General features: G+C 40.0%; 3 protein-coding genes across 4 annotated transcripts in view; 2 read left to right on the forward strand and 1 right to left on the reverse strand.

Moving 5' to 3' along the window:
* Window positions 1-2,435: 2,435 nt before the first annotated feature.
* LOC117535196 (splicing factor 3A subunit 2-like) lies at window positions 2,436-3,700 on the forward strand. The gene is made up of 2 exons (XM_034199586.1): window positions 2,436-2,720; window positions 2,831-3,700. Exon 2 carries the CDS (start codon window positions 2,836-2,838, stop codon window positions 3,505-3,507), a length of 672 nt encoding a protein of 223 aa, XP_034055477.1. The 5' UTR covers window positions 2,436-2,720; window positions 2,831-2,835; the 3' UTR covers window positions 3,508-3,700.
* Window positions 3,701-26,959: 23,259 nt separating this feature from the next.
* On the reverse strand, window positions 26,960-88,349 carry LOC117535162 (homeobox protein Meis1-like). The gene is made up of 13 exons (XM_034199536.1): window positions 87,943-88,349; window positions 81,258-81,478; window positions 77,340-77,481; window positions 75,094-75,144; window positions 74,938-74,988; window positions 73,048-73,194; window positions 67,936-68,047; window positions 57,717-57,862; window positions 39,519-39,595; window positions 35,356-35,414; window positions 31,249-31,338; window positions 30,885-30,991; window positions 26,960-27,517 (listed from the first exon to the last, which is right to left on the reverse strand). Exons 1-12 carry the CDS (start codon window positions 87,952-87,954, stop codon window positions 30,939-30,941), a joined length of 1,161 nt encoding a protein of 386 aa, XP_034055427.1. The 5' UTR covers window positions 87,955-88,349; the 3' UTR covers window positions 26,960-27,517; window positions 30,885-30,938.
* Window positions 88,350-97,840: 9,491 nt separating this feature from the next.
* The window catches only part of LOC117535192 (sprouty-related, EVH1 domain-containing protein 2-like), a 21,677-nt gene continuing 17,330 nt past the window's right edge, over window positions 97,841-102,187 (forward strand). For both annotated transcript variants that reach the window (XM_034199582.1, XM_034199581.1), the window contains exon 1: window positions 97,841-98,382. Coding sequence is in view for 1 of the 2 variants with exons in the window: in XM_034199581.1 (XP_034055472.1) it covers window positions 98,357-98,382 (26 nt within the window). In the remaining variant the exon portion in view is untranslated. The remainder of the gene's footprint in view (window positions 98,383-102,187) is intronic.

Here is a 102,187-nt window from a genome sequence, read left to right on the forward strand (position 1 = left end):
AAGATATTTGCGAGTTGCATATTAACTGAGGGCCGGTCCGTAGCACTGGCGTTATAGATGTTCGCCTAGGGCGCCAGATCTAGGGGGGGCGCTGCGCTGGCAGTTCTGGGAGGGAAAAAAACATTTTTGACCGTTGGGGCTCATCCTAATTTTCGACTTTGATGTAACAATATTCATAATTAAGTAAATGTAACACCCTTTTCACCCCGGTTACACGTTTCATTTGCCCTGTACGATGGGAGCTGTAAGTGATGAAAATGGGGGGTGTTGGCTTATCTGGCGCCCGCAGCTCACAGCCAAAATGCGAGGGAGAGAGGGAGGGTGCACCGGTACCGGCGCTGTTGTTATTAGAATCTGGTGCTAGCTGCTCTAACGGATATAAGAAGAAGATGTTTCTACAATAATGTGGAGGGAGAGTCCTCTCCAGTCAGACTGAGAGGCTGATAACTACAGCTCAGTGAGGTAAAGGACTCTGAGTGTTTAGATAGTTCACTTTAGTCTAAGTTATCTCAGTGGGTCACAAACGGTTTGGTCACAATTTATGTAAACACATATTTCCAAGGCACTCCTTTATAATTATTGGGATAAACAGGTTTGAAATCATTTCAATGTATACTATAGGACAGTAACCAACAATATCCTTTAAAACTGGAGAGATAACAAAAAAAAGCATAAATAAATAAATATTAACTATAAAATAAGATGAACAACACAAATAAAATAAGTTACATTCATTTGTTATTGGCTATGGTAGGTTATTGGTTATGTTCACATACTTATTTGATTACATCCACTTGTCTAAGATGACAACAGAGACTTTCGACTCAAAACCAGCTGTTGACTTGTGGATGCAAGCAGCTAATCGCAGACTCAACCAGAGAGGAAGTAGTAGGCCTACATCATCAGCTACCATGTCTGACAGAGAGGAAGACAGTGAGGAGAACAGTCAGGAGGGTAGTGATGACAGCTTGTAGGATTACTGGTCGTGCTAATGTTGTCTTGTGTTCACCTCTGCATGTGTGTTCTGTGTTCACCTCTGTGTGTTCAGTGCCGTGTGTCTGGCAAATAAAGACCCCCTCAAAAGTTACGGTTTATTTCATTTTAAGGATGAGCACCAAGCAACATCTCCAGGTGCTCCTTTGAGAACCAGGGCAAACAAGTGATGTGCACCCCTGCCTATAGCCGCTTTCACACCAAGTACTTTTCCGTACCTAGTGCCCAGCACTTAGTACTACCCCCAAGGAACTAAGTACAGATCGCGTTCACACCGGAATAAGTTCCCTGAGGGAAGATTACGCAAATGAAGCCGCTGATGTCACTTTTTCTTCTTCTGCTTTGGGTTTACTGGCAGGCCGCAAACAACTTCACAGCGTATACTGCCATCCGAAGTCCCCGGCCAGAAGTCCCCGGAGTTGGGGACTGGCTTCAGTAAAAGCTGCTGGGACTCCGACACCTCCTCATCTCCACCGCTCCCATGTTTTTTTTTGTGTTGCCATAAGTTAGTCTCTCTCCATTGGTGTGCGGGGTTAATGCTAATAATGCTAATGCCAGCAAATGCAATGGCGGCTTCAAAAAACTTTTCCGAGTTTTACGGGGCGTGGTTTGCAATTCGCCCAGCCAATCAGAAATTGGTACTTTTTTCTCCCCAGGATAGTCCCACCTCTCTAGCAGGCACTACAAAGGGGGTAAAGGTTCTCTGAACTAAGTACTCTTTTTGGTGTGAACGCCAAATTCCAGGCACTATCAGAACTAAACGGGAAAAGTACGAATAAAAGTACTCTGGTGTGAAAGCGCCTATTGAATCCCCCTCTGGTTCTTGTGCTGAAAGAGGGAGAAACAGACAGGATAAAGGGTTGTACACACCTATATAGCACACCTATAGAGAACCGCAGTGACGCATCCTAAAACCCGGAAGTAAACTCCTTCCGGTTCCTTCGACAAAAATCCAATGCAATTTCTCCATAGGATTTTGGAAAATAGCTTGAAATAAGGTCTGTGGTTGACACACATTTAAGAAACGGATCACGTTTTGTTCAGCCGGATAATATCCACATGTCTACCCTACTTTTATAATTTTCTAATCATAAATCTAGTCGCCAGAAGCAAAATGCTAACGTTATGCTATAAACGAACTACAGCAGGGTCGCTGCTTCAACGTCACGCCGATTTAAGATCCATATTCAAAAATACAGATTCAAAATTGTACAAGTTGAAGCTTTTGTTTTAACAGTTTGCAAGAGCGCAGGTATTTGCTTTCAAGCAGAACAGGTCAAACAACTGAAATTATGGAACTTTATTATTTGTGAGTTTAACAAAGTATGACAAATGGCATCAGTAACGGATGTGATATGAAGTTGTCTCACATTCTTGGTTGTATTTTACATACAGTATATAATTAGTGTATACATGTCCCGTAAGTATAAAGTGTTCCCCAATTCTGTGCATTCAACCACTATGGGATATGTATGTGGTTAGACAAAACTGAGTTGTTGTGTGTGGAAAGTAACCTGAAGTCACTCTGCAGGCACATTTTGAGGCAGACCAGTTTGTCCATACCAAAAAGGGCAAGACTAGGCTGAGAGCAGATGCTATTCCCACCATCTTTGTGCATCGCCCTGTGGTCAAAAGGAGGAGGGCCCCTGCACCGCGATGCACCCCGGGACCTGTAATTACAGAGCTCATAGCTCATGATCACATCTATAGTGTGAAAGGTGACACAGGTATAATAAGTCTGAAATATTAATAATAAAAGTAATATTTCTTATTTGTAAGTGGTATAATATTTTGAATCTTCGAAAATTAACAGTGCCATGTCTTCTACTTACATTAGTCTCAATGAATGAGGGAAGAAGGGATGAGGAGACTGAGAGAAGGGAAAGTGAGGGTGAAGAAAGAGAGGATATGGCTAGTGAGGAGAGACAGGGAGAGCGGACACCACCCAGCAGCCAACATCCCTGCTCCTCCACCTGCCAGCACCCAGCCAACATCACTGCTCCTCCACCTGCCAGCACCCAGCCAACATCACTGTTCCTCCACCTGCCAGCACCCTGCCAACATCACTGCTCCTCCACCTGCCAGCACCCAGTCAACATCACTGCTCCTCCACCTGCCAGCACCCTGCCGACATCACTGCTCCTCCACCTGCCAGCACCTAGCCAACACCACTGCTCCTTCACCTGCCAGCACCCAGCCAACATCACTGCTCCTCCACCTGCCAGCACCCAGCCAACATCACTGCTCCTCCACCTGCCAGCACCCTGCCAACATCACTGCTCCTCCACCTACCAGCACATAGCCAACATCACTGCTCCTCCACCTGCCAGCACCTCCACCTGTCAGCACCCAGCCAACATAACTGCTCCTCCACCTGCCAGCACCCAGCCAACAACACTGCTCCTCCACCTGTCAGCACCACTGCTCCTCCTCCACCTGCCAGCAACCAGCCAACATCCCTGCTCCTCCACCTGCCAGCACCACTGCTCCTCCACCTGCCAGCACCACTGCTAGATTATTAAATAAATAAAAATATTAGCATAATCGCTGGTAAAATGTACTCAAAGAGCCTCATTTAATATAATTTTTGAAGTACTTTTTTGAGTATGTTCAATATATTTCTACCTATTTTTTCTACTCCGCCACATTTCCTTGACTTTACAGTTGTGTTGTACCTGTACCATTACAATAAAGAAATTCAATTCAATGAAGTGTTTCATTGAATTCATTTATATACTGCTAGGTGTCTTCTTTTACATTTCACCTATTGTGCAAAATCCACTTTTTCATGTCTCTTCTACATCAACGTGCTTTAACCACTAGGTGTCCGTTTCTATCAGCTGTGCACCGTTAGGGTGTAAATACAGCCTATCTACCAATTGGATCAAATATAAAAGTCAGCCGAATTAGTGTTGATACTGCAAGGAGACGTATTGTGTGAAAATAAATCTAAGATGTTGTTTAATTGCTGATATATTTATGATCCCCGTCACGTTTCAGTGTTGGCGGCAGTTCCTCCTGTTTGTCTAGAAGTCTTCTCATCCGGGCTCTATAAATAGAGAACTACGGCAGATATGTAATATTTAATGCAGCCGAACCGTGTATTACAATGCCGTTATGTGATGACTTTCAAAGAGAAAAGCAAGCACACTCGGAATAAAGTATTATTTTAAAAAAATGTTTTCGGATTTCACATCGCATAAACACCATATCCCAACGTGAATTGCGGCTAAACCATCCAATCACCGAGCTGAGGATCTTGCCTACGTCTGTTTCCGGTATTGTTTTTGACGGATGTATTTTGTTGTACACACAGTCCTTCACATTTAAATTTAAATGTCCATTAAAGTATTTTGTGAGGCCTTCTAAAATGTTTTTAAATATAACTACGGTTCTAGTTGAAGAGTTTGTAAATTAACATGAAGCCAAGTTGTTGCCTGGCAACGCAATCGCACAACGTCACGTCCGTTAATTCCACAACCGCACACATGGATTAACATCAACCTGTTAAGCCCCAGGGACCCCCTCGGCGGGTCCTTTTTTTTTCACGATACTGTGTCTCAGCCAGGGGATCTTAATATTTAAGAACCTATTAATGTGTTATACCAGATTAACGGGAATAATCTCAGCTAACTGACGATACAAACCATTTTTACCAAAACAAAACACAAGTCTCATAAGAAGCATCTAAATGACCCCTGAGCGAAAAATGCTAACGCACTTTGGCACAGAACTCAAGATAAAAGATACCCTTATTACTTATCGTAGCTGCACATACAATATATCCGATTAAAGCTGAGGTTCCACAGATTATTTAGGTATATATATCATCACTAAGTGATCCGAACTCATGACAGGGGAAGCAAACTCAGACATCACAACACGTACCTTTACGTAGCTTTTACGGGAGATCCTCTCACCGTAGCTGTCAATCTGATCAAAAGACTTGTTCAATGGCATTAAAACGAGAAAAAATGCAGCTGAATCGGTCAATCCATAGGTTGATAATGTTTCTGGGTAATAATTGTTTTTATTTATAATCCATAATTCCATTTTTATGTAAAAATCGGAGAGTAAAAGTTAGCTGCTAATGGTAGCCACCAGAGTTATCGCAGCTTCCGGTCTTGGCTATGCGGCAGTCTCACACATTACCAAATAAGGAGTATGTGGGAGTTCCCCTCGATTCCATTGGCTCTGACGGTTAGAAAGAGATGTCAATCAACAAAATCGAACAAGGGCGGCCAGAGATAGGTCAAATCCACCCAAATGACCCCAGAAGTGTTTTTTGGTGCTAAATCTCTCTAAAAAGGTCAAATTTCACTTTGTTTGCATCAATCTTGATACAGGGTACTTATTATATGTTGTAGTTTGGATTCCTAAAGCTTTTAGTCTACCATCCCATCATTCAAGGGTGGTTTTCACTATTAGTAATGTTTTTTTTTTGGACGGACACAATAATTGACATTTTTTTACTGTGTTCAATCTGAATTTACTTTAAAACATCTATATTGATTCTGACACTTCTACATCCAACTCACAGGTGTAACCTTGCTTTGAGAAAAAAGATTATTAATTTAACCCTTTTAGAAGGGAAGATATGGTAATTTGTTCTGGGAATGTCGTTTTTGAGCCTGAGACCTGAAAAACAGGCTCAGGGTTTAACAGGTGAATACATTAATGTAGCCTTTGTTTCTGCTAAAAGAGGTGTCGACTAGCTGGGGCAACAAGAAAATCGGCAAAATCGAGTCTGACTATTAAAAAATAAATCATTATTATATTAATATTGACAATAACAACCGACCGTCGTGGTACAGCATTTGCTTGGCATTTCCGGGTACTTGGGCCATGTTAACAATACCGTGTAACTGTCACGTTTGAAGGGACGAAATCGTGACATCTTCACGTCTCCCAGCATGGTAAATCGTCACATGTTCACGTCTTGCCGTGATACCGGGTTGGCACCATGACATCAAGTCAAATTCCTCGTACGTGTCAACCTACCTGGTAATAAACAGAGATGGCAAAAGTACTCACATCATTTACTCAAGTAGAAGTACAGATACTCATGTTTAAAAATACTCTGGTAAAAGCAGAAGTACTGACTTAAAGATCAAATGCAAAGCTTCCAAATATGCTACATTTTTATAGAAATGTTGTTTTTAAGACTACCTGTATTTAAAAAAAAATGTAAATCGAGATAATACACCCGAAAAAAAGCTTTTTATTGATACAAAACTTGACCCAAAGCCGTCTGAATTTCTGACATGACCTCCCCAGCAGCCTCCGCGCGCGTGACGTCATACATGCCAAACAGTCTCTGGACCAAACATCCCGACTCGGCAGTCTCGGTCACAAGTTTTTCGACAAGAAAACTGAATTAACATGGGTTATTGTTGAGCTTTTTGTTGTACGAACGGTGCGGGATCTGGGAGAGTTTTTCATGTATTTCCCAAAGACAAAATCATCCGCAAAAAATGGATTTTGTTAGTGAATCGTGTTGGCTGGCAACCGACAAAATGGAGCAGGTTGTGTTCTGATCACTTCGTGTGTGATGCATACGACGTTGATCCTGCTATCATCAAGTCTGTTGGTGCAGAAGCATTAATAGCACGTCGGAAGCTGAAACCCGGAGCCGTCCCCTCCACATTTCAGCACAAGAAACCACTGAAAGAACGAAAGAGCCGGGCGATGGAGAAACGACAAAGAATTGAGGTAAACAACTTTTGATTAGATTTCAAAGCGCACGGAGCACAGCAGATAACGCAGATAACGGAATTGCAGTTTTATTGCTTATAGAGGTGGGCACCGTTAGATTCTGTGTCTTTACGATCATAAACAATGTGTTGGATGTGGAGCTAGGATAAGTAATAAGGGAACTAGGAGTGATTTTCGGTGCAGTAAAAGGTTAGCATTTTTCGCTCGGGGCTAATTCACTGTTAGCATTGTAGTTTGTCTGCAGCTCATTCATCGCTCCTCCACTCATAACGGAAAAGTGTGAACAATATGCATTATGATAGGGATTAAAGAAGAATGCTGAGAATGCTGATAATTGGTGTAGATGTGGCAGTTTCCACATCTACACCAATTCTCAGCACCCTCGGCCTCTTCCTCAGATGGCGAACTTGAATCATCACCATCAGCACTTTCATCGTGACGTCAGGTGACGTTTCCTTGTATTTCCTCTTCGACATCAGAGGCTCGTAGAGATAGGGTTGGATGTCGACAACATACTCCAGATATTGGGTGGCCTCCGACTCAGAATCAGACATGATAAGCCGGGTGGAAATATGTTAGGCATTGAACAAATTCCCATCCACCTCGTCCTTGTGAGGTGAGTCCGCCTGGACTTTATTTTTCTAAACCTCTCTAAAAAGGTCAAATTTCACTTGTTTTGCATCAATCTTGATACAGGGTACTTATTATATGTTATAGTTTGGATTCCTAAAGCTTTTAGTCTATAGTCTACTCAGAATCAGACATGATAGACGAAACTAGTTGTACTATCGGCGGAAGCCGCTGTGATTGATAAGCCAGGTGGAAATATGTTTGGCACATCTGACGTCACGCGCCGCCATCTTGCGGAGGAGCGGCGGAGAAAATAAATCGTCGGACTTGGTGTTGGGGGTTGAACAAAATTAATATTGCGCATTGCCAGACTCATATTATCTCCGATTTTAATACTGCAATATCTTAGATAGTGTTGTAGCTATATGATTTCGATTGTACTGGCAATTATACAAAAAGCTTTGCATTTGATCTTTAACTCCTTTACTCAAGTAAAAGTAAAGAAGTATGGGCTTTGAAATGTACTTAAGTAAAAAGCACCCATAACTACTAGCTGTTTTAAAGAGTATCTGACTTCCCTTTATATTAATAAGAACAATAATGTCATTGTTAGCTAATGAATGTTTCCATGCTGAACAATGGCAACATGACAACGTTTCCATTGGTCCCTCTTCTTTAGAGAAGACCAGGAAATGATGGATACACGGATCGTGTTCAAATCAATAGGCACGCAATGACTCTAAATAATAATGATCACGCACCAAACACACATTCAGACTAAAGGAACCAGCTGTTTGGGAAATGAGAGAAGAAGAAAGTACAGGTATTTGAGTTCAACATGTAAGATGTAGAAAGTACAGGTATTTGAGTTCAACATGTAAGAAGTAGAAAGTACAGGTATTTGTGTTCAACATGTAAGAAGTAGAAAGTACAGGTATTTAGGTTCAACATGTAAGAAGTAGAAAGTACAGGTATTTGGGTTCAACATGTAAGAAGTAGAAAGTACAGGTATTTGGGTTCAAAATGAAAGAAGTAGAAAGTACAGGTATTTGAGTTCAACATGTAAGAAGTAGAAAGTACAGGTATTTGGGTTCAAAATGAAAGAAGTAGAAAGTACAGGTATTTGAGTTCAACATGTAAGAAGTAGAAAGTACAGGTATTTGAGTTCAACATGTAAGAAGTAGAACGTACAGGTATTTGGGTTCAACATGTAAGAAGTAGAACGTACAGGTATTTGGGTTCAACATGTAAGAAGTAGAAAGTACAGGTATTTGGGTTCAACATGTAAGAAGTAGAAAGTACAGGTATTTGGGTTCAACATGTAAGAAGTCAAAGTAAAAAGTCGACAGAAAAATAAGTAGTGGAGTAAAGTACTGATACCAGAAAAATGTACTAAAGTAACTAAATATTTGTACTCCACTACTTCCCACCTCTGGTAATAAACCTGTTTCTGTTTCTGATTCTGATGATCCATTGCAATGATCAGGAATGAACATCAGAGATGCAGAGCAGCAGTAAATCTCAGTTTATCTCGGAGACATGAGACACCATACTCGTGCAGCAGCAGCAGGGGATGTTTGTGAAGCTTTCAGCAGCAGCAGCTCTCCTCCTCCATCGTTTCCCCAAAGGAAGGATTAGCGCGTCACATCCCGCTGGGCCGACAGTACACACACACTGTGATGTGAGCCCACACTGAAAACAAGCTCACTTTAAAATGAGATGAATGCTCTGTGGAAAAAAAATGCATGCAGTGACTGATTCACTGAGTTAGAGCAGATGATGGTGGAGACAACTGAAGTACACACATGTAAATACTGCAATACAAGTTGTTATAGGATGGGAAGTGTGTGCTAATAGTTTGATTTATTGTTAAAAGTTCAACTTTAATCTTGAAATATTTGAAAAAATTATCTGCATTCAACTTTATTCTCAACATTTCGATTTTTTTCAGCTAAAAGTCTTCCACTGTTGCATGAATTCTAGAAAAAGGGCCAACAAAAGGTAGAAGTATTCTTTTACTCAGAGAATTTCTCCCAGAAAAGTGAAAAATTGTAAAATTGTGTTTGAAAGTATGACCTATAAGATAAAAATATAAGGTCCAAGTGTGTTTTTTGATAGTAAGCATCCTCTAAGGAAATCTCAGAGATTGCAACTATCGTGATTGAAACACTTGGTAGCTACGGCTAGCCACTGCAGCCTAGCATTAGCCTGCAAGCCAATGTCATTTAGCAAATTCTGGTGTGATACATATTGTTGGATTATTACAATCAGGTTTGGTAATTTGCCATTGATTGAAGTAGTGATGAGCGCACTGTAACACATCACTGTTGTTTTGTTGGGGCTGAGTTTTTTGGTGAGATTCAGACACAGATTTACAAATGAACCGTTAAGCTGCACCGCCATAAAACGGCTCTGAGCTGACGATGCCATTGTGTTTCCATGGAGAGAGCAGTGCCCAAAGACTTGGTGTAAGCGCTGCCCTCTGCGTCACACATTGTTTAAAATCGTCGCAGAGCGTTGCATTCAAAGGTCAAATAATTAAAACGTTGTCCTAGTTGCTGCTGACCCTTCTACGTGCAACCAATCAGATGGAAGCTGTTTGTAGCAGAGGAGGCCCTGCGCCCAATCTTTCCGTGAGCAAATCACGCATCATGTGAAGGCAGCTTTACTGTGAGTACAGTTAGTCTGCACAGCACTAGTTTGAAGTACAAACGGAAACATCATGTGATATAGAAACCCTACAGCCAACTAGTGTTGGTGGTGTGATCGCTGCGGCCCTAGGGTAATGCTCACAACGGCACTGGCAACTTTAAATCAGCGTTAGCGGTCAATCCAAAGTGACCTGATTCGAGGGATTTCCCAGCATGGAGCCATTAAGAACTGATTCCCACTGTCAAATGTTTACTGTGAGTAACCTCTACATTTGTCAACTATTTTCAATCATGAATGTATTTATATTTCTTGTATTGAGATGTGTTTAATAAACATGTATCTGGGTCTGAGTGACGTGTCCTCTCATGCAAACTTTACTCTGAGCATGAACACCACTGCTGGATTTCCAAGAAAATGGTGACACCAGACCATGACCCAACTGTCCAAAGAAGACACAACAATCACACATGTGCATACAATGATAGCAGATTTGACCTTGGTTGCTGATTGGCTAATGGTTACACAACCCAAAACATCGTTATGACATCATAAAGTGGCCACAATCTGATCAGCTTATTTTCAGACAAGTTTTTATATAAATGGATCAGGACAAAAAGAGAGAGAATCTTTGTTCCTGAAACTTTCAGAGTCTCTTTACACAGAGGGGACACATGTTGATGTAGAAGAGACATGAAGAAGTGGATTTTGCATAATAGGTGACCTTTAAATTAGATTCCGTCATGGTGGAGACAAACAGTGAGATTCAAAAACAATCCACCATGTACTGTCCTCTAAAAGAAAAGTGCAGCTCTGTTTCCAGCTCTCCAACTGTGTGGACGGAGGGGAAATCTGAGCGATTCATCACCGTCCTGTTGGGCAGAAATGCAGACCCTCCGCCTGGCTCGCAGCCAAACACAGATACGCACCATATTTCATGGCCTGTGCCTTCGAATAGAATACCCTGCTGCTGCTCTAAAGAAAACACAGGCTTCGATGGACTGAGGAAAGGAATCCGTGGCCGAGCTGTCAGGAAGGAAAGAGGCAGCTACCTGGTTTTTACATTACATTGGCAGTGGGCTAGATGGCTCTTTTTTTCCCCCTGTAGACATTGTCCGTCTTTGAAATGTGATCCGGGGCTCGTTAGAAAAGGTCTGAGCGCTTTCAGGCCGGCGGATCAGAGAGCAGTGTCAGATATGCAGCTCTCTAATCTCACCAATCTATCACTGTCTCCTTAGAAGTGCCAGAGAGCCTCCGGGGTGCAACGCTGCAGTTACCAGCACTCATCTGTAAGCTGCTGAAATCTAAACCAGTTTATAAATCAGAGGATCGCTACTGGACGAGACCTGGGTAGTAAAAATATTCCACAGGATGCACAAGACTTCTGAAAACTAAAAAGCCCCCTGAGAACTTCAAATACTTCAAATAAGTAACACAAGTTTTACAAAAGCTGCAAAACTTATATTTTATCAAGAGCCTTGAACTTAAAACATCTGCATATCCAGGACTGTGTGATTGGTTTAATCAGATTTGATTGACAGTGACTAATCAACCAATCAACCATACTGATTCAGATCTAAGTCCTGATTGGTGACACACCTTTTTCTGATTTAGCCCCGCCCCCTCAAACTAGTAGGAAGCAACAACTAAAAACAAGGAGGACATCTGTAATGTTAAAATAACCAAAATATTCTAACTTTGGCAGAAAACATACACCTTTTCCGTGGAATTCATCTCTCATTGAGATTCTGGTGGGAAAAAATCATTAGAATGGCATTTAAGGTGTGGGTCAAGGACAGAAAACGACAACAGATGATCCACCTTTGGTCTCAGGTCTGGATACTGAAAATATTTTTGCAGGATGGTAACACGATCGGAAGACTTAAAATCGTACGTATTTTTGACTACAGTAAGTAACATTAAAGACTAAATGGGCATCGCAGGACTGTGTAGTAACCAATCAACTTTCATCTGACACCGATTCAAAACACATATATGACACACCTCTTTCTGATTTAGCCCCGCCCCTTCAAACCAGTAAACCACAAATAAAAACAAGGCAGAAATCTGTAATGTTAAAATTACCTAATTATTTTTGTTTTACTTTGGCAGAATACAGAGTGTTTGACTTGGAATCCAATACTTATAGTAAGAAAGTAAAATAATCGAAATGAGATATACATTTTCAGGACCTTTAAGGTGCCTACTGTATAGGGACAGTAAAAGAGAACACTTAATCCATCCTTTGTTTAAAATATGTTTAAAACATTTGAGTATACTCATTATGTTCACATGTTATTTTAATTGACTTGCAAGCCCACTATAGTTCAACACATCTCTGGGCTGTGTGACAATATGAAGGGAATCAACACAGTGTAATTTTCCTCCTAATAAACTATAATTGTAATACATCTACTGCCTGAATTACTCGTGCGAAACATGGCCTGCTGCACTTTAAAGGGGACGTTTTATTTGGGATCTCCGCTAATAATTTGTTGTGTGATCATACCTCATATAAATGAGGGACAAAACCACGGTAGACTTTACAGTAGTTGCAAATAACCAGATTAATCCTTTAAAGGCTGCCTCTCTTGCAGGAGAAACTGATCCTTGTTGTTGCACTTCACGAACATCCAGCAGATCTTTCAGGTGCGTATAAACACGGCTTCTTTCATTTATGGGCCTTTTACTGCTCTCACGGGGCGGCGTCTGTGGTATTTCAAGTCAAGTTTCTAGTTGTTTTATGTTTTTGGTGCACCTGCAGCTTCCAACCATCCTGATGTAACAGATCATTTTGCACGAATGTATTCACCTTTGTATTGCTTCTTCTGATTTGAGGATCTTTCTGTTGATGCAAGATTTAGCAGCTCTGCAAAACTCAGCAGACTCAAAGGGATCGTTCTAAACCTTAGCTGTATTTAAAGCTTATTTAATTAAGTCACTGTGCAATGTATGGCCTTGTTACTGGAAAACAATGACTGCTATTTTAACTCAGTGGAGTACATGTCTCAAGTACTGTACTTCAAATTGAGGGACTTGAACTTTACTTGAATATTTATTTTTCCTGCTACTTTATATACACTGACCAAAAATATAAATGCAACACTTTTGTTTTTGCTCCCATTTTTCATGAGATGAACTCAAAGATCTAAAACATTTTCTATATACACAAAATAACCATTTCTCTCAAATATTGTTCAAAAATCTGAAAAATCTGTGATAGTGAGCACTTCTCCTTTGCCGAGATAATCCATCCCACCTCACAGGTGTGGCATATCAAGATGCTGATTAGACAGCATGATTATTGCACAGGTGTGCCTTAGGCTGGCCACAATAAAAGGCCACTCTGAAATGTGCAGTTTTGCTTTCTTGGGGGGGTCTGGGGGGGTCCGAAATCCAGTCAGTATCTGGTGTGAGGGGTAGAATTAGGGTTAGGGGTAGGGTTAGGGTTAGGGTTAGGGTTAGGGTTAGGGTTAGGGTTAGGGTAATGTTGTGAATTGAGTGGCCCATGGTGGTGGTGGGGTTATGGTATGGGCAGGCGTATGTTATGGATGACGAACACAGGCCACTCGATTCACAACATTACCCTAACCCTAACCCTAACCCTAAGGCACACCTGTGCAATAATCATGCTGTCTAATCAGCATCTTGATATGCCACACCTGTGAGGTGGGATGGATTATCTCGGCAAAGGAGAAGTGCTCACTATCACAGATTTGTTCAGATTTGTGAACAATATTTTAGATAAATAGTTATTTTGTGTCTATAGAAAATGTTTTAGATCTTTGAGTTCATCTCATGAAAAATGGGAGCAAAAACAAAAGTGTTGCGTTTATATTTTTGTTCAGTGTATCTGTAAACTTCACTTATTTAATAATTAAAGTTTCTTGCTGAAAAAACATAGGAAGAGTTTTGTTATAAATAAAACTACCAAACGTAAACAAAAATCATGGTTGTAGCTTCTCTGGTAAGATTTTCTTATGCCTCTTGTTGCCTCCAAATACAATTATTTATTTATTTTATTATCATTTGTTTTATTATTTTATTATTATAATTGTATTTCTATTTGTGTATTACTGTATTGTTGTATAACTGATGTGAGCTCTGGATATTTGTGAAATGTTGTCTTTACTATTTATTTCACAAACAGAACAATAAATCAATTAATAATGAAATAATCATTACTCAAAATGAGCTCCACTTAACTAATCCTAAATGTACTTGAATGCTTGAGTGAAAATAATCCAATGATATAATAAATACCAGTATAAACTTCTCAAGGGACATATTTCTAATGCAGTAACGTCATTAAAGGTGGGGTAGGTAATCCACTTCAGAAACACTTGTTGTTATATTCCATGGAATGCTCTTAACATCCCGATAGCAATGAATACATAAATACATACTTTGACAATAAATACATAAAAAAATGTCATCTGTGGAAGCCGTGGCGCTGTAAAAAGCACGACCAATCATCTGAGCCGGCCCGGTTAAAGTAACTGGATGGCCTACCTGCCTGTCAGCCTTCCATCTGTGCACAAACTTATCTCGTGTCCTCATTGGTCATGTGCGCGTTCGTGTGTGTTGGAGGAGGGGCTCTGTAAGGAACTCTGAAGGAAGGGGCAGATTCTTTCCGGCTGTGTACTTTCAAATTCTAGCGCACTCGAGCTGGTTTCTCCAGTCTTACCGACCCTACCTTTAATGAAGGACTTCTATCAGGTAACTTTTTACAGTGTGGTATTTTTCCCTTTACTTAAGTAAACAATCTAAATGCTTCCACCTCATTGTTTATCAGATGTGTGTGCAGTAGTAAAACAGCTTTTCCTAAGAGGTTTCATCTCGTTAAGAACATGAGCTTAATCAGCTCCATTAAGCTGATTGACCCTGAGTACTGGTTTGTTTTCTTTCTCTTGGAAGGATTTGTTATTTTCAGCTTCCATGAGTGATTTAGCGGGGTGCCTCTTTGTTCCCGACGGACACAAAATGGGGAGAATTTAGCCAAAAGTAGGGCAACTCACTGGAAACATTTGTAATAAACTTAAGTATCTAGTTTCTTTTCTTATACTGTGCTGGGAATATGTGCTTTGAGGCCTTTTATACAGTATTTTCCCTCATTGAGTTCAAAGATATGAAGAAGATTGGATGTCTGATGTAAAACAGTGCAGATGTGGCTCAGATAGGATTGGTGGTATTTTTAGCACACATGAAGAATGGGAGAGAGAAACTGGACCAAACTACAGTAAAGTTTGGCAGACATGACGTCTTCCCTTTGAGCTGCAGCCGGTGAACAGACGGAGATGGGCAACATTTGCTCCATCACAAGCTTGAAAATACTTCCCATGGATGCGCTCTTCAGCCGGCGTACACAGTTTACAGCTCGCCGCACTTCAGGTCTAATGTTCCCGAGCCTCCCTTCACATTTCCACTTCAACACCCACTTTAATGCGTGCAAACGACTCCAGTTACTGTTTCATTACCGGCCTATAAACTCTACGATAAGTGGCTCAGTCACATCCATCTGAAGAACGTCCAAGACTAGCCCACAAAGTGGCCGATCCAGTGAGCAGCCTGCGTGTGTTTGGGCTGGACCTAATTCTGCATTTATTGCCACTGACTGGTCCATTGTAATCTCTATCAGATGGTGTCCCAGCCCTTTGTTTTTGAGTGGAGTACAAAGAGTGGAATCAGAGGCCTGCAGACTTTCTGAGGGGCTGCAGAGGAAAGGCAGCACTTTGTTTTATGTCAGTTCGGGGTTCTTACCTGGTCACATCAGAGGGGCATGTGTGCAGCTTTTTGATGAGGTATCAGGAAGAAACGGAAAAATGGAAACAAGTTTTTTACAGTTATTCTTTTTGAATTTATTTTAATCCCTGTAGATTTCCTTAGTGGTGAAATAGTTGTATGCACTGCAAGTTTACAAAAGCACTTCCACTGTAAGGTACACTTTTTAAGGAGCTTTTAATGGTATCAAGCTTTCTTACAGATCTTAATAAGCAGGAAAAAGAGGCCCGATAAGGCTTTCCTGTAGTGTGTTATACAGAATGTGTGCATGTAAATGGTCTGCAAAGGGTAAAATCCTTGTGTTCCTTAGAGGGAGTTACTTTCCCGCATGAAACGCCTCCATTGGCGAGCGCTCCAACACATTGTACGTGCTATGCTAAGGGTGGGGACATCTCTAAGTGGTGGACCAATCACAACAGAGCCGGCAAGCTAACCAATCAGAGCAGACTGGGCTCTGGTTTCAGACAGAGGGTGAAAAGAGGTGCTGCAGCACAGGCAGTATGAGAAAAATAGAGAGCTTTTTGAACATTAGAGCATGGAGACATGTCACAGTAGAGGCACAAAATACAAAATATGAACCTGGAAATCAAGCAATATTTGTCCTATTTTAGATATGTTTGCTTTGGTGGAATAACTGACTAATCTATAGTCTGCCAGTAAAGCACTCTGGCCATCACCCATTCACACTGGTTAGAAACATGGACTGAAAACATAACTTCCTGAGGTGCCAGAGAGCCGTTTGTGACTCTGAGTCGAGCGAGAACCACCTTGTTGTGGTGAGTTGTTGAGTTTCACACGAACCTCTTCGCTCATTGAGGGCTCAGAGAAGCTTCTCTCTAATGGCTCGTAGACTAAACTAAACAAGACGCACATCTGATGAAACAAAGAAGAAGAAGAAGCCAAACACAATGGATCTGGAAATCAGGAAACATCCAAGAAGCTAATTGCGTCGGGTAATGCTAATGCATGTGAACATTTATCAAGCTGCTCTGTTTTCCCTCCAAATCTAAGACACCCGCAGGAATGCTTTCATTTGTAGACTGCAGGCCGAGCTGTCAGCACGCAGCATTACAGTTTCTCAACATGCTATGGAGCAATGAAAACACTCCTCCAGAAACTTAATTCTTCCCAGGATGACAGTACTATTTGGCCCATGTCAGCTCCGTCCACTTCAAGCCAATATGTCTGCTCGTTACTCCCCTCGTTCCCTGGACGCCGCTCACACAGTTCGTAGAAATCCCCTCTCCGTTCAAACAGCGAGGATTGTTTAAATGTATGGACGGGCTTTACAGGACTGTTGGGAACCGGCGTGCAATCACTGCGCTGCAATGAAATACTCTGCCTCCGCCGTAATGGGCTTCATTCTGACCCCAGTCAAGACTTTCAAACCAAATCAGGGAGTTTTCTGTTACAACTCTAGATCCTCCAGCTGCACGGTTTTTTTAATAGACAAACTCGTGTCAAAGTTGAAGAGGTGGCAGGAAGAGTATGCGAGGCCACAGGGGGAAGTAAAAAGTTCATGGAAATTAACTTGTTGGACTCTGAAGACAGATGAAGGGCTGTTTATTGAAAGGGTCATTCTCAGCTTGGTTTAAATGAACACAGTTTATCTACATTTACAGTTTAATTAGAAGCATCTGTAGTTTTGTTTTTTTTAAAGGGAAAGTCGGACATTTTGAGAAATCCGCTTTTTTATCGTCTTAAAGGGGCCCCATTCTGCTTGTTTTCAGGTTCATATCAGTATGTAGTGTCTCTACTTTAAAGAGTCCTCTCCTGCTGATGTGCAGGTGTATATCAGTATGTAGTGTCTCTACTTTAAAGAGTCCTCTCCTGCTGATGTTCAGGTGTATATCAGTATGTAGTGTCTCTACTTTAAAGAGTCCTCTCCTGCTGATGTTCAGGTGTATATCAGTATGTAGTGTCTCTACTTTAAAGAGTCCTCTCCTGCTGATGTTCAGGTGTATATCAGTATGTAGTGTCTCTACTTTAAAGAGTCCTCTCCTGCTGATGTTCAGGTGTATATCAGTATGTAGTGTCTCTACTTTAAAGAGTCCTCTCCTGCTCATTTTCAGGTGTATATCAGTATGTAGTGTCTCTACTTTAAAGAGTCCTCTCCTGCTGATGTTCAGGTGTATATCAGTATGTAGTGTCTCTACTTTAAAGAGTCCTCTCCTGCTGATGTTCAGGTGTATATCAATATGTAGTGTCTCTACTTTAAAGAGTCCTCTCCTGCTGATGTGCAGGTGTATATCAGTATGGAGTGTCTCTACTTTAAAGAGTCCTCTCCTGCTGATGTTCAGGTGTATATCAGTATGGAGTGTCTCTACTTTAAAGAGTCCTCTCCTGCTGATGTTCAGGTGTATATCAGTATGTAGTGTCTCTACTTTAAAGAGTCCTCTCCTGCTGATGTTCAGGTGTATATCAGTATGTAGTGTCTCTACTTAAAAGAGTCCTCTCCTGCTGATGTTCAGGTGTATATCAGTATGTAGTGTCTCTACTTTAAAGAGTCCTCTCCTGCTGATGTTCAGGTGTATATCAGTATGTAGTGTCTCTACTTTAAAGAGTCCTCTCCTGCTGATGTTCAGGTTCATATCAGCATGTAGTGTCTCTACATGTCTCCAAGCTTTAATGTTCAAAAAGCTTTTTATTGTTCTCATACTCCCTGTGCTGCCACACCTCTTTTCACCCTCTGTCTGAAACCAGAGCCCAGTCTGCTCTGATTGGTTAGCTGGCGGGCTCTGTTGTGATTGGTCAATCTCTTAGAGATGTCATGCCCCTTAGCCTATCACCTACAATGTGTTGGAGCGCTAGCCAATAGGAGCACAAGTTGTATAGTGTTGTCACTGTGTTCAGGAAGTGAGGGAGAGAAAGGACATTCCAACCCTTTGAGATATTTTGTAGGAGAAGTATAAAGTAATGAAAAAAAGAATCTGAATTGAAGTACCTTTAATTTTGACTTAAGACAGTAGTTGAGTAACTGTACCTGATTCCAGCACTGTTTATAAGATTAACAAACAAAAATACCTGTAAATAAATCACTACTTGTATCTGTTGTCTGTGAAAATAAAAGTTGGAGCTATGTGCAGAAAACTAACGACACAAAGCCTTCTCTTCTTTTTTTTTTAAATCACCCGTCCTCTCAGTGTTTATGTGAGCTCCTGTTTCTCCACGCTCTGCTGCTGTGATGGATCGTCACACAGAGAGGAAAGTTTACTGAAAACAGAGGTCACACACACACACACACACACACACACACACACACACACACACACACACACACACACACACACACACACACACACACACACACACACACACACTAAAGCAAACGTTTTCAACTTAAACTGAGGACATTTTTTTTAGTCTGACTTCTTTTTAAGGGGTTAAACAGATTTACATATTTCAACCCTTTCTGGTCCAGTGAAAAATCCTGTAACTTGTTAAGATAAACTTGAGGATGAATTGTCCCTTTACGTGTCGACAAAATGATCCTGCTTCTTCGGCTACACACACTATTTAAAAAGCCTCTTGGATCAGCAGTAAAATGCAGCATACACATTAATGCAGCAGCAGTATTTCTAGACATTAAAGGCATCATTATGATCTTTATTAAGAGTTCATGTTTGCTGGGCAATATTGTTTTATTTATTACTTACATATATGTATTTATCAGTGGCGATTGGCGAACCGTGTCTATCACAACTGGACACACACACACCCTCCGCCGCCGCGGTAAGGACCAGGGTATTCTATCAAGGATATAGAATACCCTGGTTGAAGGATATTCTACCCAGAGAAAGATCTGATTGGTTGCTTTTTTTCTAAAAACACAAAACCACTGAAATGCGTAGTGCATGGATCGAGAAGGACAAACAAATCAACTTAACACTGTAATATTATAGATCAACAACACAGATACCATTCTCATTTATTCATTTTATATACATTTTATTTATATAATTAAATCGATTTTTTGTTTGTTTTATCTGAGTGTTCCAGGGTATTCTCTGAATACCTTGAAGGCCCTGACGGTTCGCCACTGGTATTTATTTATATGTTTAAGTAAAATAAAATCCAAATATACGAAAAATAACACCAGAAATAGATAATAATAAAAGAAAAATATGTATATGGGTATAAAAAAAATACAATACAAATAAAATGCAAAATATAAAACAGAAATAAACATTAAAATATAAACGTATAATAATATTAATTCAAATTTGTTTATATAATAGTAAACAACTAACAGGGACATTTCATAGCATGATTAATACTTTTATTTTTCATACTTTAAAGTGGACCTATCATGCTATATTTGAAACATATATTGTAGGGCCATACCTATACAAAACATGTCTGTGAAGTGTTTTTTTCAAAATACCAAATAGATCACCCGTTGTAGCCGTGCCTCAAACTGCTCAAACCCCTCTTTTGAAGCCCTGTTAGAGAAACGCAGATCTTGGGTCCTTAGCTTGAAAAAAAGAAAAGAAGAGGAGGCGGAGCTAATGCCTGATCAGAATTCTACCGGAGATCAAGTTAAATTCTGCTGTGATAAAACGCCATCCTGTTTAAACCACGTCAAAGATTATTTCTGAAACAGTATGGAGCTCAAATGCTTTTTCTCTTGCAGGTTTATCGCAAGGTGAGTTCCTTTTTTTATTTCCTGCTTTTCAAACACATGTGCTCTCCAGTACAGGTTAGCTCTGAGTGTTAGCGAGGCTTGCTAATGTAAACAAAGACCAGATTTCGTCCAAAACACGTTAGGCATTGTTTCTGATAGCAACTCTCTGTGGGTCCGCTGCCAAATTGATGTCAGTTCGGATGGAATCTGTATCCGCTCGTTGTACCCCCGTTTTTAGAGATTTGGGTACGGAGGAAAAGAGAGAGGGTTTTATTTTCTGACGCTGCGTGAGTTCCCCGACGCACCGGGGACACATATTTATGTATAAAAGACATCACAAAGTGCATTTTGCATGATAGGTCCCCTTTTAGTACACTTTGCTGAAAATACCTTCACTTAAAGTTTTAAATGCAGGACTTCTCCTATAAAGGAGTATTTTCATAGTGTGGTATACGTTCTTCAACTAAAGGATTTTAATACTTCTTCCAGCTCTGATTAATACTCATTCAGCCTCCCTCAGCTTGGCGTCTTAAAGTCGGATGTGGTGTTTACAGTGTTGCCGGTTTAGGCCCCGCCCCCCACTAACGAGCCGAGCTAATTGAGGTGAATGTGATGCTGATGGTGGTGGTGAAAGAGTGAGCTGCAGGCGAACGCTCTCATTAAGCTGATTGATTTTTCTTTTCCTCACAGCTGCAGATTACATGTCACTGAAGGTCATTAGTTCCTCCTCTGCGCGAGAGAAATGAATCTGACCTGAGACCTGCAGACAGGACCACATGAAGGATTACGAGTGAAATGGATGGAGACTTTCAAACTGTGTTTTCACTTAAAACTTTCATCAGTTTGATGGAGGTGTCCGTATGACCCCTCCATTTTCAGTCAAGTTCTGCTGCTGCTAGTCTGCTGAAAATGTGGTGGATTCAAGATTCAAGGCTTTATTGTCAAGTGTACTTAAGCTGCAGTGTAGATATGGCCATGAAAAACTGAGGTCACAGACTTCTCCAACAGAGCAACTTGAAAATAGGACATAAAACAAATAAAAAAGATTACATAGTGCAAGAGAATGTTTTGAGATGTGCAAGTAAATATAGGTCAAATCGAAATAGTGCAAGAAGAGTCTATATACAAGTAAATGGAATATGATGTACTAGATAAATAATTTGCAAGATGCAAACAGATGAATGTTCATGGATGTTCTTTAGAGTCCAGGTGTTTAATAGTCGTATGGCCTGTGAAACGGTGCTGTACTTTAAAATACAGTATTTAGAGTCCTTTTTTTTACACCACACTGAAAATACTCCACTTCAAATAAAAGTCCTGCATTTAAAACCTTACGTAAGTGAAAGTAAGAAAGTAAAAAGTAATCTTTGTACAGTAAAATGTCCTCTGTCTGTGTTTAATTAATGATGTTTTTGGATTTCACGTGTACGTAATGTTTTGAATAAGTAGGATTCAGCTTTTTGATTTGGAGATCGCAGCGCACTTTGTGGGTTGTATCAATGTGAAATGATAGTTTGCTGACTTGACTTGCTGTTATTTTATTAGTGAAAGCTAATCCATAAGGTTTCCATTAGCAGCGTGTGGCTAACGTCAATGCCTTTCCAAGATTTTAGATTTGTTCACCTGCAGTTCAGCTGCCATTTTCTCTTGTTACAGTGACTTTAAAAAAAAAGAAGGTATTTGTAATGCATTCAAATTGTATTTTCATAAACAAAACATTTTATATAGTTAGTTTAATGTAACGTATTTAGCGTTAACATCAGGACAGAATCGTCAGGTGATGCTAACTTTAGCAAGCGTTAAGATTTATTTCGCTGCATTTAGCTGATATTTTGAATGTGTTATCGCTTTTAATGAAATCACTGGTGTGTAAATCATCAATTGACAGTAATTGCCCTGTGATATTGCTGCTATTAACATTGCTATAGTGCACTGATGCTATTCCAGTTAGCGTGCTTGTTGCTTTCCTATGAGAAATGTCAACTTTTCACGAGTTTCTGAGAAAAAACAGCCCTGTTTTCAACTTTGTGACCATTTTCCAGCTGATCCGCGAAGGTTTAAACGTTGTTTATTTATCTTAAAGTGGAAGAGAATGTTCTCAGCAAGTAAAGGAACATTTCAACCTTTCAGTTGAACCTCTACCTCTGCTCCTAATGTAACCTCTGTGGACAACATCGTCTGTGAATGACCTACATGTTCAGGTGAACACATGATGATTGTTTCCTCTCCTCCAGGTCTCCTGTCAGGGTAAACTGACCCCCCCTCCTCGTCTCCTCGTCTCCCCCACCTCACCTCCTCCCCTCCTCCACTTCCTCTCTGGAGGTAACCATGATCCTCCCCGAGTCTCTGTCCGACACCGAACACCTTCCCCTGTTTGCCCCGCACATGGAGGAAACACATTTAATCCCTCCTGAAGCAAGCATTTAATTAAAGGCGATAAATTATCCAACTTTGTGTTCGCTGCTGGATCCCACAGATCTGAGTATTGATGGACCCTCAGGTCACAGGTCCAGACCTGGAGGAGGCAGATTAATGTCTCCCTGGAATTTGAGGTCTGCTCAGACTAACGTTTGCTCCTCGAGTCCAAATTAGGAGTGGGTTTGTTTAGATAAACCTCGTTACCTCCAACTGCAGCCAGAGGGGGTCATCTCCTCGGGACCAATTTATCACCATCTGAGCAATCTGCTGCATACTTTCCTGCTGAGAGAACACACGCACGCATGCACACACGCACACACACGCACACACACACACACACACACACACACACACACACACACACACACACACACACACACACACACACACACAAACACACACATACACACATTACTAACACTCATAACATAACACTGACTTCCTTTTAGTCATACTTACTTGCATGTGATGTCCTCAACTATGCTTAGAAAAAAAAGTTTGTTGGCGTATTATGTGCTGTCATGTTAGATTTTAGACATACTTTTGATACTCTTTAATCTTTGTGCAAGACAAATAAAGGATTTAATCATGCATTCATTCATTTAAAAATAGTGAAATATATAAGGGGTTTCCCACAAAATTGGTGGTCAGTGCAGGGGCAAAAGTCTACATACCGTCTACAATCCCTTAAACCAAAATTGTAACTGTTGTATGAAGTGTTGATTACTCTTATTAATACATTTGGTAGTTGACATATATTTATTTAATCTACTTGATAATTGACAAAACTATTAACTTTTGATATATTTCGTGTCATGTAAAGGAGATTGTAAGGTTGTCAGTCTGGAGCTAATTTGATACGTTTTGCTTGTTTTCTATAACAATTAATATTATTTCATAAAATTACAAATTGTGTTTTTACCTGTAAATGCGTAATCCTGAATGTACCACCAGTGTGTCCAAGCTGCGGCCCGTGGTCCATTTTGAATTGTCCCGCAGTACATTATAAAAGTGCAATATAATTGAATATGGCTCACAGATGAAACTTGTGCTTGTCTTAAATTGTACTTCTACGTAACATTTTCTAACAACTCTTAGTTGATAAAAAAAAGCCCAATAACTTATTAGTATAACAGGCTTGAAATATAACCTTCCTATTTCCCCTAATTGTCCCGTCAGTCCGTCCCCACTTACAGCATAACTTAATTTATGAGGCCATACAGTACCTCGCCTCTAGTGAGTGGCCTTTCATATCGTTTTCTGTATGTTGCCCTCAGTGAAAAATGTTTGCACACCCCGCCTGATGTACCATGTAACTATAGCCTGGAAATAAATATATAAAGAAACCTTAAATGTGTACTTAAGCACGGTACTTGAGGTAATGTAACAATTATTTTGAACTCCATGCGTAAATATGGCACTAAGTGAATAACAACTTAATAAATATGTTAAGACTTCTGTATAGAATAAGCCAAAATGCACATGTTACCCCATTAAAAACAGACAAACTAGTTAGAAATCGTGAAAATATTCACATTTAATATTCTCAAATATTATATAATTATACTTTTTTTGTTTATAAACTGCAGTAATAGTATTAACTGTAATACATGTCCTGCATGTGCACACGCTGCATTCACTCTCTGTGTAGTCTGTGGGAAATGACAGCTCTACATTTAACGTAATGAAAAGTATTTCTCAAATAAATGTCCTGTTATTTATTTTTGCTGCCGCCAAGTTGTTGTCACACAAGCCACCGTCTCCAGAGACTTCCACATGTTGTTGCTTTTTTTTAATCTCATATTTGTGTTTTGCATTTTTTAAGCGACGCACGTTTGATTCTGACTGGCTAATCACACACTTCGCTTTAAAAAACAGAGATGAAGGCAGTTTGCACGATCCCCTAAAGAGGGCAGTCAAACACGGGAGTTGAATCTGCCGCCTGTCACTCAGCTCACAGAGAGAAGCACAGGGTCGCATGTTTGCTTGAAATCTCATGTTTTCTCCTTAAAAAAGACTCAAGATGGTTAAAAGTCACACAGACCATCTGAGGAAGTTTGCTGCAGGAGGGTGAACATCTGCTCTCCTCTACTGCCTGCTCCAAATTAATTCAAGTAATTGATTTTAAGAGGAAGATAAATGATCTTCTTTGTGGCCGGCAGCTTTGAAATGAGGTGTATCTAGGAAACTCCCAGCGGATTGGGAAAACACGTCCATTGAGGAGGCCAAGTGGAGCGTGAGGGGGAACTAATCTCTCCATTTAAGAGTTTGGAGCAGATTTACGTAAAAATCTCCCTCTTTTTTCCCCAACTCCTCCGTCAAATTCCTGAGGAAGAGTGAGCGGCAGGACTAGAAAACTTCTCTGAGGTCAGCATGTGTGAAGTGACCGATTTGGTGGGTGGGATTTATTTTAGAAGCCAGAAAGAGCCTGTTGGCGAAACCCTTCAAGCTCTCAACATTTTTAGTTCCCCCTCAGTTCTGCTAAAGGTTTTTTGGCTCTTTCCACTCAAAAAGAAATCTAACGGCTCCTGTGTGATGATTTGAGGTGAGTTTGAGCGAGTTGCCATGTTGGCATTCAGAAATGGAAAATTAACAAAATGGTGACCAATAGTGAGACTACAGACAGAATATATATTTAAAGGTATAAAAGTTGGTTTTCTACATATGTGTGACTCCCGGAAGAAATTATTTATGTGAAGTAAAAACAATCTCAATGGAAAAATATGAATTTCGAAGAAAAAAACATTTAAGCAGCAAACAGTCAAATATCCAAAGTCTAGCATAGCATTTTTAGGGATTTCTATAACTCAGTTTTGTGTTGTTGAATAAGTCATAAAAAAAGAGAATTGTAAGGAAAGGGTTTTCGATCCTCTCGTTGTTTCTTTTAGTTTTTAGAAGTTGATCTTAAGATTGAAAACAGAACAATGAGTTGTGATACAAGCAGCTTCGAACATCTCAAAATGTGTTCCTTTACCCTACATAGCCAACCGAAATAAAGTCCTTCTGGATTTTTGAAGCATTACAAATATGTGAAGGACGCAGACTTTAACATCTGCCAACATCTGTGAGGCTGAATCACATGCAGGCCTTCAAGGGTGCATCATCTTAGGTTCCCACAGGATTATGGATATCCTCGTGGATTCATCTTCCTATTATACACACATGCATTTCCAAACATTTGGTCTACCTATGTTGCAAATGTATTATCTCTTCGATTTACACACGGCATCTATTGCACGTCTGTCCGTCCTGGGAGAGGGATCCCTCCTCTGTTGCTCTCCCTGAGGTTTCTCCCATGTTCCCTTTAAACTGTGGGTTTTCTCCGGAAGTGTTTCCTTGTACGATGTGAGGGTCTAAGGACAGAGGGTGTCGTATTGTCATACTGATATTCTGTACACACTGTGAAGTCCACTGAGACAAATGTAACATTTGTGATATTGGGCTATATAAATAAACATTGATTGATTGATTGATAGTTTTCTGTTTATCTGCATGTTAATATATTCTTAAAATAAAAAATCCTGTAATGAGACAGCGTCCCAACGTCCCTTATATTTAAATTACCAAAGCATGTAACCCCTTCCAGGAAATGTCCAGGAAGTTATTGGCAAAGTCCTGTGAATTAAAGCATTACTGTAAATATATATATTTAGATTTTATAAGGTTTAGAATTAAAATCTTAATCTCCTGTGACTCCAGCTGTCAAACAAAACGTTGTCAAGTAAAATATGCAGGAGGAAGACAGGCAAATGTTCTGAAATAGGAATACACAGGTAAATGTAAAACTCTAAAGTGCACTAAAGTACTTATCTGAGTTAAAGTCAAGTTAAAGGGCCCCTATGATGCTCGTTGGAGTTTTCCATTTCCTATAGGGTGTTATAGTTTGTGTGCATGTAAATGGTCTGCAAAGGCTAAAATCCCAGAGTTTCTCCCCCCCCCCCCGCCCTCCATTGGACTCCTTTGTTTACTTCCTGGACATAGTGAAATCCCTATGTAACGGGGCGGGACATCTCTACCAATCGCAACAGAGCCTGCCAGCTAACCAATCAGAGCAGACTGGGCTCTGGTTTCAGACAGAGGGTGAAAAGAAGCACAAAAACCAAAACTGTACCTAAAATTCAGCATAAAAGGTCCCCTTTAAAACTTCTGCTGTCAGATGTACGAACATATACTTGTTACTTGATAACAAAACACTTTGAATCCAGGAACAAATTTGCTTCACTTTTTTATTTTAGAACTCAAAGGGTTTGCGGGCTCGAGGGAAGATAGAAGTCTATGAAAAAAAGACAAACACACACAGTGTGAAAAGTGAAAGTCCTTTCCTTTAAAACAGTACATTATGTAAAAAGGCAGCAGCGTCTCTCGTCCTCTGAGAGTCCGCGGTAAACAGCCCGGTCACGTGACCTCTGCCGTCCACTTATCAGTGATTCAGCCTCTTGGAAAACTGTTTGTTCGGTAAATACAGACATCAGCTTCCTGTCGGCCTGTTTGAGGAGAGGAGGAAGCTCTGCTGGTGTCAAAATGTCCACTCGAGGCTTCTGTAGTTCAGAGAGGGTACATCTGTTGGATCACAGGAAATACATCCAGAGAGATGGAGTGTATGTCCTGACGCAGAAAGATCCTCCAGTGTCATGAGTGAGGACACAAGTGTTTATTAACCCTTCCAGTGTCTCCATCTGTCCCCACAGTGTTTCTTTTGTGTTTGGTTTTCATGCCACAAAGCGTGGGGTCCTGCTCCACGCTGGCCAAGGACACTGCTGATGAGTCCTGCAGAAACAACAGAGGATAACATGTCAACAGGAAGTCAACGTTCAAGAAAAACTGAACTGAGTAGAATCCACTTTTGTTGGAGGATGAAATCAATGAGAAATCTGATCGGAAAGAAATAGACTCAAAACTCTGTTATTTTTCCAACTGTATTCTGCTTTTCACTTCACGGCGTTGTCGTAAGGGATGCAGTTCCCCACAAACATGAACAGCATGTACTTGCATTTCTTATAAAATCAAGATAAGATGAATTAAGAATAGATAGAATCAGTAAAGTTTATATAAGATAAGAAAAACTAAGTTAACCTTCTGAACAAATGGAGTTGAAGTGGACATTTTCTTTAGTATCTGTAAATTGTGTAGTACTATCTGTACTATCTGTAAAATGTGTAGTACTATCTGTAGTGTGTGCGTGTGCGACTGTCCGTGTGTGTGTGTGTGTGTGTGAGTATGCGTGTGCGTGTATGTGTGTGCGTGTGTGTGCGTATGCGTGTGTGTGTATGTGTGTGTGTGTGTGTCCGTGTGTGTGTGTGAGTATGCGTGTGTGTGTGCGTGTGTGCATGTGTGTGCGTATGCGTGTGTGTGCGTATGCGTGTGTGTGTGTGTGTGTGTGTATGTGTGTGCGTGTGTGTGCGTATGCGTGTGTGTGCGTATGCGTGTGTGTGTGTGTGTGTATGTGTGTGTGTGTGTGTGTGTGTGTGTGTGTGTGTGTGTGTGTGTGTGTGTTGTGTGTGTGTGTGCTGCATGCATGGCTGCATCAGATCCCAGCTGACAGGTGTATTGTTTCCCGAGAGCCATAAGCTCAGTAATGGCAGCGGGAAGAAAGAACCGCTTCTTCTGAAGACTCTTTAATTGTCTTTGGTCCGAGTGATGTTGCCGTCTCACTGACCACATTTCCACGTTTCATCTCCTCCTCACCCCTTCCTCACCCCCTCCTCTAACTCCTCTCCACTTCCTTTCCACACATTACCATCCTCTTAATCTTTCCTCCCTCCCTCCTCCTGCAGCTTAATAATGAAAACTGCTTACGGAGTAATTGGACTCGGTGTAATGAAATAAAGAGATGAGAGCGTTGTGCGTCCCTCACTAACGATCAGTTCGTTAGACAGAATGTGGAGAGGGTCTCAGAGGATTAATTGACCTTTAAATCAGATGGAAATGCTTTAATTAGCGAGGAGGAGCCCAGAGCACTGTGATAGGAGGAGAGACATTTCATGACGTCTTGTTTTGTTTTCACAGCGCTTTGTCCGCTCTATCAGCTCTTGTAGTGCAGGAGAGTAATTAGGTAATCAATTTAGAAATGACTTGTATTTTTATTTGAGTATTTCCATTTCTCTAAAACAGAACGGACTCAAACATTGTTTCTTATGGCGCGTTTCCACTGCAGCGGGTAGCTAAGCGTGCCGAGCCGTGCGGGGCCCGTTTTTGGTTGCGTTTCCACTTGGCCTAGTTTTGGCCCGAAGCTACTTTTTCACCTTTTTTCTGGCCCGACTAAATCGTGGTTCTAGGGCCAGGAACAACCAGGCTGAGTCGGGCTGAGTATGCTAAACTAGAGAGAGAATCGCTGGCAAGGGGGCTACAACTACAACAAGATGAACATATTTGACCGTGATTTAATTGTAATACACGTTTCAAAATGATGCCGAAGTAACAACATACTGATACCGGTTAGTAAAAACCATGAATTAATGCTTTGACAAGTCTGCAGACAGACGGCAGGCGAAAAACCCTTTTAAAATGCGTGTTTTCTAAATGTAGCTTGGCTAAGCTAACGTTATATATGCTCCGACCGTCCACACTCACAACAACGGCCTATACAGACATACATAAACCAGCGACTGTATTCGCCATGACACAGACAGTCTGTGGTTTGTACTTGTTTAACTTTTGTCTAGTTTCTGAACAGATATGAAGAGCTGTGAGCTCTGAGTGCTAAGAGCTAACGGCTGTGTTGTTTTTCTGGGGCTCTCATTGAAGATGACGTCACGGCTCCGCCTACACTGCGTTACTATAGTAACTGTCCCAGTTCCTAAACTGTAATGGAAACGCAGCATTAAAGTGAGCCGGGCCTAATAAGGCCTAGCCAAACCGAGCGAGGCCTGCAGTGGAAATGCGCCATTATAGATTTAGTTACTTTGAAGATGTACATGTATAATGCAAAATAAAATCAACAAATCATTTTGAATGAATTATTGTACAGTAGCTTAAAGGTGGGGTAGGTAAGTTTGAGAAACCGGCTCGAGATACACTTTTTGTTATCTTCCATGGTATGCTCTTAACATCCCGATAGCAATGAATATATTCAGTGCTTTGACAAAAAATCCATAACAAAATTTATCTGTGGAAGCCCTGGCGCTGTAAAAAGCATGACCAATCAGCCGGCCCGGCTAAAGTAACTGGATGGCCTACCTGCCTGTCAGCCTTCCATCTGTGCACAAACTTATCTCGTGCCCTCATTGGTCATGTGCGCGTTCGTGTGTGTTGGAGGAGGGGCTCTGTCAGGAAGTCTAAAGAAAGGGGCAGATTCTTTCCGGCTGTGTATTTTCAAATTCTAGCGCACTCGAGCTGGTTTCTCCAAAATTACCTAACCCACCTTTAAAATAAACATTATTGATCGCTTGATGAAAATCACAAGCTACAGTAAAAAACATACTCAATATTTACCAGCTGGATTGCATTAAAGTGATATAGACATTATATCATAAATATAATCCAAATACCTACATAATATCCAGAAATATATAAATATTTACGTTTTTGTGCATGTAAATAGTCTGCAACGGCTAAAATAAACAAAGTGACATCACTATGTAACACTAGCGTTTCTATTGGCTAGCGCTCCAACTCATTGTACGTGATAGGCTAAGGGGCAGGACATCTCTTAGCGGTTAACCAATCACAACAGAGCCGGCCAGCTAACCAATCAGAGCAGACTGGGCTCTGGTTTCAGACAGAGGGTGAAAAGAGGTGCTGCAGCACAGGCAGTATGAGAACAACAAAGAGCTTTTTGAACATTAAATGACATTTTATAATGTGTTTCCGCTGCAGTATTTCTTCATGCTCTTAATGTCTTTCATTTTTGTCAAGCACTTTGAATTGCCTTGTGTTGAAAGGTGCTATAAAAATAAACTTGCCTTGCCTACATTTTGTAAACATCTCACAGTAGAGGTACAACATACAAATAGGAATCTGAAAATGAGCAAAATATGTGGTCTTTAAAGAAGGGCTAGAGAGAGAGAGATGCTAGAGACAGATATCACATAACTAGAGGTGTTGAAAACCTGTATGTATGGATACCAAAAGAAGTAGGTGAAAATGTGTAATGTGAGCGACTTGGCTCTAAAAACAGCTGACTCGTGTTACTCACGGTGTTTTCCCGGACGCTGGGCGTGTCCTCAGGCTGCAGGAGGAGCTGCTGGAGCTACATGTAGTGCCACTGCCCCTCCACCCCCATCCCCATACCACCCATAGCACCTGCAGAACACACACACACACACACCGAGATAACACATTAATGTCAGGTACGTGCTAAACATGAACTCTACGATACGATAATACTTTAATGGTCAGATCAAGTCTGAAATTTGACTTGCATCACAGCAGCTCCATGTGTAACTGTGTGTGTGTGTGTATGTGTGTGTGTGTGTGTGTGTGTGTGTGTGTGTGTGTGTGTGTGTGTGTGTGTGTGTGTGTGTGTGTGTGTGTGTGTGTGTGTGTGTGTGTGTGTTTACCAGGTGGTCTGATTCCCATGTGTGTCTGTCCGTCCATAACGAAGCCTGCCATTGGCTGACCATCTGGGCCGTACGGTCCTGCATGGCTCACTGCGGACAGGCGGGGAGAGATTACTCTTTTTAATTATCTGGCTGCCGGCTGTCCCACAGTGATGACATCACACTCACACTGCGAGGTGGAGGACGGCGTGACAGCTGCTGTCTGTCTCACACACTGAGACACCGTCCTCTCGTTAGAGTGAGAGTGTTTGAAAGGGAAATATTTAAACAACTTTTTTTAATGAAAAGTCGATATTCCTGCTCCCAAGAAGAAGAAGAAGAAAAGAATTCCGGCATTTCTGACGGCCCTAACCTAAGTTGACTTATTTTTCATCATAGAACTTTAATATTCAAAGAGTTTTGGATTGTACAGACAACAAATACTATTGTCCATGCTAATGTGAGGCTTCCTTTAGCCCAGAGCAAAGGACGAAAACTAACAAAGACAAACAAAAAACATCAACAAACCACTCAAATTCACCATGGTTACAAGTGGCCATTATCAGATGACGTTTACACATACATTGTAAACATCTCTTGGAAATCATTGCATTAGTTCACCTTAAACATTATCATTTAATATACTAACATATCATATTCATAAACCTTGCAATTCTGGGAAAATCCTCCGACTTCTCACTTGATTTATAACCTGTTAACATTTCCCTGACGAGTTACTCAAATGCTAGTTTCAAGTCTTCTCTCACACAGCCTGACGTTCATTTTGTATTTAGAGTAAATAAAGACAATTAAGCAGCAAATTGGGCTACCTTGTGATTTACAGGTCACTACCAACTTATTCTTCCTGTTTTGTCTGACTATAACTCTTTAACAGTCTCTTTGCAATTAAGGAACTTTTATTTTGGTTGCCTAAAAACGTATTTTTCAGTGTCAGACTGCTCCACCATCTGGTGTCACAACAACATGGCGACGACCAAAAGGTTTTAACAAACGTCACACAGACAACTTCCAATACTTAAACCAGGGGGGGTCAAACTCAATTTCATCACGGGCCACATCAGCATAATGGTTGCACTCAAAGGGCCGGTTGTAACTTTAAGACTATATAAAAATACATATATAAATATTTAATATAAATAAAATAATGTATTATATTACATGATTGCCTCTGCATTGGATTATTATGGGATAGGGTAATAACTTCATAATTAACTACGTCTGAAAGCAGAAGTCTAGGGCAAATAATTGCAAGTCTCTTCAGTGAGAATGTCACAAAATGATTTTAAAAGAAAAATCGAATTCTGAAAAAAAATGCATATTTTGAAGAAATGTCAAATTTTGAGAAAAAAAGTCAAATTTGAGATGCATTGTGGGACATGTAGTTTATGGGCAACATCATGCTTCTGTAAAGTAGCATGTAACTGTATAATAAACATTATATTCTTTGCAAGCTCTTGTGGGGCCACAGAAAATGAAGTCGCGGGCCGGATTTGGCCCCCGGGCCTTGAGTTTGACACCCCTGACTTAAACAGTCTGTGATTAATATATAGTCAAACATTTTCAACTTTATAAGTATTTCCCACAAATTCACTTATTCCTCCTTCTTATTATTTTATTTTTAGATTACATATTTGTGTTTTTATGACTTGGGTTCCCATTAGTACGCAATCAGCTTGGAGATAAGTGCCACAGACAGGAAGTCAGAAAGTATTGTAATCTAATTTTGTTAACTTTTTTATTTTGTTATTATTATCCCCCCTTAATATGATGTATATATATATGCATTTTATTTATAAGTGCTTTTGGATTTAAGGCAGGGGTGTCAAACTCAAACACACAGTGGGCCAAACATGGGTACTAGTGGAGGGCCGGACTGGTTCAATGTTTATTGCAAAACGTATTGAAATGAACTTATTGCACATATTAAACCTGGAACTAACAAAGCTTAAACTATTGCCTATAAAAACAACATTAAACATTAAATAATCAGTTGCATTAATTTCTTATGGCTCTATCTGCAGCTTTTCCGGAGTCATTTCTTATGATTACATTTTTCCACAGGCCAACAACAGCTTCAAAAAACAAACCAAACATGCCCTGTTGTCGTGAGAGAAAAAGTGCAGAAGGAAACATGTAAACTCAGTGTGCTGCTCGGTGATGCTAGTTCAAGCAGATACTTGGCATCTCATCTTGGGTGCAGGTTCATCAATGTTTGGGGTTAGGCTCTGAGCTGAGGAGACCCTCAGGATGGAGTGAAGGTGTGCGTGCAATATACCGGCGGCCCAGATCTAATAGTAATTAGAAATGATCCTGCGGGCCGAAATTAAATCCACCAAGGGCCTGATTTGGCCCCCGGGCCTTGAGTTTGACACACGTGCTTTAAGGCATATGATAAGGCATCTTTCTTCATCTAAGTCAATACATAAAAAGTGTAAAAAAAGAAAGTATCGTGAGACTACACTAAAAAACCCTAAAGACAAATAGAAATGTTATTTATTACATTAAGTCTCTCCCTTTTTCTCTAAATGTGTTTATGCTGCAGTTTATTTTCCCTTTTCTAATCATCTGATCTTTACAGGGAGGAGAAGAGGAGGAGGGGGTCTGTCATTAATGAATAATGAGATAACTTGAAATAAAATGTGTTCATCCTCATGGGGAAAATGATCTGTATGAAGTTTCATCTTGAGAGGAAGTGAGGGATGTTTTTAAAAGTACACTGTGTCACATTCCCAGGACTCGGAGTCTCTAACAGTTTCTCTTCGCCGCCGTTCAGCCGTGTAAAGATGCCTTTGTGTGGAAGTCAGCACCGGGGTAAAAGCTAACAAAGCTCAGGGGCCAAAAGGCTAGCGGTACTTTAGCCCCGCTTTAGCCAGGCTCCTATCGGTTTTAATCCCAGGTTAAAATGTTCAATGGAGTGGTCAGTCGAAGCGATTAGCGTCTTTGTCTGGAGGTAATCCTGCTGGGGTTTAGAGGCCATTCAATCCTGGAGTTTAAGCTTCTCTGTTGGCTTTAACTCACCGGGAGAGGAGCCAAGAGAGCAAAAGACACACAGAGGGGGGGGGGGGGGTTCACCGTGGAGGCTTTTTCAGTTTGTTTATCTGATCAAAATCAAGTGTGTTTACATGCATGTTGTCTTAAAGATATAATCAAGTTATTGGAGCATCTTAGATTTGCAAATTAAGGCGACTACTGCAGCCGGAATTGACAACATTAAGATACTATTAACACCGAGTCATATCTTTAACACAAAATGCCTATAAACACTATAGGCATTTTGTATTAAAGATACGACTAGGTGTTAACAGTATCATAATGTTGTCAATTGAGGCTGCAGGAGTGTGTTTACATGCAGTTAGGACTCAAGTTAGGACTAGGTATTAAGAGTATCTTAGATTTGCCAATTAAGGAAGCAGGAGTGTGTTTATATGCACTTATAGTATTCAAGTTATGATTACATGTTGGGAGTATTTTAGGTTTGAAAATTAAGGCTGCAGAAGTGTGTTTACAAGCATTTTGTATTCAAGATATGACTAGGTGTTAAGAATATCTTAGACTTGCTAATTAAGGATGCAGGAGTGTGTTTATATGCAGTTAGGACTCAAGTCATGGCTAGGTGTTAATAGTATCTTAATGTTGTCAATTGAGGATGCAGGAGTGTGTTTACAAGCATTTTGTATTCAAGTTATGATTACAGGTTTGGAGTATTTTAGGTTTGCTAATTAAGGATGCAGGAGTGTGTTTACATGCACTTAGTTCTCAAGTGATGACTAGGTGTCGAGAGTATATTAGATGTGTAAATGACTGCATCATATCCTGGCTTCAGAGATCTGGATAAACCCGTATTCATGTTTGAATAGTCAGCGAGGACTCTATGAGACTTAATCAACATACAAAGCCTCTTCAATCACAGCATTTATTATATATTGTTGTTTTTCCAGATCTCAAATCTCTCCTATCTCAATTGCTCAAAACAATTCAAACAAAGTATATTTGAATCAATTCCCACTGTGTCCCAGAATATGAGATTTTATCGTAAAAGCAAAGTTTAAAAAAGCTCGGTATCAGGCCAATAAGTTAATATCAAATATTTAAATCTGTGAGATGTACCTGCTCTATTTGACTGGTCGATCATTGGCTGAACGATCCGCCGCCGGGCGTTGATGAACCTGAGGAACAGAAGAACAGACACACATAGAACGTTTAGGAAAGCTGTTTCAATGTCCTGTCTGTAAAGCTTCTCAAGTTTAAAAAGACATGTCCATAATGAGCCGTGGATTGCAGAGGACTGCCGTATTGCATTACAAATGTCATAATTGTTTATATATAATAGCTAGAAGCGCAGGAAACCAATGGTGTTGCATCCGTTGGGTTTCCATTCAGCACCCAGTTTGGTGGTTCCAGGAAGCTTACGTTGAATAGGAACAAATGTTTTTTTATTAGCTAGTGATTCAGTTAATAAGCATAAACTTAGATTGCTGTTGGCTTAAAGTCAGGTTCAGTAAAGCTAAACTGTTTTAGTATCTAGTGGTTTGGATAAGAAGCATGAACTTAAAGTACATTTGGATGATCTTGTTATGACAAAACGGCATCTCATGCAACTGGAAAAGCAGTTTATATGTATCTGATATTTGTATAATCCTGTGGTATTACAACATAAGCGAAAAGTCAGGTTCAGTAGCTTAAATGTTTCTATTAGCTGTGGTTTGGATAAGATGCATCAACTTTTTTGATTGTAACCAAATCTCGTTAAGTAGCTAAAACGTGGATTTAATCGGTAAAACGTTTTTGTATAAGCTAGTGGTTCACTTGAAAAGCATAAACCTAAATGACTGGAAGCTAAAAGTCAGACTTAGTTGCTCAAATGTTTTTTGTATTAGATAGTTGTTCAGTTCAGAAGTAGTGTCATGCTAGCTAAATGATCAGTTCAATCCCATTGATTCAAGGCCTGATTTACACCTATGCAATTCAAACAGATGAGGTCATTTGTCACAGCTCGGCCATCTGCTAAACAATGGAAAGCTATTGTTGTAACCAAGGCAACGGGCAAACTGAGTCACATTTCAGAACGATTCATGTTTTCCACAGGTAGCGCTGCACACACACACACGAGGGTACACTGCACTGAAACAGAGAGGCTGCAGGCGTGCATCCATACATGTCCCTTTCTAAGTACACTCTTGAAAGCCATCATCCTGGTATGTGTGACCTCTGACCTGGCACCTTCTGTGACCCCCCAGCCCCTGCCCCCCCGCCTCCCTAAACTCCCCCTCTGCTCTGGTCTTCCTCAACTCAAAACCTGTCGACCCCTCCTGACCCGCCCCGGAGTGAAAGCTGTGGTTCCCCACTTGATTTATGTCCCCTACAACCACCTCCTCAACCCTCACCCTCCTCCTCCTCCTCCTCCTCCTCCTCTTCCTCACCTTCCTCTTCCTCACCCTCCTCTTCCTCACCCTCCTCCTATCAGCACCACTTTGGTTACAGAAAGCTTAAACGTGGGTTTAATAAGTACAAATCTAAAACTTAGATTGCTGTTGGCTTAAAGTCAGGTTTAGTAAATCTAAACTGTTTTATTAGCTCTAGTGGTTTGGATGAGAATCATAAACTTAAACTACATTTAACCCTCCTCTTCCTCACCCTCCTCTTCCTCGGCTCCATTTCAACTTGTTGGGAAAAAGAGGGAGGAGAAGGGGGTAAAAAAGAAAAGAAAAGTGGGGGACGACCCTGTTTCCTTTTCAGCAAAACAAAGCCACGGCAGCCTTTTCAGGGAGTGAAAAAAAAGGGCGAGGAGGAGGGGGGAGGAGGAGGAGGAGGAGGAGGAGGAGGAGGAGGAGGAGGAGGAGGAGGAGGAGGAGGAGGAGGGGGAGATACAGAGTCTTTTTTCTTTTTTGAGTAAAGGAGGATCTGCTTTAACTCCAACAGGAAGCTAAACTATGTCCCTACTTTTAGTACATTTTGGGGGGTTTCTTGTCGGATGTCGATGAATTCACTTTTTACAAGATATGCAGCAATTTGTAGATTTGCTAAAATAATCACCAACAATTGTAATAATTGTATTAATTGTTAAAGTGATTCTCAATGCGTACATACTGTAGCTAAATGAAATGTTTCAAGCCTCTGAAATACTGTAGGGATCTTTCCTGCTTTTATATTTGTTATCATCTTTGGACATTAGACTTAATACATTTGAATAAACCCCTCTGGATTTTTTTTTTACGATTTTCTCAAATATTTTACTCCGTCTAGAAACTCTTGATTCAGAAATGTTTTCATGTTGGATTATGGGTCATGGATTTTGATTAGGGCAAACTGTTAGAATCAAATCTTTCTTTTCTCCCAAATAGTGTTTTCAGTCTGGTGCCTGATTTAGATCTTCAGCTGTTGCACAAAAACAAATAACAGAAAGTGGCACAAGAGGAGAAAACAGATCCTTGGACTTTTCTGTGTTTGGCGACTGAAAAGATGAGTTTTAGAGATGAAAATGAGTTGCTTTCACTGGTTGAAGCGTCAGGTGTCAGCGAGGCTGTAAAACAACAACCTCACATCTAGTATTTTTACATTAAAAACAGAAGTGAATTTCTGCGCCTGCCGCCTCTAGCCCTCCCCCAGGTTTTGAGGGTGAGGAGGAGGAAGAGTTTGGGGGGTGTTTTCTCCTTTCTGTACAGTCGGACGCCTCCACTGAGGTTTTAAACAAAGCAGCTACACAACCACACACACACACACACACACACACGCACACACTTCAACACACTGCTTGTAAAACAGTCAGTAAGCCCCGCCCACCTCGGTGTCATTCTCAGGTCAGTACCCCCCCCCCCCCCCTCACCCTCAACAACGTGTGTTTAAATAAACCAATCCAGCTGTTTGCCATGAAAATGCCATTTACACCAACTGCCTCCACTGCACACACCTCCGTCTCATTGACCAGCAAAGCAACGCGAAAGCTGATCGGATAGTTTGACCAATAGTTACAATAAATAATAAGAAGATGAAAATTAAATGTTTTTTTTTTGCACATAGGTTTTGTTTTTTGTGATGATTGTAAACCGCAAAAAATCCGTTTGATGTGTTTGGATACAAAGACGAGGAAGAGTAAAAGATGAAGAGGACGGGAGGATTAAAATGAGACGAAACGATGCAGAGAAAATATAAAGAAGGAGAGGAGATAATAGGATATAAGAGATGAGATGAAGCAAGGACACAACAGGTGAGGTGAGGAAACAAGAGAGGAGAGGAAGAAAGGACACGTCGGGAAATGTGAGGAAATAAGAAGAGGAGAGGAAACAAAATAGGAGAGGAAGAAATAGACATCTCAGGTGAAATGAGGAAACAAGAAAGGAGGGGATAAAAGGAAACGACAAGAGAAGTAAGGAAACAAGAAGAGGAGAGGAAAGGAAAGAAGGAAATAACAGGAACAAGAAGACTGTAGACAAGGAACTAAAGTCAAGCAAATGAACCCATAGGAGACATAAAGGACATGACGGTGTCTCCTTCTGATTCTGCAGCATCAGGAAAACACTGCACACAGCTCCAGAGGCTTAACAACGACAACAACAACAACAACAAAAGGAGGGAGTGAGACTGACTGACATAACGGCTTCAGAGGATTAAGAAAACAACTTGAGTTTATCACTTTAGGATTGATTCAGAGTCTGAATTCATATTTGATGCTTTTCTGTTTATTCTCTACAACCCTAAGACTGACCTATGAGACGCTTAGAAGCAACTATAACATCTGCATTTCAACGAGTTATTAGATCCAAGCACCAGTGTGGGATTGTCATCGTTTCTACATCGAGTCAGACAAATGTAGTGGATATAATACTCACTTGAGTACTGACTTGAGCACATGTACTAAGTTACAATCCACCACTGTTTGGGTAAAAAAGTGTAGCAAGTACAAGCTAGAGATATTGCAAAAATAGGCAAAAACGTACTAAATAAACCGTGTATGTAAAGTGAATTCAACTGTATGCTTACACTGAGTTACGGTTAACAGTGACACTTAGCAACGTCTTCATTTGTGTATCAGTAAACAGAAAACACCAACACACCTCCTATAGGTCTCTACCCCCCCTCTCCAAGCTCCAATTAACTCTCCAATTAACCGCCCCGCCCCCCCCCCTCTGAAACTGTAATTGGGGGATATTTGGAGACAAGGCAACCCCACAGGAATGAACTCAAATCATTATGCTGCTGCCTCTGGAGTGTGCGTGTGCGTGTGCGTGTGCGTGTGTGCGTGTGCGTGTGTGTGTGTGTTGACAGAAACTCACCAGTTGTTGACCTGCAGGTTGGTGAGGCCCGTGTCCAGAGCCAGCTGCTTCTTCTGCTCCTCCGACGGGTAAGGGTGCTGCAGAGGGACAAAACACAGACATAAAACACACTGTAAAACATCACAGGGCTTCTTCTTCCTCTTCATCTTCTTCTTCCTCAAAGAGTGAGAGCCTCAAAGCTGCTAATTAGCATTAAAGAAGGGAGGCGGGGTTAGACTCATTAAGGGGATATGAAATGGAGCATAATTAATGGGAAGAAATGGTGAGCCAATTAGAGAGGGAAGCCAAGTGGAGAGAGCCCTGTCAATTAGAGTGTGTGTGTGTGTGTGTGTGTGTGTGTGTGTGTGTGTGTGTGTGTGTGTGTGTGTGTGTGTGTGTGTGTGTGTGTGTGTGTGTGTGTGTGTGTGTGTGTGTGTCTGTGTGTTGGGGGGGTCGTTCAGGCTTGTTTCAGTACAGTAGAGAGGATCAGAACAGACCTATGGCTGCACAGCATCGTCCCTAGAGTCTGTTTTTGTGTGTGTGTGTGTGTGTGTGTGTGTGTGTGTGTGTGTGTGTGTGTGTGTGTGTGTGTGTGTGTGTGTGTGTGGTGTGTGTGTGTGTGTGTGTGTGTGTGTGTGTGTGTGTGTGGTGTGTGTGTGTGTGTGTGTGTGTGTGTGTGTGGCTTTCAAATGTTATGTTTTCTGTGTGTGTTTAGACTGTATATATTTTAACACTCGCGAGTAGGATTGTCCTTGTATTTGACTTTCACAGCTCATTTATCGTGGCCAAAGAAATTAACGATGGCTTTTTTATTGCAATATATTAGACGATTTAATTTAATGAATTACACTTAATTAGTGTAAAGTGGGGCATTGGTTACGTACGGTGGCTGACAGGTGCAAAAGCGCTAGAACAGCCCAAACATTTGAACACTAAAAGGCCTTGGAAGACATCTTTCAGTTCTGGTATCAGCTAAACAACATGGTACTGGAGAGGAGAAAAAGGAAAGTTCAAGTAAAGCTGTGAACAATAAATAATGTTTAAGTGCAACAGCTGACAGCAGCGAGAGTTTCTTCATCTGAAACCGACTGGAAGCAGCTGCTGCAGATCCTCCGCTGCCCGTCCCTGACCCAGATAGAAACCCTTTCAGGAGCTATTTCCACTCTGATGTAACACGCAGCGCTGCTAAAGTTCAGAGCCATAAAACCCAAAGAACAGAGGGGAGCATCCAGAGGAAAACAGGCCACATGGCGGACACACGTTCGACCAAATATTTAAGAAATAACTTAAGAACAGGAAGTATAAGGGGAGATGCTCCAAGAGGAGTTTTCATGTCCTACTTTTTGGATGTGGCCTAATGCGGGAACCACTTTATTTAAAAGAGGCTTGTTGTTTGAGTACATTTATTTTCTCTTGTTTTTAAACCAAATTGTTGAACAAAGAACAGAGAAGAGCTTCCAAAAGCGACTGGCCAACACAATCTTTGAGGGATAACTTATGAACAGAAAGTATGAGGGAAGCTGCTCATGACTTTCATTTTGAGAAACTTTTCACATTTCAGAAATGTTTCCTAAATATCGTGCACTTCAAATTTAAAATGCCCCTTAAACTGTCAAATGGTCCAGGTCTGAAGTAGAATTCAGTCCATTTATTTTCAGCCTTAATCTTGACTAAACTAAACAATAAAGACTTGTTAAATGAATTTAAATTGGTTTTAGGATGGCCTCCTGTGCAATCAAACTTAGAGGGAATTCAGACGACTGGACTTCTGGGGATATTGAGGATTATATTTTCGCTTTGTCTCATTCTCACTCTTTTAAAACTCACTGTGTGTTGTTTGTTAGGATTTTAAACATGCAATTTCCAGGATTTTAAACCAGGTACACCTCAGTAAAGCCCGCCTTTTTGCTATCCTGGTTCCCAAATGGTGGAAGGAGCTTCCCACTGATATCAGGACAGCTGAGAGTCTACATATCTACCTTCGCAAACTGAAGACACACCTGTTTAGCTTAAACCACATATGTCAAACTCAAGGCCGGGGGCCAAATCAGGCAACAAGTCCTCCAACTCATACGACCAAATGGGCCGATTGTTCAGGCTCTTATTACGACCAAATATGTCGTTTGTTCAAGCGCTTAATACGTCCTATAATTACGTTTTAAAGTGTTCGCCCTCTAGTGCTCCCGTTGAATGCAAACGTTACAGATGGTCGTTTATTCACAAATAACCCTCTCTGGAAAATCCTAAATTGTAGGATAGTTTGGCCAATAAAACGATTTTTTATTAGATTTCTAGCGAGAAGTGTATATTGTACTTTTAGCAGTGGCGAGCCGTAACTTTTATACCTAGGCCCTCTGACCCCAACCCCCTTCCGTCGAGTTATTACGTCACAGCGTATACTTCAGCGGAATATCAAAACAACGGCCCGGGGTGCAAAACGCATCAATGAAAGCGACCCTCTACCACACAGAACAACACCTGTAGATAACCCTATTTGTGTTCTTTGAAATTGAAAAGGATATTGCATTGTGTTTGTTACTTTCGTTGCAGGTGTATGTGTTAAGTGTAATTTGGCATGCTTTTATTTTGAAGGCGAGTTAACGCTGTTGACAGGAAGTTGTTGTTGCTATGGAAACAAGAAAAGTTTCACAGCGGGCGGAACTTGTCATAAAGTCCGCGATAATAACACCCACCCATTTAGAGGGAAGATATGATTGGTCAATTGTACTGTCATTTGACATTACTCTCTCGTTCAGTTACTATAGCGGGCCCTCTGTGAATTCATAGCTGGACCGCCTGGACGTCCAACAGCTCCTCTCTACACACTCACAGAGACGAGCTTCTTTCATTTAACTCTTCACATTCCAATAGAAACTGAATAGGCAGATTCGAAGGATTTATTTCTTTGGAAATGTTATTTTAAATACAATTAAATCAAGTTATTTTGGTAAAACTAATGAAAAATATAACTAAAAAAAAATATTTAAAGTCTGATTTAAGGGTTGTTTATATTTCACATCATTAATCAGAATCTGCAAAGTAACTAAAATAAATGTAGTGGAGTAAAAATACCAGGTTAACCTCTGAATTGTAGTGGAGTAGAACAAAGTAGTATGCTGCTGTAACAAAAACATTTCCCAACTTGGGATCAATAAAGTATCTTATCTTATCTTAAGATGATCGATGGCTACTGCCATATTAGCAAAATGTGCCTCTGAACCTTGACAAGTGCATGTTTCAGGCTTATCAATAAACAACAGGAGGGGTCACAGACATAAGACCAGCTGTTAAATAAAGCTCTTCTGACCTTAGCTGTCATGTGGGTATATTAATTAACCCATTTATTAATTATATGTTTTATAATAACTTATGTGTTTCATATCCCCTAAACCTCCAGGGTGTACACAGTTTAATACTGGCAACTTCTAATTGTGGGAAATACGAAAACGTCTTATAGAGAGACGTGCCATAGAACATGTTGTGAAACACACAATATCCAGCATGTGTAGTTCTGGGGTGGGGGGGGCTGGACCTTGGATGTATGGGCTGGACCCGGGGGCTGGACCTGTCCAATTCCAGTTTTGGAAAGTCTGCCGTGGTTCCATTCAATTTCATAGAGCTGTTTGACGCTCGGCGTAACCTTGTCGCACTGACACTCCAACATCCAATCACAGGGCTTGATGACTAATCACGGGGTTTGTAAAGCAAGGCGGATGTTGTAGTCCCAAACGATAGCTGGGAATTCTGGGTAGTGTAGTGTCTTCGGAAACTGTAGTGTTTAAACTCCGAAAAAACTATTTGTTTCTTTGAATCGAAGGTTAAAAACATAAAAGCATTGTACACAATTTAAACCAATCAATATAAATAACTATAAACTGATGTTTTTTAGTGGATGAGTAATGCAGATATCACTGTGTAATCATTTGACAGTGAGGGGAATATATCCGATTTTATTATGGAAACTTCGAGACCGGAAAAACTGTTTTCACCCACGCTAACTGTACATGGAAGCTGCATACACGTTATCCTGGCGAGACCTCAAATCATCTTCGTAATATCTATCAAACTATAGATTCTAAGAGTTCAATATACACTTCTCGCCAGAAATCGAATCAAAAAGCATTTTAATGACCAAACTATTCCACAATTTAGGATTTTCCAGAGAGGGTTATTTGTGAATAAACGTCCCACCGGAGCGTTTGCAATGAACGGGCCGGGAGCATGTTGTTTCTTACACGACCACTAGAGCACCTCTAGTGGTCGTGTAAGAAACAACATCAGCTCAGAGCCTGACCCCAAACATTGATGAACTTGCACCCAAGATGAGATGCCAAGTATCTGGACTAGCATCACCGAGCAGCACACTGAGTTTACATGTTTCCTTCTGCACTTTTTCTCTCACGACAACAGGGCATGATTGTTTTTCTCTTTGAGAGAAATTGTTTTTTTGAAGCTGTTGAGAAATGTAATCATAACAAATGACTCTGGAGAAGCTGCAGATAGAGCCATAAGAAATTAATGCAACTGATTATTTAATGTTTAATGTTTTTATAGGCAATAATTTAAGCTTTGTTAGTTCCAGGTTTAATATGTGCAATACGTTCATTTCAATAAGTTCTGCAATAAACATTGAACCAGTCCGGCCCTCCACTAGTACCCATGTTTTTACGTTGGCCCACTGTGTGTTTGAGTTTGACCCCCCTGCCTTAAACCTTGCAGAATAATACAAAAAAACGTACTTTAGAGTTTTACTTATGCACCAATGATATTGCTTGTTTGAAGTAATATGTCAGCACTGTTCTTGTTGTCCTTAGTTTGAATCTTTATGGTTTATTGCACTTAAGTATCTTTGGATAAAAGCGTCAGCTAAATGCAATGTCATTAAATGAATCTTAATTTCAAAAGTGTCTTAATTGCATTTTTGGCACACTTTTTAATTACCTAAAATGCAGCCAACGTACAGTTAATAATGATAACAAATGCTGAGGTTGATACAAATGGTAGAAAACAATAAAATGAGTGCAGGTCTGAAGTAACGACAGGCTGAGTTGACGAAGTGAAACCAGAGTTTGTACAATAATAACAATGTTTTGTTTTCACTGTAGCCAAGCCGACATATAGCCGAGATGTAATCGGCACACAGAGGGATTCCTCCACCATTCATCACCTCCGCTTTTACAAGAAGCTTTTAGATTTGAAGTCAGCCAGTTTAAACAGCCTTGAGCCGACACCAGAACATCCAGCACTCAGTTTGTGGTGAGGAGGGAAAGTCTTTGAAGCCTTCTTTCCTCCTCCCTAACCGTCATCCCTCTGCCAAATCTGCAGCGCATTCCCTGTGATCTGATGGCAGGTAATTGGCCTAAAGTGCATCTAATTAGCCACAATGAGCGATAATCACTGGGGTTGTTTCATCACATTTTCAGCCTCTGAGTCTCAGTTTTCTCCCGGGCGGAGCTTTAATTGTTAACTGACGTTTTCCTCGGAAACAAGGCGAGACAAAGAAAGTGAAACAGTTTGGAGATAAATATAAAACAAAAGGTTAAATGGGCAACACACACGCTGGTTCAGGAGAAAGGATGTCTCTTTAGCCGTGCCACTAGTACATGTCTATAAGGTGTGTGTGTGTGTGTGTGTGTGTGTGTGTGTGTGTGTGTGTGTGTGTGTGTGTGTGTGTGTGTGTGTGTGTGTGTGTGTGTGTGTGTGTGTGTGTGTGTGTGTGTGTGTGTGTGTGTGTGTGTGTGTGTGTATTGGGGGGGTCGTTCAGGCTTGTTTCAGTACAGTAGAAAGGATCAGAACAGACCTATGGCTGCACAGCATCGTCCCTAGAGTGTGTGTGTGTGTGTGTGTGTGTGTGTGTGTGTGTGTGTGTGTGTGTGTGTGTGTGTGTGTGTGTGTGTGTGTGTGTGTGTGTGTGTGTGGTAAAATAAGAACAGAGTAAAAATCAAAGTCAGAGTTTCTTTGACGAGCTAGAAGTTTGAAATAAGGTCTGTTGTTCACTCAAGCTTCAGAGATGTTCACAATTTCTTCGACAACATAAAATACGTGAGTAAACACCCCACTGGTCTGAAGCTTCAATGTGTTATTAAAACGGTGGTTGCTAACAAGTGTCTAAATGAGACGCCTAAACGTCATCACGCCCGACATTAGCCGTCTTTAGCTTAGCGGTGGTGACGTGAAGTCATGTGACTGTGCTATAATTCCTTTATAAGCTAACGTTAGCTTTTTAATATTACTATGACAATCATAAAAGGTGGTGATTATCCTGCTGAACACAACAAGGAAGTATCCTCAACGTATGTTTGTCACAGAGTTGCAATATTCCGAAGACAAATCCCTTCTCGTACACGGAGCAATTATGACGCTAACTTCCTGTTTGGCCTATACAAATATGGTTCCTCTATTCTCTGACTGCTCACAATGTAGCTTCATCAGGAAAAAAGACGGCTGCCCCTAGATGCACGAATAGCAAGTTAACACACATTTTCTATCATCCCTGCACAATTAGACCCACGCTGCTACAGCACAGAGAAATGTCCCTTCTTCATAATTGTCGGCAAAGACTCGGTAATAAAATACAGGTTCTTGCGACATCCCGCATCAGAATCATCCTTCTGCTCTTCATCGAGTCCCTTAAAATCTCCCAGCAGCAGCGGCAGCTCATCACACCCGTCACATGAAGCCCCAAATCAACCTCAATGTTTAAAACCACACAGTCTTCCCTCCACCAGGGTTTTAATCCGGAGCCTCCTGCTCATTCTCAAATTATAATACATTTAGCAAGGAGTTCAGCGGCTGGTCTGCAGTCAGTTGACTTTTAGTGTCGTTGTGAAGCTATATCTCAACTCAATAACGCGCAGGAATGATGAATATTTCCTGCACAGACCGGTACGGCTTGTTTAGTTTCCAAAACGCATATTTGACATAATATATTTCAAAATGTCTCTTAACTTTCTGTTGCAGGACTTGCTTTTATCTCTAATTTCCACCCGTTTCCTTCACACCAAAGAACCAACTCTAATTCCACGTTAACACATTCTACGTACTGCCTGTCAATAAACAATTATATCAATACTAATAAGCCTGTGACCTACGTTTTCATTGCCATATCTACACTGTAGCTAATGTGCACATGACAACAAAGCCATCAATAGAATTGAATAAAGAGCATTAACTTGAGGGCATAGTTACATTTAGGCGTATACAGATTTCTAATTTGAGCCAAATAAACAACACTTAATTTGACCAATAAGCATTTTCCGTAACCATCATTATTTTGACAAAAACTAAATCTTGTTATTGCCAACATTCATGGTTTGATGTACTCTCCTTGTTGAGATGATGTGCACGTGTACTGCAGGACACTTTGACATCATGTGTGTTATCCTGTTTTTAATGCAAAATGTACAAACCATTTGAAAATAATCTTGAAATTGCAAAACAGGTTTTTAAGGCTTAAAAAGCTAAATTGCAATGGAAATGAAATGTAGCAACGGCCGCTACAGCTTCTGAACTCATTTTTTACAAAGACCTGATGGGTTTCCTATACTGGAGAATTGCCTGCTTTTCTCAATGAACCATCTCCTACTAATCCCATTACAGTGGGGAATGGACTCTGCATCTTCCATGTCTTAATATTCACTATAACTGTGTGATACATTTGGACAGACATCAGGCTGCTGCTAGGTGTGGTTACAGAAGCAGCAAAACACACACTGGGGATCACGGCCTGTTGTCAATGGGGAAACTTGTTCAACCAAAAGGGCAGTACAATTTGAACTCTTTAACAAATTAAAATAATAATAGCAAATGTTATAAAAAAAACACAACCCAGGGTTTTACAGAAGTGTTTGTTCTTCATCAATGTTTTGTAAAAATATCTGCAGCTTCCCAATCATTTGCACTTTTACATAACATTAAGCAAGTAAGGCTGACTGGTAGATCTGAACACACACACACACACACACACACACCCACACACACACACACACACACACACTGGGGCAGGACTCTTAAAGCATGTTACACACCTTCAGACACACACTATTTCACGCTGTGTTGTGGGGGAGGTGTTGTTGTTTAGTGTCCCAGTAAACCTGTTAAGAGGCTGTAATTACTATTCATTTGGAGTGTGTGTGTGTGTGTGTGTGTGTGTGTGTGTGTGTGTGTGTGTGTGTGTGTGTGTGTGTGTGTGTGTGTGTGTGTGTGTGTGTGTGTGTGTGTGTGTGTGTGTGTGTGTGTGTGTGTGTGTGTGTGTGTGTGTGCGTGCGTGCGTGTGTGTGACAAACATGTCATCACTAGTCTAGAGTTGTCGACCTCTTTTAATCTGATACAATTTCGTTGAATTGATGAATATTAAAGGAAATAAATGATCAGAAAAAAGGTATTTACGGGAAAACTGTTGAAGGAGAACGTGGAAAATAACATGTGATTAAACTTTGATATTAAAGGTTGGTTTGAATTGTGTATTTTTCCCCTCCAAATGTTTTCCCGGGGTCACACCGGCAGCTCGAAATCTTTCCCCCCATCTGCCGTCTGATTGGCCTCGCCTCCTCGCTTCATTATCTGACGGACGCTCATTTACGCTGTCAGGGAAGAAAGGCCGCTCCATGATGTATGGGACCACATGCTGGACATTTTTTGTGTGAGTGTATGTGTGTGTGAGTGTTTTGGGGGGGTTGAGAGGTCAATAAAGGCGACCCCCACAGAGAGCCAGGGGGGGGGGGCTGTCACAGAGGTAATGGATGATGTTTTCACTGCAGGGTGAACAGCCCTCCTCACACCGCGGGGAAATGGACGTCTGATCACAGAGGCCTTTCTTTTTTAACCAAACACAGAGAGCTAGAGGCTCCGATTAGACGAACTGCAGTCCTGATTGTTGGACTTTTTATCTTAAAAAAAGGTAGAGATTTGGTTCATGGGAAAGTTACAAAATAACGACGTCCGTTGGATTCAATCTTTGTTGCAAGATTGTTCTGTATTTTTAAGACGATTAGTTGTTTCAGGAAGGTTACAATCCAATTGATTCATATTATGTATTACACTTTAAAGGAAAAAACATTCAGGGTGATTTGTTTTAAATACTCAATAACACCTTTTATCTCTGTGCAAAGTTTAAAATATAATTTAGGGGAAACTGCAATCTTAAAAAATGTAGATATATTAGCTTTAGAAACCCTTTTGTCACTGAGACAGAAAATAAATCAGGTACAACATTCCCTGAACATACAGTAGCTTGAAATAAAAGCAGAGACTTTTCTGGAAGGGCCTTAAATCTAAAACTAGCTTTATGTTGCTGAAATTAAGGTAGATATTCTTAGCTTCTAACACATGCAACACATTTTGTTTTTTACATGCGAGCAGTTGCAACACAAGCAGCATCGTATAACACCCAACTAATAAGCAGCCAGGAAAAGGTTTTTGCTTTTCAGCCTCGACGATGATCCAAAATCTCGCTAGCTGGTTTGCTAACTGCCAGTAAGCATGTGAGCTACTTGAGACTGGAAGTTAAGTCAAGCAGCGTATTTTACCATTGACTGCTGTTATTTGTTTCATTGCCTTCACTCTTAAGCCTCTGGTGAAGAGTATTTTTATGTTTGCGGTCTAGGCTATACGACCTTTCTATACGTGTTCTTAAAAGTCAGAACTGTGAAGATGGCTATTTTTTAGCCGTCAGCACCTACAGTATTTGCTTTTCAAAGTTCACACAAGTTAGCTTTCAATATACATCCCATGACAGCTTGATGCATTCTGCACTTCCTCTCTCCCTGGGGTGCATTTTGAGCTGTAAAATACACGGAGGTAAGTACTTTCAGGCAATATTTTTTTACAAAAGCTTCCTGCTGTTTTTTTCTAATTGAGCAAATTGAAAATGTGCATGAAAATAACAGAATCTTTGGCATTTGCATCCAAATTGGTGGATGAAAACACACTAAGTAATATGATCAGTATTTCCCATTGGTGGTGCTTCACAGGCATGACTCTGGTGAGGTGGTGTAACTGGTGGAGGGTTTTTGCACAGGTGTGAAGTAGTGGAGTACAAATACTTTGTTACTGTATTTAAGTCCATTTTTCTGGTATCAGTACTTTACTCCACTACTTATTTTTCTGATGACGTTTCAATTTGACTTCTTACATGTTGAACACAAATACCTGTACTTTCTACTTCTTACATGTTGAACACAAATACCTGTACTTTCTACTTCTTACATGTTGAACACAAATACCTGTACTTTCTACTTCTTACATGTTGAACACAAATACCTGTACTTTCTACTTCTTACATGTTGAACACAAATACCTGTACTTTCTACTTCTTACATGTTGAACACAAATACCTGTACTTTCTACTTCTCACATGTTGAACCCAAATACCTGTACTTTCTACTTCTTACATGTTGAACACAAATACCTGTACTTTCTACTTCTCACATGTTGAACCCAAATACCTGTACTTTCTACTTCTTACATGTTGAACTCAAATAGCTGTACTTTCTACTTCTTACATGTTGAACACAAATACCTGTACTTTCTACTTCTTACATGTTGAACACAAATACCTGTACTTTCTACTTCTTACATGTTGAACACAAATACCTGTACTTTCTACTTCTTACATGTTGAACACAAATACCTGTACTTTCTACTTCTTACATGTTGAACACAAATACCTGTACTTTCTACTTCTTACATGTTGAACACAAATACCTGTACTTTCTACTTCTCACATGTTGAACCCAAATACCTGTACTTTCTACTTCTTACATGTTGAACACAAATACCTGTACTTTCTACTTCTCACATGTTGAACCCAAATACCTGTACTTTCTACTTCTTACATGTTGAACTCAAATAGCTGTACTTTCTACTTCTTACATGTTGAACACAAATACCTGTACTTTCTACTTCTTACATGTTGAACTCAAATAGCTGTACTTTCTACTTCTTACATGTTGAACTCAAATACCTGTACTTTCTACTTCTTACATGTTGAACACAAATACCTGTACTTTCTACTTCTTACATGTTGAACTCAAATACCTGTACTTTCTACTTCTTACATGTTGAACTCAAATACCTGTACTTTCTACTTCTTACATGTTGAACTCAAATACCTGTACTTTCTGCTTCTTACATGTTGAACTCAAATACCTGTACTTTCTACTTCTTACATGTTGAACACAAATACCTGTACTTTCTACTTCTTACATGTTGAACTCAAATACCTGTACTTTCTACTTCTTACATGTTGAACTCAAATACCTGTACTTTCTACTTCTTACATGTTGAACTCAAATACCTGTACTTTCTACTTCTTACATGTTGAACTCAAATACCTGTACTTTCTACTTCTCACATGTTGAACTCAAATACCTGTACTTTCTACTTCTCACATGTTGAACACAAATACCTGTACTTTCTACTTCTTACATGTTGAACTCAAATACCTGTACTTTCTACTTCTTACATGTTGAACACAAATACCTGTACTTTCTACTTCTTACATGTTGAACACAAATACCTGTACTTTCTACTTCTTACATGTTGAACTCAAATACCTGTACTTTCTACTTCTTACATGTTGAACTCAAATACCTGTACTTTCTACTTCTTACATGTTGAACACAAATACCTGTACTTTCTACTTCTTACATGTTGAACTCAAATACCTGTACTTTCTACTTCTTACATGTTGAACACAAATACCTGTACTTTCTACTTCTTACATGTTGAACTCAAATACCTGTACTTTCTACTTCTTACATGTTGAACACAAATACCTGTACTTTCTACTTCTTACATGTTGAACTCAAATACCTGTACTTTCTACTTCTTACATGTTGAACACAAATACCTGTACTTTCTACTTCTCACATGTTGAACTCAAATACCTGTACTTTCTACTTCTTACATGTTGAACTCAAATACCTGTACTTTCTACTTCTTACATGTTGAACACAAATACCTGTACTTTCTACTTCTTACATGTTGAACTCAAATACCTGTACTTTCTACTTCTTACATGTTGAACACAAATACCTGTACTTTCTACTTCTTACATCTTGAACACAAATACCTGTACTTTCTACTTCTTACATGTTGAACTCAAATACCTGTACTTTCTACTTCTTACATGTTGAACTCAAATACCTGTACTTTCTACTTCTTACATGTTGAACTCAAATACCTGTACTTTCTACTTCTTACATGTTGAACACAAATACCTGTACTTTCTACTTCTTACATGTTGAACTCAAATACCTGTACTTTCTACTTCTTACATGTTGAACTCAAATACCTGTACTTTCTACTTCTTACATGTTGAACACAAATACCTGTACTTTCTACATCTTACATGTTGAACTCAAATACCTGTACTTTCTACTTCTTACATTTTCCAAACAGCTGGTTCCTTTAGTCTGAATGTGTGTTTGATGCGTGATCATTATTCTTTAGAGTCATTGCGTGCCTATTGATTTGAACACGATCCGTGTATCCATCATTTCCTGGTCTTCTCTAAAGAAGAGGGACCAATGGAAACGTTGTCATGTTGCCGTTGTTCAGCATGGAAACATTCATTAGCTAACAACGACATTATTGTTCTATTAATATAAAGGGAGGTCAGGTACTCTTTAAAGCAGCTGCTAGTTATGGGTACTTTTTACTTCAGTACATTTCAAAGCCTCTTTACTTTGACTTGAGTAAAGAAGTTTAGTCAGTACTTCTACTTTCACCAGAGTATTTTTAAACACGAGTATCTGTACTTCTACTTGAGTAAAGGATGTGTACTTTTGCCCTCTCTGGTGTTCTGGAGGTTTGGTTTATCTCTCCACGTGTTGCTGCCTGCGGGTCGCCGTGGCCTCGCCGTCACCCACATCTGCATCTGAGGCTGTAAACAGCTGTTGATGGATGGATGTAGGTGTCCCGGTGACCTCTGACCCCTGAGGGGGGGGGGCAGGGTCAGCGCCAGGGCTTCCTGCTAACTCATCTGTCCAACCACGGCTCGGGAGGCCCATTTCTCAGACTTAAGTCCTTCTCTGTAATTGTGGCGCTCACTTTGAAGTTTGGCCTGACGGTTTTTTATTGTAATTCTGTTATGTTTTTAATAAAAACCATAACGATTCAAAGTCTGAACAACAAAGTGAGAGCTGATATATCCACTTCAAGCGAGGCAGACGGTTGTATGTGCTTGAGAATTAGTTTCAAGGCCTAAATTAACCTTTTAAAGTGCTTTTATTTTTTATTATTTGTATTTAATTGCCACGGTACAGATGGGTTTTCAGGTAACTGTTATTTGGATGTTGTTGAAGTGCTTTTTTATGTAAAACAATTCAAATTCATCGTGAAATGATTCACCTTTTCCAGCCTTTTGACGGTGTAATATTTTATATATTTTATTAGAAGAAATGCATACTTGTCCTGGGTTTCAATTTGTTAGTTTTCAAGATTTTAGTAACAGTCATTTTTTTTGTTTTATCCAAATTGGATCATTTACTGTATAAATAACTAGTTTTTATTATGCCCATTGAGTAGGCATAATATTCGCCAAATTAATCATAATATGTAACCAGATAAATTAATTAATAACTTGTATTTAATTGTATAAATAAACCAGCTTTGAGCAAAATATGTGAAGTAGTTAATTCACTGATATTAAAGAGATATTTTATTAATTCAATTAGCTGTAAAATTAAGAAAACAAACCAAGTTTTCCAGTTCCATGAATTAGTCTTTGCAGCAAATATACATTTTAATATCTGGAGATTATTTTCCTTATTCCTGCGTTGAACGTACTGCAGTCGTTTTCTCCCGTCTCTTCACACCGAAGTTTTTTCGTGTGCAAATATTCTGCCCGCTCTTGGACGTGCAAAGTCTTTCCAGCTGTTTTGATGGAGTCGTGTGTAATTTGTAAGCCAAAGCAGCTTTTAATGAGTTGGTCGACTGTAAACAAATGGCAGCGTACACAAAGCTTCCACCACCTGTTTGTGCTCGGGTTGTCGAGAAGTCATTTAAGGCAAATAACATCTGTGAGCGACAGGGAGGTAGATTACACACTAATTACACTAACAGGGAGGACGCCTCTGTTGGTTTCTGCACCTTCACACGAAATAAAAACGCAAGGGGGTGTGTGTGTGTGTGTGTGTGTGTGTGTGTGTGTGTGTGTGTGTGTGTGTGTGTGTGTGTGTGTGTGTTCGTTCTGGCTTCATGGCTTACTCCCCCTGAAGTCGTCCACAAACTCCAGCAGCCTCCTCTGCGCCACAGCTCATAAAAGCCGAGCCACAAACCGATGTGCTGTTCACACACACACACACACACACACACACACACACACACACACACACACACACACACACACACACACACACACACACACACACACACACACACACACACACACACACACACACACACACACACACACACACACACACACACACACACACACACACACACACACACACACACACACACACACACACACACACACACACACACACACACACACACACACACACACACACACACACACACACACACACACACACACACACACACACACACACACACACACACACACACACACACACACACACACACACACACACACTGCTGCTGCAAGGCCTGAGACATGAGGATTTAAAAATGTAGCAAGATTATAAGTAATAATTTTAAAAAAGTTATACTTTTTCTGGATCAGACAATATCCACACCTTCCTTCATGCACTCGTATTCAATTTACACTTAAGGAGAGCAGAGATATTTTCTCACTTAAAGTCGATGCAATGAACTGGAAATGCATGTTTTTCTATGCAGTGAATTTCCACTTGAGTATCTGGAGATGTTTTTCTTTATTTCGCCCCACAGAGGGGACGTTTACATGTTACAGCCGAAAGGAGCCAAAGACAGCTTAATGTTACCTAAGAAGCATGCATACAAAAATATTAAAGATCAAAAGAATACAAAAATTACACAATTTACAAAAGACACATCCTGTAACAATATACTGCCTCATTATGTTCTCCGCTGTGTGTTTTATTCCTGCGTTGAGTGTACTGCTGCTGCCCTTCACACAACCTTCACCTCCTTCCCTCCTTCCCTCCTTCCCTCCCTCCTCAGGTACAGTTCCTCCCCCTCCCATCTGCTGCAGGACTCTCTGTCCTGGCAGCGTCTCGACCCCCGATGAGCAGAGACAGATTTAGCCTCTCCATGTTTGGAGGAAAGCGGGGAGGAGGTATTTCTGCTGGCCTCAGCCAAAACTATGAGTCAGCCATTGCTGGTTCTTCCACTTTAACTGGACGCTTCATTTCAGCCTCACACTCGTAAAAAATAATATTCCCCTTCAGAGGTTCGCACTATTAGAAATATTGGAATTTGATTTATGTATCTCGCTGATTCACAGACATATTAATATAAAGCTTTGTGGGAAAAACTCTTGATTTAATCCTTCAGACACACCCTGTCTTTACCCAAGGCCGAGCTGAGCTTTCACAGTAACCGAAGGAGTTGAAATTGAGCGTGATTGTGTCTCATTCTACTAAGTAAAAATCACGGATCTCGTCTTAGTTATTTACATTTTTCTAAAAAGGCCATTTTATAATGTGCTTCTGCTGCACCATTTGTTAATGCTCTTAATGTCTTCCAATTTTGTAAAGCACTTTGAATTGCCTTGTGTTGAAAGGTGCTATATAAATCAACTTGCCTTGCATTTCTCGCTTGGTCTAATTAAAACGGTAATTCACCAAAGTATCAGTGGAAGATGTGCTTACTCAACTGGCTGTGTTTCCCTGTTGTCAGACAAAGTACAAGCCAATGACAAGAGCAAGACGTACAGCCAATCACATTAAAGAGGCCCTGTTTTCTTTCTTGGAGTTGTTCCCTTTCCTGTAGAGTGTTATATGGTTTGTGTGCATGTAAATGGTCTGCAAAGGCTAAAATCCCAAAGTTCCACCATTGTAGTGCTTTGATTACTTCCTGAACATAGTGACATCACGATGTAACACTTGTGCTTCTATTGGCTAGTGCTCCAACATAGTATACATGATTGTCTTTATTGATATTTTCAGCCTATGTTTAAAAAATAAAATATGTGATAGGCTAAGGGGCGGGACACCTCTAAGCGGTTGACCAATCACAACAGAGCCGGCCAGCTAACCAATCAGAGCAGAGCTCTAGTTTCAGACAGAGGGTGAAAAGAGGTGCTGCAGCACAGGCAGTATGAGAGGAATAAAGAGCTTTTTGAACATTAGAGCATGGAGACATGTCACAGTAGAGGAAGAACAACCAAATTAAGAAGTAACTGGTGTTTCCTCTGGATTTCACGTTAAAGGTGGGGTTGGTCATTTTGGAGAAACCAGCTCGAGTGTGCTAGAATTTGAAAATACACAGCCGGAAAAAATGTGCCACTTCCTTACAGAGCCCCTCCTCCAACACACACGAACGCGCACATGACCAATGAGGGCACGAGATAAGTTTGTGCCCCGATGGAAGGCTGACAGGCAGGTAGGCCATCCAGTTACTTTAGCCGGCCGGCTCAGATGATTGGTCGTGCTTTTTACAGCGCCACACAGATTACATTTTGTTATGTAGTTATTGTCAAAGCATTTCATGTATTCATTGCTATCGGGATGTTAAGAGCATTCCATGGAATATAATAAGTGTTTCTGAAATAAATTACCTACCCCACCTTTAAACAATGTGGTACAAAGACATGAATCTGAACGACTGGATACTGCCACAAATAAGGATTGACGCCCTTAAACATCCCGAACAAAGCAAAATGAAAAGAGAAAACAGTCAAAGGGCAACAGGGTCTCTTACACTCAGTTCAATCTTGAATACTTCTGGGTATTAAAAGGTTAAAAAGGTTTAACTTTCATTGTTTGAACGGACACAAAAACGAAAGCTCACTGGCCAATCAGTTTTGTTATTCTACAGTTGGACGTTTTTAGCATTGATTGATTCTGGGCGTTATGCTGCTGCAGAGTTCATGAGCACGCCGATAAATAACTCATTGTGTCCCTCCTTTCTTTTACTCATCTCAGCTTCACCTGTTAGCACTTGCCCCTTCCTGTAATGCGTCATTAAAAACCTTGTATACATGTGTTCAAGCATGCATACCCGCTGATGAAGACAAGTTCAGAAGGTCACTTTTAGAGAATAATTAGGCAGGACTTTACACGTTCTTCTGAAAGAATATCCATCAATCTAAACATGAGACACCAGTGGCCATTGTTCCATGGCGTTTGTCCACCGAGCCCTGACGTTTAAATAGACAGAAATTGTTAAATGACATTCCTTTCAGTCATAAGTCAGAATTCTGCCTTTCCTCTGTCAGGACGCCTCTGAAGAAAAAGCCCACAGGTGAAATACCTGGTCGGCAGCAGAGGTCAAAGGTCATGACCCCTGTCCTCAGGTTGTGAGCAGGTGGGACGGTGAGAAGGTCAACGAGACTTCAAAGTGGACCGAAACGTCGGCTCAGAAGTGCAAGGTCACGGGTTCAAAACTCCCAAAACAGCCAGGAGAGCTGATTAAGTGTTTATTAGAGAGACTGTAGAGCCAGACTCTACCTGGGAGCTTTTCAACAACCATTCACACACAGTTATGCTGATTTAATATGTTCATTATTGTTCATATGTTCATTATGTCTGCTATTTTGAGTTTGTTTTTATGTATTTGACTGCTAACTGTATGCTGTGTGATGTCAATTGTCTGTGAAATGTCTATGTGAAGCACCTGGAACTGCACTTATTGTATGAAAGGTGCTATACAAATATTATTATTCTGAAGGGCAATTATCTGTTATTTAATTTAAGCTCAAATGTACCAAACACTTTAATGTGAAAGAAGTAATAATTGATAACTAAATAACTTATTTGCAATTTGACATTAACACAGCTTTAAAGTAATATTCGTGAACGTTCATTATGTCTTCCACGTGAAATTACCTATATTTAACGATTTAAAAATATGTTTTTAATCACTCAGAGATCTGCTATCTGTGTTGTTGTTATTTACAAAATCGGTGAATGACAATGACTTCTTTGTGACTTCCATAAACTCCGGAAACAGTGGCCTACATGTCCACAACACTAGGAGAGAGTCATGACTACATATCCACACAAAGACCTTTGATGGTACTATATAACTGAACATGACATTGCATCAAGCCTTTCACACACACATCTTGACAAACCCAGCGAGTGAGAGAGAAGCAGGTCTTACCGTCAGGTGCTGAAACAGCCAGGCTCGCAGGATGTTGGTTGCCACTTTGGGGAAGATGCCTCTCTTTTTGTTGTGCATTCGTTCTCTGTCGGGGTCGTCGTCGTCCCCCGTGCTCGGAGAAGCCATGCCGTTATCCAGGCAGTCACCTAAACCACACATAGAGAAGGAGAGAGACATTTAATTGTATGTTCTCAACACATGTGACCAACGTCAACAATTTAGCCCTAAATCTCATTAACCAGCATTTCAAAGGCAAAGAGCTCAGGATATATCGGTCGTGGTTTTTAAAAACAACATTCAACCTCAGCGCTTCCTCACCAGCTCAACAACGGTTATGGTGTTTACCAGCAGGTGCCAAAGCTAGATGAACCCAAAGACCATATATATAATAAAGGATTTACCGCTATGTAATTGGCATTGTTCTGGCGCTGTGTCCGTATCTTTCCATTAATTGGCGCTAAGGATCTTGCCCCTTATTGAAGTGTTTTTCTTAAAGTCCTGAAACGTCCTGTACGCAGCAAAGTGAGAATAACGCAAAATACAGGCAGAGAGTAGAAGGTGCTCTGCATATCCAGACATGTGTGTTTGTTCTTTAAGGAAAATCCTGCATAATGTGGCTTCAAAGAGCAGCGTAACACCGTGTTATAGCTAAAGCTTATGTGATGTTCTCTAGAAAAGGCAAAGAAAAGTTCCTCGTTTGGCTTAAAGACGATATTTTAAAGGCTTTTGTTTACACTTACATAAACAGAGGAAAAACTAAATTAACTAATCACAACCTAGAACACATTAGCTAAATGCTCTTGGTATGTTTCAGTTTATTTCCTGTGATTGTAGAGCGATGTTACGCAGCTAGCTAGCATTAGCACTCGTGTTAGCCTCTCAGCACTTTTCTGAGGCGCCTCACTCATGCTTTTACTCGTGTCCTTTCCCTGCACAGATTTCCCCACTTGATGAGGGCAGTCTGGGTTTACCCTGCTTCGTAATCCTCTCTGTGCCCCCCCCTCCATCCCCCCTCAGTTTTTGGATGGTGGCACATAATGCTGCATTTCATCTAAAGAAAACACTAAAGCCCGGTGTTTTTACTGCACTTTCTCTGCCCGTTTAATGAGGCTCATTTTCTCCTCTGTGTTTTTAACAGTGCCGGGCCAAGGTTAGGGCGACGGTCCCCGAGTCAGCGGAGGACCGGGCCTCCCTGCGCCCGAGACACAGCAACGCAGAGCCTGAGAAGGTGGAAATAATCATAAAAATGATGCGTAACTCCATAAACAAGCTCTCAGCCTCATTAGGAGGAACCGCAAGCTCCCCGAGGCTGATTTACACTCCACACACACTCCACACACACTCCACACACACTCCACACACACTCCACACACACTCCACACACACTCCGTCTCTCGATCCTCAGAGAGCTGAAAGAGGTACGACACAACCTGCTAATGGTTTGTGACAACTCGCTTCATAACAACCTGTGAACTGAAGGAGAGAGAAAGACGTTTGTGGGCGATGAAAAGAAGGAAGATAAGATGGATTTGGTCTCAGCGAAATATCGGGAAAAACTTCTGCAGGATCAGACGTGTGTGGAAAATGAGGAGTAGAGAAGAAATGAGATGCACGTCTAAGAATGACCTCAAGTATTCTCATAGATGTCACTTCTACATTAGTTCTTATATATTTATACGGCGACCTTGAAAGCCTTGAAAAGCAACTCCATAAATAAAATGTGTTATTATTTGCATCACTGCTTGTTCACATCACCTATTACAACATTCATATTTTTTAGAGAACAATGTTGCATAATACACCGAGCACCAATAACTTCCGTACAGCCAGTCTTTAAAATGTTCTCCGTCCCTATGTGTCCGTCCCGGAGGTCTAAGAACAGAAACGTTGCGTCACAAATATATGTAATTGAATCTCTCGACCCCAACGTTTAAACAGAGCTCTCGTGCCCCCCTGCTTTAATCTTTTGCACCCATTGGATATGTTTTCTAACCCCTAACCCTGCATGTATCGCTGAAATGTCCCAGTGTCCACATACTTTGGACCATGAAGTGTATTTAGAGCCAGTGCAGCCTCCTTTACGTCTTTAAAATCTCTCAGCAGGATACTTTCATGTTCATGTCAGTCGTCCGTCTCAGTGTTTTTATTCCAGGTGTAACCTCACGCTGAGGTCCAGTTTATTGAAGCGTTGGATTGGCTTTTATTCATCTGACCCTCCCACTGACGCCAGCTGAAGAGAAATGGTCCAAATAAAGACTCTCTAGGTCTCCATTTCTCTGCAGCGAACGGACCATGGATAATAAAGCTTTGCACAAACAGTTCTTAAAGTATAGCGATGGTCTGCTTTATGCGTGTGTTTTGGACTTTATCTCACACGTGCAGAGCAGAGCGACTCTTCGGGGGGTGCGGACAGAACAACTGTACTTCACATTTGATGTTTCTTGGCAAACTTTAAGGCTTTTTTATTAGGTTGTTTAAATGTCATTTTGGTGGACTATAACAAAGTCTGCAGAGTAGAAGAAAGTAAGGAATGTACTATGCCAGTTTGTTTTTGACTTACAAAACAAAAAGACACTTGTGCATTTTCTCATCATGAACCTCTTCCTATCAACCAGTTGTATTTTTACATCCTGGAAATTCCATATACCCATTGGCGGAGAGATAAAAGACCCAAGCGCCATCTTGGAGAAGACGCTGCTAGTCATTGAAATGCTCTGCCTTTCCCTCGATCAAGCCATTATAGTATACTTTCATTACCTGTTTCCACCTGCCTTTCTTTTACCCATTCACAATTATTGCATCGACAAATCTAACCCTAAAGTGAAAAACATAAACAATATTGCAAAAATGTTGTTACTCTTGACTGATTATAATAAAAGCTGTCAGAAACATGTTGATATGACAACAAAATGCTATGGGTCATTGAAAAAGGTTTCTCTCAGTGATTGTGATGTTAAATGTTTGTTGTTCATGTATTGTGTCTTGATGTTTGTCCGTGTTGATGTTACACATGGAGCTGCTGTGATGCAAGTCACATTTCAGACTTGGTCTGACCAATAAAGTATTATCGTATCGTACCGTATCGTAGGTTGAATGATCAGTGAGCAAACATTAAAGAGGCCCTATTATGCTTTTTGGGGTAATAGGGCCTCTGCCTCTATACGTCCATAGAAGCAGTTATGGAAGTATCGGGGACGTTGTGTACAAATTAAATTCCCTTTAGCATCTGTTTCTACGTCCAAAATGTACACTAGAGGTCACATTTTGAATTGTAATCTCGCTCATTTGACCTGACACTGAAGAGCATTTCTCTCTCTCTTCAGCGCGCATTCAGCACTCAAAGTGACAGTGTTACGGTGTTATGTGCTGATGACATGTTTCTCTGTTTGTGTTCTACGGGACGGCAAATTAACACCGAGCCTCGGCCAAACACGCTGTGGAGTTTGGCCGAGGCTTCTGAGTCAGCAGATGTCATTTGAAGTCCCGCTGAACTGAGGTTGTTTTAGTAACGTCAAAGAAATCTCTTATTAACTACATTTGGCTTCAACGCGGAGGTCAACATGGGGAGCTGTCTGCGTGTGAAGTGAAGCTTAAAATCAGCCAACAGAGAGCGAGCAGAAGCAGCTTGAGCTCTGGCTCATGGGAGATGCGTTTCCAAATGAAGGTGTGACACAGTTTGTCTTTAGTGTAATAGTCAAAAACTAAAAATGTGGAGCTTGAATTGATCCAACCACTTTAGTTTTCATTATTCCAGACACAAGTAAGCACAGCTCTGTATCCAACAAGCAACATGAGATTATGACGGTCCATTTTAAAGGGACCCTGTTATGCTTTTTGAGGTGTTCCCTTTCCTGGGGAAGGCTAATGGGCGGGACATCTCTAAGCTGTTGACCAATCACAACAGAGCCAGCCAGCTAACCAATCAGAGCAGCACAGGCAGTATGAGAAAAAGAAAGAGCTTTTTGAACATTAAAGCATGGAGACATGTCCCAGTAGAGACACTACATGCTGATATCGACCTGAAAATGAGTTTAAAGGCTCCTTTAACCGTCCCTGGCGTCATTGTTGCTTAAAACAACGATTATATTAGAATTGAACAACTACAGATCCCATGAGCACCACTGGCATGCTGTCAAAACCTCCAGAGAATTGTTGAAAGTTCACAAAATAACTACAGTTTTGATTTGAAATGTGTTCAGATGTTATTGTCCAGAACAGCAGTACGGATTCATTGATCAGAGAAAATGCATAAAACACCGGGAACGTTTCCAGAAAGGCGGATGAAAGAGATGAGGAAAAGAAAATGTCTGGCTGAAACTTGAACAAAAAAAGAGCAAAGAGCCAAAGTTGATCACACTATTAGGGCTAGTATATGTTTGGATTGTAAAGGCTTCATTATCAAATGTTTTATTTAATGAAACGCAGCTTATTTTGAAGGTCAGACTAGCAGGTGAACGTGTCGGTGGTCCCCACTCAGTGGTGTAAACGTGTAAAAGTGTGCAGCAGATAGAAAACAGCAGGGCTTGTTTCGGTTGGCGTGCTCACAGATGCATGAAGCCAGAACTGCTGTGTGTGTGTGTGTGTGTGTGTGTGTGTGTGTGTGTGTGTGTGTGTGTGTGTGTGTGTGTGTGTGTGTGTGTGTGTGTGTGTGTGTGTGTGTGTGTGTGTGTGTGTGTGTGTGTGTGTGTGTGTGTGTGTGTGTGTGTGTGTGTGTGTTAAAGGGTGACTGCATTTAGTGTGTGTGTTTACTATACCAAAATAAGTTTCAGTTTTTACATCATTATACTTTATGTCAGGGGTGTCAAACTCAAGGCCCGGAGGCCACATTCGGCCCGCGACTTCATTTTGTGTGGCCCCACAAGAGCTTGCAAAGAATATAATATGTTTATTATACAGTTACATGCTACAGAAGCACGTTGCCCATAAACTAAATGTCCCACAATGCATCTCAAATATGACTTTTTTCTCAGAATTTGCCTTTTTTTCTTCAAAATATGCATTTTTTCATAGAATTCCTTTTTCTCAGAATTAGATTTTTATTTCAAAATGTCACTTCTATTTATTTTTTCTCCAGAATTTGGCTTTTCTTTTTAAATCATTTTGGGACATACGCACTGAAAAGACTTGCAATTATTTGCCCTAGACTTCTGCTTTCAGACGTAGTTAATTATGAAGTTATTAGCCTATCCGATGATAATCCAATGCAGAGGCAATAATATAATATAATACATTATTTTATATATATGATATATTTATATATGTATTTTTATATAGTCTTAAAGTTACAACCGGCCCTTTGAGTGCAACCATAATGCTGATGTGGCCCGCGATGAAATTGAGTTTGACACCCCTGCTTTATGTGTTTGTCTGTGGCGGCGCTAATGAGTAAAGTGGATGTCGTCATTGTTTTGTTTCAATAAAGTTGCCAACCATTTTTCCTAATTAATGAGGAAATTGATTGTTGCCTGTAAAACGTCAAACAACTTGGTATATTGAAATATCAACATTAAGTTTACAGTCATTTTAAACAAGATGATGTGCAAATATTCACATTTAAAATAATAATCAATTCGTCCCTCATTTGGAATGCGACTGAAATCAAATGACTAAACAAAAGGGAGGAACATTTAAATGTCAAGTTTTGTCGACTGACGACTCTTATTCTTTACTTGTATTGGTATGAATAGGAGCTGCAGCTAACAGTTAGTTTAAATCGGGAAAAAAAACGGAGAATATTCACGCAAAAGAAAGAAAACTATATAATTGAGTGTCTACAAAAATAAATGTCTGCCTTTTTTGCATGAAAAATGTACTTGTCGATACTTTTTCTGTTAATTAACAAACGTTTTTGTATGAATTGCTGCAGCTATAGTCTGAATACTGTGTGTTGTTTTAACTTAAACTTCTTCCCATACAGCCAATCAAGTCGGTTTCTTTTGAACCATATTGAAATAAAAGCACTAACGTCTCCATGCTATAATGTGCAGACAGTCACACTGGATTTTTAAAGAATCAATTTAAAGTAAAGCTAATGGAAACACGTTGTGGAAGTTTAGTGTGTATTTCTACATCTACAGTATATTTGTGTTTTAGAGTCCGTTTGTTTAAGTGTGTATACTCTGTGTGTTTAAACAGTTTAAAATGTGAACGCATATGAATTCTGTTAGTACACGTGTGTGCTCTGCATGATGTGTTATTTCTATTCCAGTGTGTGTGTGTGTGTGTGCGCGAGCGTGCGTGTGTGTGTGTGTGTGCGTGTGTGTGTGTTCTGGGACATAAAGCTCTCTTTCTTTCAGCTCCTCTCGTTGCTCAGGTCGTCTGTCAGCCTTCATCACTCTCTAACTCAAACCTCTTTTCCTCCACCGTCAAGTCCAACAAGTCGGAAAACCTCTGCAACCCTTCATCACACACACACACACACACACACACACACACACACACACACACACACACACACACACACACACACACACACACACACACAACACACACACACACACACACACACACACACACACACACACACACACACACACACACACACACACACACACACACACACACACACACACACACACACACACACACACACACACACACACACACACACACACACACACACACACACACACACACACACACACACACACACACACACACACACACACACACACACACACACTACTAATAGTATTGTACAAATTTGAGGAACTTAGTACTGTATTTTTTACATTTCTCTGACAACTTTTTCAGCTTACAGGTCTCTACCCTTCCTGTCCAGCATAAACCGTGCATTCCCACACGTTTTATTCATCAATGTTTCTGAAAAGCTGAAGGACAAACTCTCCTACTTCTTAAGCTGAATAAAGTCTTTAAAAACCCTTTTGGATCAGCTGGAAAATGCATCGTCACAAAGCTGAAAACATGGATGTTTTTCTGACAAACTCATGAAAATTTGACTTTTTAGAGACACAAGCTTTAGAATGACCTAAAATGAAAGGATCTGAATATAGCATCTTCCCCCACTAGCATTCATAGAGTTCATGCACATTTGTAAAACACACAGAAGATATATTAATGGATAACCCAGAGGTGGGAAGTAGTGGAGTACAAATACTTCGTTACTGTACTTAAGTACATTTTTCTGGTATCAGTACTTTACTCCACTACTTATTTTTATGACGTCTTTTTACTTTCTACTTCTTACATGTTGAACACAAATACCTGTACTTTCTATTTCTTACATGTTGAACCCAAATACCTGTACTTTCTACTTCTCACATGTTGAACACAAATACCTGTACTTTCTACTTCTTACATGTTGAACTCAAATACCTGTACTTTCTACTTCTTACATGTTGAACTCAAATACCTGTACTTTCTACTTCTTACATGTTGAACTCAAATACCTGTACTTTCTACTTCTTACATGTTGAACACAAATACCTGTACTTTCTACTTCTTACATGTTGAACACAAATACCTGTACTTTCTACTTCTTACATGTTGAACTCAAATACCTGTACTTTCTACTTCTTACATGTTGAACACAAATACCTGTACTTTCTACTTCTTACATGTTGAACACAAATACCTGTACTTTCTACTTCTTACATGTTGAACACAAATACCTGTACTTTCTACTTCTTACATTTTGAACACAAATACCTGTACTTTCTACTTCTTACATGTTGAACTCAAATACCTGTACTTTCTACTTCTTACATTTTGAACACAAATACCTGTACTTTCTACTTCTCACATGTTGAACCCAAATACCTGTACTTTCTACTTCTTACATGTTGAACCCAAATACCTGTACTTTCTACTTCTTACATGTTGAACACAAATACCTGTACTTTCTACTTCTCACATGTTGAACACAAATACCTGTACTTTCTACTTCTCACATGTTGAACCCAAATACCTGTACTTTCTACTTCTTACATGTTGAACCCAAATACCTGGACTTTCTACTTCTTACATGTTGAACTCAAATACTTGTACTTTCTACTTCTCACATGTTGAACTCAAATACCTGTACTTTCTACTTCTCACATGTTGAACTCAAGTACCTGTACTTTCTACTTCTTACATGTTGAACCCAAATACCTGTACTTTCTACTTCTTACATGTTGAACTCAAATACTTGTACTTTCTACTTCTTACATGTTGAACTCAAATACCTGTACTTTCTACTTCTTACATGTTGAACCCAAATACCTGTACTTTCTACTTCTTACATGTTGAACTCAAATACTTGTACTTTCTACTTCTTACATGTTGAACCCAAATACCTGTACTTTCTACTTCTTACATGTTGAACCCAAATACCTGTACTTTCTACTTCTTACATGTTGAACTCAAATACTTGTACTTTCTACTTCTTACATGTTGAACTCAAATACCTGTACTTTCTACTTCTTACATGTTGAACCCAAATACCTGTACTTTCTACTTCTTACATGTTGAACTCAAATACCTGTACTTTCTACTTCTCACATGTTGAACCCAAATACCTGTACTTTCTACTTCTTACATGTTGAACCCAAATACCTGTACTTTCTACTTCTCACATGTTGAACTCAAATACCTGTACTTTCTACTTCTCACATGTTGAACTCAATTACCTGTACTTTCTACTTCTCACATGTTGAACTCAAATACCTGTACTTTCTACTTCTCACATGTTGAACTCAAATACCTGTACTTTCTACTTCTTACATTTTGAACCCAAATACCTGTACTTTCTACTTCTTACAAGTTGAACTCAAAACGATGTACTTTCTACTAGTCTTACATGTTGAAACCAATACCTTGTACTTTCATACTTCTTCATGTTGGAAACTCAAAGTACCTGTACTTTCTACTTCTTACATGTTGACTCAATACCTGTACTTTCTACTTCTTACATGTTGACTCAAATACCTGTACTTTCTCTTCTTACATGTTGAACACAAATACCTGTACTTTCTACTTCTACATGTTGAACACAAATACCTGTACTTCTACTTCGCACAAAACCTGTACTTTCTACTTCTTACATGTTGAACACAAATACCTGTACTTTCTACTTCTTACATGTTGAACACAATACCTGTACTTTCTACTTCTTACATGTTGAACCCAAACCTGTACTTTCTACTTCTTACATGTTGAACCCAAATACCTGTACTTTTCCTATTCTCACATGTTGAACACAAATACCTGTACTTTCTACTTCTTACATGTTGAACCCAAATACCTGTACTTTCTACTTCTTACAGTGTTGAACTCAAATACCTGTACTTTCTACTTCTTACATGTTGAACTCAAATACCTGTACTTCTACTCTTACATGTTGAACCCAAATACCTGTACTTTCTACTTCTTCACATGTTGAACCCAAATACCTGTACTTTCTACTTCTTACATGTTGAACCCAAATACCTGTACTTTCTACTTCTCACATGTTGAACCACAAATACCTGTACTTTCTACTTCCTTACATGTGAACCCAAATACCTGTACTTTCTACTTCTTACATGTTGAACACAAATACCTGTACTTTCTACTTCTTACATGTTGAACTCAAATACCTGTACTTTCTACTTCTTACATGTTGAACTCAAATACCTGTACTTTCTACTTCTTACATGTTGAACTCAAATACCTGTACTTTCTACTTCTTACATGTTGAACTCAAATACCTGTACTTTCTACTTCTTACATGTTGAACTCAAATACCTGTACTTTCTACTTCTTACATGTTGAACTCAAATACCTGTACTTTCTACTTCTCTCATTTCCCAAACAGCTGGTTCCTTTAGTCTGAATGTGTGTTTGATGCGTGATCATTATTCTTCAGAGTCATTGCGTGCCTATTGATTTGAACACGATCCGTGTATCCATCATTTCCTGGTCTTCTCTAAAGAAGAGGGACCAATGGAAACGTTGTCATGTTGCCGTTGGTCGGCATGGAAACATTCATGAGCTAACAATGACATTATTGTTCTATTAATATAAAGGGAGGTCAGGTACTCTTTAAAACAGCTGCTAGTTATGTGTACTTTTTACTGAAGTACATTTCAAAGCCTCTTTACTTTTACTTGAGTAAAGAAGTTTAGTCAGTACTTCTACTTTCACCAGAGTATTTTTAAACACGAGTATCTGTACTTCTACTTGAGTAAAGGATGTGTGTACTTTGCCATCTCTGTGTATACGTGTAGTATTGTCTCACCGTGGTCGCTGCTGTTGTCTCCGCTGTGAGACGTGTGTCCTCCGCTGGACGGTCCCGGCGTCCCGGCCGAACGAACCGATGCTGCGTCATCTTGATCTTTGCTCCATGAAATCTGCAGAGAGGAAAACCAACGAGACACAGATCAGATAATGAGCATAACAGCCCCTTGAATAAAACGTGTTCCACTGATTAAAAGCTTGTGTTTGATGGTGTTGGTTTTCAATCACATAATAAATGGTTGAGACAAAAAGAGATAGGTAGGAAGGCAAATACTAGGCCTATATACATAAGACAAACATTTTGTTTTTATTATTGTTATTTAAATGCAAGGGACACCTAAACAAATACAATAGTTTGAAAGTCACAACAATGTAAATAGATTTAACACTTATCTACTGAACTTCTTTGCAAAGTATTGTATGTAAATCTGGCGAACCGTGGCTATCACAACTGGACCTTCTGTAGACACACCCACCCCCCGCCGCCGCCCCTCCCCCCCCCGCCCCTCCGCGGCATTATAATGTCCGTCTTTTCACTGAATTGTCATCTTGAAAATTGTACTCACAACAATTCCGCAACAACTTCATCTTCACCTGTTGCACTTGTCATTTCAACGTTAAAAACAATAAAACGGCATGAACTTGCTTCGTCGCATTCTAGATCCTCTGTCTCGAGCCAGTTAACTAGCGGGCCTTCTAGAATACCCTGGAACCGAGGGGAACTCTGAAAGAATACGCCCCTTGGCTACAAATCAATATATGATTGGTTGATTAAACTGTCAGTCCAAACGTACGCTCTCATTCAGCGCAACGGCCAGGGCATTCGATCAAGGATGCAGAATACCTTGGTGAAGGATATTCTACCCAGAGACCCAGAACAAGATCTGATTGGTTGCTTTCTTTTCTAACACAAAACCACTGAAATGCGTAGTGCATGGTCCGAGAAGGACAAACAAATCAACGTAACACTGTAATATTACAGATCAACAACACAGATACGATTCTCATTTATTCATTGTATATACATTTATATACATTTTATTTATATAATTAAATCGATTTTTTGTTTGTTTTATCTGAGTGTTCCAGGGTATTCTCTGAATACCTTGAAGGCCCTGACGGTTCGCCACTGGAGCACGTTAATGGTAAATCATCATATGATAAGATAGGACTTTATTTATCGCGAAGGAAATTGTTGTGCAAGAGTTACACAAATATAATTCACACAGCAGCATAATAATAATAAAACTGTAATAACAGTGCAGTAAAAAGAGCATGATATGAGTTGATTTCATTAGTTTGAGCATTTTAAAAAGCACCTTGTGGCACCCAGTGTCTTTGATTGACAGGTGATTGGTGCAAACACCCACTCAGTAACAAAGATGGAGATTAACACATTAGGACCAGAGGCAACGTGAAAATGAAGCCGGTCACCCGACACTGAGCTGCAGGAGTTCACACTGCGGTGTTTAAAGGGTTAAAGGCTGACAAGTGGCTGCTGAGAGCTTCACGACCGACTCTTTAGCTTCTGCCTCTCTGGGAAAAAAGAGGAAAGTCTTCATCATTATCGTCCAAGAGAAGAAAAGAGAATCGATGTGTGATCTGTGGTTGGATAAATGAACGCAGGGACATTAAAAACTGTTTGGGAGAATTTAAACATTTGGGTTGTGTTTAACAAACCCTGCAGAGCTGCTAAGATTTAAGCCAGAATTGGAGTAATATACTTTAGTTTTTTGCGCACGTTTTTTGCGCACATAATTTCCTCACTATTGTACCAAAGAATATAAGCTTCCGTTTAAGTCGTTACTGTTGAAACTATGGAAGTTATAGTACAGATTGGCTGTAAAGTTTAATTAAGTAACAATAAAACATTACATCAACATAGTTTAACTTCTGATTACTGAACTTCCCTAATACAAACTTTACAGTTGAATGTAAAATGTAATTTTCTTAAATGTTTTATGTGAAGGACTGCGGATGGAAATTAGCTCAAAGCTAAATCTGGCACTGTTATGCTTGACACATTTTGTTGTAAGTGTTCATTACTGTGCATTGTCCCTGCCAAATAAACGATTGACTGAAATGTGTACCTACACAAATGGACTTTTAGGCATTGGTCACTAACAAAACACCTGTAACTTCGTTTAAAAATGGTATACATGATTCATTTCATTATTAAAAGTGATCCGTGTATCTGCTTTTTCTAATACTGCCATGACACTGTGGCCGTCAGCAGGAGAACTATGGAAGTTATACTACAGATTGGCTGTAAAGTTAAATTAAGTAAGAATAAAAACATTGCATCAAAATGCACTTTTTGATGTCTTTTATACATAAATATGTGTCCCCGGTGCGTCAGAAAATAAACCCCTCTCTCTTTTCCTCCGTACCCAAATCTCTAAAAACGGGGCTACAACGGAGCTGATCCAGATTTGCGTCCGATATGACGTAATATCGGAAATGTAGGCTGGCTTTACCCAATCAGAAACGTTGCTATCAGAAACAACACCCGACTGTTTTGGACGTAATATGGTCGGTGTTTACATTAGCATCGCTAACTCTCAGAGCTAACCTGTACTGGAGAGCATGTGTGTGAAGAAGCAGGAAATAAAAAGGAACTCACCTTGTGGTATAACCGGCAAGAGAGAAAGCCTTTGAGCTCCAAACTGTTTCAGAGAGAATCCTTGATAATCCATGATATGGCGTTTCATCACAGCAGTATTTAGTTTAGACCACATGTGTCAAACTCAAGGCCCGGGGGCCAAATCAGGCCCTTGGTGGATTTAATTTCAGCCCACAGGATAATTTCTAATTACTATTAGATCTGGCCAGCCGGTATATTGCACGCACACCTTCACTCCATCCTGAGGGTTTACTCAGCTCAGAGGAAATAGTTTTTTGAAGCTGTTGTTGGCCTGTGGAAAAATGTGATCATAAGAAATGACTCGGGAAAAGCTGCAGATAGAGCCATAAGAAATTAATGCAACTGATTATTTAATGTTTAATGTTGTTTTTATAGGCAATAGTTTAAGCTTTGTTAGTTTCAGGTTTAATATGTGCAATAAGTTCATTTCAATACGTTTTGCAATAAACATTGAACCAGTCCGGCCCTCGACTAGTACCCATGTTTGGCCCACTGTGTGTTTGAGTTTGACACCCCTGCCTTAAATCTAAAAGCACTTATAAATAAAATGCATATATATATAAATCATATTAAGGGGGGATAATAATAACAAAATAAAAAAGTTAACAAAATTAGATTACAATACTTTCTGACTTCCTGTCTGTGGCACTTATCTCCAAGCTGATTGCGTACTAATGGGAACCCAAGTCATAAAAACACAAATATGTAATCTAAAAATAAAAAAATAAGAAGGAGGAATAAGTGAATTTGTGGGAAATACTTATAAAGTTGAAAATGTTTGACTATATATTAATCACAGACTGTTTAAGTCAGGGGTGTCAAACTCAAGGCCCGGGGGCCAAATCCGGCCCGCGACTTCATTTTCTGTGGCCCCACAAGAGCTTGCAAAGAATATAATATGTTCATTATATGGTTACATGCTACTTTACAGAAGCATGTTGCCCATAAACTAAATGTCCCACAATGCATCTCAAATTTGACTTTTTCTCAGAATTAAATTTTTTTTTCTTCAAAATGTCACTTTTTCTTGTTTTTCCAGAACTTGGCTTTTCTTTTAAAATCATTTTGTGACATTCTCACTGAAGAGACTTGCAATTATTTGCTCTAGACTTCTGCTTTCAGTCGTAGTTAATCATGAAGTTATTACCCTATCCGATAATAATCCAATGCAGAGGCAATCATGTAATATAATACATTATTTTATTTATATTAAATATTTATATATGTATTTTTATATAGTCTTAAAGTTACAACCGGCCCTTTGAGTGCAACCATCATGCTGATGTGGCCCGTGATGAAATTGAGTTTGACACCCCTGGTTTAGACAGTAGCTGCCGGGTCCCGCATGAGCTCAGCCCCCTCCTTTTTTTATCACTTTTTTTTTTTTAAAGCTTTATACCCAAAATCAGCACTTTTGAAACAGGAAGTGAAATAGAGGGGATCATAGACATGTTTTTTATATTTTTTTATATATCTGAGACCGATGCTATTGCCTAAAAATAGCATGATAGGTGACCTTTAACGTCTGAATACTTAACTTCTCAAATAAAACCTGTACACTTTAAGTGGACCTTGATAAAAACACATTACTAATCATGAATGTGTATCGTTTTTTTTTTACTTTTATGAATCCAGTCACAAGAAAAACACCTGTAACTCTTTAAAAATTGGATATATGATGTATTTCCTGGATAAAAGTGATCTGTGTATCTGCTCTTTCTCATTCTGCCCTGACACTGTGGACGTCAGAGGGAGAATAAATGTCTCCACACACAAAAGAGAGCACATCTCGCCTGTGCTGGAATCACTGCATGGTTACCGGTGTCCTTCAGGATTGATTTTTAAAGTGCATTTAATGATTTACAGGCTTTACATAACCTTGCCCCAACATATGTGACTGTCTCTCATTGTATCAACCTGCAAGGACACACGGATCCTCCAATGTTTCACTTTTAAAAGTACCTAGAGTGCATTACAAGAAAACTGGGAAATCCCATTTGATCTTAGAACGGCAACCTCAAATGGAATTATTTAAAGTATATTAAAGACCTATCTTTTTAATTTGGCTTATCATCACTGATCACTGTTCATGTTGCTTTTACATATTTTAATTATGTTCCTCATTTGTTATTGTGATTTTCTTTCATACTCTGTAAAGCACTTTGGGCTGCGTCAAGCATGAAAGGTGCTATATAAATAGATTGTATTTGTATTATGTCTGTGAGTTTCCAGAGGCCTGTACTACGAATCCAGTTCAACAGACCCTGGATATGTTTGAGTTACCCGCCTTACCTAATCCAAAACAAACGCGCTCTCGCTAAGGATGCTGGTTATCAACTCGTCAACTCAAGCCAGCTTTGCCCTATCTAGTTATGTGCGCGTTCATATGAAAGGGGCGGGGTTAGCAACATTTGACCAATCACAAACATGGACAAGCGTACTAACAGTAGTACAGGCCTCTGGACTCACCTGATCCATGTTGTTCCCCGACGACCGGAGGAAGTCCTCGCTGTCCGACTTGTTTCCGTCTTTGTCGTCCATCACCAGATCGATCGGCATCTTCCCTTTCAGACAGCTGATGTACCGATGGCAGAAGTTATCACACAGCTCATGGACCTGGAAAAAAAGAAAGATATTAAAGGTCCCCTATTATACTGTTTTTCATCAATATATTACAGGTCTCAGATATATACAGAACATGTCTCTGATTGGCTGAAACACCAAACAGATCTTTGCAGCATCCCATAATCCCCTCTGTTTCAGCCCTGTTTCCAAAGTGCTGATTCTCTGTCTGTTACTTTAGATGAAAATAAGGAGCCCCTCCCCACGCCCCTCTGAGAGATATTTTGTTAAAAATAACTCTATAGGCGCGTTCACACCGCAGTACTTTTCACACTTTAGTTCCGATACAGTTCCGAAATGTCGCGTTCACACCAAAAAGAGCCGGAACTAAAATTAGTTCATGAGAACCTTTTTACCCCCTTTTCAGTCCCTGCTAGAGAGCAGAGAGCTGCTAGAGAGCAGGGACTTTCGTGGGAGAAAAAGGTTCCTATGGCTGGGCGGATGGCAAACCACGCCCCGTAAAACTCCCAAAAAGTTTTGTGAAGTTGCCATTTTATTATCCTCGCATTAGCATTAGCATTAGCATTATTAGCATTAGCCCAGCGCACAAACGCAGAGAGACTAATTTATGGCAACACAAAATAAAACATGGGAGCGGTGGAGATGAGGAGGTGTCGGCGTTCTGGTGATTTACTCCGAAGGCTTCAGTAGAAGCTGCTGGGAGTCCCAGCAGCTTCTACTGAAGCCAGTCCCCAACTCCGGGGACTTCCGGCCGGGACTTTGGGCGGCAGTATACGCCGTGAAGTTGTTTGCGGCCTGCCAGTAAACCCAAAGCAGAAGAAGAAGAAGAAGTGACGTCAGCGGCTTCATTTGCCTAATCTTCCCTCAGGGACTTATTCCGGTGTGAACGCGATCTGTTCTTAGTTCATCAGAACTCTTTAGTTCTGGTGAACTAAAGTGGGAAAAGTACTGCGGTGTGAAAGCGCCTAATGGTGCTCTAGGAGGAGATTCAGGTGATAAGGTGGGGGGGGGGCGTTACCTTGATTGGTGATTGGCTAATGGTTACACAAGCCAAAACATCATCATAAAGTGGCCAAAATCTGATCAGCTCATTTTCAGACAGGTTTTTATAGAAATGGATCAAAAAGAGAGAGAATCTTTGTTCCTGAAACTTTCAGAGTCTCTTTACACAGAGGGGACACATGCTGATGTAGAAGAGACATGAAGAAGAGGGGACACATGTTGATGTAGAAGAGACATGAAGAAGAGGGGAGACATGTTGATGTAGAAGAGACATGAAGAAGAGGAGAGACATGTTGATGTAGAAGAGACATGAAGAAGAGGGGACACATGGTGATGTAGAAGAGACATGAAGAAGAGGGGACACATGTTGATGTAGAAGAGACATGAAGAAGAGGGGAGACATGTTGATGTAGAAGAGACATGAAGAAGAGGAGAGACATGTTGATGTAGAAGAGACATGAAGAAGAGGGGACACATGTTGATGTAGAAGAGACATGAAGAAGAGGGGACACATGTTGATGTAGAAGATACACGAAGAAGAGGGGACACATGTTGATGTAGAAGAGACACGAAGAAGAGGATTTTGCAGGTGACCTTTAAGAATAAAAAACAATCTCAACTAGACAATACTTTTTAAAATGATAGGTCAACATTTAGGGATATTTGTACACTTTGTGTCATATACTCAAGTATATTAGTAAATTCCAGCGTGTCGACATCGTACTCGAGTGTTTCTTAAAATAAAAAGTCAAAGGTCACTGAGACAAGTCTGACCTTCTCGAGCTCCAGGAGGTGAAAGCGAAGCACTTGTATTGACTGGACCATCTACAGAAAAAACAACAAACAAATACGTGATTATAATGAACAAATTAGACAAAAATAAACACTTTGAATTTAAATATTTAAACTCTTGACAGTGAAGTCACTCACCAAATTATCCAGCTCTGGGTTTGCTGAAAATAAAGGCCTCTCTGACCGTAACTAGACACAGAACAAATATATATTATGATTAGTAAACAACACAGCCCTCTGCCCTGTTGGGTTGAGTTTCTAGTCAAATAAAAGAAACCTAGCAGATGTACTATCCCTGGAGGATTTACAATTAGACATTCAGAATTAACAATACGTTTCATAGTTAGTTTGAGGAGCTGCAGTTCAATTTTCCATCTGAAATAACCAACCCTCTCATCTAGCAGATATCATGAGCTGCAGGATGCTAACACATTACCACATGTTAGCTCAATGCGTTGGTTGATAACTTTTGATTTCAGCTGAACCGCTTTCCAATCCATTCGAATAATAAGCCTATAATCATATTAATTATTGTCATCAAGGCTTGCATGCTTTTCTGACAATGAAGTCAAATGTATATGTGTCTGTTCTACGGTGGCCAACAGGTGCAAACACTCTACAACAGCATAACACATTTCCATCAGGAGAAACGCACCGCACATTTTATAAAAACAATGCAACATGCAAATGAAGAAGCATCTTCACAAACTTCACAACACATACGCAGCATTTAGAAAACACAGCATGAAGCTCAAAACACAACGGAAACCAGGGGACACTAAAGAGTGACGCACACAGCTGGGACCGGATAGTTGCCAAGGCGAGAACAACAAGGTAAACAACAACAACATAAATAGTAGCGGAGGATACTGGAGGGTATTTTAGTTGCATGATAATTGCAGTTTTAAACAACTTGTTAATGGGTCATGCTGACTTTAAAGGTCCCGTGTCATGGCCATTTCTACTGATCATAATTCCATTGTTGAGGTCTACTAGAATATATTTATATTGTTCAATGTTCCAAACTCACATTGGTTTCTCACAGCATCTCTGTATAGTATGTGTATTCACTCTCTGTCCTAAACGGCTTGTTGGAGCTCCTGCCCCCCCCCCCCCTCCCCCTGTGAGCCCAGTGGCCGTCTGCGAGACAGCGAAACCCAGCCCGGAACACACACACACACCCGCAGCCTGGCTGGGAGTTTGTGTGTGTGCTCAGGCTGAGTTCCGCCGTGTCTCGCTGTCTCGCTGACTCCACACCAGTGAGCCAGCTCACAGTGTCCCGCTCCTCGCAGCAGCGAGCCTCGCAACGTCCCGCCGAGTGTGTGTGTGTGTGGGGAAGTCCACGGATTGATCAAAACGTAACGGCTCCGTTACGTTACGTCACTCTACCCAAGAAGTAAACAATGGAGAAAGAGAAATCTCCAACGAGGCGTTCTGGGGCAGCACAGACAGGCCTTTCTCTGTGTTACAGTTTTACTCGCTACAGGGTGTACTTTGAGGGTTTGTGACTCTGCAGACCGTTCACATGCAGAAAAAGCTACACAACATGTTCACACAAGGGGACGGGTAATAACCGGAAAAGCATGACATGGGCCCTTTAAATGGGTACATGCTATAAAGTCCTAAATATGCACTTAATAGCTACAAGACTGAAGTTAAAGCCAATCCATCTTAAATATCGATCACTTTAAAATGCTGCTCTCACATTAGTGCATTGATCATAATATTCTCATTCTGTATTGTGCACAGAGAGTAGCTTTATAACTTTTAAAACTTTAAAGCACATTTGGCTGAAAAAAATCTACTGTTATCGCAGGACTTTCGATTTCCCCTTTTTTAAGTAAACTATTCTTCTTGTCTATGATTCTGTTGCACTATATCTTAACGCTTTAAGTAAAGCACTTTGAATTGCCTTTTGTTGAAAGGTGCTATATAAATTAACTTGCCTTGCCTTCTTCCAGACAAATAAACAGACAATGCACAAAAAGTGGGATAAATATGGGTTCAGCAGGGGCCTAAAAAACATTTGCGCAGATCTGTTCTTTATGGAGTGCCACAGTGACGCGTCCTAAAACCCGGAAGTAAGTTAGCATTTTACCACTTCCGGTTCCTTCGACAAAAAGCAATGCAATTTCTCCATAGGATTTAGGAAGATAGCTCAAAATAAGGTCTGTGGTTGACACACATTTAAGAGATGGATCACGTTTTGTTCAGCTGGATAATATCCACCCTAATTTTCGAAAAAGCTATTTTCCAAAATCCTATGGTGAAATCGCATTGCTTTTTGTCGAAGGAACCGGAAGGAGTTTACTTCCGGGTTTTAGGACGCGTCACTGTGGCACTCTATTATCTCCAGCACATGGATGAAGAGCGTGTTCCTGTACCTGCTTGGAGAAGACGGCGATGTCCTCGTTGAAGGAGTCCGAGGAGCAGACGTCTCCTCCGGCCACGCCGCTCTCTCTCGGCGTGTTCGTCGCCAATTCACATTTTTCAAAAATCAGTGCGAGGAGAGGGAATAAAGGATGCCTGCAGGAGAGAGAGGAAGAAGAGGAAGAGGGATCAGCTCAGACTGTCATACAAGTACCCATCGTTAATACTTTTGATTGCAGGACTTTTACATGGAGGTGTTGCTACTTTTACTAGAGTTAAGGAGCTGGAAATACCGCCACTATCGAGCCAAATTTGTCAGTTTTAACCTCCTTGCAATCAAGTCTCTTAACCATGGACTCACTGATAATGTTTGTCTGGAAAGAAAACGTTTTCACAGAAGAAGAAAACTGTCCTCAGAGAGCTTTCTGTCCTCATTAGGTGTGTGTTTTTGTTGTGCTTTTTACAGTGTCAGTGAACTCATCAGTCATGAATAATGTGTCCTGTTGATTTTGATACTTGCTGCTCTTTCTTAAATACAAGATTTGGACTATTACCAAACATATATTGTGATTGCAGGACTTCAACATGGCTGCTTTTCTTAAAGTCAAGGAGCTGAAAAGACTGTTTCCTTCACTTTTGAGACACATTTTTCAGTTTTGACCTCCTTGTGATCTAGCAGCAGGCTTCACTTCATCAAACTAACTCACAGATAGAGTTGGCGTGGCTCAGCTCGGCCTGGAATGGAAAAGCGCCGACAGAGAGAAGTCAAACAGATAAATCAAACCTGACCTTAACCCTAACACAGAACAAGTTTTTACAGAGGAAGAAAATGTCCTGAAAGAAGCTTTTGTCATCAGTTGTGTGTTTTTGTTGTACTTTTCACAGCGTCAGTGAACTCAGCGTACCCATAAATGTCATTTTTGACAGGAGTTATTTTTCTGCATCACGAGTTCTCTTCCTTTTGCTGCTCATACTCAAATAGTTTTCATATATTTGTACGCAAGTCATACTCAGTTTCAAGACATTGCTTGAGTTTTAGACTGAGATGTTGCTACTTTCACTTAAAGGTCTCCTATCATGCTATTTTTAGGCATATATTATGAGTCTCAGATATAAAAACATGTCTATGATGTGTTTTTCTCAAAATACAAACGGCATGCATTTTAGACATCCCTCATATCCCTCTATTCGAGCCCTGTTTAGAGAAACCATGGATGTATAATAAGAACTGGATACAGCATCGGAGGCGGGGTCTCGTTCTTTCCTATGAGAGCTGCTCATTGGTGCATGAAGACAAAATGGCCCAACTTTTGAGAGAGTGAAACGTCACAGATTACCCATCATGCCTGGCTGTCAGAGCAGAAGAACCATGTCTATGAGAAGAACCCGTATGTGCGCTCACAGAGCATGCGCCCTTTAAGCCCCGCCCCCGAGCTCCCACTCTCAGCTCACTAGAATGAATGCAGAGAGAAAATAAATCTAGATTCGGCTTTTAGTGCATTTTACAACTTTAAGGACTTAATGATTCTAACAAGGGCTATACAATTGTTCATGCTGGGTAGTTTATTTAGTTTTTAAAAAATTGTCCACTGATTTACAAACGTCTCTTTCCCATACTTGCCAACCTTGAGACCTCAGAAATCGGGGGGGAAATGAGGGGTAGGGTTAGGGTTAGGGTAATGTTGTGAATCGAGTGGCCCATGGTGGTGGTGGGGTTATGGTATGGGCAGGCGTATGTTATGGACGACGAACACAGGCCACTCGATTCACAACATTACCCTAACCTTACCCCTCACACACCAGATACCGACTGGTATCCCCCCAGACCCCCCCAGACCCCCCCAATAAAGCAAAACTGCACGTTTCAGAGTGGCCTTTTATTGTGACCAGCCTAAGGCACACCTGTGCAATAATCATGCTGTCTAATCAGCATCTTGATATGCCACACCTGTGAGGTGGGATGGATTATCTCGGCAAAGGAAAAGTGCTCACTATCACAGATTTTTTCAGATTTGTGAACAATATTTGAGAGAAATGGTTATTTTGTGTATATAGAAAATGTTTTAGATCTTTGAGTTCACCTCATGAAAAATGGGAGCAAAAACAAAAGTGTTGCGTTTATATTTTTGTTCAGTTCACTTTAAAGCAGATGTGTGTCTCTTGGCGTAAAGAACTGGAATTATTTGCCGAATGATTTAAAGGGATGTAAGAACATTTTTACGTTTAAGAAAATGTATAAAGAAAGCGTAATTAGACAGTACGAAGTTGACGTTTGATTGTGTTCTGGTTTTATGTTTCAGTATTTGTAAGCGACTGTGACTGAAAGAATGTTGCTTTTATTTTACTTTTTATGGTTATTTCTTTTTTTTTGTAAGAAGGGGCGGGTCAAATAAGATTCTCTTCGCCCTGCTCCTTTCCACCATGCGCCATAAAACAAAACAACCAGTATAAGTGTATATGTTTTGTTTTAAAGGTCCCCAATTATACTGTTTTTCATCAATATATTACAGGTCTCAGATATATCCATAACCTGTCTCTGATTGGCTGAAACACCAAACAGATCATTGCAGCATTACCCATAATCCCCTCTGTTTCAGCCCTGTTTCTAAAGTGCTGATTCTCTGTCTGTTACTTTAGATGAAAATAAGGAGCCCCTCCCCACGCCCCTCTGAGAGAGATTTGGTTACAAAGAACACAATGGAGCTCTAGGAGGAGATTCAGGTGATAAGGGGGGGGGGGGGGGGGGGGTTACCTTGGTTGCTGATTGGCTAATGGTTACACAAGACAAAACATCGTTATGACATCATAAATTGTCCAAAATCTGATCAGCTCATTTTCAGACAGGTTTTTATAGAAATGGATCAGGACAAAAAGATTGAGAATCTTTGTTCCTGAAACTTTCAGAGTCTCTTTCCACAGAGGGGACACATGTTGATGGAGAAGAGACATGAAGAAGAGGGGACACATGTTGATGTAGAAGAGACATGAAGAAGAGGGGACACATGCTGATGTAGAAGAGACATGGAGAAGAAGGGACACATGTTGATGTAGAAGAGACATGAAGAAGAGGGGACACATGTTGATGTAGAAGAGACATGAAGAAGAGGGGACACATGTTGATGTAGAAGAGACATGAAGAAGAGGGGACACATGTTGATGTAGAAGAGGCATGAAGAAGAGGGGACACATGTTGATGTAGAAGAGACATGAAGAAGAGGGGACACATGTTGATGTAGAAGAGACATGGAGAAGAGGGGACACATGTTGATGTAGAAGAGACATGAAGAAGAGGGGACACATGTTGATGTAGAAGAGACATGAAGAAGAGGAGACACATGTTGATGTAGAAGAGACATGAAGAAGAGGGGACACATGTTGATGTAGAAGAGACATGAAGAAGAGGGGACACATGTTGATGTAGAAGAGACATGAAGAAGAGGGGACACATGTTGATGTAGAAGAGACATGAAGAAGAGGGGACACATGTTGATGTAGAAGAGACATGAAGAAGAGGGGACACATGTTGATGTAGAAGAGACATGAAGAAGAGGGGACACATGTTGATGTAGAAGAGACATGAAGAAGAGGGGACACATGTTGATGTAGAAGAGACATGAAGAAGAGGGTACACATGTTGATGTAGAAGAGACATGAAGAAGAGGGGACACATGTTGATGTAGAAGAGACATGAAGAAGAGGGGACACATGTTGATGTAGAAGAGACATGAAGAAGAGGGGACACATGTTGATGTAGAAGAGACATGGAGAAGAGGGGACACATGTGGATGTAGAAGAGACATGAAGAAGAGGGGACACAAGTTGATGTAGAAGAGACATGAAGAAGTGGATTTTGCACAATAGGTGACCTTTAAAATAACTGCCTTGTGTGGAATAAACAAATAATACAATTATTATTATTATTATTATCTTACCCATAAATGGCGTCTTTGTCCCTCTTGACGGCGTCCCCGGGCCCCATGCTGCTGCCGCTGGTGTGTGTGGACTGGGAGAACTGGTGGGGGGGGAACGGACCAGCAGCAGCGGCGGCGGCGGCCATGTGTAGCGAGCGGGCAGCGGCGTGATGATGATGATGGTGAGGGTCTCCATATATCCCACCCAACCCCTCCAGCCCGTAGTGAGCCAGGTCTTCATACTGAAACACAGATAAGAGAAGTGTGACCTTTGACCTTTAGGATGTGTTCACTGACCCCAGAGGAAAGGGTCAACGTGAGACGGTTAAACACCTGAGCTCTTGAAAGAACATCAATAACATTCATCTGTTTGCAACTTATACAAATCAACATTCCAGTTCCTTGGATATAGACTATTCTGCACAATTCTATCATATTCTATTGTATTTTATTTACTTGCACTATTATCTGTTTTATTGTGTTGCACTGTTGGAGGAGCCTGTGACCTAATCATTTAATTGTCATAACTACACTGTAGCTATGTACACATGACAATAAAAGCCTTGAATCCTTGAATCTGGAATCCTTGAATAAGAGAGGCGTGACCTTTGACCTTTAGGAGGTGTTCACTGACCCAGAAGAAAGGGTGAACGCAGATTTGTACACAAACAAATTCTGCATGCATGCTAACTTCAGAACATTTTTAATAAATGATCCTAATGCAAAGTGGTGGAGACATAATTGGACATTTCCAAAAGTAGAAAACAGTAGTAGGGACATGTCCCAGCGTTCCCAGCATGAATGACTCCTATGCATAAGTGTGATTTTCTGGGGACATGTGTCTACCACTATGTTGGTTAAAATATTTCATTCACAATAGTCCCTCCCTTAAAAGTTCTCCAGTATGTATCGGTTTGTGAGCCAGGTCTTCATACTGAAACACAGATAAGAGAGGGGTCACCTTTGACCTTTCGGAGGTGTTCGCTGACCCCAGAGAAAGGGCCAACGCAGATTAATGTGAACGATAAAACTAACTGTGTTTAAAAGCAGGGTGACGATGTTTTTGTGTGACGATACAGTAGATATTTCTTTCCCTGGGGACACTATTTTGGCAAAAGTATTTTGTTCACAAAGGTCGCTTTATTCAAATGTCTCCAGTATTTATTGGTTTTCTTAATGACACAAAACTATACATTAAATAAATGTTGCAAAAAACCACAAAAACAAGCACATTTCTATGCACCTTAATTTGCGTTTTGTTTCCTTTACTTGTCATTTAGTCTTCTTTCTGTTTTCAGTTCGTAATGCCCTCAGTCTGATTTCAGTATATGGCATTGATGTGAGGTTGCCTTTTACTGGGGCGGTGGTGGCGAAGTCCATAGGGACTTGGCTTGGTCACCAGTTCAAGTCCCGGCAAGACCAAGTGCTACCGAGGTGTCCCTGAGCAAGGCACTGTTCCCCACACTGCTCCCCGGGCGCCGTTCAAAATGGCAGCCCACTGCTCCTAACACAGGATGGGTCAAATGCAGAGAAACAATTTCCCCACGAGGGATTAATAAAAAAGTCCATCCATCTTTTCTACTGATGTCTTTGGAAATGTTCCATACAAATTGGAAGAACAAAAATGTCCCTTATTTTGTCCACAAAGCACAATTTGTTAAAAAAAAAAATTAAAAGCTTGCACAAAGAAATCCTACTAAATCTAAAACACTTTCAGAGAAGTTAGGGGGCCCAATAATAAAACATGAAATGCAATGTGGCATTATCATGAGCTAAAGGAAGAAACAAACCTGACCATACGTGTTACAATAACCTGAGAAGTCATGCATGTACTGATCAGTATAACCTTAAATATTGCTTGAGATAGTTTCTTGTTTTTCCCCAACCTTGGTAAACATCTACTCTGACCTCCAACTGACCCCTCATTTACATCTTAACGTCTATGTTAAAATGTCTCCTTGAGTTATGGCATAAAAACACGATAAAATGAGACAAACTGAACTCAACCGATGCAAAAATAAAAGAAACACTGACCTGACGGAGATACTTTGTCAAATCAAAAGGACCTGGTCTCTTCAGTTATTGATTCTTATTTACTCTTAGTTTTTGTACATGTTCTTGGCTTTATAATGGCTGTTTTAAATAGTATTTAAATGTCCTTTAATAATGCGTCTCTTAGCACTTTATCTCCATGCTTTTAATGTTTTATGTAAAGTGCCTTGATGCTGAAATGTAAGGAAGAGGTGGGGGATTTTTCCATTTATGTAAAACAAAACAAACCAACATGCAAAAATATAATGAATATTATTTATATTCAAATGTAACAACATTTTAGAGAGACCAGAGAGAAGAGTCAGCGCCTCTGTCAACGAAAAAAACAAAAACATAATAGGCAACAGGTGTTTCTGTTATTTCGTCCACCCCCGTTTACTTTCTCTAATATGACAAACACTGTAATGCTTTTGGAAAATAACACGTTTTGAGACATTTAAACGCATCGTTCTGTAATTAAAAATCCTGTTCTCACGACTGTATAATAGCTTTGGTCACAGGCCGTTGTGTCCTTGGGCAAGACACTTCACCCGAATTTGCTCCTGTGGGGATTGTCCACAGTAGATGACCATTACATGTATGTATGATCTGTATGTGTAATGTGTATTTGTAAAGCGCTTTGAGAGTCATTGATAAAGCGCTATAATAAATATAAGGATTATTATTATTATTACATTATTGTCTTAGTCTCTATAAAAAGATAAAACAAGTCATTTAGTGAGCTGGATTCAAATAAAAGCACCTTGATGCAGAGCAGAGATCCTACTTTGTGCCGTTAAACACAGATATTAACAAAATGACATTAAGATCTAAAGACACCGGGGAATTAAAACGTCTCTGACAAACTAAACTAAACTGGCTAAGATAGCACTGCACAGGTGTTCATATTATTGTGTCCACCCCTCTGATATTATCAAAGGTTTAACGACTGAACACAGTTGTGTTTTTAGATGACATCATAAAAATGTATAACAGTACATTCAAAGCTATCTTTACCCTCAACAAGTAAATAAACTGAAAAGAAATACGCTTATATAAAGGGGGTGGACAAAATAACATGAACACTTTAAAGTCCCCTATTATACCGTTCTTCATCAATATATCACAGGTCTCAGATATATACAGAACCTGTCTCTGATTGGCTGAAACACCAAACAGATCATTGCAGCATTACCCATAATCCCCTCTGTTTCAGCCCTGTTTCAAAAGTGCTGATTCTCTGTCTGTTACTTTAGATGAAAATAAGGAGCCCCTCCCCACGCCCCTCTGAGAGACATTTGGTTACAAAGAACACAATGGTGCTCTAGAAGGAGATGCAGGTGATAAGGTGGGGGGGGGGGGCTGGGGGTTACCTTGGTTGCTGATTGGCTAATGGTTACTCAAGACAAAACATCGTTATGACATCATAAAGTGGCCAAAATCTGATCAGCTCATTTTCAGACAGGTTTTTATAGAAATGGATCAGGACAAAAAGAGAGAATCTTTGTTCCTGAAACTTTCAGAGTCTCTGTCCACAGAGGGGACACATGTTGATGTAGAAGAGACATGAAGAAGAGGGGACACATGTTGATGTAGAAGAGACATGAAGAAGAGGGGACACATGTTGATGTAGAAGAGACATGAAGAAGAGGGGACACATGTTGATGTAGAAGAGACATGAAGAAGAGGGGACACATGTTGATGTAGAAGAGACATGAAGAAGAGGGGACACATGTTGATGTAGAAGAGACATGAAGAAGAGGGGACACATGCTGATGTAGAAGAGACATGAAGAAGAGGGGACACATGTTGATGTAGAAGAAACATGAAGAAGAGGGGACACATGTTGATGTAGAAGAGACATGAAGAAGAGGGGACACATGTTGAAGTAGAAGAGACATGAAGAAGAGGGGACACATGTTGATGTAGAAGAGACATGAAGAAGAGGGGACACATGTTGATGTAGAAGAGACATGGAGAAGAGGGGACACATGCTGATGTAGAAGAGACATGAAGAAGAGGGGACACATGTTGATGTAGAAGAGACATGAAGAAGAGGGGACACATGTTGATGTAGAAGAGACATGAAGAAGAGGGGACACATGTTGATGTAGAAGAGACATGGAGAAGAGGGGACACATGTTGATGTAGAAGAGACATGAAGAAGAGGGGACACATGTTGATGTAGAAGAGACATGAAGAAGAAGGGACACAAGTTGATGTAGAAGAGACATGAAGAAGTGGATTTTGCATAATAGGTGACCTTTAACACATGATGTAAATACATACACTGGGTTAAAATGAGGACTCTCTGAACATAATGAATCTTATATATCCCACTACCTTATTCACTATACAATTCGTTTTTGGATAATAGTCATATTTTCCACCCCCTCTAAATGTTCTTAACTTCACTCTCAGCCAACAATGATATTATATTGTAATTTTAGAAATAAAACAGCATTTGATCATAAACGTTTATGCCTGAACTATTTAAGTTAGTGTATTTCTAACAAGATATACAAATAGATATTGTAGTTAATGCTGTGATCTAAAAGGTTAAACAATTTATTTTTGTTTTTATTTCAAACACTTTATTTGTCTCTATGTGCTCATTCGTGTAATTTAATTTAATTAGAAATCAGACTAATTAAAAAACGTATAACATATAATGTTCAATGGGAAAAGTCAATGTAATTAAAAATCGGTTTTAATTTCAAAATAAAAACAAGAGTTTAGTTTTATTCCAGTAAGAGAAACTTGTAAATGTAAAATGTGTATATGTGTGTTTATGTAAACTTGTGAATGCCTTCCAGACTGTGTTAATATATCAATAAAGCCAAAAAAGGATCGTAAAGTTAATTTCAATAACTGGAATTATGTCCCATTACTTGTTCTTAAAAATGTGCTATTGTTGCTCTTAGTTCCCTTTTTCTAACTAACATTTAACGAGCAGATCCAGGTCATCACTGTGACCATATAATACGTCAGATATTTAAAATGTAAAGTTAAATAAAGTTAGGAAAAGTTGTAATAAGCTCTCTTTAAAGGGTCTCTGTATATGGGCTAGAATCACACCGCCGATCAGAAATCAATGACACGCAGTTTAAACTTTGACCTCGCTAACCGGCCGTCAGTGAGGAGAAAAACGATCTTATAAGAAAGAGATGTTTATTAAATAAGTCTTTTAAGCAAACGTTATCGAAGTGTTTGTGTGTTGAGCTCCATCACTTCCGGCTGAACAGATTTAACGAGCCGTGAAACAAACAAACAAACAAATAAAAGTGTGTGTTCTCCGCCGCTGAAGCATGCGGCCTCGGAGCGACTGAACCCGGTCACACACACACACACACACACACACATAATACAACCATTTTAAATACACTTTATAATATCCTCTAACTTCAGATACAAACAGGAAACTTGGACGTCATTTTTATTTGGGGATAAAGAAGCGTTAGCAAAGTTCGTACTTTTTATTCGAGGATTAAATCTTCTTTTAAACTGAAAAATGTTGTCATAAATCAACAAAATGATATTTAAATGTCTTTAAAAAGCTAATAAAATATCCTTTAATTTCAGATACAAACAGGAGGTATAAACCGCCAATGCATTTAGTGATAAAGAAAAGTGTGCAAAGTTAGTACTTTGTTCCTAAAAGGTGAACACTTGTCATAAATTAGCTAAATGACATTTAAACCTTAAAAAAGCTAATAAAATATCCTCTAAATGCAGGAAAACAGAAGCAATTAACTTAAATCTAGTTTAATGAAGTTTGCAAATATAAGTTATGAGTTTGATCTGAGAACACTTTTTAACTATTGTCATAAATCAACAAAAAGGGCCTAAAATTCATAGTGAAATTATAAAACCTTCTTTCACAAATTACAACAACCTTTATTATAACATTTTAAATTATTAAATCCTTTAAACTCTATGTAGGTTAGTGAGAATGTTCAAATGCAGCTCATATATTTATTTAATGTAAAATAGTTTCTTATAAGCTCCGTTAATGTTTCATTGCAATTGTTTTTATACTTATTATACACATTAAAAGTCGTAGTTTTAGATAAGTGCTGTGTGGATTTTTATGAACACAAATGAGATGTTTTGAAAAAGAAAACTATTAAATTTAGTGTTCATATATTTTACGCACATCATTACTAGTTTGTGAAATTAAAATGGAAAATATCAAGCTCAAAAACAACGTACAGTTTAATAAAACAGTCATATCACCAAATATGAGATCATTCATAAATTAGTGTGAATATTGTTCGCTTAGTTTTGTGTTCATTTGATGAAAGGTTGTTACTTATTTTCTACAAACTGAGTTTATTGACCAGTAAGTTGGAGTCAAAATAAAGAGACTCATTATCTCTCTCATAAAAGTTGATTTTTAAGCACCCGTTGTTGAAAAAAACCCCGCTAATAATACCAAATATGAGTTCATTTATTAATTAGTGTGAATAATGTTTGCTTAGTTTTGTGTACATTTAAAGAAAAGTGGTTCCTAAATCCAAACTGAGTTGATTTAGTTTTGCAGCTGAAGTCAAAATGATTGTTTTGACACCGTTTTATGTTCTCTATCAGCTGTGTCTCTTTGCTGTAAAGCTGTAATTTTGATTCTGAAAACACTCATCATCTCTCCAATAAAAGTTGGTTTTTGAGTACGCACCCGTTGCGCCATCGGCCCAGTTTCTGCGCCCGGACTCCAGGTGTCTCCTTCGGGCCAAAACACACATCCAACTCCCCGGTACCGGAGCGTTAATCACTTAATCCCGTGGAAGAGAGAAACGCAGAAACACGCACAGTCCTCCGGTCTCTCCACCGGAACCAACCGACGGCGACTCTCCGCCTCCAGCAGCCCCGCAGATCTGCACTGCTCCCAGCCTCCAGAGAAAACAACCGAACAACCCCAAACGAGCTCCGTCAGCAGGCCGAATCCAATCATCCAAACCGGGGCACAAAGTGAGGCGGACCCCGCTGTCTTCATGCGCGGAGGTGCGTTCAAATCCCCATCGCAGCTCCGGATCTTCCTCCTCCTCCTCCTCCCTCTGCAGGCCGCCAGGGTGTGAAGGGAGGGAGGGGAGAAGGGGGGGGGGGGGGGGAATAGTTTATTTTCTCACTTAAAGGAGCAGAGACTCCCTGCGCGTCCACGTAGCTTCTGCAAGACGTGACAATGCGCGCCCCTGAGATGGGAGCAATGAAATGGGGGGACAAATATTAAGAGAAGGGACAAATATTCTTCAATTAGATCTTACTTTTAAGTTAAAGTATAGGAGTATACTGTAGGAATACTCTGTTACAAGTACAAAAAAAGAATGAGCATCTAAATATAGTTAAAGTACCAAAAGTAAAAGTCATGTGCAGATTGGTCCATTTCAGAATAATATGATAAGTTTTGATTATAATTATTGAGGCATTGAAGCATTAAAGTCTTATCAAAGCAATGAAATGGGGGGACAAATATTCAGAGATGGGTAAAATATTCTTCAAGCAGATCTTACTTACAGTAGAAGTATACTGTATGAATACAAAGTTACAAGTACAAAAAAGAATTGCATCAAAATACACCAAAGGTAAAAGTAGTCGTTGTGCAGATTGGTCCATTTCAGAATAATATATATGATATGTTTTATAATGATTGATCATGAAAGTGTTCTCAAAGCTGGTAAAGGTGCAGCTAGTTTGAATGACTTTGTATACTGCAGGGTAGCTGGTGGATTTACTCCAGGTGGAACTAAAGTCTGATTTAACACTTGATTATATTTCACATCATTCATCCAGATCTGTGAAGTAACTAAAGGTATTAAATACATGTATCTAAAAATGATACTCAAGTACTTGAGTAAATGTACTTACACCACTGATTATGACTTTGCTTTCTCCTCTTGGATGGTGCAGTAACTTCTTATTAGTTTTAGAGTTTGTGTACTACTCGCATTTTGAATTAAGAAGAATAATCAGTGTGTTTCTATAAAATAAAGAAATAATGTCAAAGTTTAAATGTTGGAGGGAAATGAATTTGAGCAAATTGACTTTTTTGGCACAGGCTGCTGAACTTTTGTGCATCTCCGCCATCTAGTGTTTGTAAAGTGTTAACAAGCTTCTGTGTCTAAAACTGTTGCACAGAAAATAAATAAATTGAACTTTTAAATCTGTCTCTCTCCCAACTTTATGCAGGTATTAATAACAGTAGTATTTATTGAATAGTCTTGTGTTCCCAAAGGATTTTTTTATGACAACAACGTCCATCTTTGGAGAAAAAGAGCAAAACATGGAGGAACTAAATGCAACAGATATTTACTTGTATTTTCCTTTTTGGTTTTTCAATCCAATGAGCTGATGAATTTTAAAGAAGCTTTATGATTATTTTTGTATTACTTATTGAAAACAAGGTGTGTACATTAAGACATTTCCAAGTTGAATTAAAGGTTGTTGTTTTTTGTTGTTTCTTTTACAATTCAATATGTTTATTACTGGCTGCCACTTTCTTTGCACTACTTAAAGTGGACCTATCATGCTATTTTTAGGCAAGTCTCAGATATATGCAAATATATAAAAAACATGTCTATGAAGTGTTTTGCTCAAAATACCAAACAGATCACCCATTCTAGCCATGCCTCATCTCCCTCTATTTCACTTCCTGTTTCAAAAGTGCTGATTCTGGATATAAAGCTTAATTTTTTTTTTTTTTAATTGATAATAAAAAAGGAGGGGGCTGAGCTCATGCGGGACCGGGCAGCTACTGTCTAAACTAAATACTGCCGTGATTAAACGCCATATCATGGATTATCAAGGATTCTTTCTGAAACAGTATGGAGCTCAAAGGCTTTCTCTCTTGCCGGTTATACCACAAGGTGAGTTCCTTTTTACTTCCTGCTTCTTCACACACATGCTCTCCAGTACAGATTAGCTCTGAGTGTTAGCGATGCTAATGTAAACACCGACCATATTACGTCCAAAACAGTCGGTCATTGTTTCTGATAGCAACGTTTCTGATTGGGCCGTGGGTCCACATTTCAGATATTACGTCATATCGGACGCAAATCTGGATCAGCTCCGTTGTTCCCCGTTTTTAGAGATTTGGGTACGGAGGAAAAGAGAGAGGGGTTTATTTCCTGACACTTTGTGAGTTCCCCGACACACCGGGGACACATATTTATATATAAAAGACATCAAAAAGTGCATTTTGCATGATAGGTCCCCTTTAAGTACGGTGGCAGACGGAGGTACTACAAGGGCCAAAAACATTCCCATTTTAGGAGGAATGTGCGGCAGTTTTAAAAACAGTGCAAATATAGAAACACAAATGTGCCAAAACACATGCAAATGAAGACATATATTCACCAACTTCATGAAACATTCGCAGCGTTTACTAAATGTGCTGCAGAAGCTCAAATCAATACCGAAACGGAGACAATAAAAAGAGATGCACACAGCTGGGGAGCGCTTGGTGATGTTCGGGGATTATAAAGTTGGCTAACTGTCACTCAAAATGTAAGTTTTATCGTCTTATATTAACATTGTGATCAAAGGATTTCAGATATTATTACAGATCTGCTGTTAGCTAACATAGCTAATGTAGCTAACCCAGTAATTTCATACTGACAACAAATGATGACAAACAGGCTAACTCTGGAAAACACGAATAACTAGAAACACGAGTTAAAAAATGAGCTATGAACTCTCAGCACGTATCAGTTTCATGTTCTGTATTGGATCTATGTTAGTTTGCATTGTCCCTATCAACATGTTTTTATTTAACTAAAGTAAAGAGCAGCAGGTGGTTGGCAGCTCAGGTGTTTAGCATCCACACAAAGAGACTTTAATCGAGATCATACTTCAGCCAGTTCTGTTTAAGTCACAAGTACAACCAACACATCCTCACTAGGTCGGCCTATGTTGACGTTATGTCAAGTCCCCTGTGTCTGCTTTTTCTAACGCAAGGGGGGGGGCCTTAGCGTCCATTTTCAATGCAAGGGGGGGGGGCCTTAGCGTCCATTTTCAGCTTTTCGGGATGTCCATATGCTTCTATGGACGCTCATGGAAGCACGGCATTAATTTGTGTCGACTGCCCTTAAAGGCAATGTGAGCGTCCATTCTCATTGGATAACGGAGAATTGTACACCCAGAAGTAAGTATTCCCCTTACTGTCGATTGATTTTACAGTGATATCTGTACTACTCATCGACTAAAAAACACCAGATTATCCTTGTTAATTACACAACATTGATTGGTTTAAATTGTGTGCAATGCTTTTGTATTTTTCCCCTTCGATTCGGAGAAACAAATATTTTTTCGGAGTAAAGGATGGCAGAAGACACTACACTACCCAGAATCCCCAGCTATCGTTTGGACTACACCATGTGCTCTGTTTGACGTCACGTGATCTTCAAATTTCTCCCTGCAGAAAAAAAAACATGGCCGAACTTCGATTTATTCTCGGTGGAAAATTGATTGATTGATTGATTGATTGAAAAGTTTATTAACAGCTTGTATATTGGGTACAGTACAGTACAGCTCAAAACATACAATTGTTAAGGGGATGCAGACCAGAGAAAGACTTTCGTCTTGTTTACATCAGGGTCCCCCATTTCTAATTCATCATATAATTTAAGACATATAAGACATATTTGACATACAGATGGCTTATTTACAATTTACATACAGGTGGTTTTTTACATACAGATTGCTTGTTTACAATTTTCATTTTAGATTTCGTTCTAATACATCCTAACCGGACATTTAAGACATACCAAGTCTACAGATATACAGTTAGTAACAGAGTCTAAAATGCGAGCATAGATGGGGGGGAAGCTGTCCATTGAACGACAGGTTGAGATTTGTACCATTACCGGGGCCAGTTTTGCAATGCTCTCCCCCGAAGGTGCTCTTTAAGAGAGGGTTTGAAGGTAAGTATAGTTTTACTTTCCTTTACAGTTGTGGGAAGAGCGTTCCACCTTGATGTGGCATAATTGCGAAACGTGTATTCCCCCTTTTTTGTGCCAAATCTGGGTTTCACATGATTTGTGGAGCTCCCTCTGGTGTTATGATCATGGTATTCCTTGACCTTTGGGAAGAATTTTGACATGTAGCCTACATGGGTACCATAGAGGTGTAGTGGATCTTGTAGACCAGGCCCATTGCAAGTAGCTGTACTCTGTCGTCTACTCTAAGCCATCCTAGGTTGTCAAAGTGGGCAGAGGTGAGGTGGGTTCTAGATGAGAGGTCAAGCAGTAGTCTGACCAGTTTATTTTGCGATGTTTGAAGTTTTATTTTTAGCGCCTTGGAGGTGCTATGGTACCATGACGTGCAAGCATAGTCATAGTACCCTTGAATGAGTGCCTATTTTAAAGTTAGTTTGGCCATTAAAATGCGTTTTGATGTCATTTGATGCGAGAAATACGAGTTGTTATTTCAGATTATGTGTGCAGTGGATGTACATGATCTTTAGTTTGCTAGTTATTACGAAGATTACTTCAGAAAATTGCGTCCATAACGTTTTCATTGTTACCAAGGTGGTTGCTAGGGACGCTGCTATCGATATTATATCTGTTATGTTGTGTAACTGTTTAATGGTGTTATCTTTATTGCTACCCCCTTCCCAGTCTATGTATAGTGTTGGTCCACAGCGCAAACATATTAGTTTAACAAAATCCGCATCTAAAGATAGCCTACGTTATTTTTCCCCTGTGCAATTCCAGTCTCACATCTCACAGCACATCGTCATTAACAAATACCGGAAACAGACCGAAAACATTTTTTTAAAATAAAATAATACTTTATTCCGAGTGTGCTTGCTTTTCTCTTTGAAAGTCATCACATAACGGCATTGTAATACACGGTTCGGCTGCATTAAATATTACATATCTGCCGTAGTTCTGTATTTATAGAGCCCTGATGAGAAGACTTCTAGACAAACGTGAGGAACTGAAAACGTGACGTGGATCATAAATATCTCAGCCATTAAACAACATCTTACATTTATTTTCACACAATACGTCTCCTTGCAGTATCAACACTAATTCGGCTGACTTTTATATTTGATCCAATTGGTAGATAGGCTGTATTTACACCATAAAGGTGCACAGCTGATATAAAGGGACACCTAGTGGTTAAAGCATGTTATTGAATTTCATTATTTTTATTATTAGATATTAATAGGATCCCTATAAAGTATATTCATTACTCGTTATTCTCTACTAATAGTTCATTAAAGACTGTATATAATGACTATTTTGCACATCCCTTTCAAGATTTCAAGATTTTCTAAGGTTTATTGACATGTCATATAGGCCCACACAACTACGGTGTAGTTATAAATTGAATGAAAAACTTGGGTCGCAGGTTCCTCAATAGTAAATTACAAGACATCTATCAATATGTGTGCATACCTCCAGCAATGTTAACTATGTTGAAGCACTTATTTTAACTGATATTATACATAATGTATTTTATACTCTTATAAGATGTATGTAGATATTTCATCTCCGGCCTTGTCAGGTATTGAACAATCAATAAATAAAGAACACAGAATTGTTGAATATAAAACACAGAATTTGTGTGATTATACTAAATGATTTACAAATAAACACCACTGCATATTTACAACTGTTACACATGCTGATGTAATGCAAATGTTCCAACTTGGGATCAATAAAGTATATCTTATCTTAAGCTGATCGATGGCTACTGCCATATTTGCAAAATGTGCCTCTGAACCTTGACAAGTGCATGTTTCAGGCTTATCAATTAATGTAATGTAATGTAATGTTATCAATTAACAACAGGGGTCACAAACATAAGACCAGCTGTTAAATAAAGCTCTTCTGACCTTAGCTGGCATGTGTGTATATATATTAATGCTGCCCATTATAGGCACAAGTAATTTTCACCCATTTATTAATTATATGTTTTAAATGTGAGTGTTTCCTAACCCCTAAACCTCCAGGGATGTACACAGTTTAATACTGGCAACTTCTTATTATGGGAAATACGAAAACGTCTTTTAAAACTACAACTCCCAGTAGAGACGTGCCATAGATAGAGAGCATGTTGCGAAACAGAATAGCTAGCATGTGTAGTTCTGGGGACAGGGTGGGGGAGGGGGGACGCGGTGGACCCATTCAAATCCAGTTTTGGACAGTCTGCCGTGGTTCCATCCCATTTCAAGTGCTGTTCGAGGCTCGGCGTAACCCTCGGAGCACACTCTCCAATCACAGAGCTTGAGGACTATCACGGGGTTTGTCAAACAGAGCACATGGTGTAGTCCAAACGATAGCTGGGGATTCTGGGTAGTGTAGTGTCTTCTGCCATCCTTTACTCCGAAAAAATATTTGTTTCTCCGAATCGAAGGGGAAAAATACAAAAGCATTGCACACAATTTAAACCAATCAATGTTGTGTAATTAACAAGGATAATCTGGTGTTTTTTAGTCGATGAGTAGTGCAGATATCACTGTAAAATCAATCGACAGTAAGGGGAATACTTACTTCCGGGTGTACAATTCTCCGTTATCCAATGAGAATGGACGCTCACATTGCCTTTAAGGGCAGTCGACACAAACGAATGCCGTGCTTCCATGAGCGTCCATAGAAGCATATGGACATCCCGGAAAGCTAAAAATGGACGCTAAGGGCCCCCCCCCTTGCATTGAAAATGGACGCTAAGGGCCCCCCCCTTGCGTTGGAAAAAGCCGACACAGGGGACTTGACATAACGTCAACATAGGCCGACCTGGGAGTGAGGATGTGTTGGTACAACATGTGCAAAAATATCAATCAGCACTAAAGAGTTTTCACTTTATTCTACTTACAGCCTTCAGCATGCATGGTCTTCATTACAGTGTTTTACAGAGCAGGAAAAAAGCACTGGGTGTTTCTCAATGTCAAGGATGCTTGCTTGGTAGCACATGTCTTCCGAGTTAGTTGCTTCAGAAGCGAGGCAAGAATCCTTCCTAGCCTCGGAAAACGAAGAATTATGGAACAGGCTAACAGGTGTGCAGGTGTGCGTCATATGAGAGGCCCCGCCTTAAATGGAGCGCGATTTCCACCAAATAATTGGAAATTGGTCCGTGCGCAAAGCATTGTGGGGATTTTAAGACTACACATGTGCAGCCTCAAAATTTCCCGCTATGAAGTACGCCTGCCTCGGTAGAATTCCAAGTATCCTGGACATTGGAACAGTCCTTCGGCGGGACTCGATGACGTAGTATGCTTGAAATAGTGGCTCTGGAGCATCTTTCCTCGACATTGAGAAACACCCACAGTCTTTATATACACCAAAAGATGGCTGAACATGTTTCTATTATCCAATGAGAAGTGAGCACACAGATGTCCCGCCTCTTAAAGACACAGCGCCTCAATTAGAATTTCAAAATAAAAGTGCAGAACAAAGGTTTACATTAATACATAATAGATTAACCAAACAGTTTCAACCTTTTAGCAAAAAATAGATAGAATTTATATAATTTAAAATCTATGTTATTATCAAATAAAAGCTAATACTGCAAAGAATAATAAATCATTTGAAAATAAACAAAAAACCAGTCTGATGCTTTTCATTCATTTCTCTTTGATAAAACCTCAGAGTATGACTCTAGAAACATGTTTTAAAAAAACCTATACTTAAATACAGAGTACCCTAATCAATACCATTACAAAAACAAATATTGAATGTTTCTTATACTGTTTCCCAATATCCCCAAAAGTCTATTGGTTTTTTAATAACACAATTTTTTCTAAAACTAAATAAAGAAATGACAGAACAAAGTGTGAAAAAAGTGAGACTTCAAAACAACCTTTTATGGATGAATGGTCAAATAAAAAATCTAAAACTATTTTTGCAGCATCTAACCATCTTTCAAGTCAAGTGTTTCATACTCAAAGGCAACTTATAATGTTAATGGTATCCCATGTTTACATTTTGTTGGTTGTATGTTGGCGTTTCATACTTTAAAGTGACTTCAATTCAGTGTATGGAGGCGTGTGGCACAGTGGGTTAGTGCGTTGGTGTTTGGCTCTCGGGGTACAGGTTCAAACCCCACTGCAGTCAGCATGTCGTTGTGTCTCTGGGAAAGACACTTCACCCCAAATTGCTCCTGTGGGGATTGGCCACAGTATTGAGTATTTAAGTCGCTTTGGATAAAAGCATCTAACAAGTAACATATAATGTAATGGGTATTCAAGAAATACTCTATATACTGTATCTTCCGCTTTTGAAATGTATATATTCTAAATCTAAAAAGAGATTTTAGTCACGAGTGAATCATTTGAGATATAAGATGGATCTTCATATTGTCTGCTGAGATTCTCTTCAGTAGTTTTTACATGACCGAAAATCACCCGAAGCTCGGTAGATATGTATTAAAATCCCTGGACATGACGTCTATCTGCTCTGGACTGTCCAAATAAAGCGAGGCCAAATAAAAACACAGAAAAGACAGTCACAGTTAAATAAGGTCTAAGAAATATAAAGTATAACGTCCATGATATTTCTACTCAAATAAACACTCAGGATTGTTATAGTGAGGACAGATGTGGAGCAGATGTGAAGTGCAGCTGCAGTGACATGCCTCTGCCAAAAGGTGTCACTAAAACACAGTGTTTTATAAATGTGACAGAAGGAGAGCAGTGGCTTGTTGTTCTGATGGACAGCTGATAATAAACTGATGGGGAAATAAACTGAGGCTCTTATTAAGAAAAATGATTAGCAGGTTCTTGTCAGTCCTATAGAATCAATTATCAGACCTGAGAATCAAGTATTATAGAATAAAAGGTTTTTATATTTTCTGTAGGTTCAATAGGTTACTCAGATCTTTCACTTCAGTACAAGTAGAAGTCTAAATTGTTGACTACTTGTATCATTGCTATTAGAATAATATTGTAGGACTTTTACTATTGTTGGCTGCCATTATTTGTTTAAGTGTTTCAATTGTTTATATTAACGCTTCTACTTTATGCTAATCTCCAACATATTAACGTGTTAGCCAATTTCTACAAATAGCAGAGTATAGTTGGGGAGTTACACCACAGGGAAATGTTATTGTAACTGAGAACAAATATTAAATTAAATTACAACTATTCAAGTGCAGTGACCAAAAGGGGTTAAAATCAACAATATCATTATAAGTAAAAGCTTATAAGGCTGTATGTAGAATGAAAAAATTGTTATATTGCTCTGTTTCAAGTTAAGACTTTAAGAACTTGAGTAAGTGTGAAGTGCAGTGTTGTGTTTACTGACTGGTTTCATTATACTGTATTTTTAGGACTTTTCAGCTTTATTGTCTAGTTTGAGAAATAAGAGAAGAAAGTGAATCCAAAAGTAATCAATTTAATATGTCACTAGTAGTTACATTCACATGTTTACAAGGTTGGTTATTGTTTTTATTAATACTATTATTTATTATGATTATTTATTACTTTTACCATTGTTTTCGTTATTATTATTATATGTTAATACACGTGACTTTGCAGTCCTTCGGGTCCCCCCCCCCCCCCCCCCCCTCCTCCTCCTCCTCCTCCTCCTCCTCCTCCTCCTCCTCCTCCTCGCTCTTCTCTGTCTGCGCTCACTAAATCCAACATGGAGTAATGAGGAGGAGATGGGGCTCGTCCGGGGCCATCCTCACCGAAACCAGCGCACCATTTTCGGTCACCGCATTCCAGCTCGGGTCGGCGAGGGAGGAGGAAGAGGAGGCGGAGGAGAAGGAGGAGGAAGAGGAGGAGGAAGAAGAAGAAAAAGAAGAAGAAGAAGAGGAGGAGGAAGAAAAGGCGTAGGAGGAGGTGGAAGAGGAGATCAGATGCGCGCCTCTTCGGATGCTCTCCAGTAGGCTAATTCAGGGGTGAAAGGAGAAAAAGAAGAGTAGGAAGAGGAGGTGGTGTTGGTGGAGGAGGGGGAAGAGGAGGAGGAAGAGGAGGAGATCTGAGACCACATAACGCACACCGGGATTTAAAAACCGAGAGGATCGCGGGGGAGAACCGGATTCGCCGCTTCTGCTGCTTCTGCCGCTGAAGGGCGAGGAAACATGAAGACGCCGCACCGTGCTGCCGCGGCGGGAGCTTATTATTACCGGAGGTGAAACGGGAAAAAATGAACGAGGACACGCGCCCAGACGAGTGAGTACCCCCCCCCCCCCCCCCCCCACACACACACACACACACACCACCTGACCCCCCTTTAATACATAATATACAATAAATCATTCATCTCTATTTATTATGATTAGCCGCTTGTTTGCGCGCCGCCGCTGTTATTGATCACATGCTCGGTGCTGATGTTGTTATGGGCTCATGTCATGATGAGGGGGTTCAGGGGCCTTTCTCCTCATCCTCCTTCCTCATCATCTTCATCCTCCTCGTTTGGAGAGGTTGGTTGAGGTTTCTCCTGCAGATGTGAGACAGTCATCATAGCAGTGGGGGTTCAGAGGAGGTTTTTGATGGACACACACATGTGACATTTCTTTATTAACGCCATGTTTGCATGTTGTCCTTGAATCATATACATGTGTGTTTAGCAGAAGCTCCCTTTCTGACCTCTTCAAATGAGGCCACAGTATGTTGTGACTCATCGTCAGGCTGCACATGTCTACAGGTTGTGACCAGTTCAACAAAAGGGGGGCATGATATATAACATGTCCTTATTATTATGAAAGGGACAGTTCACCCCAAAATCTAAAATACATTGTGTTCTTTTCACCTCTATTTGTATTTATGCATCCAGATTGTTTTGGTGTGAGATGCTGAATGTTGGAGAAATCTTCCATGGAGATGTCTGCCTTCTCTGTGGTTGTGGTTGATAAAAATGACAAAGAAATACATTTGAAAAACTGATGTCTCTTTCCAGAAATCATGACTTGTTGTGAGTCATTTAAAGTGTGTTGGAATGCTAGCCAATAGAAGACAAGTGTTACATAGTGATGTCACTTTGTTCCAGAAGTAAACAAAGGAGTTAATTGAAGGCTTTTCAGGGGGGGGAGTGTGTGGGAGAGAAACTCCCTCTGAAGGGAACACAGGGATTTTAGCCTTTGCAGACCATTTACATGCACTAAAACCTATATAACACACTACAGGAAGAGTGTATTCCTCATGCTCAAAGCAAACCAAATGATAATGATAATCCACAGATCTTGTTGTCAGGTAGGAACTACTTTGTTTCCCAACTATACACCCGCCATCCATAAGCGTGTTTGGGTTCAAGAAAAGCGCTATAGAAATCAAATGTATTATTATTATGATATCACCACACAGATGCTTTCCGTCATTTTTGGGATAGGGTTTGGAGTGTTTGTCCATTAATTGGAGCGTGGAGCAGAGTCCTCAGCCAATCGGATTGTTTGTTCGGGGCGGAGAGAGCGTAGGCAGCAGGTAACCTGACGAGGCAGCTCCTTTCCTTCAGATGGCCTCGTGCTGAGCAAACCCCTGCAGGTAAACATGACTCATACGCGGCGTACAGCCAGATAATAGGCTCCACTTGTGAGATGTTTACCCAGACTGCACCAGGCCGTAGAGAGAAGCAGGTACCAGGCTAAACGTTAGCACAAGAGTGTGATAGATACTGGTTTTTTCGTTGCCTTTGGTTTCAAATATATTTACTCTCTAAAATCTCTGTTAACGGTCTCTTCTGTCCGTCCAGCCAACAAAATACATAAAGACAGACGCTCTAAGATTTAAAACATGTCAATAAACATCTCAGGCTACGTAAAGGCTGAGCTTACATCCTCAAGCTTGGTCATTTTGTTTTCAGGTGACAATTTATATTGCTATGATGTTCTTTTAATTATATGTAGAATTGGATGGAGAACAGGTTTAATGAAATGTGTCTTCGGCAAAAATGTACTTCAAATATGTGGCGGATAAACCATGTAATGGAGACATCATTTCATATTTTTAACATATATTTATAATTTATATTCTACAGTTTCTTGTTATCGTTTGGTCGATATATCTGCAGATACTGCTATATCCGTAACAAGCCAACAGCTCCAAAACCACTCATATAAACAGACTGAAACCCTTCATAATAGCAGCAGGAAACTCTCTTAAAGTTAAGACTCATGCACTGGCACTGAATACCTCTACTTTGAAGGTGTGTTCATTATTACATTACATGATACTTTTATCCAAAGCGACTTACATACTCAATACTGTGGGCAATCCAGGAGCAATTTGGGGTGAGGTTTAAGATTTAATTTGTATTTATTTATAGAAGGACCATGCATACAAAAACATTAATCTCAGCAAAGAAATATAGCTAATTTCCATCTGTGGTCCTACTACTGTCTTCAGGGACACAACAACATGCTGACTGCAGTGGGGTTTGAACCTGTGACCCACTGATCCGAACACCAACGCACAACTCACTGCGCCACACGCCTCTGTTCAGAAAGAACATAAGACCAGTTGTAACTATACTGTCAAGTCAAGTTTAACCAAAAAACATCAGACAGAGCAGAGTCAAACGCAGAAGCCTAATAACGACTAAATATACTCAAGCAGTGAGATCTCTTCAGAAGTCATAATGCATACTATCGAAGAGAAGCTAAATATGCGTCCACGCTATTTATTAAAATAGAAGGGGAAACTGTGCAAGTGTCCCAGAGCTCTATGGATCACCTTTCTGCACCTTACCCCAAAACCTGGGATGCACCAAGTCCTCAAAGTTAAGATTACAAGTCTAAGAACCATGAAGATATAACAGCAGACAATCTGTAGCTTCTCCAAAATGAGCAGGAGGTGAAATGATACCAACAATATTAAAAGACAAACAAGTCTAGGCTCTGAAACTGCATTGGTGCAATCAGTTATCCTTTGCTGTCAGTTACATCTAAATCTTTAACATACTTGATAAAGGGCCTTCAAGTATAATCAAATACCTGCCGTTCAGCCTTCAATGTGCAAGGTATCCTCTCTAATGGAAGGTTAGTCGAGTAATATATAGCACATTTCAGACACAAAGGCAATTCAAAGTGCTTTACATAGGCAATAACAAATAACAAATAAAAACAAAATACATTTAACAAAAACTCAATTCCTTAAAGAGATAGAAATTAGTAAAAAATAGACATTGTAAATTCACATAATGCTGCAAGAAGTGCCAAAGTGCAATGTTAAAACATAGTTGAATGACATCCAAAAAAGCAGCTTTATAGAGCAACATTAAGTAAGCTGAGGTATTTAAATGTTTGCTAATTGTTACTATATTAATGCTTTTCCGGATATAAACCCAACAGACCAAATGTTGCGTCCAGTAAAATCTGCTTTGAAATTATCTTCTCTTTTGTACCGAGCTTTTTTGAATCTTTTGCGATACCTGCTTTTTAAATGTTGGGTCAAGGACTCTTGGTCACCTTTGGACGGTTAGCGACAGGAACTCTCTTAGCTCCTCTCCGGAGGTGTTTTTGTGGGGGTGTTTTCTATTGATCGGGATAACTGATGCCCCGGATCCGGACGACAGAGAGCAGTCGATAACGCTGGCAGGGGGCGAGGGGGGGGGGGGGGGGGGGGGGGGGGGGGGGGGGGAAATGACTTTGGGGAAAGGTCAGCCAGTGTCCCTGATCCGGCTCCACCCACACAGGAAAACATCGATTTTATATCCGCGCTGACCTCCATCTGAGCGGCTGGCGACTTCAGAGGAAACACTGTGGTGGTCGTACACATGAAAAGATTTCAGGAGAACGTCAAACAGAATTCAATATGATCATTTATCTCTTTCCAGCTGTGATTAAAAATACATAAAGACAGTTGTTGTTATTATAAATGTTAGTCAGACTGATAGATGGATGGATAGATAGATGGATGGATGGATAGATGGATGGATAGATAGATAGATAGATGATGGATGATGGATGGATGGATGGATGGATGGATGGATGATATAGATGGATGGATGATTGGATGATATATGGATGGATGGATGGAATGG

The sequence above is a fragment of the Gymnodraco acuticeps genome, unplaced genomic scaffold (genome assembly GCF_902827175.1).
Source record: "Gymnodraco acuticeps unplaced genomic scaffold, fGymAcu1.1, whole genome shotgun sequence".
Lineage (NCBI taxonomy): Eukaryota > Metazoa > Chordata > Actinopteri > Perciformes > Bathydraconidae > Gymnodraco > Gymnodraco acuticeps.

Excerpts from the sequence above, each read along its gene's own strand:
- LOC117535162 (XM_034199536.1), bottom strand. Across the intron at positions 39,596-57,716 it reads GGCTGTTTCAGCACCTGACG|CACCCTTACCCGTCGGAGGA; the intron begins GTAAGACCTGCT and ends GTCCCTCTGCAG. Across the intron at positions 31,339-35,355 it reads CGACCAGTCAAATAGAGCAG|TGAGCCATGCAGGACCGTAC; the intron begins GTACATCTCACA and ends GCCTGTCCGCAG.
- LOC117535196 (XM_034199586.1), top strand. The coding sequence starts at position 2,836 with ATGAATGAGGGAAGAAGGGATGAGGAGACTGAGAGAAGGGAAAGTGAG.